This window comes from Limanda limanda, chromosome 12 (assembly GCF_963576545.1).
Source record: "Limanda limanda chromosome 12, fLimLim1.1, whole genome shotgun sequence".
NCBI classification, from domain to species: Eukaryota; Metazoa; Chordata; class Actinopteri; order Pleuronectiformes; family Pleuronectidae; genus Limanda; species Limanda limanda.
Genome location: NC_083647.1, coordinates 11,552,221 through 11,677,195, shown reverse-complemented (window position 1 = coordinate 11,677,195; position 124,975 = coordinate 11,552,221). Strand labels below are relative to the sequence as shown.

Sequence of the window (124,975 nt, the reverse complement as noted above, 5' to 3'; positions counted from 1 at the left end):
GAACAGCTGATGGTAATGCCAGAAGGACCCTGTGTCTGATCTGGCTGTCTGAGTGGCCTGTCGGTGCTGCGTCCTGATTGGCCCGGCTGTCTCCTTGTAGGGTTATGCTGAGCAGCAGAGTCATAACTGCGCAGCCACTGAGCTCCATGAGTCGCGGGTTTGCAAAGAGGAACTCCATATTTGTCCCCCCCCAACTTAAGTGTGTATACTGCTTGATGTTCGCTGTACCTTATGAGGGAACACTCTCATCTTTGCAGGAATGATACAAGTGTTTGACGTATTCCTTCTTATGCAGCATGAGTCCTAATGAACACATCATATATGGTGAGATCTCAGGGAATGCCTGTCATGTTTTGAAATGAAAAAAAATCCATGTATTTATTCAGGCCTTCAGGTTAAGGTGGAATGACTCAGCTGCAGAAGAGCAGTTTATAATATGTGAGGTTATATCCTAGCTGGAGGTATGTGAGAGCATTATTCTGCTTCACGCTGCCCCACCAGTTGCAGCACCTCCTATGTATAGTTATTTAACACCAGAGTTCTGCAGATAGAGGCTGGATGCAGCTTAAGTTATTATCATAGTTTTTGCAGAGAAGCCTTTAATAGACTGGATTAGTGTTGTTTAGATCCATGAAAAAATAAGGGGTCTGAGTCACAATGAAGCTTTTCTACTAAGCAACAGTGAAAGACAAGGTTTTCTCTGAAGCTTCGAAGATAAAGATGATATTGAAAAGTGTTTTTTGCCTCTGTGGAGGAGTTCCATAATCAATAATCATCAGGATTATGTGAATTATACGGAGACTGGGAATCCATAACAGAAAGTGAGTTTGAAAAGATTTCACATTTACTTCATGGGGAGAAAAGGTGCTATTCGTTGCATTGTGGGAAATGTAGGAGTTTGTCAGAGCCAAAGCTACAATAGAGATTAAATACTAAACTCTGTGTTTGCCTCTTCTGGATTTTCACTAGAATGTTTTCTATTCTGAGTCCCCAAACTTGCCAGTTCAAAATCCATTTTTGCTCGAATTGTTCATAAGTCATGAATAACGAAGTAAAATTAGCAATATATGTGTTTGGACATTCGACGTACTGTATAATTAAAATTCCGGGAATATTCAAAGTTGGAAACTTTCCATGGGAATTAACGGGAATTAACGTGAATAAACGTGAATATACGGGAATTAACGGGAATTAACGGGAATAAACTGGAAATGTTGTGGGTAATTTATACTTACTGTATTTACCTTGTCATATACAGACATAAATATAAACATTTTGTTTTGTTATAGGCTGATTTAAGCCCTGAGGAAACTTTGGGCACTTGACTATATGCTTCTGCATCGTTGTGTCATTCTTTACATAGGTCTTTGCACAGTATTTGCAAATGTACACAACTTTTCCTTCTACATTTGATGGGGTGAAATGCCTCCACACATGAGATGTACGTGGCATTGTTCTGTAGAATAAGATGAGAAAAAAGTTTGTAAAAAAACGCTAATGCAATGCCAGATATATAAATAGTTAGCCAAACAATTGGAATCGTCTGTAAACATATTTTACAATTGATGGATAAATGAATGGAAATAGGCTAGATGAACAGATGAACAATCCTCAATCAGCATGCTCATATATTTTCCCCAGTAATATCATCGAAACTTACCTGACTAGTCCTGCACACTACAGCAGGCCTCAGTAGCTCTGCTGTAGTGTGAAGGATGCTGGGAATTATCTGTGCATGTGATGGAAGAATGCACATGGGAGGGTTGAAATTCAACATGCAGCGTGTGCTGCATTCCATACATCTTTGAAATAGAGTTTTGAATGATGTTTTTATTGCTCAGCGTTTAATTTGCGTATTATTTTTTTTTTCAAAATTCCCCAAATTCTCGAGCTAAACTTCCCATGGAAAGTTTCCGGAAAGATTCGGGAAATTTACCGGAAAGTTTCCGCCCCTTTGCAACCCTATGTTGTATAGAGGCCAAGTTTGTGTCCTGATGAGATGCAAAGGCTCAGTGAGGTCGTTCTTCTTGAGGCTCAGCTCAACGGAGCCTTTGTGGCATGTTGCAAATTGATGCCCTGCATGTTGCAAGGTTTGCTATCCACTGTAATACCAAGAGAACAACACGTGTAGTACTGCAGAAGAACTATACTACAAGATTTTTGAGAACATGGTCAAAATGGCCCTTTGGTGTGTGTGTGTGTATGTTCAATCTACAATTGTAGACCCAATATTAATCAATCTTGACCTTTGACCTCTCACTGATGCAAAAAATAACCAAATGCATCACTAAAAAAATACAGTTTCTTTACTTTCAATTTTTACACCATTATATTACAATACATTACATTTCATTTAGCTGACGCTTTTATCCAAAGCAACTTACAATAAGTGCACTGTAGATATTTAACTATAATTATAACCAGCATCATAGATCCATTTATAACAAGCCTATTAAATGACACATCAATCTACAGTACATTAAAATCACTAGTCTATAAAACACAAAATAGTTAAATGACAGTTAACAATATATAAAATAGCCTATAAAATAGTATACATAAACTACCCTGTAAATAAAACAGATACTTGGACAGCACTAAAGTTCTTTATATTATTAAAAGTATCAGTAATAATGATCTCATGTGATAAAATATGGGTTTTAAGTTCAAGTTTCCAGCCATATCTGTAAATCATACAGCTGAACAAAATTGAGTATCTGTGGACCCGTGTGTGGACATGAGCAATAATCATAAGCAGCAATCAAGTGCAAGAGCTAAAATGATTCAATATAATAATGAAAAACATAATGGTCGTGATAATAAACCCAAGTTTTATTGTGCAGAATCACAGAGAGATGATAAGATACACAAGTTGGCTATGTTTTACCTTTACAGTAAGTAGTTAAGTATTCTTTTACCTTATCAATTCAGCGTGTACAAAGAGCATATAAGAAAAACAAATTAACAAAACCAATTGTCAGCTGTCAAATCAAATCCTTGAATGTAAATAAGTCAATTTAAGTGTGTGAGAATGATGATCAACCAAAACCTCACGCAACAAGCCCAGCTTCTTCCCGGCTGCAGTTGGCCTTATCAACAAGGCCCGGGACCCCCTATCTGGCTTGAACTTTTATCCCACACCTCAAGGATGTGTTACATTAACACATATTATATTAAATTGCATTACATCGCATATTGCAAATTGACATTGCTCTCCTGTTTTGCATTTTGCATTTCACTTTTTACTTTACTTTTTATATCTTTTATCTTTTATATTGTTTTGTTTTTTCTTATGTGTGTTGTATTTATTGTGTTTTCATGTTTTTATGTTCATTGTTTGCACCAACAACCAGAGCAAATTCCAGGCAGGTGTAAACCTACTTGGCAATAAATACATTCTGATTCTGATTCTGACATGACAGTCAGTCAGTCAGTTTAGGTCGTTTGGCACTTTTCTGCCCTCTAGAGGCCATTTTGGAGAAAGAAGCGTGATGACGTTTCACCTGCGCCACGCACGTACGCAGGCCGTTGGCAGCAGCCACGCGTCCCGAGCAGCAGTGTTGTGTTTTGAGAAGTTTGATGTTTAGAGAGTTTCCTGCTGAACTGTGACTCTGTGAAGACCCGGGTCAGCAGCGGAGCAGCAGCCGCTTCCTGCTGCAGAGAGACGGCTGTGAGACGGTGACAGCCCCCGGAGGAGCAGCAGGAGGAGCAGCAGGAGGAGCAGGAGGACCGACCTACTGACTGTCATGTAGCCGAGGCAGGAGAATGAGCTCTCGGAAGCAACCCGCTCCAGCCGAGGATGGGACCGAGGAGCACACGGTCCAGCAGGAGAACGAGCTGGAGGCCCTCGCCTCTATCTTCGGGGAGGACTTCCAGGATCTGCGGAACAAGGACCCGTGGAAGGTAAAGCTTGAGGTGTTAGCATCCTGTGGTTAGCTGTGAAAGTTGACGTGTGTACACAGCAGCGTTTAACTGTGGCTGACGTCACTCCCAGGTTAAAAGAGCTCCAGAGGTCCACCTCTGTCTGCGGCCCAACGGGCTCAACACGGGGCAGGAGAGCCACGTGACCGTGGAGCTGCAGGTCAAGTGCCCCCCCACTTATCCAGACGTGTGAGTAGCGAGCCCCTGACCTCCCACTGCTACCACTGGCTTCCCACTGCTACCCCAGGACACACTTCAGCTGAACAAGTCTGCTTCACTATAATTCAATATCAATTATCAAATTCTCCAGATTCCTAAACATTTAGAATGAGGCAGAGCACATGTTCAAGTCCACATTCTGACAGATGGAAAACTACTTGTGTTTATAAACTTTGTTTCTACATTTATTTACATATAATCCTCAATACTGATTCTTATCTCTCTTTACCTTTCCCAAAGCAAAAAGCAAAAAAAAGCGTAGGGCTGGACGATATGGCCAACGACTATATCAAGATATCAGTTTCATTTCAAGCGTTATTAATAATAAGCACAAATAATAGCACATAATTGTTTCTTAAAAGTGAAACATACTGAGTGTGGCTCCTTAGTGAAGTTTGTAGTTTTAAACTCTTTATCAACAGAGAATAGCAACATGTTTTACAAACCTGACATCCATCAGTTATGTATCTCCTCACCGTGCTTACGCAAACAATATACATTAGAATGTTATGTCGATATTGATAAGAATTAAATTCCAATAGTTATTGTGTTATTGCCCTGCCTTAATAATATGCATGAGAAATGTATCTGATTTTGGAATTTTGTAGAGTGAAAAAATAGTAGGATTGTCGAAAAATACTTCTCGCTATAAATAGTTAAATGCTGCTTCTATACAATGCAGGAAGTGATACTACTACTGACTGTCCCACGGTATGTTCAAAATAGAAGATAAAAAAATCAGCCTCTCTGAAGCATCTAAGTGGCTTTTGATGAGGTTAGCAGCATATCCCAGTTCAAACCATTTAGCTCTAGAATCTAGAACCTTATTTTCTTTCTGGTATGTAAAACATAATTTGTCTCCTGTGACAGACAGATAAGAGAATAAATACATACTAATCTGTAAATCCAACCCCAAAAGGTGGATAAATGAAAGAAAAAATTGACATAATTAAGAGTGATGGTTTTTGTGGCTGCAGCAAAGACGACCAACGCTTGTTAAATACTAAAGGTTGAACAAATGAGCACAATTCAGTTATATTTTAATGTACTTTATTTATTGGTTTTATCTATAATAGCTCACATGATACGAAATAAATGAGAAAGATCCTTTATATTTCCTGCTGGTTTTAATGTTTCAGGATAAGTGTCCCATGTGCCTGTTGGTAATAAAACACAATCAGTGTGGAGCTCTTATTGTAATGTCAGTGTTAACTAGTTGTCATTGAGTTGTGGTGTTAAGGTATAACATAGAATCCTGGGGAAACACCAACAGGCCTCCAGAGCTCGAGCTGCAGAATGCTAAAGGACTCTCAAACGAAAACCTTGAGACCCTGAATCGTGAACTCAACAAGCTGGCAGCAGTGCGATGTGGGGAGGTGAGGATGCACACACACAAACAAACAAACAAACACACACACATATACACACGCGCAAACAGACAACTGCTACCTCCTGTGCCTGCTAATCGTCTAGGTGATGATTTACGAGCTAGCGGACCATATCCAGGGCTTCCTGAGTGAGCACAACAAGCCTCCGTCAAGCTCCTTCCACGAGGAGATGCTGAAGAACCAGCGGAGGCAGCAGGAGAAAGAAGCCCAGGAGGTGCAGCGGAAGATAGACAAGCAACGGAGGCAGGAGCAGGAGATGGTACAGAAGCAACACAGAGTTATTCATGCTGGATAAGTTTTATCAGGGGTTGTGCGTTAATTTGATTTCTCAGTGATTTGTCAAGATCTTTAAGTTACTCTTACAGGATCAGTAAATATCTCTTCTTCTCTTAATTAGGATATTAATGGACAATGGAATTAACATAAAGCTGAGCAACCAAGAATCTAATATTTAGTTTTATTAATTTAACCACACACAAAAACTGCAGAATATAAAACTTGTACTACATGAAAAAAATGGTCATTCGATTAATGTTGTTGTTATTTTTAACTGGGTTGCCTTTCTTAGACTTTCAGTATTGGTAATGGTAGAATATCTAGTTTGTATAATTTCTAATTTTTCTGACTTATAAATATTGATTACATGATGTATCACAAACCATGTTTGTATTTTCTGAAATAACTGAATCCTTGACAACTGACAGGTTGACTCAGGTATTTTTTATCCTTGCAGGAAAAAGAGATTATGGCTGAAATCCAAAGACGAGAGGAGGAGAAGCGAGAGGAAAAGAGAAGAAAGGAAATTGCCAAACAGGTGCATGAGCCACACAATTTCTACTTTTGTCCAGTAGCAAGTAAAGTGCACAAGCTTTTGGTTGTAATGTTCCTTTTCTGTGACGTAAACATTCACAGGAGCGACTTGAGACCATTGAGCAGCCAGTCCCTGCCAACTCCCCCCTGTTGGGGAGGAGCCCCCCGAGCCCAGGAGGAGCTGCACCTGAACTCTATGAAGCAAAGAAAGGAGGCAGCAACCGCCGCCGCACCACCTCCAACACACGCCACAGGTAAACAGCGCTAACTGACCCAGTCCAACTACAGTAAGATGCTTTATATATGGTGAACACATATTATTATGATAATTTAATATAATAAAGGGTAAATGTTTATTTGTTTCAACAGACGTGACACGAACAACGAAGACAACCACCGTTCACAGGAGCTTCTTCACTTCTACAGCAGCACATTCGGGGAGCTTGTCGTCCACAGAGGGAAAAGTTTAGGTGTGAGCTCACTGAGAACATTCAGCTTTGATGGGTCAAAGTGACTTCCTGTCGCCGCACTGAGCTGTTTGTAACGTCTGTGTGTGTTCATGTGTCTGACAGGTGGAAGCGAGAGGCTCGGCCGTCACGTTTATTATGGATTTGAGGCCAACTCAGGAGACTTTGCTGTGATGTACGAGTGGTCACTGTGCTGGAACAAGAACATGGGCAAGTTCTTCACCACCCAGGAGAAAGGAAAGATTGACAACTGTAAAAAGCAGGCGAGTAGAGAGGAAGCAGTCAAATCATAATCAGTATATTCGCTTAAAATACTGACAAATCCACTTGAACTCCTGTGTAGATCCATGGGGCAGAAAATGAGTTCAACTCCCTCCTGAGGCTGGAGCACCCGAACCTGGTGCACTACATGGCGCTGAGCTCTATGGAGAAGGAGGACTGCCTCGTGGTTAACCTGCTGGTGGAGCATGTCTCCGGGGTCAACCTGAACCAAAGTCTGATCAACCACTCTCCGGTCCCGCTGGATAAACTCTGCCATTACACGTCCCAGCTGCTGGCTGCACTCGACTACCTTCACTCCAACTCTGTCGTCCACAAGCAGCTGGGGGCCTCCAGCGTGCTGCTGGACTCCGAGGGCAACGTCCGACTGACCGATTACAGCTTGTCAAAGAGATTCGCCGATATCTGCAAAGAGGACATCTTCGAGCAGGCCCGCGTGCGTTTCTCGGAGGATACAGCGATGCCGACGAAAACGGGGAAGAAAGGGGACGTGTGGAACCTGGGGCTGATGCTGCTCGGTCTGAGTCAGGGGAACGAAGTGAAGGAGTATCCAGTGGTGGTACCAACGACCCTGCATGATGACTTCCAGGACTTCCTCAACAAGTACGTATGGATGGCCGGCTCATCACCTTCTTCATCAACTATACCGGAGTTTAAGCACATTTACTGTAAATCATAGCTCACTGTTGTTGTTTGTCTCCCACACAGATAGTCAAGTTATGTGGAAATGGAAATGTATTTTTCACTAGTAGTCATTTTCATATTCATCAGTCAGTTATTTATCAATTGATTGGGTGAGACAACATCTTAAATCGTTAAAAAAAATGTGTGACATGATATCCCAGAGTGAAGGGTTTTGTCGGACCAACAAAATGTGTCAATGTTAAACAATGTGAGAGCATAAATAACCAAATTTAACAATCTGGTACCATCACGTTTGTGATATTATCTTGAAAAATTACTTTGAGCAATTATAACTTTCAAAATAGACATAGTCATGTTCACACTACAAGCGAATACCTGAAAGATTCCGGCCCCAAAATCCTGTCCTTTACCTACAGATTCTATATATTCAAACATCTGTTCGTAGAGATTGCACAGTAAATCAGTTAGTGCCTTGAAAAAGGTCAAATACATAAAAAAGTTTAAAACCCTCTGCTGATGATTATGATCTGGAAAGCGAGCAGCGGTAATATGAAGCATATGTGATTTGTTGTAAAAAGGCAAAAATGCTTGTTTGTTCCTTTAGGTCGTAGTGTTTATAGGCTGCCTGTCTGCTAATATCTCTGGGGCTGTTTAAAATAGTTTTTAGATTAAGTAATTTCATCCATAAGTTTAATAGCAAGAGAGGTTTCATGTAACTTGTTGGGTTCATTTTAGATCATCAGACCTTTTCCTTTGTGTGGTGAACAGCTCTGTGTGGATCAGCACAGCTGACTGGATTTGTTTCCAGCTCAGCACATACCATGTATTTTACAGTACAGCAGAACCATTATATTGCGTTTGTCTCTGTGTTCTAGGTGCGTGTGCCTGAATGATGCTGACCGCTGGACGCCCCAGCAGCTGCTGGACCACTCCTTCCTCAAGCCTCCGTCACCCAAAACCCTGCCTCAGTGCCAGGACGCCAGTTCAGAAGGTGATACACACGTCACATCATGTCCAATATGTACATGGACAGAATATTAGAGAAACACTTTGACTGAACGAGACTTGAGTCAACAAACAAGTAGAGTACAGGTTTATATAAAACCAAATTAATTGAGATGGTATTTATTAGAGCTGCAGGTAATTGTTTTCATAACCTTTTGATTCATCTGTTTTTCTGATTTTTGATTTCCAATGTAGCCTCTAAAGCACACAGTGAAAGATAGTGATGTGTTCTGTTAGCTTATATTTAAAACATGATTGGGACAACATTGTTGTTGGATTCAGGATTACCTCACAGTAAAATTTCTGCTGGCCAATTAACAAATAAATTCATTAATCTTTAGTATTTCAGTATTTAATGCAGGTTTGATGTATATTTTTACAACAATCAGAGTTCTCAGTCGGTGTAGATTCCCAAAACAAATGATATTACATAGTTGTACAAATCATAATGAGCACATGACACAATAGACAAATGGTTAAGATCTGAAAGGATAGTTTTGGTACAAAAATCAATCCGACAGAGAAAATCGAATAGTTCACATGCAATGTTTTTTGGTTTGTCGTCTCAGATCTTGCTTTGGACTTTGCGTCGTCGGTCATCCCGCAGAGTCACATCCTCGACCACCTGTTCATCTCCGGTGTGCAGCGGCAGTTTTCGCGCTACTTTGATGAGTTTGAGGAGCTGCAACTTCTGGGAAAAGGAGCTTTTGGTGCTGTGATCAAGGTTCACACCTTTATTTCATACAATTATCTTTACTGATTAGAAAAGCTGGCCATGGTTTGTTAGTGTCCACTTTCCATTGCTCCTCCAGGTTCAGAACAAATTGGACGGCTGTAACTACGCTGTGAAGCGCATCCAGGTCAACCCAGCCAGCAAGCAGTTCAGACGAATCAAAGGAGAGGTGACGCTGCTCTCGCGGCTAAACCATGAGAATATTGTGCGCTACTACAACGCGTGGATCGAGCGGCATGAGAAGCCCACCTTAGGGGTGCTGAGCAACACTGACAGCTCAGAGCCTCAGAGCACAGCCGACAAGCTTCCTCAAGGCAAAGATCCTCCGCGGCTCCTCAATGAACTCGGCTTCCCAGACAACGCAGAGGATATAGCTCCACCTCCAGCCCTGTCCAGCTCTGTGGAGTGGTCCACCTCCATCGAGAAGTCCACCAGCGCCATGTGTGGTGGACACCAGTCTAGCGATGATGAGGATGATGATGATGAAGAAAATGTGTTTGGTTCTTTTTATTTGTAAGTATTTTTAATTCATTGGCGAGAGTTTCTCCAACTCAATACATCACTTATTATTATGATTTTCTATCTGCGTTCAGGCCGAAAGATAGTGACTCGGGGAGTGACATCATCTTTGACAATGGGGGCGAAAGCACAGACGAGACGTCACAGGTTTGAATATTGACAGCTAGTTATTTATTTGTTTGTCTTTGGTTGAGTTTTTATTTGTGTAAAAAAATATATTTGTGTGTTTCCTCAGCTTCAGTCAAGGCCAGTGACCGACACAACAGAGAGCACAGATTCAGATCAACCTCCCCAAATAGCACATTACCTGTACATACAAGTAAGCTTCACCTCCATCCTCAACTTGAACCACTAGAGGTCTCTGAACTACCAAAAACTTACTTTTTCACTTCCTGGCAGATGGAATACTGTGAAAAAAGCACTTTAAGAACCACAATAGATCGCGGCCTGCATGAGGACCAGACTCGGTTATGGAGGCTGTTCAGGGAAATACTAGACGGCCTGGCTTACATCCACGAGCAGGTACAGACCATCAGCAACAGTAACATCAGGATTTTCATGACCAGGCTGATCTCTTTCCATTTCTTTCCCATCAGGGGATGATTCACAGGGATTTGAAGCCTGTCAACATCTTCCTTGACTCGCAGGACCATGTGAAGATCGGAGACTTTGGCCTGGCTACAGACCATCCTGCTAACGTGGTATGTAGGTGCCGCAACTTCCTCCGTGGCTGTGGTGGAATTTGCTGTAACACTGTCCGTCCTCTTCTGTTTCCATCGGTGCATATTTACTACAGCGGCATGACCAATTGTCCACTGTAGGGGGCGTCTCTACACTGCTATCCCTCACAGCCTGGTGCCACCTCACTATCCTTAAGATGTAGTTCCCCGTCAGTGTATTCAGGCTCATATAAGTTAATGTGTTAATGTGAAGGATTGGTTTGCAAAGTATTGAAACTGTGCAGGTCCTCTATCTAAACTGTAGCCCTTAGCTGCTGTGCAAAGATGCATACAACCAGTGTTGAACATGTTATAAACCTGTGTTCTAAAAACTGTAACTGTGTCTCAGGCGGCAGGTAAATGTGAAGTGGAGGAGATCGGCTCTGCAGCGATGGCCAAACCGGACCCAACAGGTGCAGAGCTTGAACATTTTCACAAAACACTAACCTTTGATTACTGTGTTGTCTGACATGTGTGTTTCAGCACTTTGTGTTACTTTTGCATCTGTCTCCAGGTAACATGACCGGCATGGTTGGCACTGCCCTCTACGTCAGTCCAGAGGTTCAAGGAAATACTAAAGCCACCTACAACCAAGTAATTTGAAATTAAGATTTTCTTCACTGCTTCAGTTGATAACCACACACTAACCTGGGTGTATACAATATAATTAAACCTTGTGTGGTTGCCTCTGTGTGAATTTTGCTTGTTATTGTTAGTTAACACCACTAAACGTTTTTATCCCTTCTGTTCTCAGAAAGTTGACCTCTTCAGTTTGGGAATCATCCTCTTCGAGATGTCATACAGGCCGATGACCACCGGGGCGGAGCGCATCTCTGTCCTGAGTCTGCTGCGTGTTGTACGTCTATTTTCACAACTGGATGTGATTTAAGAAGCTCTGGGCTTTTAAACTGACCTCTCACTCACCTCATGTATTTTCATGATGCAGGAGCCCATCTTCTTTCCTGAGGACTATACTGCATATGAGCAGGGAACACAGGTTGGGATGTTGGTAGCACGCAACTGGTAAACATCTTTTACCCATCCCTTGAATTCCAGTCTAACATTAGAATACGTCCCTATGTTTCCTTTTGTCTTGTCTGACAGAGAAAGGTGATAGAGTGGCTGCTGAACCACGACCCAGCCCTGCGGCCCACCACCCAGGAGCTGCTCAAGAGTGAACTGCTGCCTCCGCCTCAGATGGAGGAGTCGGAGCTGCATGAGGTGCTGCAGCACACCATGGCCAATATCAACGGCAAGGGGTACCGCACCATGGTGGGTCAGCTGTTCTCTCAGAACACCTCACCGGTCATGGACTTCACCTACGACATTGATCTACATAAGGTACGGCTGGTACTTGAGTTGACCGTGCTATTGATAGTAGATTTTGTTTGATTGTTTTTACATTTGACCATACTGTTGTGGTAGAGATAGGACGGTTATGGGTTCTTAAATTTAGTTTAACCAACCACATGTGCTTTCTATGCCTCCCTGCCGGCGATAGCCAGGTTGTCCGTCCATCCTTTTCTTGTGAATGTGATATCAAGAATGGAGGGAATTTCACTTGGACTCAAAGATACAGTGATTACATATCAGTGGTTAAAGGTGATAGTGATCTGATATGAATCTGGAAAAAAAGTACCAGAAACTGTAGTGGTTGTCGGAGGCATACAACCACAGCGTGGTAATTCTATTTTGGTATCAAAAACTGGATTATTAAAAATGTAAACTTTGAATCTCATTCAAGAGCAGAATCTAAATCAGGGTATCCGCGGGGTCTTGAAAAGTATTAAAAGGTGATATATAAATTTAGGGAAAATCAAGACCCTTGAAAAGTATTAAAAAGTCTTGAATCATTTTCGAATTCAAGACTCTGTGTAGCCGATGGTTTTTTCCTCTTATACTGTCAGGCCTCAGCCGAAAAGTGACACGAGAGATGGTTATTTAATCGGGAGATCGCACCCGTATATTTTCCTTCGCACTTCTCTCTGGACAACACCCCCTTCCGTTAGAACCCCCCTTCAAAATAAGAGTCCCACCAGCACCTTGCTTATAACAGGAACTACACATCAACCTTCCACAATAAAGCCACTAAATAAAATAGCTTACAAATGTGTTGTTTTCTCGATGTCAATAGCACATTTGTCAAAAGTTGTTAAAAGTTTATGTGAATTCACTTATTCTAGTCCTCACGACAACGCAACAAAAAAATACCTTGCGTTCAAACGGGGCTCGAGCGCGAGACCACAGCGCGAATAGCACGAGTCGTTGAATCTTCCATGTAGAGGACGGCTAGCTGCGAACAGTAAGCCACACATTATTTATATTGCTGCAATGGGTACGTGTAAATTCACGGGGTTGTGGCTGGAACACGAGCAGTTCAAGCCCTGGCTGAAGCCCGTCGCTGGGAGTGACCGGGAGGCTACTGTTTGGTCTGTAGGAAGAAAGCGAGTGTAGCTTCAATGGGGATCAATGCTCTCCGGTCAGTCACAGATGCAAGGCGCTAGCCACGAATCCGCTGCGGCACGCAGACAGCGGTTGTCCATCGAGCATTGGGCAACAACTCCCTCGGTTAACGTTGTTACACGACCCAGTACGAGTACGAAAGCTGAAGCTAGTAACTAACTGCTAGCGTTGCTAACGTTAACTCAGTTCAGTTGTCACCACTTCAACTTGTACAGACGTCAGTGACGTCGCCACGCCACGGCCGCGTGCACAAGGGTTGTGGTGTCTCGACACAACAGTAAAACACCTCTCTCACGTCCAATGAATCATATTTGTAAGGAGTGAGCACTACCACAGCTCAGTTAGTTTCGTCCATGTTCAAAGTTTACACACGTACAATTTTGAGTTCTGTTATTATATCATAATACTGGGAGAATAGCGCAGATTGTAATTTCCTTCAGGTGAGATACCAGACTAGTTGTCAGTTAAACACTTTGTTGCACTAAAGACATGCCACATGGTGGCTCTTTTTGAGAAAGTTGTAGCATTATATCAGTGAATATGTTGATCTGATTTGTGTTATTTATGCTGCAAAATAGTTTTATTCTTTAAAGTATTATAAAAGTGCCTATTGCAGAGTTGACTGAACCAGTTACTGCTCAGTGTGTCTTTGCAGTGTTTCTCACACCACAAGTAGATTCTGACTGCCATATTAAATTCAATCCAGCCTTTTAATTTGTCTCTCAAAGTGGACCAGATTGATGCATCTTTACTTTAAAATGTACTATATCCTCTTCCAAGAGGGTCCAGGGTCCATCCAACATGATCTCTACAAATCCTGTGGGAAACACTGTTGTTTGCATGTGTGAGTGAGTGAGTGAGCATGTTATTGTTTTAAATAAATTATGCCTTTTGGCTTAGAAACTCAATGTATTATTTTGAGATTTATTCCCTCCCGGCCTATCTGAATTCTGTTGTGTTGATGCAGTGCTACATAGAAGTTCTGGCAAACTTCATTTAATTTTGCAATCTCAATTGTGTCGCTGATGTAAATCAATCAATCAATCAAATTTTATTTGTATAGCCCATATTCACAAATCACAGTTTGTCTCACAGGGCTTAAACATGGTGAGAAATCCTCTGTCCTTAACCCTCAGCAAGAGTAAAGAAAAACTACTAAAAACCCTTTTAACGGGTAAAAATACGTAGAAACCTCAGAGCCACATGTGAGGGATCCGTCTCCCAGGAAGGACACAAGTGCAACAGATGTCAAGTGTAGGAAAACATCATCGGAATTAAAGTTTTTAGCAGCATTGATGAGGGTTAACATTTTGAAGGATAACTTAAAAACTATATGTCAAGCAGTTCTGCTACAATCATAGTCTCTGGTCAGCAGCCAGCAAGATCATGATCCAGCATCCAGATGGGATATATGTAGATGTAACCGGTTACAGCTCCTAGTGGCGCTGGGGTCTTGAAAAATATTAGAAGGGTCTTGAAAAAGGTCTTGAAAAGTATTGAATTTAATCTCAGGATTGCTGCATATACCCTGTAAATTGATATGGCACAATAGAGGGACAGGTAAGGGTGCACCACAGCAATGTCTTCTTTGCTAAAATATGATACTAAAGAAATTTAGTTTTAAAAGTTATTAGAAGTCAAACTTCTGCTCAATAATCTCAGTTTTAACATGATCTGGGTTATGCCCAACGGTTACCAAGCTCTACCTCTAGATGTCACTGCAGACATATGAATGGGTGCACCAACCCCTCCATGCTTCTTCTCTCATCTCCTCTGTACACAACGGAGCTGCAGAAGGCCTGTTAGTGCTTAATCGATGTCTCCTGATCCCTAACAGAGACTGCTTGTTTGGTCTCCCTTCAGGGCAGCTTCAGCTTGAACGCCGCCAAATTGCAGCAGCATGTGTTTGAAACAATCACCAGGATCTTCAAGAAGCATGGTGAGTACACTATGCTTGTTTAGTGTGTGTGTGTGTGTGTGTGTGTGTGTGTGTGTGTGTGGGTGTGTGAGAGAGAATATGAGCCTTTGTTGACTCTCCACTGTGAAGCACTTGGACTCCTGACCTGCTGGAAGCCAGTTTTTCAGGACCCCAACATCTGCCCCAGTGAGAGGCAGCAAACAATAAGTGCACTGTTGGGCAGCGCAAATTCTGTGCAGGTGCGAGGGTTATTTTCGTGCACGCTGCTGATGATGTCCAGCTGTACTTATTTATTTATCCCGGCTTTGTATCTGCTCACATGCACCGGTTCTTCTCGGGTGAGGGTCATGTTATCTTATGCAAATGTTGCAGTGATACACAGTGTTTGTCTTCAGGTGCGGTGCGTCTCCAGACACCGCTGCTCCTCCCCAGGAACAGGAAGCTGTATGATGGCAGCGAGCTCGCCTGCTTCATGGACCACAGTGGAATGCTGGTTACGCTGCCCTACGACCTTCACGTGAGCCCAACACACACTCGCATACAAATAACACACACACACACAGGTGTGCGTGTCCATGCTTGCACACACACACTAATTATCAGACTATTTGCATCGGCAAATGCAAACGCACACCTAGTGGGAGGCTGCAATCAGCAGCTGCCTTAAGATCCTGCTAGTTCAGGAAACCCTGAGGACTAAATGGCTGTTTCCACAATGTGATTGATTACAGGCTTGTATGCACCACCTACTTCACTGTCATTATTCGAGTGTCCCCTTTGTCTCAAACTCTCTTTTCACCTTAGATGCCGTTTGCCAGATTTGTCGCCCGCAACAATGTGACGCACCTGAAACGGTAAAGTTCTGTGATTCAACACATATTTATGCAAACAAGGCCTTGCTGATCCATCAGGGATAATAAAGTCAAAACAAAGTCCTCTGCAAATTACCAAGCAAACAAGTTATTTTAAATTACTTATTAGTAACTTATAAATTCCACTGTCTGTTAAATGGTTTAAACCCAAGACTGCATGTAAAGATTGAGGACATGACAGCTCCCCAAACGTGGAGCCACAAACATCTCAGCCAGCTGTCGACCCCTGATGGCTGGCTGAACAAAAATCCCTGACAAGTAAATTTACTCCAGTTGTGTGAGCTTGCTTTGAATTAAGTGAATACCAAGATCATGACCTAAAACGTCTATCAAAAGTGATCCGTGTATCTTTTGGAAAACCTGACGCGCCTATTGGAATAAACTGCACGTTTGTTTCTCCACATTTTGCTCCAGGTACAGCATTGAACGCGTGTTCCGCTCCAGGAAGCTGGATCGTGCTCACCCCAGGGAGCTGCTGGAGTGTGCCTTTGATATCATCACGCCCGTCACCAACAGCTTGCTCCCTGATGCTGAGACCATCTACGCCATCTCTGAAATAGTCCAGGAATTCCCTGCACTTCAGGTTACACATGTGAACTGTTTGTACTTGAAATGGTCCAGTGAGCTGACTTGAGTTTATGCTACGCTGACTTGTCTTCATTTCACACTCGCAGTGTGGATGCGTCATTGTTCAGTTATTTCCTACAGATTCCTTCATTGCAACCTGGGCTGTTGTTTTTTCCCCATTTCACTTCCCACTCACATTCCTAACATACCAAAGTATGCATAAGCATGACAGATTTACACTGTATTTATTATTGACACAGTAAATCTGGTATGGGCAGCGCTGTCCACTTCCTTCCCTGACTCCCCAGTACAAACCATTTCCTGTGCACATGTCCCGATGCTGCGTCAGTCTCCAGACGCAGAATTCCTCTGCATGTCGCATGAACCCACTCAACCTTGGGTCGGATCTGTAGTTTATCCCTCGTAGATCCTCTCCACATCCCGGCTACCTTTTGTGAAAGCTTTTAATAATATGTGAGCGGGACAGAATGAGAGGGCAGCGGGACACAGCAGTCATTATTCACTGAGGTGCTCATCATACAGTAGGGCTCTTGGTTTTGACAGTAATTGCAGCTGAAAGGGTTAAAGGTGTGTTTCTGTGTGTTTTCGACCGTAGGAAAGGAACTATAATATTTACCTGAACCACACCAGCATGTTGAAGGCCATCCTTCTGCACAGCGGAGTCCCCGAGGACAAACTGACCCAGGCCTCCAACATACTGTGTGACGCCATGGTCAGTGCAGGTCACACATGCATCACAGATGTTATACACATAGCGTTTCTGTTACTGATATCCTGCTTTGAACATTTACAGTTGTGTTTTTTCCCCAAATATGGCAATATAACCTTTCTATCATATTTTCTTTCCCTCAGGGTGAAAAGCTGACTAGACGGGAGGTGGAGGCAAAGTTCTGCAACTTCTCATTACCGATAAACAGCGTAGGTGTCCACGGAACTTTCTATTAAATCAATCACTCGTAGTTGCTTATAAGCATCAACGACCCTCCTTCTCTGTCGCCTCCAGTTGCAGACTCTCTACAAGTACATCGAGCTGAAGGGAAACCTGCAGGACCTGCTGCCACAGCTGATGCCACTCACCAAACAGAAGACTGCCGTCACCCTGCTGGCCAAACAGGCCCTCAAGGACCTGGAGGAGCTCACGGTGCTGCTGCATAGACTGGGAGTTAAACTGCAGGTGATTTTAACTCAGATGTTTATAAGAAGAGCCAGTGTTTTCATTTTCTCTCCATTTTAACGTGGATGTATTCCCTCTATAGGTGGTGGTCAACTTGGGCTTGGTGTACAAGATGCAGCACCACTCTGGGGTCGTCTTCCAGTTTGTGGCTTTCATCAGGAAACGCAAGAAAACTGTACCAGATATCGTTGCTGCTGGAGGACGCTATGACCACTTGGTGGGTTTTACAGTCATTTGCCACATTCCACACAGATATGAGCCGATATGGGAATATCAGTATCTGTGTCTCTGTCTATCGATATGCACCAATATGACATTTTTTGTTTGGTTTTGTGGTTCTTGATAATAATGATGCCTCAATATCTTATTCTTGAGGGTTTGCTGTCTTCAAACATTCCTAATTAAAAATAAAATATACACGTTTTTTTACTCCCTATTGGCATTGGTGGAGCTCTACATTCTTCATGTTAAGACTAATACATTTAGTCTGTTTTACATTAATTCCACATGATGCAAGTGTTGGTGATTCATTCTATGTGGCAAATTTATATGTGTTGTTCTCTCTGCCGTTAGATCCTGGAGTTCCGAGGACCAGCCTCCACAGTACCAGTCCCTTCTGCAGTAGGGGCCAGTTTGGCTCTGGACAAAGTCTGCGCTGCTATAGCCAACATGGAAGAGCCAGTGAGGGAGACACACACACACCAGAGCTCTGACATCCCTGATTATTGTAATGCAGGAGCAGCAGACAAGAGTTTCATATTTAATGATGCCTTATTACAGCAGTCGGCCGCCACACAGCCACTTTTAGAAACATGCTAATAACTATGATCACTGTATCTCTTGACGCCGTGGAGTTATTCCTGGAGGTTCAGATTCAGAATATGAAATGATGGGCCCTGAGTACTGCACATTGTCTTAAAACAGAGAAAAGCACTGAAACACCATATTTATTACAGATCTTATCTGATCTTCATTTTCAATAACCTTTCAGTGTTTAATACTGTTCTTTATACATTTTCTGTTTTACATCAGCCTTCTGTGAGCTCCTGCGACGCCCTTGTGGTCCCAGTGGGACATTCTTCAATGCTCAAAGCCATCAGCGTCGTGCAGAGGCTGTGGAGCACCGGTATCTCTGCGGACATTGCCTACGATGTGTCACAGGTTAGTGGCCCGGCAACCTGGTGGTCCTGCATTCACCGTCTGACAGGTTTCAGTCTGGAAACCCTAATCGAGTCAGTTTTGATTTGAAGGTGCTCTCCTGAGTTACATAGGTTTATTTTAATTTTGTGTTTCATTCACCATAATGTGCTCTCTTGCAGAAATCTTCACTTGCCAGCATTTGGTGCAATTGTGTTAAACCATTGGCACTATCGAGCGGTACTACTCTTTATTTTATAAATATTTATTTGTCCTGTTAGTAATTGGCCCAAAGATGGCGCTACATTTGTGTTAGAGATGGTTTGGATACCTGACCCAAGCCTGTTGGGACCTGTCCTGGTTCTGACATATTATTTTGAAATGGTGTTTGCAATGGCTTTGTGTTGGGTTCGATCTAGTTAGCCGGACTCTCCACAGAACATCAGGCTGGGGTCGGGTTTGGACACAGAAAATTGAAACTCAATTTAAAGGTCAACATGTATATAAGCAATAACACAGAAAAAATGCATAAAAACAACCTCAACCTAGTTAAGTAAGAGTCATTAAGGCTAAATATATCTCAGCTAAAGGAAGCAAAGCTCTCTTCTTAGAACATTACTTCCCTTCTGTTTTTCAAAGAACTTTGAGAAGAGAAGAATCACCACAGGACGCAGGTAGAGGAGAAACTGTATGTCGCAGTTCAAGCAGAAGGGTTTCATTGAGTATGTTTTCATAAACTAATTATTATATAGCACAGCCCTTGTGTTTGTTGCATATTTAAACTCAGTTTTTGTAGATAGACTATTGGAGTCAACCATTGGGGTGTAAAATTGGTCCCCCCCCCCCCTCCCATACTGTAGTAACCCCATCCCACCTACAGAGGACACGCCACACCTGGCATCAGTCCTGAGGAAAAAGGCCCTTGTCTTTCATCAACAGATTAATCCTGAAAGTATTAGAAATAGTGAAAATCTCAGAAAAAGAGCTGCACTTATGTTTGATAGAGGCTTGATGTGACAACACAACATCATCTGTTTCAAACAAAGTAATTTAATTTAGTCATGTTTGCTCAACAACCAGGCTGTGATCAGTCCCATCAGAGTGAAGTCATTTATCCTCTGGTGTAGAGCTCCAGATGCCAGGCCTCTGTCACATTCACTGTGTTTATGTGACAAACTCGTGTCGGGCCTGTTTGTGCGTGTCTGTGTGAAACACCCGCCCTGTCATATGGCCCTCTGCCCACATTTTTATGCCTCTTGTTTTTTCCTCCTTTAGTCTTTATGACCTCTTGTTGTTTTAACTTTCCACTCCTGCAGTGGGTAAGAATTTGCTTTAATGGGCTTCATTGTCTTTTGCTCTGGCCCAGGACCAACGTGATTGCCTGCCTTCCGTTCCCCTGGATCCTTAGAAGTAATTAGGAAGGGTTGGGTTTGGCTGAAAACAAGCAGCGCTAAGTTTAAAACATTTCCAAGAGCGCGTGCGTGCGTGCGTGTGTGTGCGTGTGTTTGTTGATTATTTAGCAGGTCAGTGTCTCGTCCAGTGGCAAGATGGTCAGAACGCCTTGTTCGGACCTCCTCCTTTGACTTTTTGTTAATGCCGTTCACATGTTGGCCTCTTTAAAGAACAAATCCGCAGCTTTATTTCATCCTTAGGAGACGGTTCCACTCTTTTGCGCTTTTATTAGCCAAATATGGCAAAACCTCGACCACATGTGGTCAGCGAAGGCGCGCGGCCCAGAGCTGCCCGTTGCCCTGGAGGCAGTGACTTCCCTTTGACATAATTTGATCTGTCACTGAGAAAGTTGTAAGAAATAGGAAATCTTGAGGCTTAAATGAGGGGGTTTGTTCTGTGCCACTGTTTGCTCGTCTAGCAGAGGAGCCAAAGTGAAGGTAATGAGGATAAATTGAGCTGACACTAACGTATATACATGCACACTGTCATAATGTAATGCATCCCACGAGTCTTGGCATAGTGCACTCTCTTCAATTCCAATCGAAACTGTTTTAAAACGGCATAACTGCTGCTGTAGAGGAATTTCTCTCTAAAACTAGTTTTCCTACCTTCACACTTTAAGGGATTTTTTTTTTCTCAACCAGGCCTTTTCTGCCAAACTCTTTAAGTGATCAGAAGAGTCACAAACAACTGTGATGCTTAAATTATAAAATCCCTGTGGCTTGTTATATTTTAACCTCTGTCCATATGTTTGTTGGTTGGTTTTAAGCAAAAACAACTGAAAGATTTCCACAAAACTTGGTTGAAGGATGTGGAATGGGTCAGGTAAGAACCAATAACTTTTTGGTTCTGATCCAGGATTTATTTTTTAGCACTTTTCACATTGTGATTTTCAAAACTTTCACTGTTTTCCCTTGGAATAATTCATTTATCTTGATGAAAAAAGTGTGTGGAATTAGATGCAGCTTGTTTGCATGTAAGGGACACTAAGGGCCTTGACTGAGGTACGCATTCTACTAAGGGCGATCATAGTTTTAGCTGAAGGAATGCTTTTAAGAACTAGTTTCAAATTCTCATGAATCCAGTTCTTTGATAAGCCAGATAATCGAATTCCATCGTGGTTCCTGTGTTTAAATGTGTTATTACTGTAAAGATGCTATTCAAAGTGTGTGTTAGTAATTCATCGTTTTGTTGTTGTGTGTTTTCAGTCTCAGGAGACGTTGTTCGACCACTGCAAGCTGGCTGGCATCACCTGCATGGTCCTGGTGTCTGACAAGGAAGGAAGCTATGTGAAGGTAAAGCAGTCATTCGACACAGCCAATTATCGCTCAATCTTATCTAGAAATTCTAAGGTTTGAAATTTGTCTTTTAACAGCGAGAGTTCAGAAGCTCAAACTCTGAACCTTTCTGATAGCGTTTCAAATCCTTCTGCTTTCCAAACCTTTTAATAAGAGGGAATTATGGGAAAGTTGAGCAGGAACTTGTGTAAAAGTCGTTTTCTGTCTTCAGGTAAAATCCTTTGAGAGGGACAGGCAGTCGGAGAAGCGTATCCCTGAGTCGGACTTGGTGGACCACATCATTCAGAAATGTCGGAACAAATTCTCTGAGGAGAGAAACCTCAGGTAAAGAAGTTTTTGACTTAAATCTCAGATTTCTGTGAGCGGTGTGAAAGAGGTCGTTCTTGTAAGTGTCGTCCTTGTGCTCCTGCAGAGAAACCCCTGAAAGCATGTCTCTCCAGAACCCCAAAGGATCCCTGCTCAACACCACAGGTACTGTATTCAGCTCCGCCCGATCAGCAGCTTTACGTCCTTACAGTCGGCTCCTATGTGCGGTATTTGTTTAACCTAAAAGCCGTACTGTAGCACGAAAACAGTCACACCTCTGTTCGTACAGTCGTGCCGTGACTCCACCATAGTGCTGCACGTAGTTTGAGTGTTAGATTATGAGTCAGGGTTCTGTAATGAATGTGCTATCTGTACAGTAGGACTGCCCCTCTGGCATCGAAGCAGTTTGTTGCGCAGTGTGACGAAGAAATCAAAGAAGTGTTAAATGTCACACCACTTCTGGCACAAACACACAGGTAGCCACAACAGGAGCAACAGCCAATAAAAGCAGTTTTCATAGTCATAGGGACTTTGAGGTGTGATTGTCTGTTAATTATTGTTTTAATTATCATGTAAGAAGCTGTATAGTTGGATTAAATGTGGCATTTTTGTCTCCAGGCTCTTCAGAGCAACATGGGAGCAGCTGCACCATGAACATGAATGTGAACGTCATCAGCCCGGACAAGGTTTCCTCCAATGCTAGACGACGCTATGAGACTCAGGTCAGTGACGCACACAACGGTTTGGGCTGCAATTTTCTGTCTAGACCCGATCAACCTGAGATAAAACTAACCAAGTATGACCTTATAGGCACATGTAGTGTAAAAAGATCAAGTAAATAGCTCAGCCAACGTGACCGCACCTGGCCCGGGATCTAACACTCAGCTGTGCAAAAACTCACACTAGTTGGTCTTGGCCTTCTTGGTCTTGGATGTGGTTTTAACATTCATCCTGCGAGATCCAATCACGAGTGGACAGTAAATGTGTGAACGCACCCAACTGCATCCCTGATGCGTCTTAACATCCGATCGCTCAGACCACAATAGAAGGTGTCCTGACCACATTCAGTTGCCTGTGTGAATGCAACTGGGTCCTGGGACACATTGAAGCAGCTTCTGTGGTTGTAAGGACACTCACTGACCCTCACCTTTTATCATCATAACTAACTGCCTCATCACAACACTTATCTTAAAACGTTAACAATAATGCGCCTGAAAGTTGAGACAAGCTGTTTGCTTTTTAAATGACTTCATGTGAATATTCATTTCTTTTCCCTGCTGTTTTATTTTGATAAAGAAACAATTCATATTTTCCTCCACCCTTTTCCCTTGTTTCTCTCTACATCCCTCTCTCTCTCTCAGATCCAAACCAGATTACAGAACCTTGGTAGCAATTTGCAGAACAAGAGCAATGACATTGAGGTTCTGGCGGTAAGTCATTTGTTTGTTTACCCCGTTATCCCTCCCAATCCCTCCCAAGCTTTAGAGTTTTCTTTTTTTTTTCTTTGCTCTCCCACCTTATCTCCTGAATTCATGTGTGAAATCACAGAGCGAGGAATGAGCTTTGCATGGCTAAAACAGTAAACATCACTTGGAGCAGCCCTTATATAGTTATTTGCCTTGTTGGTAAAATGCCCTGCCGGGGGTAAGATGGCTGTGAATTCACTCCAGTCGCTACAGAACAATGAACACTAAACAGAAGGCAGCCAGTGTGTCAGTTTTTTGGGATGTAAATGGCTACCATGTCACGTTTATTTGTGGTGGCGTTGTAGATTTATGGCCAGATACTCTCAAAGTAAATAATCCCTGCTTGTCCCCTTTTTTTGCCATATTGCCGCATTTTCCAAATACATTTGTCATCCCTGCTGGGAGTCTGGATTGCATCAGGAAAAGCAACAATAAATCTGAGTTATAAATACAGGCATAATCACCTTGATAGCGGTCGGCAGGTACACGGGCCTGTAATTCTTTTTGCGTATGACAGCAGCGTGATAATTAAGCAGCCTCACTGGAACACAGCAGCCTTCAGTTTCCAGTGATAAAGCCCATTAGTCCCTTCCTGGAAAGGGGACATGGAGTGCTTTCAGGCCTGCTGAGAGCCTTGTGAAAGTGGAATTAAAGGTAATTTTCTGACGCAGGAGTGGTTTGTGTGTGCCGAAAGAATTACGCGGCCTGTTTGGCAACGGTGGATGTTTTGTGGTGAAAGGAGTATTCCTCTGTGACGTTTGTGGAATTGTTGCACAGAAAGTAAGGCTCCATTGTCTTTTTTCTGTTTTATCCCACAGGTGGATCTGCAGAAGGAAACGCTGATCAACTTCCTGTCTCTGGAGGTCAGTCCCCCACTGGCTTTATCAAGAACACCGCAGAGTTAATAAACGGCTGCATAACAATGAAGGGTTGGAGGCAGGGGGGGTTGGCGGCGGAGCAGTGGAAAGAACAGCCAATAGAAGTCAGGACTTGAGACAGGAAGAGGGGATCCCGTCTGCTTCCCCACAGTCCTGACTGATGAGGAGTGCAGCGAGGGAACACCCCAGGCCTGTTACAGAGCTTTCACTCCTTTTAAAAAAGACTCACACATGCGTCAGCCACGCAATACGGTTAACAAAACGCACACTTAAGAGGTGTTAATATTCACATTCCAAACTTCTGACTGCACTCGTAAAAACGCGGGTCCCTCTCAACGTCGGGTAAAAATAAGACTTTAATTATATTGTGCTAAGAAACACGAAGGAAGCTGGAAAAATGCTCCTAACACTGCTGTTATATAAGCAAAAGCCTCCACTCTGTAAAATGAAAGGGCCGCCTATACAGAGGTGGTCAGCGCCTCGCAGCACATGTCAAGGAAAACGCATTTAGTGTATAAAACACATGACAATACCCAGTGTGTGTATATGCAGGCGTGCAGGAAAGGCCTGTTTCGAATACGTCAAATTACCCCAAGTCACACAAGGAACCAAAGAAATCTATAAACCCACTGTAGCTTTGTTGCTTCACTGCTCGGCTGCTCTTGACATGCGAAAATATACTGCGAGGCTCTAGATGAAAAACGATTCACTCTTACAGAATGCAGTCTGTTTTCTTGTGTTGGTCTGAACAAACATGTTCACAGCTTGTGAGGCCGTTTCGTAGAGTCCAGTCTGCATTGGGTTTTGTTAATTCTCAGTGAGTTTGACGTGTGTTTTAACATCGTTTTGTCACGTGACCTTTACTCGTACTATTCTTTCGAACCTCTGCCGTCTCTCCAGTTTGACAGTGAGGAGCAGTTCAACAGCAGCGTGAAGACTCTGCTGTCCCGTCTCCCGAAGCAGCGCTACCTGAAGTCCATCTGTGATGAGATCCACCATCACAAAATGACAAAAAGGTAATTTAACATGTGGGATTCCGGCTCAGTTTCAAGTTAGCTATCGTTTTATTAGAGAATGGTAGTGAATTAAGAGTCTACTACCATGTTAGGTCTGATGCTGAGTAATACCTAACATCTGCATATTAAAATAATGCTGTTTAGCATCTATGTATACTATAGACTATAAGTAAAGATGGATGACACACGGTAATTTCCTCCAATTGTAAAAGGAAAAAGAAAATAATAGAGCCAAAATATCCCAGTTACGGGTGCCACCATCTTGAGCTGGTAATGTCATTTGGAGCCAGAGTCTGTGGAGCGGAGCCGCGGTATTATGCTCGACCAATCGCAAGTCAGTCTCAGCTGTCAATCGTGACTTATCACTATATTTTCATAGCATCAAAAACACAAATTAAAATCGATGTCCCATCTCTTATCATGGGCGAAGTCAGGTTTAATGACATACACTGCAGACAGCCATCAGGAGGGTGATGAAGATGTTTTGGCTTCACTCATGGGGAGCTATTGTGTTGTCCATCCCTAACCTATATTGCCTCTCTGCACCACGCTGCTAATGTGGCTAAAATCTGCAGTCAAATTAGCTTCATGTTTATAGGTGTCATTAATAACATTGTGTATCTACAGTGCATTAGAAAAGAAGTCTGTTAATACTAAGTGTTTGCTTTATTTATACATGCAGCATTTTCAACAATGTGAGTATCCTTCAGACCCAGTGTATCACTTAGTTATATCACATCCTGACCTGCAGAGGTATAATTAATGAAAAAGATTATTTCAATGTGTAAGAATACGTGAATAAATCAAGTCAGACAATTAAAAATGTGGAACTTTAGGAATGACGACAGGTTTTACATGCAGGAAAGGACAAGAATCCAACAGTAAAAATTACTAACAATATGATTAGAATAGTTTTAAATCTCCCCTTTCGCATGCTCAACTTTGTCTCTAGGGTAAAATGTTTTACATGAAATCCCCCCCAAGCAGGAAAACAACTCGATACTATACAGATATTTTCTTAACAGCTGCAGACGTCTCATCTCAGTGGGAGCCCTCGTAGAAACTAATCCAGAGACACATCCACTATTTCCATTCACTACTGAATATTTTTTATCAAATGAAGCCTGAGGCTAACAGTGGAACACATTATAGAGCAGTTTGACAAAAAGGTAAAAGAGGCAGACTTCCTTTCATGGGCAGCTGCTCAACTTCAATCTTCCGACCAATCCCACACACTCCAGGTGTAACAGTGACAGTCAGCCTGTTTCAAAGAGAGAGCTGTTAGACAGATAACTACTGCCTTGCAGAACATTAAATCCTCAGCTGATCCTCTTTCCTGAGGAGAAATCTAGAGAAGGATTTTCCTTCTTTGGTCTCCTCTTGTCTCCGTCGTAACTCATCAGTTGAGTGACACTGAGTTTGTATTGCAGGTGGGGGGGGTAGGTTAACGTTGTCCACTACTGTGGTTGTGGATGGAGCGGTTACTAATTTGCAAGCCCCCCATGGAATGTTTTTTTTTTTTTATCTCAGGCTAAATCCTCAGTGTTTGTGCTTCTAGTGTTGTGATGTCAGTGAATGCCCATAGAGAGCAAAGCTGTGAGGGATTCAACGGATTTTCTCTTTCATGAATGAGATGGTATCCAGGAAAAAAGAAAGAAAGAAAGAAATCAAAGCCTCTCCTTCTGCGTTCCCACCCCCCTCCAGAGCAGTTGGTTTTAATTTCCTGTCTCTGCTGTGTGTTTGATTTGCCGTTTAGGGGGAAAAGTCTCTGCTGATAAATGAGCGTCATAGAGGCAACAATGGATATATTCAGCATGAGTTTTTATATGTTTGTTTGGTTGTTTTCATCAAATGTGGGGCACAGGCAATTGAGGCCAGATGAGTGAGCGAATAGGGCCCATGCAGTCACCTGGCTGCAGCGAGGCCGTAAACTAAACGTATCCCCTGGGCTTCCTCGTCAGCGAGCTCTGCTTTCAGCCAAAGCTTCGGTGGGCAAGTCCTCAAATCCAACACGACAACACCACTACAAGCTGCTGCCTGCTTGCTGTCTCCAGCAGAGTTTGAACAAGGCTTAATCGTCCACAGCCATCCTAGCATTTAGTTTCACCACATTCAAACCGCACAGGATTAAAGGGGACATATGTTTTTTTCATCTCACCAGTAGTCCGAACGAAACTTCTAAAGGAATTGTGATGTCATGTGACCACATTTAGCCAGAGGTTAGAACGAGGTGATGATGATGTGAGGTGACCGTATGCGTTTGGTTTGCCAAGTTAGAAGAATCCCAGCTTCCATGTTTGATTGTGGCATCAATGCTGTTTACATGTCAGAAACTTAATGGTGTGCTAATTCCCAAATATCATAAACATGGCATTTGCATTCTGATGTTTTGAAGGTATATTGTTTAACATCTTCATACCAGGGGGTTAGCATGCTAACACTAAAACTAAAGTACAACTCGATACATGTAATTAACCAAAGTAGTGGACACATTGAAAGTTTGACCTGATGATGCGACCAGATTCAAAATGACATCAACCAATAATTTAATGAGAATGCATATAGTTTGTCAAGATGTTTCAGTTTAGACTAAAGTAGCAGACTGATCAAACCAGCAGGACTATAGCTGTTCTACTGGCTCAAAACTGGAGAGAACAAATATTTCATGTGATAATGTAAATAAATGTTTTTAATTTGAATGTAGTGACTTTACATTTCGGTTATGTAGGGAGTGTTCTGGGACTCTCTGGACATGGGCTCTTGGCAGGGATGAATCTTGAGTTATTTCAGCAGGACTGACCTGTTATCCTGGAGAAATCTAAGATCTTGGAAACCCGGCCGGCTGAATTTTTATTATCCTGTTTTTGAGATGTTGCATTAGGGAGTTTCTAATGTTTTTTTCTGTTTGATTTTTATTATTGTTTTAAATGTTTGAAATGACATATGTTGTCCTCTTGCAGGATGGCCGTGGTCGTGTTATACAGCTACAAGGACGACTTCTACAAGATCCTCCTATGAAAGCCTGAGGTTTTCCACTCGTCTGGGACGCGTCTCACTTTGCTCAAGGCTCAGTTGACTCCAATTTTCAATGTGGGACCTGCAGAATCTGCTCGAAGACTGGATTCATATCTTTTCCATTTGGAAAGACAGTTTTTCTTTTTAAACCATATTCAGGAGTAACCAAACTATTCATCCCAAACACCACAACAACCCAAAACTTTCCAGGGTTTCGTGGTCTCAAAATGAGACGTTAATTGGACTTTGCCTTAATAGAGTTATGGAATTTGAGAAAGGTCTTTTTACTGTGGAGTATGTGTCATGTGTATGAAAGGGTTTTACATGTTGAATTAGCTACAAAGTGGATAGCAGGAATAAATCACTTCTTTTCCACATGCTGTGATTCGATGGCTTTTGTGTATTACACAGGTGATAACATTCTGAGAACCCTGAGGATTAATGGTCTGAACAACCGAGGATAATCTATATATAGTGTGTTACATATGAATCAAGTCATAGCTCAGTTTTTACCGATGGTGTCAAAGGTTTGTAATGCAGTATTTAACATTTTCTAGGTCTGGGAAACTGACCCTTCTGTTTGTTCAGTCGATCCTTCCGGAGAAGCGTCTTCACCTTGAAGTTTATGAGCAGGCTTCGACGGACAAGTCAAAACAACAGTGCCGTCTGCGCTGAGGATTATCCAGGTTTCCAGCTCTGACCTGCAGGTCTCTGTGTTTTCCGGTGTTTTATTAGGCCACTGGTTAGATGAGAGGTCGACTTGCTCAGAGGACCCCCCCTCCCCCCTCCCCCCACCTCAGACACAACCCATCAACGCTAAACACATCTGCTGGCCCTACTGAGATAAGAACAGTCACGATGAGAAAGAAGAAAACGATCAGATTCCAAGGACCTAAGAGGGTAAGAGAGGACAAATTCCCATTTGGAATTGACCAGATGTGAGTGAAGATCTGCAGGTGAGATAGAAAACCACCAACAGATAACACGTTCGATGACATCACTGCACCTCAGAGTATCACCATCCAGAGCCACTTTGGTTCACACATTTATTTTTCAAAATAAGTGTAAATGTTACAGTTCATCATCTAGGAAACATATTTACAAGGTCTGCAACAGTGAAATAAATAAGGTTGAATAGAATATAGCAGATACAAATGGTAAATGGTCTACAATGTACAGCAGCTTTAGCTACCAAAAGATCATTTTTTCAAAAAGACAAAAAAAAATTCTCAAACTATAGTTTAGTATTAATAAATAAAGCTATGTGAAAAAATAAATAAGGTATCTTCTGTCCTACTAATTTAAACTACTTTTTTTTTCCTTTTTTTGTTTTACACATAGAAGAACAAAGAATTGCGTAAGCTTTTACAGTCACCTCTTCATTTTAAAGCACATGGTCATGATTCAAACAGATACATCTACTGTTACTAAGAAAACACTTCAGTATTAATTGGTCTCAAACCAATTTTGGCATCAGAATGTTCTTTGTGTTGAGAAATTGGCAATGGGTTGAGAACTCTTGATCCAAACTTTTCTACGAAACCTCGGTTGGTTTCACAACGCTTCTCGGAGTCCAGCCTTCACCGTGCTGATCAGATTGGTGCGGAGCCTCTAGCTGCAGCAGCGTGTTCACTCGAGTGGTTTACGTGGTGTGCTTAATATGCCTATCAAATCCCTGATTAGGGCCTTTATCCCTCCAAGAATCCTGCAGTGGGCTTTCTTAAAAAACACTGGCTCCAAAGAAAAAGTGCTACGTCTCTTGAACATGCTCCTAACATTGTAATGTGTACCATTTTGTACAGTTACAAACAGTAAAACTCTCATGTCCCCACATCCTATAATTCACTAGTATAATGAAGAGCTGATGGGAACCATCAGTGACGCTGTCCAAGCTAATCTGTTCATCTTAATAATGGGTGAATAAATTACTTCTTTTTCAATATGGGCTAACACAGTTATTAAATGAGAGATATCAAAGGAAATGTATTAAGGCTATAGAATTAAGGCGTATTATTAACCATCACTAACATTCCGTGTGAACGGGAGCTCCACACACAGACACGCAGACACAAAGAGCCGTGAATGAGGCGATGAAGTGAGGCACGCTATCAAAGCCATTCCTCCCAGGTCTCCTCTGCAGTCAATAAAACTGACATTCCTCCTGGACCAGCATCACTCGTCTTCATCTTCAACCCTGCTGCGATTCCTGACTTGATGAAATACGACTGACGGAGGAGCCAAGCTCATGCGAGCCCGAGTGGAGATACCGTGTGAAGACTGTTGGCTTATCGCGTTACCGACCAGATAAGAGGGCAAATTCACGTGTTTATCTTTTCTCGCACAGCTGCGGTACGTGGTTGGGGGTTTTCTGAATGGAATGACTCGGGTCATTTAAAGGTAGAAACAAGAAGCTGTTGCATGGGATGAGGTGAAGGAATGTTTAAATGGGCATTTTTAAAAAATGATTCTATCTGGCCCCATGGAGACATCCATGATACAAACGAAAGGCGGCCGGCCAAGAACAACATTTCAACTAGTACAAATACTGTAGAAATATACAAAAACTAAAGATGGAAACCACACATTCTAAAGCAGGGGTTTGGATCTGCGGGTCTATATTTTCTGTATAAAGCCTGTTGACTCGATTTGGCTGCTGGACTCATTTTGATCCAGGTGGATATCAGTTCCTTTGGCCTCCCTGCTGATGCTACTGATTACATCCATGAACCACTGCAGCTCTCAGGTGGGCAGTCTCCTCTCTCCTGTCCCCTTCACTCTACAGCTCAAACCCCTGTTTGTCCTAAAGCTTTTTTAACGCCCCGCTCACTGCCTCCACGTTCCAGTTTCCAAGGAGGCAACATTAAGCAAAAAAAATATTACAATTCACAGTCAAAGTCTGATTCTGACAGAGAAGTCACGCTGGCTGCCTCTTTCTCTCTTTTAAAGCGGAGTGCAGAGTGGCCGTGTCCTTTTCACATGTCCACCCCGTCCGTCCACCTGCCAGCGTCTCACTCCGCCAAACACAGAAGAATACGTACATGCGATAAAAAGAAACCGAGGTGACTGGCTTTGTCTCTCGTGGAGCGACCCTCGGTTTTGATGTCACACAGAGAAAAGGGTGGGAACATGGTGGCGGCCCGAGGATACAGCAGTAAGAGAGAGGAGGAGGAGGTGTTGGACAGCTCTGGTCTGCAGAGTCTTGAGTGGTGTATGTGTGGGTCCGTGCTTTTAACGCGACGTCCAGTCTTTGCCCATGCTCAGCTTGGCCCTGGGGATGGTCATCTTGTCCGCGCAGGGGGAGCCCATGTCCGGAGAGAAGTGGATGATGCCGCAGTCGTTCTTCACGTTCTGGAATTTGTTCTCCTTGGAGGGCTCCATGTAGACCACGGAGTTCTTGTTGACGTGCTTCTTTAGGATCACCGTCTGAGGAGAGGAAAATCAAATTAGTTTTCGTTTTAGCAGCAGAACTTGGGGGATAGAAGCTTGATAATTTATATTAAAAACAGCTTTTGTGAAAAGACACAAATCTAAATATTAAAGAAAAAATTCTGACATTGCTAGAATGAAGAAATATTGCAAGAACAAAGCCGTACAATTGTGAGAATAAAGTTAGAATTACACAAGAAAATAGTAATAATATGAGAATAAAATGGAAAAAGGAAATATGCAGCAAGTTGAACATGCGCTTGTCTAAGTTCCACTCCTGGATCCAAAATCTTGATCCAATCTGATGTTTCTTGAGAAACTGAGAGACGCCTTTGAGTATCAGCACATGTATCCAATAATAACCTCAGAGTCGACCGCTACCAAACATTTCCTCCCTCACAAAGGAAGCAGTCTGTGGTTGTTTCTTTGAAATAGACGGACTCTTTCACAATCTCTTCAAAGTGCCGATACTTATGATAGTGTGGTCCTGATGTAACAAAGGATGACGTACTTTGTTATTTGAGAAACTCGCTCTAAAGTATAAATTAACAAGATGCTTTACATTCTTCATGTCAACACAGACGACATATAATATCGTGCGCCAATAAAAAATGACATACAACCAAAAATTATGACTTTACTCTTGCAATATAACGACTTCATATTTGTAATATTACGACTTTATTCTCAAAACTGCCTTCTTTCCCCTTTAACTGGCCCCAATACTCTCTCCACACAATATGACTTCTGAAAACAGTCCCTTACAATTCTTTCTCTGACGCCTCAATCTCATTTCATGGTGGGACATCAGATATTATGACCATGTTCCAGTTGAAAGTGCGGGACAAAGGAAAAGCACCTTAATCCTCACATCATGGCAGGTTTAAAACTCCCCTTGACCCCCCCACATATCAACTGCTGTTTATCTGAAGGGAGCTGCTTAATTTAGCACCTTTTTAATCCACGGCTTCAACATGAAAGACCTGATTTATGTGATAGATGCAGATAGCGAGGGTTACCTTCTTTGGTGCGCTGTAGCACGACATCTGCACCCACTTCTTCTTCTTGTTGATGAGTAACGCCACGATGATGAAGATGATGATGGCTAGGAGGAGCCCCGCCAGGATCCAGGCCGCTGATTGGTAGATGAGGGCCATCTCTGTTTGGCTGGGGTAGTTCTCACCCAACCCTGGCTCATCTGTGGGACACAGATAACGCTGATTAGATTTCCATTCCAGCACGTGGAGCTTGTCTCACTTCGACTTGTACTATCTGCATTTACTACATTCAAAAGGGCTGATTGTCTTTGCTTTGGCATTTGGCAAATATCCCCGCTCGGTGCTCATTGCTGAAAAATGAACGCTGGAGGTCTCTCGAGAGATCATTTTAGGTCAGTGTTCAATTGTCATAATCGTTTTAGCTAGTTTACATTTCACTACACCCTCCACTGGTGTAAACACTCCCAGGGATTGGCAGGAGCTGTAGAGCGATGATGCCAAATAAACACGATGAGGTTCCTAATACGCAGTGTGTTAACTGGAGAAGGGAGTAATAGAGACATGTGATTCAATGAGCAGGTACCTGTTTGGGCGATGATGGGCGGTGACACAGTGACAGTGGTGATCCACACCGCGCTCTCCACTGTCGTGACCGTCTTCTTGCGGACGCTGGTGGAAACCATCACCGGCACTGATGTTGTGATTTCTGCGCAGACAGGATTGAGATCAGTTATCAATATGACGGGTGTGTAAACATCCAGCTGCGAGCGAGTGTGTGAACTCCCTGGTGTCTGCTCGATAAGCCGTGTTTATAGGAACTGTCCTAACTTCCACCGCACCACTCTCTAAGAGGCGTTGCGTTAAAATAAGCTGTGTTTTCCACCGGTCAAATAGGAAAAACAAAAGAGCCGGCGAAACGGCTTCATATCAGGGGGAACAATGGGAGCCTATGCCGAGGTTTTCCTCTATAGGAAAAGCTGACATGGAGCTTTGACTTCCTGCGCCGCCACAGAGCGAGAGCGTCGCGGGCCGCTTCAGCCGGGGACAGGAAACACGTGTGAATGTGCGGATGCCCGAGGAATGTTTTTGCTCCGAGCGCGCCGTGTGTGTGTGTGTGTGTCACGTGGAATGTTATTCCGAATGATTGTGTTTGCCCGTGCAGCGCCAGAGTGGCGAGGACTAACGAACAAACATACACACACATTCAGTCTGGAAACCGTCGTTTTCTCAGTGACGTGCGGGCATTATGAATTATAACCTTCCCAACAACAGGCTGTGCCTTGTTCCAGTGGCACCACTTGTTCTATAAATAATGGGAGTTCTACACAAGTTTGACAGCTGGTTCTCAGCATGTGGAAGCTTTACATAACCTACACCTTAAACTAGAAAACTCTCATTTTCATTTATTTTTAGTGAAACAAAAATACTCTGAAGTCTGGAGACAACTTTGGCACAAGGCGACACCAAAGGACTCACCGAGACAGTGTGGGCAGCACTGGCCCTTGCGTAAGACGGGCACCCTGCAGTTGGCAGCGGGACAGCGCTGCGAGAAACACTGAATGGTGCCGTTGTTGCAGGTGCAGCTGGTGCAGGCGTTTGCCTTCCAGGAGTCTCCAGCCAGCAGCACGTCCCCGTCGCTGGTTATGCAGTACTCCTGCTGGCTGTTGTTCACCGGCAGCAAGGGGCTCAACGTCTCCTCTGTGGTTACACACAGGTATAAATAGAGTCAATCATAAAAGTACACGAGGGTTAAAGTCAAGACATGGAGCTAACAGGGCTTGGTATTGTAAGGTTTGAGCCACAGTTTAACTTATCGTTTGCCTTTTTGGAAGGAAAATTTAATTTAGTCTTGGACCACGAAAAACCAACATGACGCTCCGTGAGAAACTTGTTTGTTTTTGCTCAATATCTCGACTTCCATCAGCACATTAAGATCCTTGTTCAATCCTGCTATTTCCAAAGCAGAAATATTGCTAAAGTCAAACCGATGCACCACCAAAACAACTCATCCACAGTCTCATCTCCTCCATCCTGGGCTGAGGCAATTCTTCTTACAAACACTGGACCAAGAGAACACATCACTCCAGTCCGAGCCGAACTTCACCGGCCCCTCTTCCACTTGGGTGCTTTAAGACTGTATTGATATTTTGTAAGGCTCCGCTTCATACCGCTGATCTTATAATCAAACGCTGTTTAGAGTCCGACGATAAAGGTTTAAAGGGAATCATGTTTTTAGATTAGGGTTAGGGTTTACAAACTAAAACGCTCCCTCTACAACTGATCAGTAGAATCAGTGCATCGTTTAAAAGAGAGAGTTAAAGCTCACCTGAAAAGACTGCCATTTTTATAGTTTCATCATTTTATGTTTTTTTTATATTTATTTTATTGTTTTAATGCTGTTATTTTATCTGTTTAAATTTATCGCACTGCTGAGTGAGATTTGGCTTTTCTATGACTTATATTTAATTGTGTGAGTTACTCTAGTTATGAAAGGAGCTGTAGAAACAAAGTGTATTTATTATAGTCTGTCTTGTATATATCCACATGGAGACGCCTGCTTCCACTTGACTCATGCGGTTCAGCCCGGCCGTTTCACCTCCTACTCCACACTGGTTGTTGGGCCTGTAGGGTTGCGTTCAAGATAAGATGCTTTACTGAACGCTAAAGACAAACATAAGTGACTCCATACGACCGATGTCAAACCAGTCTCAGACCTAATCTGTCTCTCCGCAGGGCCTGAGATCCCCGGCCCTCTCAGACTTACTTCCCATGTAAACACTGCGCTGCCCTACTGTAACCATACATCATAGGGCCTGTCAGTGTGATGTCTCTTATTCCCACATTCCTGGTGACCAGGCCCATACATATATCAAAGGCCCGGCCTCTGACAATCTGCTTTTGTGAGGGGAGATGCAGCGATAAGGAGGGCCGGCATTCTCCAGAAGGAGCAGCGGCTCTCAGGCGCAGTCATGCGTCGCTGATTTGTGGGCCTCTTCCTTGGGAGTGCTTGGGATACGTTCTTTTTAGGAGTGTGAGAAAGAGCCTCGAGTGTTTGGGTGCAGTTGTAAATAAAATATGCTTGTGGGGTTGTTTTTTTTTGTCAGTGTTTGGCTTGACATTTGCGTCAAGAGTGTATTCCCATAACCGATGCAAGTGAACGTTGCAGATCCGGAGAGATTAGTTGCATTCTTGGCCTCCCAGCAGTAAGAGCGTTAGACGGAGCCCCGGCTGGGAACCGCTGGGTGAGAGACGTCCACATGTGCTGCTGCCGCCGGCCCCCGGGGAGCGCTGTGTAAACCCAACCAGTCCGGGCTGGTTTTACTTTATGAGCCTGTGGGCCTGACATAAAACGGCCCGACAAAGTGCCGCATGCGAGTCCTTTCAAAGCCACCGGCTGATAGCACGTCCCAAACAGATTTACACACCTTTTCCAATTCCCTTCCCTTCTTTCATGTCTTTTTTATAGTCTGTTACCTGGACAGACGTGGCAACAGGTGTCCTTGTTCCTGCTCGGAGTCTGGCACAGGGCGGGGGGACACACTTCCGTGTCGCACAGGACGCGTCCCTTCCTGCAGGTGCAGCGTGTGCACTCGTCCAGGTTCCACGTCTCGCCCTCCACGTAGAACTCCCCCCCGGGGGCTCTGCACACCACCATGTCCATCCCCTCTGGCTGACCGCTGCCTGACTCATCTGTCAGGAAATAAGGGAGACAGTCATGTGTGCGTTGCTATCAAATTCACATTCTGTTGGTGTTCTCGTTGCCAAACATTCATTCATTTATCTCGGAACAATGAGAATTGCATGATAACGGGAAACAAAGATTCTCTAGAGAGAGTAACTGACTCTCAAGGGGTTTTGAGATGTGAGGATCCGTGGGAGAGCGTCGTACGTTAGAAAGCAGCCTCAGGCCAGGCAGCGCAGGGCGGTGTCCAAATATGTTTTGACACTCATCTATTTGAAAACATCTCTCTGTCCAGCTGAGTAGCAGACATCTGCGGAGAGTTAGCCCGTTGTCCCCGGACTGCAGAGTGCGCGTAGCTTCTGAAAGTTGTAGACATTCTTTCACTGCTAAATATTTGAACAGCCAGCTGAGTCACTCCTCCATAAATACACCGCATGAGTCGGAGGGTTGTGGATGAAAAAAAAAGAAAAAAGTATGGGTGTGGATCAGCGGGCCTCTTCCATTTTTAGAGAAACAGACAGAGACTGTGTGTCTGCGAGTGTAAGTGGTGGGCAAGTCCAGGGCTTGAAAGCGGACTAATGATCCGGAGGTCTCAACTGAACGAGCTGCGAGGGGACGACGGGCTGCGCTGAGCCAGATGTGTGTGTGTGCGCCTGTGAGCGTGTGACCGTGCTGCGACTGATTCCGAAGAAGTAATTGAGTGAGACCAAAGGCCTGCTCCGAGAAGGAATGATTCAAACGGATCTTTACCCAATGGAAGAATTAGTTTTCAAAGGAGGTTATGTTTTCGTCTGCGTTTGTTAGTCCGTCTGTTGGTTCGCAGGATTACACAAAAAAAAACCTGGTGGAAGGATGTGGTATGTGTCAAGGAAGAACCCATTCAACTTTTGAGCGGATCCAGATCAGGGGGCGAATCCAGGATTTTATTTTTTAAATTTTCTTTAATATTGCGCAATTCATTCGTTTTTCAACACTTTAATTGATTTCTCAAAGAAAAATTTAGGGGACTGAGATTCATGTGCATTTTGTTGCAGATCTATATTTCAGTCAGACAACTCACGTTCGATTATTTATTCAACAGTAGAACAGGTTTAGTGTTTGGCTTCTAGGCTCCAACTTAATCACTCCCCCTATGATTACACGGGAATGATGGGAGTGATGAGCTAATACTGTAACACCCCCCCCTGTTGGAGCCTACAGGTGGATGCTGGGGTGGTGGAGGGGCTGAGGCAGTTGTTCTATAGTAATGCGTAGCAGTTAGGAATCAGAGAGAGTGATGGGAATTCCCTCTGCTTAAATAGACTATACACTCCTATGAGGTGGATGAGGCTATGGCTGGTTGTGGCAGGTGAAGTATGTCACATGGTGTATGTCACATGATTTATGTCACATGATGTATGTCATGGGATGTATGTCACATGATCGAAACGCCCAGCTCGAGTTGCCTGCCAGAACTAGCACGCCGGCGTCGCTCCATAAGTGGTCCCGATCTAGTAAATTTAAATGAAGGACTGTTGGGCCTTGGTGGAAGTATGCGCTCTACTGAGTGCCATTCTGGTTTAAACTTATTTTCTTAATTCTGGAAACCGTTTTTATCGGTTATGACAACACTGCGCCCACAGGATGTTAATGCTGAGATGTGGGCACACAGCAGGATTGCTTTCATGAAGTCATGGAAGTGAGACGTTGACTTAATCACTCATTACAGAAGAAGCTGTGTGTGAGCAGCAGTGACATATGGTCAGTGGGGGAACCATAAAGTCAGTCGGTAAATTGGATGTTTTAATGAGGAGCTTGAGAAATAATTGTGCCATTCTCCTTCGTTTACTCTTTGAAATGAGTTTGACTAACCTGAGGGCTTCTTTGAAACTGATTTGAAAGTCTGTATCTTATGTTCCATCCCTTTGAGTGATGTCACTTGGAGAGTATAGTGTATTATTACCGATTATTATGAACAAAACTATAAAAATATTTCACCTGTTCATAGATATAAGCAGTGTACATATGCCTGATTTTGCCCATGAAGAATCCCCAAAAATTTCCAAAAAGTTGAAAAACCCAATCTCGCAAAAGTAAAGAAAGTGAAAAGGAAATAATAGATCTTCCCTCTTCATCGAATTCGTTCCAAAAGTCGATGTGTTTTTTTTTGGCCCACACCCGAAGCCTCCACCAGGTTTTAAGGAGTTTGGCTAAGTAGTTTTTTGGCGTTATCTTACTAACAGACAGACGGTAATATCCTTTTATATTGGTCATGAAATATATTCAGTAACATAATATAAAGTCATGTTTGAATATATAAAGAGAGACATACCTTCACACGTAGGACAACACTGGTCAAGCCTGACCACTGGGTGAGCACAGCTGGGTACGGGACAGGAAATGAGCACGCACATCTCCCGGCCTGAGTGGCAGTAGCAGTCGCGGCAGCCGTCGTGCCAGCCGTCGCCCTCCTCGTACCGGTGCCCGTTGGAGGTGAGGCAGTAGCTGGGCATCGGGGCCAGGGCGGTGGTGCTCGGGACGTGGCTACTTTCTAGAGACACACATGTGAAAGGGCAGACATCAGTGAGCGGGACAAGGACATGTGGAACAGCTGTGCAAAACAAAATTCAAAAAAGAAACGTAACCAGTTATGACAAGATGACTCGTGAATTCAAATGTCATAAAACGAGATGGAAGGAGACCCATTAAATTTTGATGCAGATTGAGATCATGGAGAAGATCCAGTCATTTGTTTTCACTTTCCTTAATATTTTATCTTTTTTTGTTGATTTCTCGCAGAAAAATTCATGAATCTTGAAATGTTTAGGGGACTGATATTTATGAGTGTGTAATTTGATGCAGATCCAAATAAAAATCTGGATCTTGTCAATTTGAAAGTGGTCTCATAAGGGGACTGTTGGGTCTTGGCTGAGCCAGGCTCTCAACGCCATTCTAGTTTTGGTTTTGTTTTCCGATAATCTAATTTATAAGACACAGTGTATGACATTGCACAGCTCATTCATATTTAGAGAGCTATTATCTTTTATTTAATCTTAAAAAAACACACATATATAATAACGTGCTCTATAAAAAAAAGTCTATCCTTGAGTAGATAAACAGTCGACATAGAGTCTGATCCAAGAGTTTCCACATCAGGTAAACAGGTTTATTTGCAGTAGTCAACACTGGTCTCTGTGTGATGAGGAACCACATGTACTGATCCGAAAACCACAAGTACTTTTGAGCCTGAAATATTTATAATTCAGCCAAACTGGCAAAATAAACACGCCACATAAAACACGGCAGGGGCATAAATATGGCATCTGCATACATATCTAAATAGAGCTACGCACACAGTCCCTCTGTAAGAAGCTAAACACCAACAGGAACCAAAACAAGCAGAACATAAAAGTCTCCATGTCGGAGCATTGGAAGGTCAGCGGAAATCAAAGCTGCAGCTCAGTGGATTCAAACTGCGAACAGAGATCCCCTATCTGCCTCCACCCTCCACCCTCCCCACTGCCAGCATACTGTATATTGTGACAAGGTTTATCCATTAGGGAGCATGTTTGGTAAATGTCACAATAATCTATGAGGGGGTGTTTCGCTCTGCTGGTACATGAAAGGTCAGGAGCCTGCAACAATAAGCAGGGCGCGCTCTCTGGGGACCATGACTACACAAGTTTAATAATAACCAGGGTCCAAAATACAAAAGGTTTACACTGTGTATGTAACACGAATGTGTTCAGTGGATTCCAGAAAGTTATTTTGTCCTCATTAAGGGCTTAAGGCCGTTACGGAGAAAACAAACACAAATGCTGGTTGTTGGGATCAGAACAGAAGCTACTTCACTTACTGTATCTAGAAAGACATTCAGGAGAGACACATTTAAATAAAAGTTAATAGACCTCGAAATATGCAGGAACTGTGCATCGTCATACACTGTGTTATAATTAATTTGATTATTGGGAAATAAATACCCAACTACCATGACATTGAGTCTGGTGCATATCTCAGCCCAGGCCCAACAGTCGCCTTAACATCCTGGATCCAGCCCCAGATCCAGATCAAGATCCAGATTCACACCAAAACCAACCAACAAACGGACAGAGGTGAAAACATAATCTCTTTCGGGGAGATAACATTAAATCTGTACATAATATACTCATATAAAATATGTGTATGAAAACAATACCTCACCACCTCAATTAAGAAAGGTTACTAGGTCTGCAGGGCTGAAGGGGGAACATATAACTCAGGTTCCCTACATCACACCTGATGTGACTACATGAATTTAGAAGGAGTCTCTAATGCATGAAAACGTGTGTCATATAATTAAGAGAACACAAACATACACAGAGCTTTTCCTCCATTGTTTGCTCTGTGCTTGGATGGAAGCTTTGTTTCCATTAGACCAGCAAGTGGTGATCGTCCCAGCGTCCAGTGAAAACTTGCTGAGCAGCAAGTTGAACGGCAATAAAAACCATCCTTGTCGAGCACAGGCCATTTAAAAGAATGGATTCAGAGCGCACTGGTGCCTTTGTTGCATTGGCTCTGAAAAGGCCTTTAGATGACTTTAAAATGATAAGGTACAAACCTATGGAAAACCATAAATGTATATTTCTCCATTTTATGTCAACCTGGCCTATTGTATGAATTAATATCTTCACATCGAAGTGGCTGTCCTGCATTTAAGTGAATCATTTTTGCATTGTGACTCCAAACAGAGCTCAGTTACCTTTGCACATGCAGACAGAGCAGCCCTTCCGGTTCTGTCGATAGCCATCACTGCAGTGCTGGTCGCAGGTGAAGGGGGGGCACTTGACGCAGCGGCACATCTCACAGCCGTGCTTGTTCCTCCTGCGCAGCAACAAACACAGGCACCGATTCAATTCAATTATCTGGAGAGCATGTTAGAAAGTAAACAACATCACTCATGTTCATAATTGCTTCACATCGAGGATATCTCCGAGACGAGAGTTTCTATGGATCAATGGGACCTCGAGATACAGAGATCCAGATGCTCCAGTCGGGCATAATCAACATCTGGACCTGTTTTCCCCCCTCCCTATATTAGCTGCCTTTGAAGAAGGCCAAATAAAAGGCCAACATGTGAGATCCCTGCGGTTTGCACATCATACCAGCCCAAAAGACTCCAAAAACAGCAATCTAAAGCCAATTCAGATGCTTTCAATTCACCCTGCTGCCATCCTTATTGCTCCAAAAGCCCTTGGCGGACTCATAAGAGCAAGGGCCAGATAAGAACTTGTGTAAACATGTTGATTGGGGGAGTAGAGAGACGCACAGAAGAACAGAGGGAGAGAGAGAGATAGGGCCTTTTGTCTGGGCGTGTTGATTTTTAAAAGTTCAGTGATAATCGTACCGAGCGGACAACGGGGTTATCTTCACACACAGAGGGAAGAGGAGGAAGAGGAGGACTAAGCTGCAGAGGCTTGAAATGGTTGGATCCAGTTAAGTGCCCAATAAAACATGGATGAGCTGCAGGTTGATAAACGGTCCTCAGCTCGGATGAAAGAACGACCTGTATCTCACATTTTTCATCCTCCCTCCCTCCATGTTTCCTCCTTTCTCATTCATCTTCTCTCGACCTCTTCGCCTCTATCTCTTTCTCCCACCCTGCAGGTAAGTGATGATACCTATTTAATGAAGCAGTGGCCTCATTTGGCCCCCGAGTAATGACTCAATTAATCTTCATCCTCCAGAGCCACGTAAATAAAAGGAAGCCCTGGAGCCCAGGAGGAGCGGTTCTGTGTCCCATGAAGGGGACGGAGCATTGTCGGCCTCAGCAAACACAGGAGCCTATCTATGCTGAAGCAGCAATAACAGCTTTTGAAACAGCACTGCGAGGGCTTGGCCAGAGCCTCACTGTACAAATACAGAGACAGAGAGTACTGCGACCTTAGAGCAAGTGCTTTGTTTAAAGATGGTGTGTGGAATGCCAAGCAGCGCTTTGGCCTCCAGGGGGATAGAGGGGGCTTGGGGAGGCACCGGTGGGGCCCCCGGGCCCTGGGACTGCTGGCTCTGCACAATTTCCAGTGCGCCGCAGCCGTGATGGCCAGAGGGAATACCGTTCATGACCCGTGTGGTCACAGCAATGATTTTGAGCTATGAACGATGGAAAACACAGGAGTGTCCCACAAAAAGACCCGATAGGAAGAACCACCCTGAGCTGTCCCTTCACCTAGAGACCGTTAGGAAAATCTTTACGAGGTTTACATTCGTCCGGTGCCCACAGCTCGGAATATGTACATTACAGTACTCACAGGATGTCATCAATACAAGCATTGCAAACACAGTGATCCTTTGTGTCTTTGTTTCTTTGTGGTGGCTGCATGCAGGGGACCTGTGTGAGAAGACAGATCTGCACTGTAGGGTTGGCAAGCTCTCAGAGGATTTTGGACATCTGAGGCTCGATTTAAACAGCTGCTTATGAAGGATAAAGCCGGGACTTCCTGCTCCTCTTTTCCCTCTCCTCTCCTCTCCTCTCCTCTCCTCTCCTCTCCTCTCCTCTCCTCTCCTCTCCTCTCCTCTCCTCTCCTCTCCTCTCCTCTCCTCTCCTCTCCTCTCCTCTCCTCTCCTCTCCTCTCCTCTCCTCTCCTCTCCTCTCCTCTCCTCTCCTCTCCTCTCCTCTCCTCTGGCACACCACGCCCAACATATCGGTCCCATCTTGCGCCGCAGAAGAATCCCGTCTGTATACGTTTTATAAATGCTGCTTTTGTCGCGATGTGTTTTTGATCGTTGTTTTGAGACAGGACGATGATTTATGAAATGAGAGTTGTGCCTGGGGACCAAATGTCTCAGAAGAGAGCACTTCCAGATGTTTGATTGGGTTAAATGGGATTAGGGGGAGAGGAATTGTAGGGGGGGACTGAGAGGCCAGTGTGGACCTCACAGTGAATAACTTGCACACTCTCTCACACACAGATTTAGACCTGGGATTGGCCACCAAGGTAGGGCCTTTGATGTTGGATGCCAAACAACTGTTGCAGTGGCCTGTTGTGCTTCCTCCTGAACATGACTAAACAGGCTCTGACCCCCGAGCAACACCTGATAATATAATATTCCTTTAATTAACTAAAGCTGTTTAGATTCAGGTGGGGACCGGAAGACAAAGCAATTTAGGAAATATAATGGCGCTGACTTTTGGATGTTTCCATTTAGTCTGAACCAAAATTTCAGGTGTGAGAGGTTCCTTTGAGCACAGTTCGGACCGATGGACCAAAATTGAGTCCAGTCCAAAGTGGTGGTCTGGGTACGGATCAAATGAAACCATAGATTGGTTTGTTGCAGTTTGCAAACACTTGTTTGGATAGTCAGGACTTTTGGATTGCAGGAAGTTGAGATGCTATTTAACAATAGAAGAAATAAGAGAAATGGAATAGCTCGTAGGATTGCTTGAATTCTTCGCCTCTGATGATATAATGTTTAAATTGCACAGCGTTCATTTGGTGCATTTGAACAAGTGTTCTACACCTGTGTCAGCTAAATTACCAACATTAAAGAAATCAACCTTTTCATTTTTCTTTCTTTCCCTTGTTTTTTTTAATGCACTTTATTCATAAAAGACAAAGGTTGAATTGACAACACCCTCCCTGAACTACAGTGTCAAACCAACACTAACCGGATTAATTTGAAACACCATGACAACGACATGAACCTTGACTCCTACTTTCAGGAATAAAACCCCTTAACACTGGGATGTTGTGACGCTACCTCCGTTGGATGCCACAGATGCCTTTAAAAACAGGCTGAAACCACAGATGACAAATGAGTGTGGCCGCTGGGTCTACTTACACATATCCATAAGGGCAGGTCTTAGTGCAGGTCAGGGGTCGGCACTTGGGCAAGGGGATGCTGCACTCACACACCTCACAGCCAAAATCGTCCCTCTCGTATCCCATCGGGCATTGCAGGGAGCAGTATCTTCCCAGTTCGGGGCAGGAGTCATCTGAAAGAGTTGAGGTAGAGGTCATCTGATCACGGGCACAACAATCCATCAAAAGGCAAAGGCAATCAGTCACTGTGGGGCTGTTAACGGGAACATTCCTTTGACAAAGACTGCGGCCGTGGATGCAAATAAGGGGCAACGATCAGATACTTTGTCTTTGCTGTTGTCAAAACTGAGTGGTCGGCAAATTAGTTTGACATCAGTGTGAGCAAACATTGTGTATGTTGTATGTCTAGCACAAGAAGCAGCATGTCAAAAGGATTTTTTGTTCATACTTCTGCAAGTCAGCCCCTGAAACTTTAACCCTTGAGGTGCAAACACAGGCTACAGCCATACTACTCTGTTTTCGTTTAAAACCGTCATTTTAAAACCAGAACGATCCCTGTCTACATGAATGTTTTTGCTCCGTGTCAGTTTTAATCCCCGTCCGTATTAACACGCCTGAAAAAAAATATCACGTGACCAAACACACTGGACATACATGTGCCGATTTTAACAGGAAGCATTGTAAGTTGGTTGTAAGTTGCAGAAAATAGCTAGTCTACTGCTCATGTGCGCAGTTGTATCATTGTAAAATACAGAATTGAACTGCCTGACAGCTGTTAGCAACGCTTGTAATTCTGAAGTCGTGTGCACACCAGGTGTATCTAGCAGTCTTGTATGGATGTAGCCACAGTCTGAGGAAAGTGAACTTACTGCTGAGACACTGGCAGAGGAGACATCCATTTGTGTCTTGCTGGAAGCCGTAGGGGCAGTCGTTCCCTGACAGCGAGCAGTTTTCCAGGGGAGGACACAGCAGGGGGCTGACGGTTTCATAAGAAGGCTCTGGTGAACAAAAGAGACGAAGGAGGGTGAGAAGTTTGCACGAGAGCAACAGCAACAAAACATCTTTTTTTTAATACATCCCTCCTGGTTTGAAATATATGCGCTCGGATCCCCTCTAAGCTTTTTGTGCCAACTGTAATAGGCACCTATTTACACTATTATTTTGGAGTAAACAACAATTACAGATAAATATAGAGCAATTACACCAGGGTGGGTCGCACTGTAAGAGGGGATTATACCTCTGTCTCTTATATAGCGTTGAACTGTCTCCTATCAATAAGTTGAAAATGTCTAATGGTTTAGCCCTATCAGGAAAAAAGTCTGACTCTGACAGTGCCCAGACTTGAATCAGAGCCAGCTTTGTGGAGAGGCCAAAACAAATGGGAGCAGTTTAGAACAACACAAACACACACACACACACACACACACACAGCATATGCACCAAAGCTTTTCCCGTCAAACGACCCTTGCCACGTTCAGTAGGAGGAGCGGGCCAATGAGCTGTGACTAATTATGCTCACAAAAAAAGGATCCACTTCAATTATGGACCCTCCTGCGTTAAAAGCACGCCACAGCTTCACACACACACACACACACACACACACACACACACACACACACACACACACACTCACACACACAGGTGGGTCTCATTTCGGCGGGCAAGGGCAATAAAGGAACACAAAGAACCCTGCAGCTTGAAGAATGCTCGGTGGCCTCAGCTTTAATGAGCCCATGGCGACACGGCCTCTGTAGAAAAGCTGCGGAGCCACAGGAGCCTCCTACATGTGGTATGCGGCTTCTGCGTATTTCAGATAGATATGGGCCATATGTCAGATATGATAAACATAAAAGATATGGTTTGAAGTAGGGGTGTCACTATACCTAAAATTCAGTAGTCGGTGGCAATACCAGCAAAATAAAAAATGGGCATCGTCGGTGTTTTGTTAACTTAGTTTCGAAAGGTATCGTAAGTATCAGTTCTCATGACATCCCTAGTTTGAAGTCCCAACCCGACTCTCCGTACCTTCACAGAACGGGCAGCACTCTCCGGGGATCTTGACCGGGTTTTGGCAGCTCTGTTTGCAGGCCATGGCCGTGCAGTGCGGGTCTCCATCCACACACTGGCAGAAGGTGCAGTCGTCCTCTTTCCACTGCTCCTCGTGCGCTCGCAGCTTATTATTCGACCAGCAGCTGGCCTTAGTGCTGTCCAACGACAGCAGCTCCACATCTGAGAGACACACAAGTAGGTTAGGGAACGAAGTAGAAGAGAAGAGGAGAATCTTTGATCTGATTCTTAGCTAAGACACATGAATAGTGGGATTTGGCAGGTATGAATGGAATTTAAACCAAGACCAGAGTCCAATCCTACTGTACAGTACAATCCTATACTGTAACCCAATAGGAGGGTGAGTGCAGAGGTGATAGAAGTGGGATACTCCACGAGGGAGCTAACAAGATATGGAGACTGGTATTTCACCAAGAGCTATGGCGAGAACATGACTAATTTAGATTTATAATATAATTTATAGTTCTGCCACAACATAACTATTCACGTAGAAATTGACATATTGAGTGAGGGGTGATGACATCCATAACTTCTGGTCTCCACAGCCGCCGCTCATCTCTCGGCTAAAAGCTCCAACTCATCCATGTGAGTTTTAGCCGTAACTCCTGAGTTAAAAGGCCAGGTCAGCGTTTATTCCATAAATCTCACTACAAAGGAGAGAGTATTTTAGATCTGTAGCCATAAGTAGGAACCGTAAAGTTTGACAGTTTAAAACCCGATAGTGCAGCCATCCGGCTCACGATGAAGGGGTGTATCGTGCCTGAGCTCAGTTGTGGAAGCCCACTTTCCCCCCCACTTCCTATAAACAGTTTTTGTTGTTTTTCCTGGTCTTATTAGCAACAGAGGTTAGAAGGTGGTCTCTGCATTTTGTTTCCGTGTGTGTTGGAGTAAAACAAAGGCAGTTGTGTACAGGATTCTGCATGTTTACGTGTACGCTGCAGCTTTTTGAAAGTGTGTCAGAGGGAGTAAGGGGGCTGTATACTTCACACAGGACTCCTAATTGTCCTATCTGATCCCAGCGGAGGTTTGGCTGCTGCAGTTCAATCCATCTGGCTGTGATTAACATGAACAGGATCTCTTTCTGTCTCACTGTATACACCTCCTGCATGCTGTACCGTGAACCCTTATAATGAAAATGTTCAAGGGTCAATCCAGGATTTTGGTATTTCGGATACAAATGCTGTCATCTTGCGCATTTGGAGTGAGAGCCTATACGCAGAAGTGTCAGGGGATAGAGCCATGGTATCATAGATAAACGTTTGTCCAGTCATGAGTCAGACTCCGCTGTTTTTGTTTCACCCTGTTTTTATTTATTAATTAATTAACAAATTAAAAGGTTACTTCCAGGAAGAATGACGGAAAGCATCTTTGAGGTGCAACGTGTGCTTTGACTTTTTAGTTTGCCCAATTCACCTGCCGAGAATCTAAATGTTCACTTTTCTGGCAGCTCTGTTTTTGGTCTCCATCAACTCACAAGAGAAAATCTATGTTACCCCCTGGTTTCCATCTCTGCCTCAGGTCATGTAGTAAACAAACGCGTGTTTTGCTGCCTGCCTCTGCTGTAAACAACCTGAGTGGTAGAAATGACCCAATGTAGTAAAGATGTGGGCTGTGATACCAAAACCATAAGCGGTAAGATGCTAAAGCGCTACACAGAGGAGCGCACAACTGCAGCTAGATGATAATTCAATATGGTTTAATCATTACAAACAACCCTGTCCCCCTGATCTTTTATGAAGCTGAAATATTGATTAGTACAGCTCTAAGTGTAATCGTCACCAGGTCACCTTTAATACATCTCTTAATCCAGATTTAAAGCATAACCGCCTTTGTTCTCTGCAGTGAGCCGTGCACTAAGCATGAGCAGCTTTTCCATACGAAAAAGATGAAAGCATTCCATACCATCTAAATGCCTGCACATTCCAGGTGTACCTCCATTACTGACCTAACATGATCTCCTCTGCTGTTTTGCTGTTTGTCTTCTTCTCTATCTCATGAGCCTGATCGACTGAAGCCACGCAGGCAGAGGCCAAAGCTGGCAACCGTCTCCATCCACAGGCTCCCGGCAGACTGTAATATGGCTGCCATATGCGCTGCAAGCCTTATTTTTTAACAATCCCAAGTGCACATATCACAGCTCCCTACCTGGCTTTGAGCACATATGTTTTTGTGGAGTGGGTCCCCTCTATTAAGCCAGGGCCCGATATTACAAAGCTAAGCCGTCCACTCTAAAAAAGGGTTTTTATGTTCCGCAGTCTCCCCAGTGGAAATGAATCACTGGGCTGGCTCTTTAGTGTGCCTCTTTAGTATGCCAGGTATGTTAACAACTGTGGAAGCTGGTTATATGAGGAAGCCATTAAGGTAGGGTCACTGGAGGTAAGTATCAGGCAAGGTGGATTTTGATTTTTGACTCTACCCGTTGGGCATCAACTTCCCGCTCTGCCACACAGGCCTCCTGTATGCCACATCTCCAGTGGCATATGTCAAAAAAACATGAGAATAAATCGGAATCTACCCATTTCAACAGCATCATGTTCTGCAAGATTAAGAATTATGTTGCCCTTTCTCAGCAAAATACTAAAGACATGTACCTAAGCAGACAGGGCAACACTCGCCCTCAGGAATGTAGAAGTTCTCACAGTCCAGCTCAGCGCACTCTGCCTTGGAGCAGAAGGAGATTCCTCCTCGGCACTGACACAGCCAGCAGGGGTCCATGCGGTACACCTCTCCCTCTGAGAAATCCTTCCCGTTGTGGATGCAATTTGGGGAGACTAAGGGGAAGAAGAATGAGTAAAAAACAAGAATCAGATGCAGTCACTGAAGACAGATGCCGTCAACCTGATGCCGAAGACCACGTTGGGAAGATAATGCTTAACACACTCGACAAAGGAACGCACTGGCAGGTGTCCTTCACATTTGGCAGGGATCAACCCCAGAACTTTCTCCTCATGACTTTAGGACAGAAAAATGCAGTTTTTCTACACAAACGTCAAGTTCAATGAGCGAGAGCCTGTCACAGCTGTATAAAGTCAATTACAAATTCATAAACAGCCATTCTTTTTTATGCTGTTTATGTGAATCTGAACCAAATGGTGCAGAGGTGGACACTGATGGTTGAGCCTGTGATGTTGGACATGTGGCATCTAATAGACAGTAAAGCCAAGTCCATTAGCAAATATTCCACAGATACAGCGGGCCTCAAGAAGTTGTTTGACTCTTCCAGTGCTGCGTTAAATAAAACAGGAGTTGTTAGTAGGGTTTTGGCAAAGTTTGGGCTCAGTGTGCTGGTGGCAGGTGGAGTGAGTCAACGACTTGGCCCAAATTCCCCAAAAGCATCAAAGCACATCGAACTTCTTTTGACTGAATCCCCCCTACTAGGAAATAGAATGAGCTTACTGATCTTATGTGTAGACAGGTGGGCTAGCAAAGAAATAACACCTACGGGGAAACCTTGACCTAATCATTGCACCCATAATGTAATTTGATTATTAAATTAATGTGTGGGTTATGGATTACGGCCCGGAATGCCGTTTTCTGTTTGATCAAGTCTGAGCCAGAGAGAGAACTAACAGAGCCCGACAAGGACGAAGCAAGCCCGATGTTTTACCCAATTACAGAGCATGTGTAAAAAAAATCAAGTACCTAGCCCAGCCAATGTCGAACCCACCCTTTGGCCAAATATCATTTCAAAAGGCTCTGGTTGGGTATCCAAACTCCAGTATGTGTGTGGATGAGAAAATGATGCTAGTTCTGTGGCCGAGGAAAAGAAGATTACAGCATGACATCTCTATGGTAACACCACACTGCTCATTCAAATGCACCACAGTGGCTTGATCTTCAAGAACCACACGGCAACTTCTCATCGAACACACTCGACATGAGGGAAGTGAGGCAATGTGGTTATGTAAGAAATCTCCAGACTCGTTGAGGAGTAGCTGCACTAGTTAAGTGTGTAAATGTATTGCGCAGATGTGAGCAGATGTGGAGCCAGTGGTTTCTATAAATGAGAGCGGAGCTTACGGCGGCATCTGAATGCCAAAGTCTTTGAGCGCAGACTGTCTGCACCGATGACCCCGTGCCTCCCGACAACCAGCGCTGCACTCTTAATACAAAGCAGGTGGGCCAACCGAGTTGAAAGTGGAGTGGGGGATTTGTTTTTTTATTCTCTTCCTCGCTCCCACTCTGTTCCATCCTCTCTGCCCTCTTCCTCTCTCGTGGTCGGTATTCCTGCCACCCCTTCCTCGCGTGCAGGGAAAACCAGGCAGAGAAAATGCAATAAGCACTGGCTCAAATCGAAAAGGCCCAGCAACGTTTCTCAACACTCACAGAAGCAACAGGAAGTCACATGAGGCGATTCCCACGTGTGATTTCTGCAGTGTTTGTCAATGGTAATCCCTATAACAACTTCTAGTCTAAAATTCCAGTCATGCTTTGTGATGTTCAGTCTTCTCTAAATTGAGGTGAGGATTGGATGCGGCGATGGATGGGCCATAAAACACTGGCTCCACTCTAAATCATTCATAATGGGCTGTCGTACTGGTGCTTCTTGCGGTTTACAGGCAAAAAAACCCGCAATGGGAAGCAAGACATGACTACACATAAATAATGATGTGATTTATAAACATTACAATGATATGTTCAGAATATTCGTTGACAATTTGGAAATATGAGTTTAACCAATGTTACAAACACCACCGCTCAAGAAAATGGCTGTTTATAACAAACTCAGGCTGATCTGCAGGAGAGCAATGAGTGTGGAGATCTCATCCTTATTTGCTTAACGCCGGCGTAAATCTCAAAGGAACATGTGCAGTCATGAACCTACCCTCTACCCAGGGCTGCCTACAGGGGACAATTGCCAATTTTGTGCCAGCTAATGTTTTAAACAACAGCGGACCACAGCTAAACAAGATCCAACTGGATCATCTGTGGCATCAGATGACGTCCAGTGAGGATGGTGGTGCTGGGTTCACTCTGCCAACCAGATACAGCCACTCTCCAGCCAACAGTGGAAAGAGTCTATTGTCAACGCCTGCTAAAACACACAGGTGGGGCTTATTGTCAGAGCTCACACTGACTGACCCTGGCTGAATATGAGCCCATTGCCAAGTGGGCAGTGGAAACAAGTTAATCAGTCCGAGCCAGACAGTGGTATGTTCCATCACAGAACAGGTATGGCATTTGAAGCAAGTTAGCGCTAATGTGTTGGTTACAGTACCTCCCGAGTTCTAAGAGGCCTCTATAGGACTGGGGGAGGTGACTAGGGAGCCCAGTGTGTGTCCTTGTCCGTGTGCCTGCCTGTGGAGCTCTCTGACACGCAGTGCAGTCATGCAGGCCTAATGTACGGTGGGGGCAGCACAAAAGGCATCAAGCCCCGGGCCCAAAGAGCAGCAGACACTTGTTATCAAAACACTGATCCCATGGCCCCCACGGCTGCCGTTCAGACCCCGCTGGCCTGCCGGACTCGATTACCCTCCCCACTGACAGACTGGAGCACATAAAAAGCATTCCCATCGATGAACTGTTGAACCTTTTCCCTTTGGATGTGTGACCAGACAGGAACCCTTTGACACTGCACTTCTGTTGAGCAAATTTGTAGCCTAAGCACTTCTCTGGTCACTGGGCTCGTTAAGTCCATTAATTCCGGGACACGGCACTCATTTATATATGTGGAGGGGCCAGAATGGGAATTTGTTCTGTTGGTAAAACAGCGAATATTTGTTGGGATCGCAAAGCAAACAGACCAATACCGCAGATCCCCTCCCTGCCTTCCTGAATCTCCTGGTTTACTCTGGACCACGACAGAGAGAACTGAAGTCTCCCTGTGTGTGATCCACCTCTGCTCTCTCGCTCCATCACTTCTCTTTTTCTCTATAATTTCTTCTGCCTCTTTCTGACCTGCTGAGAAAGTGGTGCACACACACATTCCCAACCATCAATCTGCTTTGAAAGACTCATTGCATTTAAAATACCTTAGAGCTATAAAAATGCTTGCAGCTACACCCAAAAAAGATTATCTTGGAACCATGGGAGGCACTGGCTGAGCCTGATAAACAGCCCAACAGTAATTATCCAAACAGCTACTTTCTTTTTCATCTGCGGACATTTGGTCAGCGGGGAGGAAAGCCTCACTCTGAGGGAAGTAATTGCCTCCTCGAAGGCGATGAATCTCACACCAACTGTGCCATTGCTACCCTCGGCGGGAGACCAATCGAAACAGATTGCGTAGCGTGCGGTTCAGCTTAATCACCTTTCTGGCACTCAAACACGTCACAGCAGTTTCCAGGCAGACCGCTGGCCTGGCTGAGCGGCACGGCTCGCTGTCCGCCCTGGCACTGCGGCTTGTGGCAGGCACTGAGGTCGCAGGTGCACTGGGGGGGAATGGAGGGACAGCAGCCAGCAGGGGGCGTGTAGCTCTTGGTCAGGACTGATCCATGGGGGCAGGAGGGCACCTGCAGAGCGGGACACGTCACCCCAGCACACCTCAGCTCCTCTGAAACACACAGATATGGATGCATGTTCACTTTGAGACACAGTATGCAGCAAACACAATATGCAAGAAAGAAAAAACAGGGATACAGATTTGGCATCTTTTTCCTTTTCATGCTTCCTATGCAAGAGATTTTGCAACACCATGTTCTGGGCTCTGCTCTAGGTGCGGAGACAGTGCTGGCTGTGTTCTCCTGAAGGAGGAAGGGTTGTGTGCTTGTGTGTGTGTGTGTGTGTGTGTGTGAGGGTGGCCTCCTCCTCGCTATGTCAGTTGAGCCACTTCAGAACAGCGCTGCTCGTGTTACGGCCTTAGAGCTGAGTTCACACAGCCACCCAACACAAACTCTTGTGCGCAGTCATCAGATCCCCACTTCAGCCTGCGACAGCTTTAAAGCATCCTGTCAGAGAAGTGAGAGCGGCGCTCCAGACACGACAAGGCTCGCTCTACATATCCTGTCTACACTCCTCTGATCCCACCCGGCCCGGGCCCGACCGGCTCGCAATCCAAACAGCCCCTCACGCTCGAAAACCATTCATTAATAACAGCCAACTTTCAACAGAGTCTTTCTTCTTGGCAGTTGAGAATCACCCCTTCACTTAGCATACCAGGACGTGTTTGTCTATTCATTTGCCAGAGCCAACATAATAGCTGTGATACCCCTTGTTAAGGGGGGGGGGGTGCAGGGGTACTGGAAATGGGCAAGGGGCTCAGGGGTGTATTTTGGAGCCTGTTCAGGAAAAGTAAATGAAGCGCCCCTCTGTACAGACATTGTATGAGAACAGTAGCCACCTCACAAAGATTAGATTACCCAAACGTGTTTATTTTGGTTCTCAGTGTCACTGTAATGTATACAGTGCAGGTAGAAGAGAGGGATTGGCGAGAGCCAACCTGCGCTCTGTCCTATAATTGTCAGTCACTAAGTCATTTCCCAGCTGTAAGCCCAGTACAAGCAGCTTTTGTGGAACTATGACCGCTGAAAAGAAAGAGAGGAAAGACGGCGTTGACAAGCACAGAGATTATGGATGGATATGAGGAAAATTTATTAATTGTGTTTAAATCACCAGTGACATTTAAAGGAGGAAACGTGTCAATGAACAGCTGCCTCATAAAATGGAATCATTAAATGAGGTGGATTATGATTTACTTGTGAGGAATACTTGAGAATCTTTGCATACATATGGTTTTTGAGGAGAGGGAATGATACAGGCTGAGGTTGTGCAACAGCACTCAGAGTTTTGGCCGTGTTTTCCAGAAGCTTTGAGTCTTGTTGATGGTCTTCCCAGACCGGTGGCTCCACTGTGCAACACAAGTCTCTCAGAGGATGTGCCTCATCCCTGACATTTGAAGACCTGTAAGTGGATCCCTCTTAGTTTTGCCACCAGATGAGGAAACTGAACCGGTGAGCAGTTGGGGTCCAGACTTCTGATCCCATGATAATAGTATTGCTTCGCCAGACTTCAGCTCCAGATAAGCTCCTCTGAATCGCACTGTTTATTCCAGGTTTATTAGATAAACTGTCTGGTTATTTGATGTCTACCTGACCCAGAATAAACAGTGAGGAGGGGGGGGACTGTGAGAGTGTGACCGCTGTGCTTTGGCGTGCGGCGATAATATTTCTAACAGATGAAATCTAGGATAAGGGAAACATTGAATTTAGCTGGTTCCAGATAAATAGAGGGAGTGTATCAGTAATGTACTGTTTACCCAAGCAACCTGGGAACAGTGAGGCTACCACAAAGCTCTCATTGATGAACTTTGAGCTGAATGGTGTCATAGAAAATGAGGGCGAACCCCCTGAATTGAGATTTTAACGGTTTTTTGGCCCGATTCCGATTCTGGAGTAAAATACACTTCAGTTGGAAGCGCTGATTGGCGAATGTTTTACTTCCAATAAAGTGTGACGCACCCTGCTGCTGCTCAGTGGAGGACTGGTTTTGCATATGAAAACCTCACACTTTTTTAAGCCGTGTATTAATGCCATGGGACGATCTTGCTCAACGTTCTGCACTGAAAAACACATTATGTGTCTTGTATGTCTCCCAGAGAAAGCTGATTACTCTTTCACTTGTGATAATGGGTGGGGTTAGAGTGGGCTGGGAAAAGCAGCTGGCAGACTTACCATTCATTTAAATTAATAGAATTGTATCCATCTGTGGAAACGCTCCAGCCCTTGCAGGTCCAATTAATATAATTTTCTAGCAGGCACATTTGTAAGCCCAGTAGGCAGACAGAGGAAAGAGCGGAAAGAGTCAGCAGCAAATGGATTTCATCCCGTGCTGTTTGGGTTGTATCTTTGAGCATAAATGGCTGTAATTAGTGAGTCAGCAGCCACAGAACCAATCTTCATATCACAATGGTGGCCATACTCCAGCTTGCACAAACACAAAAGGCCTGATCTGGTTTGGTTGATAAACTCTCATTCCAGATTAAGCAACATGTGCTCACAACTGTAAGATAGCAAAGAATGGGAAACCTTTGACCTCAATGCACAACCAGCAGACAATAAACAGGCCCCCACCTCCCTGCCCCACACACCTGCCACTGGTCTGGAGGAGGTGGGATGAGGAAATTGCTTCATTACCACAGAATAGCCTCTTTTGTAAACAATGCATATTTCTGGCATCGCAGCGGCTCATTGAAGAAAGAAAAACACCTCCTTTCTAAATGGGTTTTTTCTTCCCTTTAAGCTCGGGTACAAGGAACGCAGTCTTTCTCCGAACCGGAGTGGCTCAGCCAGGCAGAGGACGCTGTGTTGACAGCCTGAGTTTACTCATGGAAAAAGCGCACAATGTGAGTTCTGTTCACCGACTGACTTTGGAAGCAAGTCAGCGGAGAACAAAGCTGTCTCAGTCCAGCTGCCCTCCGTGGGTTTCTGGTCTGTCCTCAGGTTTTATAAAGTTGCTCCGCAAAGGGACACATCGGGGCCGTCTCTCACGTAAAAGCTGTGGGGGTCTGGCCCAGTGCCCACCAGCAGTTCCAGCTGAGAAAGTAAGCAATGTTCCCTGTTTGTGTCAGCGTGTGTGAGCGTATTTGTGAGGGCCGTGGAGTAGGTCTGGGAGGTGGTCCAGGTTGAAAGGCACAGACTGGGGTCACCTGGAAGAACTTCACACCGTGGTCAGAAGCCCGCGGCGGCCGGGCGTCGGCACGCAGCAGCCAGCAGGCCGGCATCTGCTGCCTGCACGTCTGGCTCTCTCACACTGAGGCTAAATATTTGCAGATGAAAAAACGTGATCTCAGGGTCTTAAGAAACGCCGCTACAGCTGTGAAAGAGCATGTTTGGGTGAGGTCATGAGATTATCCACGTGTAGATGCACATTTTGACATAGATGTAATCATGTGTGTCTGTGTGTTTGTGTGTGGATCGCGAGTGTACATAGCATTTGCGCATTCCATTGAAACACACCCTTTCCTTCACGTCAGATGGCCAATAAGATTAGACGAGAGCGCATGGGAATTCTATCAGCATAAAGGGTCCGTCCAGAGAGAAACAACACACATGCTCTATCACCATATCTGGCACAATCGCATATGAAAAGAGTGAACATTCTCCGCTCCAGGGTACTTTACATAAAGCAATGGAAAGCAAATCGAAACCGTCACGTGTACTGTCCCTCAGAGGACACAATAGCTCTGCCCTGATCTGTAGCAAATGTAGAAAACACTCCATGGGAGACCTAGGGTGAGGACAGCTGTTGAATAAATTGTGGTAAGGCCAGTTGGGCTATGTATGGATTTTGGCCATATGTCTGTTACCTTTAAGGGAAAAAATGGGTAAGAATGCCTAGGATATAAGAAATAGGTCTGGGAACAACAGGAGTTGGCTTTAGCTGCAGTCTGGGTATCTTTGATTTATTAAGGGTTATGGTTGGGTCAATAAACTGAGGTTTTGGGGCTAGATTTAGTGAATGGAGAGATGGTCGGACATGCAGGAATGTTGACGCTGGCTGGTTCGGTCCGCGGCTGACCGTGAGTAGTGAGTGGGTTGAGAGCAATCCCAACATGCCATAAAGGGAAGTTCTTTGTGTTGATTGTCACACAAGAGTTTTGTTTTCTCTTTGAAATCCCTACCCACACACTCTACAGACACAAATACACACACACGCTGGGAAACGAGCAGCTTGCAGGGCACAACAGCTTACGCAGACGGTGCACAAACACACGCCACCGAGACGTCTAGCGGCCCTTTCAGCCAGTGGCGGTCTGGCTCGGCCAGTAATCGCCCTGCCACAAAGAGGCTGCAGAGAAGCAGAACTAACAGTCCTTTCACTGGGGTAGAGGAAAGGCAGGATGGAGGTGGCATAGGTGGGCACGGAGAATTGTGGGAACAAGTCAGTTCATGTCATGACATTGTAGCGGCCAGCACCTCCCTGTCTGCTGAAGGCTGCTGCTGCTTCTTCCTGTCAGTGAGCAACAACAGGGGAATTCCTCTGAAATAGCAGCAGGGGCCTTATCGTAAATGAAATATGTAAACTATCCTAGAGTGTAAAATTACCAAACACCACCCAACCAAGACTCTGGGGACTGCGCTTGACACAAATACCTCAACAAAACAGCCAGGCCTCAGTTTCGATTTCCTGTCTTCCTGCAACTGCCTCCCCCCTCCTCCTCCTTCTCCTTCACTTATCACATCCTCTTTAGCTCCCTGACATGTGGCTGATACGTCTGGAGTTCTGATTGAACGTTTTGCAGCCAAAGTACATCAGCACCATGGAGAGAACATTCTCCCACGGACAGGGCAAGAGGCAAAGTTAGGTGATGGAGCAGTGATGGGTCGGAGAGGATGTTGAGTTTTAACAGCTCACAGTGAGTCACAGCTTTCAGGGATGAACTGACCAGTGAGAGCTGAGTGAGTCAGAGGGAAAGTGAAAGGCCAAACTACCTCCATGTGTGAGATTGGGGCTACATCCATACAACTAGGTTTTAGTTTGAAAACTGCATTTAAAACTAAACGATCTGTGTCCACACAAGCGTTATTTTGGCTCCATATCACGTTTAATCCCTGCATATATATAATTATAAGCATATATCACATGACCACTTGAGTTCACTGCGCAAGTGCATGCAGGTCTCAACAGGAAGGTAAGTGCAAAGTGCTAGACATGGGATTTGTAGCAGATTGCTCAACTAAAACGTAGAATTTAACTGCAAGGCAGCTGTTAGCAACCGCTTATAACTTGTCTATCCGTGTTGTGTTACACTGGTAGCTGAGGCTAATGTCGGTTGCTTCCTCTGAGAGGGGGTCATGTGATAGGAACCTGACGAATCAGCAAAGGCTCCGTCTTCACCGACAAGACCCAATCAGCAAGCGATTGTTTACATTTCAGTGTCTGCCCGACTAAATTGCAGCCCTGGGGTTTTCACTCTAAGACGTGACCCAGCAGCGTTTCCAAATGTCTCTGTTTTAGCAGCTTTAAAACTCCTTAGTAGTGTGGATGCAGGCGTATCCGTAGGATACCACTGCGGGTATGGATGTAGCCTGAGGGTTTCATCAAGTGTAAGGACACAAGGTCTGCTTCTATGCACATGAAGACAATTGCAGTAAGCGTGGCTCTAGAGCCTTGAAAGCAAGTTTACAGGACACGTTTGCTTCCGGACTCTAAACTGCTCGCATCCAAAGACAACGAGGGATTGATGGACACTGTCACCAGCGAATAACATCCTGACCACAGAGTCCCGGCCCGTCACAGAGGAAGCTCCTGCTGATGACAGACAAAAGGAAAATCTCTGCCCAGACATGGAGACAAACAAGATCATTATCGCACACAGACATACACACGCGCAGACGCAGACATGCAGGCCCGGATGCTCTTCTCACATATACATGCTCATCATTACAACCACGTGATGATATACAAAACACCTCTAAGCACGCGCATGTGTGCATCATTCCACATTCTTACAGACAGCGGCAGACACACATATCCTGGTCTCTTACTTAATGAGGGGCCATCAGAAGGGGTGGGTGTGTGCTGCGGTGAGAACTCATAAGCTGCTGAAAAATGTTGTTTACAGTTTTCACTGGTGCAAGTTGAAACTGTCACCCGTTTGGGCTCTGACTTTGAGATGAGGCGGTTACAAAACACAGAAGACTAACAGTGCGTCTTTCATCGCAACGCTAGACTTCAGCGATGATATGTCTAAACAATATCATGTCTGACGAGCCTACTTCCTGTGGGATTTACTGAGTAAATTGCTCGAGGCGAACATCCACACGGCTGTACTGTAAATGCTCTGCTACAATTTCAATGTGTAATTTGCAGACTGCGACATGCACTGAACGAAGTATATCCTCCTGGAATTAAAAAAGTCCAAATGACACCATGTGAGAATACAGCAGGAAAGTATCTGGAAATCTGCAGAGAGCGAGCGAGTGGGTGTGTAGACGAAAAAAAACATACAAATATCTCCAAATGAAAAAGAGGTGACACTTAGAAGACTCTGAAGGAGAAGTCAAGCTGGAAAGAGCTTTGGCAAAACAGACTGATGCCGGTGTCACATAAACATGTAGAGTTTATATGTATTGTCCCGTCTGCAGCCTGCAGCATTGTCTATCCAGATGCCACCATTCACCTGAGTGCTCCGTAGATTTTCCTGTTGTTGTGAACAGGTTTAACCTAGATAATCTCCTGCTGATAAGTGAAAGGCATTTTTCCAGAGTTAATGTCTGAAAACACAAATGTCTCCGAGGCACATTGCAAGAAAAAAGTAGCTAAAGAGCTGTTCCTCAATTGAAAAAGGCAGAACCTTGAGTATTACAGGGAGAGAAACATGTGGATAAAAACATAAGCAGTCACATGTTTTGGACTAAAATCTTTTCGCTACAGCACCAAACTCCTTTTGTTCTTCTAAAAGCATGTTCAGTGAGAACAGGTTCACCACACATGTACACAGAGGTTCAGAGGGTTCACTCCGTGCTGTCCTATTTTTCAAATGTCAGTCAGGAGGCAGCCGACACTTAACGCCTGCCTATATCTATACCTCACCATCCAAATGAGGAAACTTAACTCACTGCGCCGGCGGTAACATCTTTCACTCACAAGTGTCAGTCAGGGAGCGAGCTAAGAGGTGGAGGTAATCACACATTCATCTACTCTTTTCTCCTTTTTCTCCCTCCTGCACAAAAGAAACATTCATCCCACACTCACACATTTACACGTCAGAATTGTCCCCCTGTGCCTGACAATTTCCAACACTTCATATATCCATCAGCCTCATCAACAACTCCTTTTTTTTATATGAAGACATTCTCCGTAATTCAGGTTCACACCTTCTCTCCTTTCCCTCTCACCATCTCTCGCTCTTGTTTTCTTTCATGACATCAATCTTTGGCTCTTGTTTTTCCTCTCACTTCACCTCCTCTTCCATTCAATTTCTTACGCTCTGCATGTCATCCACGCGGATACGTGTTTGTTTTAAAATGGTGTTTTAAAACAAAGATGCTTACATCAGTAATAATCACCATCCATGCAAACATGAAACGTGAAAAGTAAGACGAGGGATTACTTTTCTTGGACTGACAATGAAGTGGACCTGTTATTGAAAGTTTACATAATTTTGCTTTCAGCGCTGGTAGTTGAGTCATGGCTGACAGGAACCTATCAGGAGGCTGCATCATCGGGTCCAAACGCCTTCGCTTTTTTGCCCGTCTATACAACAACAAAGTCTCTGATTTATCAAACTAAAATGGGGCCAGCAGCGTTTTTTAAACTTCTCCGTAGATGCTTGAAAACTCCAGATTAATATGGAATGGCAGCTGTTTTTTTCCCAGGCATTTTGCCTTTATTGACAGGACAGGAATCATGAAGCGGAGAAAGATGCAGCAAAGGGGCCGTGTCGGAACCGAGCCTGTGGTCTCTAAATGAGGACTCAAGTCTCCGCATGCTGAGAGTCTGCACTGCCAGGTGAGCAAGCAGGCACCAAACAGTGACGCATTTTCAAAACATAGCAGTGTGTTTGTAGCCTTGATGGGAAATACTGAGCATGTTTAGCTTTTACAGGTGGAAAATAGCTACGTGCAACCATTCAGGTAGAATGAGTACACACAGATTTTAGCACTTGAAATTCTATGAGTCAAAATTAGACTCATAGGGTTTCCATTGGTCAGTGACAATATGCTTCTCCTCAGATATAATGAGTTGGGACGTGAGAAACGTTGAAGCTGCATGTTCCACTCAGAGGTGATTCGTATGTGAGAAGAGAAAAAACTCAGAAGACACATCTGTAGTGCATTTTATACCAATGCTCTTACTAAACATAGAAGTAACTTTGTAGATGCAGAGCTTGTTTCTGACTCGCGTTTAACTCTGTATATCTAAATAACTTGAGCTGGGCAGGAACTGGTCGGGTGCTGTGTGGTTGTCACTTCCAGTCGTGGGTCATTAGAGGGTTACCTGCGGCTTCCTGGCACTGGCTGCGGTTGATGTAGGCGAAGTGGTGGTGGCAGCTCTGAGACTCGCACACACAGCCCTCAGCGGTCAGGTTACACCCGGAGAACATGCAGGCCGGGTTGGATGGTCCCACATACTTCTCTCTGTGTCTCTCCCGGTGCTCGTGCCTCCGACCCTCTGAAATCCAACCGTGAACACACAAATCCGTGAGTCACACACAATGGCACCACTCAAGGGTGAGTAGGGGAACCACTAGACAAAGCCTCAGCATGTGTGTCATCACTATGATATGTAAGTTGTATTAGTCACCTCAGAGCTACATCTGTTATGGATTAGCTCCTCTCAATGGACAGCATTATTCCCGCTATAGCTCTGAGATTCTGTGCTTGTGTGGTTGCGATGGGAGGAGAGGGCTCACCTGACTTGCTGATCTTCATGCAGGTTTCTTGGTCTGGATATGTAAAAGAGCCCAGGCAGGAGTGACGGGCATCACACACACACTGTCCTCCGGCCCTGTCGCAGCCCGTCATCAGGGGACAGCGCTCGTCCTCCAGGCCGGCCTCTGGATGGTCTGGGAGCACTGTGGGGGACAGAAACGGAGAACGGAGGATAAGGAGAGGACATGAACTTCTCACTTGGACTCTCTTATGCTCTATAGTCATTTTGACGGTGATTCAATCGGACAGGATAACAGGTTAAGTGTAATCACAAGGCGAAATGTGCCAGAAGTTGTGATTTCCCAAAAGTGCTGAGGGGTTGGCCAGCTCACAGCTTTCATTGCGACACATTGCCCCTGGCACAACAGTGGCTGAGCTGACCAGTGTGTTGCTGGGCTGCCATCTCTCCTCCCTCCTCGTCGTGCCACGCTACTGGAGCCATTGAGCCCATTTGTTTGCTTTTGTTCCACAGCATGGGGCCCTCCCAGGGCTTCCATCTGCTGTTCCCCGAAACGCCTCTTCTGTACCAAAGCCACTTGCACCATGCCCACATATTGTTCATCCGCCCCTGTGAGCCTTATCCCCGGTGCCCCCACCCCACCCGAGATGGCACATCAAGACTTGGATGAAAAAATCGTACAATAGGAAGGAATGTGCGAGGGTATAATGTGTCACGTTATAGCCTTGTGAGCTGAATAACCATCAAAACCCTGGGATTAAAGGGCCCCAACATACACTTCATTCATAGACTTTCACATCCATGCATAAACACACACACGTATACCCTCAAATTACCCTCCATGGTCGTCATTCAAGAAGCAGTACGAGTGGCAGCAGAGTAAACAGGATGAGACCAACTGTAACAACGAGTAACCCCTTCCCGAGCATTTAGCTCCCAGGCCTCAAATCAACAGTGTGGAAGCGTGATTGGAGCTTATCATAATACTCTGGCTTTCTTCTCCAAACAGCGACGCACCAGAACAATGCACAGGAGGAAAAGGTTTAACCATCCAAGACAAACACGGAACAACCGCATGGTATATTTACCTGACTACCGTTGTGATCCCACCTGAAATAAGGCCTTGTAAAACGAGAATCCTTCTCATTCGCAGTTAGGGGTCAGAAAAACAAAAGCAGGATGACGCCAAGTGATTGGAAAGGAGTGGAATTCCATTGCTTTGCTTTTGAATGATGTAAATCATAATAAAACACATGTGTGGATCCATATTAATCTAAAACAGATATTCTGCTATGGGAAAAGGGCCAATCTCTTTATTGTAATGATTTTCACATGATGAAGTGAGTCAATGCGACTCCAGAAACATGTATCCTCGGGCGGATGATGTGGACGCCTCCTGGGTGATGCAGGACACTAACCGGCCCTGTGACAGCAGCCAATGAAAGAAATGATGGTAACGATACCTTCAACCTGAGCCAGCCAGCGCTGTTAATAGCTCTCACAGACGGCCAGCGAGACTGGCAAAGCACAAGCAGCCTTTTCAATAAACCGCACCGAAACTTTCCCTGTGATTTCCTTTCACCTTAAAATGATCCTCACCTCCACATATTTTCCATCCAGAGGCTTTCCTGTGCCTGGGAGGGTATTTTCATTTGAGTCAGTGGTAGAATGTGTCGGGCTCTAAATGCGGCACGAAGAAAATGAGGTACAGGAGACCAAACAATGAATGAAAGCCTGGACACTGAAAACATTGTCTCGTGAGCCGAGTTTCTTAAAAACTGTGTGTCCCCGTTAGCCTGACCCAGCTCTGATCTGGTCTAGCCTGATTATCTATTATCTGGCCCGGCATGACTCTAGCCAAGGTCCATGGATTCATCCCAGGAGGATTCCTCTCTCAGCCACTGAGTCTGCTTGTCTTGGCATCCAGAGCCAGGATGGGAAAGCTGACCTTTGCAGGCCCTCTGGCTGATAGCGAGCTAAAAAGGAAGTCTTTGAAACATTAGATAATACCAGAGAAGTGGAAGGCATACGAAGGAGGGCAGTGGACATAACGTTCCTGTAAGACAGATACTCGTGTTACGTGGTATGGTAAGTGCCTCTGGAGCTTGGGGGGAAGTGTGTGTGTTGGGGGGACAGAAAGACAAAATACAATGAGGACATCAAAACAAATCAGAGACTTGATGATTTCACCTGACGAAGCGGCCGATCGCTGAAGCAGGAATGACGCAGTGAAACAGCTTAGATCTCTCTCTGAGAACAGGTGCTTGAAGGCTCATGAGACGGACACAAGCTGCGATGTTTCATTCGCTTTTTTGTCAGCTTCCACATTTAAATACAGAACTCCTCCATGAAAATTTGATTTGAATGTCCTAAGTATCGTTTTTTGGCCAGCTACAACCTTTTTGTTTTGGCGTCTGATAAAATCATTATTTCACCCTTAGAATTAGCTGGACACAACACATTGAATTAAATACTTCCTTAGTTTAAAGAGACAATAGATAACAATTCATGTCTTGTTCCTTTTTGACAGCGGTGTCTTACATAACATTTTCCAAATCTGGAAAACTCATTATCCAATGACTATTGCAGCTTCCCCCGACGCATCAGAAGCCCAGAATTATTTTAATTGTCGTTTCCAATAAGCTTTTCGTTCTTGACAAGATGAGAATAAAGCTGACTCCAGCCATTACCAAGATATTCCCTTCATGTAATATGTCACCTGTGCTTTAGAGTTGCTGCATCCCCAAACGTACCGATTCTGACCACCCAGAAAATCAAAACTGTGAGCATGGAGGCAGGGGATCAGAAAGCGGAAACATTTACCCCCTACTCCTGATTGCAAGTCTAATCACTTTAAGACCCTTGCAGCTTGAGGAGGGAAATCTGGGATCAGCCTCCAGCAGCCTGCCTACCGTGGCCCCTGAAAACACACTCGGAGGTGTTGATTTACCCCCACCTAGTACCGCCTGGGAGAGTGGGGTTGCGTGTGTATGTGCCTGATTTAGGGGTCAGCGGCATGCTCCAAGGTCCCTGGGGCCACAGGACCAGAGGCACAACTCAATCAGAGGAGCCATTAGGCCTCCCACTCGGCCCAAAGCTGTTAATTTGCAGAGATGTCCTCCAGACGCCAGCCTATGCCCTGTACGCGGGGTACAATCAGCAGCAGCGTCTCCTGGAATGGCGTGGGGGCGGAGACCCCTGGAAAAACCTAGTGGAGCCCTGACTAGGACCACCCCATGGATAGATGATGGGAGGGCAGGGTCAGGGGATCCAGACACACACTGAGAGCTGCTTACTCTCTACAGTCCTGTCAGTCCTCTTCAATCATCCCCAAACAGACCGGACAGAATGCAGGTGGAGGGGCTGCCGGGGGGTCCTCCTACTGGGTATTTCATCCTCAGGGGAACGCCATTGCAACTTACTCCATAAACCGTGCCGAACCTGACACCCCACACATCTCTTTGAAGTTTGGAAAGTTGCTCAAATTGGGCGTAAAGTGAGCAAATCCACAGTGTAACAGCCCGGCTCCGCTGGGCAGGAACAGAACCATGTACAAGTCTGCTGCGTCACAGGGTTGCAAATGAAAATCTGCTGTGGGACTTTCGTAATCGTGCTGTCAAACCATTACACCTCTGAGTCACACACAGACATTACCGACAAGAAAGGGGCCAATTTATTCCTTCAATTACAGTGTGTTGCCAAGGGTGCACACACAATTATTGTCGGCCACGCCACAGAGAACCACAATTTCACATTCAACCAGTCGTTTTTTTTGTCTCATCTCAATTCCCTACCTACATGTGAATGTCTCCTTGAGCTGAGAATCACAGGACCTACTATAGAGCTGAAGTGCAGGGCCAACACCACTGCTGCCAAACTTATTGTCCGCCTTCTGAGCTGAAAGTGAATGAAGCATTGAGGAGGGAGAAAGAGCAGCTGAACATGACTCCTCTCCTGGCAGTCAAGAGCTCCCTCAGACCTGGGCAGCAGCTCCAGGCAGCCGGAGACAAGGTAAACAGTGACACACAGTCCCAGCAGCCAGGCCCGGACTGACACTTGAATGGTCGTGCGCTCAAAACACTTAAAAAGAAGGGGATGGCCGCCTGCTGCTCTTTTGTGGCACACTCAACAACATCAACAGCTTTCTTTTTTTGATTGAATCTCCGCTTATGGTTTCTATAAAATTATAACACACAAAATAACCCAGTCATTTTTTAATCTTTCACTTCACTTCTACCCACCTTTGCACACTCCGATCTCAGGGATGGTGGCGGCTCCGGACGCGTTGACAGAGGCGCACGTCAGCCCCAGGGCGCAGTAGCCGTGCGTCCAGTCCGCTCCGCCGCAGGACTCCCAGTCCAGGCGGGCGCACCGGTCGCAGCAGCCGCAGGGGTCCCGGGCCAGGGCACGACCACCCTCGCAGCCGTGCGCGGCTTTCAGCGGACAGGTCCGGAGGTCGCACGGCGCGCACTCCTGAGCCCAGAGCACCCGCGCCAGGACGAGGACGCTCCATAGCACCACGGAGCACTTGCTGAACATGTTTCCCCCCCCCAAGGAAAAAAAGAGTCTCCTGTTTTTAAAGTTTCCACAGAGAATTGATCCTCAAGTCAAGTGATGACCCGCGCGCTGAATGCCAAATAAAGTTGCAAAGTCTCCTTTAAAGTTTGGTGATGGCTCTTCCCTCGGGCGCCTTTCTCATTACGCAGCAGCTCGCTTTTCAAAGAGGAAAGAAGTCTGAAGTGTGCGGATGAGCGAGGTGGCACCGCTGTATCCAGTTACGCGTCCAGTACGCACAGAAATCCCTTGGAGCGAGGCTGGTGCACGTCCACTGGGTCTCGCTGCTGCTGCTGCTGCTGCTGCTGACAGGCGCACACGGGAGCGCAATATGAGCCCTGGTTTGACACACAGGCATATAGAAATTAGCGGTGCACCCCCCTCCCCCTGACTGACACGGGAGCCGACCAGTCACAAGGAGCGAAAGGAGGGGAGGATTGGAACTGATTTATCTCCGTCTCTGGGATTGCGCAATGATGCAACTTTGGATGTCTTTAATGCATGTTTCCCCCTTTTCGTGTGCGTGCTTCGCAAATAAGACAAATAGTGAGAGTTTACAGCATTTTAATAGGTTCAAGAAGTGGAACACGAATAAGCCAAATCCAGGTTATAAATCCGAATCACGGCTACACCAGTATGTGTATGTACATTGTGCCTATTATACAAATACTGCGTCTCATTTCAAATGTTTTGTTTAGTTCCAAATCTCAACATACATTATCTCAAGGCATATTTGGTCGAGACCTATAAAATGTTGTGGAAGTGAAAAAAAAGCACTGGTGACTGTGGAAGGAACCTCGAGCAGAACCCGACTCAGTGGGGGGGATCATGTGCCTCGACCGGTTGGGGTGAGAAAGAAAAATGGGCAAGAAAAATGGGCGAGATCAGAGGTAGGGGGAAAAGAATAAAGAGAGAGGTGGGCGTGGGAGGGAAGAGACAGATCAGGAACTGTCGTTTATATTTCACATGTACTTTACAATAAGGCTCTTGTCACCACTACTCTAATTGTGCTCTATTTCTATTCAACAATACGCTGATAAAGTCTGTCAAAGCCTCATAATCAAACATATCAGGCCTTATCGAGGCCATATCTCACTCCTCAGCTTTACCTTTCGTGTTAATGTGTTGCGTGTGCATGTGTGTGGGCCTACCCGTGTTTGTAGGTGTCAGATTGTGTGTGGCTTCTGGGAGGTAAAAGGTCATCTGATGTTTGCTGAAGTGGTGTTTGTGTGCTCAGATGGGTGGTGTACGTGGGGGACAGTGGGCACAGCTGGAGGCCGTGTTGTGACAGTAGGCATAAAAAAAAAAGAAACATCTAGAGAAAACAATACCGCTTGAAGAAAGAGATAAGAAGTCGCTGTTTGTTCCTGCTTTCTGCTGGGAAACAAGAATACAGAAATCCTTTTTTTCCCAAACATGGAGCTGACATCCAACTCTATGCAACTGCTAAGTGATTAAAACAGAGATTATCAGATATCAAAAGAGAGGACGGTCCAGTACAGGTTTTTTTTCCCACTCTCATTGGATTCGCCTTCAAACAGCAATCAGAAGTCATCTGGGGCGCCTTTCCCCACAATGTCAACACACAACAGCACCTCCTTCATTTGCAACATCTGCCTGGAGCCACCCGCTCCAACACAAACACAACATCCAGGAAACCATCCCCACAGCACGCATAATCAGCGCTTGCAACACAACTCGGCTCTTGTCCTCCCGCTCTCTCCCTCCAAACCTCCCTCGCTCCGTCCCCTCTCCTTAAAGCTCTTGTCGAATGGGCCGAGCCGCTGACCGCTGACTGCCGGTTGACGACAGATCACACCAGGACCTTGGAAAGCCCTCGGTTTCCATTCACTTGCAGAGATTGTGGCCCGGGCGGCTCTGACCTATTTGCCTGGGTGATGGGCTTTCAAATAGGGGCGAGCTGGCTGCTCCCAGAGGCCCCACTTCCCCTCGTCCTGCTATCATGGACCGGGTTAGGGTTAGTGACCAGCTGAAAGGTCATAGCAGCACCTTCTGGTTTTCTTTCTGCACCAGTAATTGGATATGTAAATGCTAAGGCAGAGCATGGAATGAGTCAAGGGGCAACAATAAGCAATACAATGATGGGGACCAAATTAGAATACTCCCTCATTAGACTCACTCTTGGCACAGCCCATGTGTCAATTGTTGCATGAATGTGGTAGTGGGAAACGCTCCCTGTTGTTATGTCACATTATCCATCATTTTGGCTTTGTTAGGTGCCAAATTAGGTCCAAACAAATCTAATCGGATTTGAATTGTGCCATGGATTTAAAAACCAGAGCACAATGTGCTACTCAATGTGCCGGGGTGTAGGGAACTGTACATGAGAGAAGCAAACAGGGGAAAAGGTGGGGCAGGGAAAAGTCCTTAATAACTGCATTGTGTGTACTAATGATGTTCTGAGTCATGGATCTTTAGGAAAATACAGCAGAAGAGGCGCCAGCTTCACTCTCTCCTACAACGAAAGTCCCTGGTGTGGTGACTGGGATCCTCGGGCAAGGATTCAAAAGCATGCACATCCAAACTTGATGAACTCCTGGTGCTGGACAGAAATGACGAAAACCAGAAGATTAGAAATGTCCGGACACTAGCTGATGCTTGTGAGACGTCACCATCCTGGGAGGAAGTTTGCGGGAGCATCGACCCCAGCCCTATCAGGAGGGGTGGGTGGTGATGTCACACTGTTGGGATGTGTCTCCTACATCAGCTGACCTCTCTTCTGTCACCCACTTGTACTGCTTCTCGTGTCCGGGGTGGATTTTCCCCCTGCTGCTGTGGTGGTTGCTAAGGAGGTGTTGTCTGGGATGTAGACGGGTGTGCGTGATGGTTTGGAGGTGAACTAACTGGTGGCAGCAATAACGAGGGAGAGGGTGACACAGGGGCTGAAAGTGGAGTGGCACACAAGGAGCATGTTGAGTGGGCAGCGTGCGGCCCACCAGGATGTGCTCATGGCTTTTTCTCCAAGTGTACAGTGGTGGTTATCATGCTTGCTTGGCTTATCTGTGAGCGCGGGGTGTTGGACTGAGCCCTACTGCTCAGATCCAGGCCAATGAGTGGGGGGTGTGGTGAAGAGTTGGAGAAGTGTGGGTGGGTGAGCGGACATGATGGCAACGCACACTGACAGTGGAAAGAGTTTAAAAGCAATTCAGGACTAAATGGTAGAAATATGGAGCATTTAGTTCGGAGTCTCAGCAACACTAATGAATGGATTGTTGGAAACTCAGAACAGATGAGGTCATCTGTTTTCTTTTACATGAGCGTCCAAAATAAGACAAAAAGAAATCAGATATATGATAAAGAGGTGAGAACAAACCAAACCTTTCAGAAGAATTAGCCACAATGATTCACAGATGCAACACAGCAATTATCTTTTGACACAGACAGCTGTACAGCACATTGAAGGTATAATCGACAGCGATGATAACTCTTTTCCGTTGCTGCCATCCAGAGTGATTTTTGTTTCTTACTTTGTACCCCTCATCTGTTTGGACCAATGCAGAAAGTAAAAAGTGGTGATCGGAAAAAGTCGGGGGAGTCCAACAGAGAGAGTAACCCATCTCAAGGGAGATCACGCAATATTATTTCTGCTGTTTTCCTCTGTCTTTTTAGGTCCCATGTTTTCTTCCATCCTTCTCCCTCAGTCTGTTTTCTCTTTCTCTGTGTGAGGTCTGGTCCATTTGCTGTTGTCCTTGCGGGGGTCTATAATAACGGGCTTTGACACCGTCAGGTCTCCTGCCGTCTTCTTTTTTTTCTTTCTCACCAAACCCTCAGAGTCATTGCAGCAGCAGCAGAATACACGACTCCCTCTCTTTCTTCTCTTGACTATAAGCAGTGCAGCTTAAACCTTAAAGGGTTCAGTGGGTTCAAACAGTCCAGAGGGTCAGGTACGCCACTTCGGCTTTGTAGTTTGTGAATTGGCTGGTTTTTTTTGTGCGGTAATGGGGAAAACCTAAGCAGATGGTTGGTCCTCTAGTGAGAGCTGAGAGTTACATTGATCCTGACACGTAAATAACTACAATCTGAGGTAATATAAACTCACTTGTTTTCATGAGGTGGGATAGACTGATGCGATTTGATTGGATATGTGGGAGGAAGAGCCCCTCTCCCCCTCTCCTGCCACACATACATTTGATGGATTCCTTTTTTTTTTCAAACCATGGCACAGCTCAAAGGGAAGGAAATGTCACTGTCACCCATCAGATTTTAGAACACTCATGGTCCCCAGAGGTTCTTAATGACTTTAGCCATGATCTCACGTTTCATCCAGCATACATCAATTTATTGTAAATGAATAATTAGTATATAGTTTAATCAATACTTTGGTTTAAGGTCATGAGATGCTCGCTAACCTCTCCTGTGCCTCATTTTACTACCTTGTTAACAAGCTAATTTAAGATGGCAAACATGATCAGCATCTGCAGTTAGCATTGATAGCCTGGATCAAGTAAGTGCTAATAAAATAACTCTACACCTCACCCTGTGTCAACTTACCAACAACTTCTTAAACTGCAGTGAGGACACATGAGGTTCCTGGGTTCAACTGGCACTTTGAGTCACTATGAGTCACATCCCCAGACCCTCACTGATGTGGCTCAACTCCTCTGGCTGCGGATTGTGCTGGGCCCCTCTCTCTCTCCCTCCATCCCCTCCACATGGTGAGATCCTGTGACCTTGCGGCCAACAGCTTGTATGACAATCATAAGTGGCGTACTTGCTCACCCCTGTCGTGCTCCGGCGGAACGCTAAGTGGACCTCTCAGAAGTTTTAATCTGCAAATCTATGTGATGATGGTGGATTCCTCGGTGGATTGGAACCATGGACTGTATATAAAACGAGTGGAACCCTAAAGACTCCTCTTGCCTCGTTCCCACAGCATCTCCCCAGTGTAATCTTCCCTTTCATACATGGGATAATTGAGACAAGCTACAGTTACAAAAAATGAGTAGAGGGCGAGGCTGAAACACAGATTTTCTGTTCGGTCATAAACCTCTTTGAGTGGGCGTAGCTGGAGACATTTGTCATATAGATGAACTGAGACTGTCTTGTGCTTGAGTGTGAATATGTAGGTCTCAACATGTTTTCTTTGGATCGGCCGTTCTCCAAGGTTGAAATGTACAGATTACTCAGTCTGATATGGATCATGTTGTCAGACATGAACTACACCTCATCCTCTCACTGGAAATGTTACCCTGATGATTTATATCATATGGAACAGAAACACTGTATTACAGTTTTACGTGTGGGCAGCGCAGCAGGCTCTATACATAACATTGACATGATGTCACCATGTTAGCAAACAGTTACATCATCCTGACAAGGCGCAACATAAGCATTTGTGTTTCTGGCCACAAAAGTCAGATATTTTCACAAATTGTAGTTCTTTTTTGTTCTCCTCCAGCTCCTGAGGGAAATATCTGCTTATAAATTTGTGATATTCACCAGCTAGGTGCCAACTTTGTCTGCCATGTAGTATGCTAGCAACAGCTGCAAGGTCACAAGACATCCTGACATGAGCAGTGAGAAACGTTTTTGTTCTTCTCACTGCTCTTGTCAGATCTTGTGGCCCACAGTCAAGTCCTGGGCCACAACAGCAAAACAATGAGCTGCAAGAGAATAAAAAGCTGTGTCGTGCTGAGCTCATTGTAATCTCCATTTCTGCTAACCTGTTATCAGCTCCCACAGGGTTTATATGTCAAACCTGGGATATTTTTTACCCTGTAGGTGAAAAGAACAAAGGAGCTCTCCACCGACAAAAGTAAATTGAGTAATCCGCTCAAAAGTAATCAAATATTAATGCCTGATCTACACAATCTGCATTGGCCATTAAGTGACAATAAATCAAGCAAAGGAGGCTTGTTGATAAAGTATAATTAACCCAGGCTCCTTGTACCCTCTTGATTAAAACACACTAAATCCTGCTCCTCCTCAGGGCGTACAAACTTACACCTGTGGCTGAAAGTACACGGTTCTGTCTCTTTCCGTGGGCTTTGGGGGCGGATCCGCAGGTAAAGGTGCCACATTTACAGGCAGACCTCCAGCTGGCAGAGGAATGTCACAACCTGTGTTTCAGATGTAAATTCTGACATAATTACAGTGCCACTAACTCAAACATTGAGATGAAACAACCACCTTGCGAGGGGAAAATGATCACTGCTTAATGTTATGTCTGGGACACAGATTTACTCCTGTCTTTGCGGAGGGGAAGGACGGCCGGTAGGAGCAAGAATGCGAGAAATGTTGGAGCTCTCTGACCTTTCTGAAGGTGAAGCAACAGGTTGACATCATTACCAAAGCCAACGTGTGGGTGCTTGCAGTCACACGGGCCTAAGGAAAGTAGATACAGGTCAAATTAGGGGGAGAGTGTGAGTTACCTGATGTGTAAATACTTATGTGAATCCATAAACTTCATGTTTACTTGACATGTAAAACACACGTCAGGGATTCTGATTGTTTGAACTGTGTCTTCCTGGCATGGATGATAATGAAAAGGGTGCAGTAAATGTTATAACAATGTGCACACCTTATTTATAGCTTCTCTTTGACATTTTCCAAGTAAGGGTAAACTGTGATTACCCAATGTTTTAAAGAAAAAGTTCCAACATAAATGATGTCCATGAAATGTGTTTCTTTACTGTGTTGTATAGACCTAGATGAGAAGATGGATACAGCTCTCATATAGCTTCACTCAGTGTAAAGCTACAGCCAGCAGCCGGTTAGCTTAGCTTAGCATGAGGCAGGAAATGGGGAAACACTCAGCCTGGCTCTGTCCAAAGGCAACATGGACGTCTACCTGCATCCTCAGCACTACTGTCAATACCTTGAGGTTGCCAGGCAACAGCGCAGCCTCCAAGAACAAGTAATTGCAGCCTGCCTGAAATTATTCTTAGACTTTGTTTGTCTCTCTATGTTAACCTGAGCTAACTGATCGCTTGCTTCACCTTAAATTTTGTAAGTCTTTTTTAAAGATATGGCCTTTATTATTATTATTAATAAAAAGGGACAGGTCAGAACTTAACTACAGAGGCCTCGGCTTCATATTTACGATTCAGCTATGACAACCTAATTCTCTGAAAAAGAGAATTAGGTTGTCATATTCAAAAAGTAAATGCTTATAAATCCTATTAAATGTCAAGCTACTTTTTTAATGACATTGTGATTGTGATTCCAGGCTTGAACCCTGTCAAATGAGATGTTATCCCTCCTCTTTCCCTGATAACTCAAAAAAAACACTGCCATGAAATTCTGTATTGTTCAGAAAGCTTCCTGATGTCACAATATTGTACTTAATCAAACCTATATGGCCAACTTGAGAAAGAGGCTAAGATAAAGCATAAACATGTAGAACAGAGAGATGGTTGAAACCACTATCACTTTTTGTTTCTTAATGTGGTGCTGCCACCATGTGATATAACTCAGGCAGTGCAGTGTAGCCAGACACTCACCTCATCTTGGCATTCAAGCTCCTTTTAGCATCAAGCAGACAATACCTCCTGCCTGCATGGCCGACAGCTCATGTGAGAAGGGACATCTAAAGGCAGGAAGTCTTTATTCCTCCTGGACCCGGGTCTTTTTACTGGCTTGGTCACACACTCTTCCTGTTTTTCTCCCACCACTAACCCCCAACAAACAATACTAGGAAGGGGTCTGCTCTTTGTCTAGACGGTGTTCTGTCAGCTGTGTCAGATCTGATTCAGTGTTCAACCCAACAACAGCCAAGACAGGTGACCTGTCTGGCTGAGGTCAGCCAGGCTTCTGAGGCAAGGATCAGCCGAGGTGAAGCCTGATGCATCCTGCTCTTTGTGAGTTGCCTTTCTCCATCTTCCCACCCATTAAGGAGCATGTGAAGTTTAGTGCCTTTTTACATCCACCAAGGAAGTTGTGTTTTCACTGGCAATTTTCTGTCTGTTAGTTAGTATACAAAGATTATTGGACAGATTCCCACAAAACTTGGTGTAAAAAGATGCAATATGAGCCAAGAAACAACCCATTCAATTATATTTTGAATATTAATCTGGGGGTAGATGCAGGAACTTTTTTTCCCACTATCTAGTGAATTTAAATGTGATATCACTGCTGGGAAGGGAGGTGAAGATGATGAGTTAACAAACAATTTGTAAACAATTTTATAAACAGGCTAGGTAAAAATATTTTCAATATGTTGTACTTTCAAGAAATTGTCCCTCTCATACTAACTTCATCTTGCAATGACATCTTTGTATCAATAGAGGGCACACTTATACAGCTATCCAGTCGGGTGGGTTTCTTTGAGGACACTGTCAGCTGCAGAGAAGTGAGTAGGAATCTAATTTCACGGCACAGTGAAAAGATTATTGAACAGTTGGAAAAAAGTGGAAAAAACAGAATAACTCCACAAAGAAAGTGTTTCAACTCTCACCATTACTGCATTTCCCGGAGGGAGCCCAGAGGCCCCCCCACTGGTGTGAAGTCTCAGGGGTGTGCATGAAATCAGCTGTGATGTGCCTTGTTATGCACCAGATCCCTGTTAAAACAAATATTATATTCAATTCTCAACACGTTTCTCTCTTTCGCTCTCTTTCCTCTAGCAAGAAATGTGCCTTTTTAACAAGCTCCCCTATATCTCAGAGCAGATTCAGCTGGTGTTTCTCAAATAAAAAAGATTTTGTGATATTTGTTCCAAAGGCGATTCCTCGAAGAACTAGGTCTCGCCTCATAACGCTCTGACATGTCATCGCTGTAGCCTGGAGGTGTGTTGATCAGTCAGAGACACCAAGTCCATGTAGTGGCTCGACAGATACTAGCAGCCCCTCGGTCTCTTTGAAGACTCTGGCTAATTTGCTAGCTGACATTTGACTTGACTGGTCCTCCATGCAGGCTGCAAAAAAAAAAAAACATGTGAGGGGAGAAAGAAAGGAGAAGCAGAGCCAGTGTCAAAGTAGGTATAGGGGCAGACTTTCTGGAGCCGGCTCCCACATGCCCCCTGACTACCTGTCACTGGTCAACTCTGTCTCCCTGAGCTGATGATGTGATAAGAGTGGCAAAGAGGGAGAGAGAGAGGGAGAGAGAGAGAGAGAGAGGGCATGGAGTGCATAGTAAGAGACAGGGGGATGAGAAGGAAAGGTGAACAGCAATGGTGGGCGATGCAGAGCAAAGGGAGAAGGTGAGACAGGGATAAGTTGATGCATGGGGAGGGGAGAGTGGGAAAGTAAGTTGAGAGACAAAGGAGAGAGAGATCAGCAAAAAGAGAGGGAGAAGGAGAAAGAGAGAGGGAGAGAGAGAGCAGAAAGCCTTGCCCTGAGGCGTCGTTTCTCTGTCTGTGCACGGAGGCCAGCAGCGGTGTCATACCGAGCTGAAGACATTCTGTGGCGGCCAAGAAGCACATCTGGATTTTTCGTAATGAAATGCAGAAGCTGCAAAGTTTCACCGTGCAGAAATACAGGAGAGAGCAGTCGCTGCGAACTGCACACATCTTTTTTCACGTTTGTTTAAAATAAAAAAAAAAGTGGCTCCATTGACCTTTAACTTAATGTGCACGGTTATTGTAAATGCATGCGAGCAGGAAGCACAGTGTTTTTATATTGTCAGTGTTAGTAGACCCTGATAGATGGAAGAATCACCTGTTGACTGTCAGCAAGTGAAAGCAGCGTGCCTACTGCTGCTGCCGTAAGGTTACAGGAATCCATCACTTCCCTGTCCTCGTATTTACTGCTTCCCAAATACACCCACCCACACACACACACATGCAGAGAGAGACACACACACACACACACGCACAGAGACACACACACACACACACGCTGCTAAGCCGTCCAATCCCCTGCATGTGCAACATATCCTCCACTTTTTCCTCCTCCTCCTCTTTTCAACATCCTTGCACAATACGGAGAAGAAGAGTTGCGCTCAGGTTACGTGTTCAGGTTTAGGACCTCTCGATTGCTCCCCCGGGGGCAGCTGGGACGAGAGGAGGTGGAGAAAGAAAAAGGAAAAAAAAAAAAGGAGAGAGAGAGAGAGAAGGAGATGATGATGGAAGGAAGGCCCACAATAACAGTCTGTTTCCTTGCATGTCGGGGCCTGCAGCCTAACCTACTGCACCTGTTGTGGAGGCTCACACTGGAGGGAGAGGGATATGTGAGGGGGCCCTGCAGGAGCGGGGGGGGGAGGGGGGAGGGGGGGGGGGGTGATGTAGTGTGGCACCTGTATAGTGGCCCAGAGCATGCTGGGACGAGGCCAGAACTCAGAACTCAGTGCACTCTGTCAGTATATCCACTGGCACCGTCTGTGCACTTGACGACCCCGGTAGCCTCCTGCTAACCCTGCGTATGAGTGTGTGTGTATGTGTCGACCCCCCCCCCCCCCCAAACACACACACACCAGTCTTACTAGGTAATTGGGTAAGTGTGTAATAATGTTGGTCATGGGTATCTGTGCGACCCGGCCAGGGTAAATGTGACCCAGGCAGATCTACCAGCCGTTTCGTAGAATGCCCAAAGGATCTGTTTTGGATTTTGGGCTGTGTGTGTGTGTGTGTGGGGGGGGGGGGGGGAGTGAGGACGTGAGTGAGTGGAGCTGCGGTAGCCATCACATTCAAGTTTTGGTTGGGCTGCAGGATTGTAACATGAATCACTCACACCCCCAAATTGTATTAGTTTCTGTGTAATCGCACTTTGTTGGAGTATTTTGTATTTATTGGCCATGGCAGAAGTGTCCGGTTGTATTGCTGTATTTGCCCTGAAACAACTACAAATGAAATGAGTGTGAGTTGATGGGACACACACACACACACACACACACACAGTTGAGTGAGTGACAGCACATCCTGCCATTCATCTCTCCTCATAACCCATCAGTATTGTCTGACAGCACTGTGGAGACCCCTCGGCCAGAAATGTGATCTTTTCAAGTTTCTGTCGACAACTGTCCATGCTGCCAACATTCCTGGAGGGGACTGTGGCTTCTTACTGTATATCTGTCTGTCTGTCTGTCTGTCTGTCTGTCTGTCTGTCTGTCTGTCTGTCTGTCTGTCTGTCTGTCTGTCTGTCTGTCTGTCTGTCTGTCTGTCTGTCTGTCTGTCTGTCTGTCTGTCTGTCTGTCTGTCTGTCTGTCTGTCTGTCTGTCTGTCTGTCTGTCTGTCTGTCTGTCTGTCTGTCTGTCTGTCTGTCTGTCTGTCTGTCTGTCTGTCTGTCTGTCTGTCTGTCTGTCTGTCTGTCTGTCTGTCTGTCTGTCTGTCTGTCTGTCTGTCTGTCTGTCTGTCTGTCTGTCTGTCTGTCTGTCTGTCTGTCTGTCTGTCTGTCTGTCTGTCTGTCTGTCTGTCTGTCTGTCTGTCTGTCTGTCTGTCTGTCTGTCTGTCTGTCTGTCTGTCTGTCTGTCTGTCTGTCTGTCTGTCTGTCTGTCTGTCTGTCTGTCTGTCTGTCTGTCTGTCTGTCTGTCTGTCTGTCTGTCTGTCTGTCTGTCTGTCTGTCTGTCTGTCTGTCTGTCTGTCTGTCTGTCTGTCTGTCTGTCTGTCTGTCTGTCTGTCTGTCTGTCTGTCTGTCTGTCTGTCTGTCTGTCTGTCTGTCTGTCTGTCTGTCTGTCTGTCTGTCTGTCTGTCTGTCTGTCTGTCTGTCTGTCTGTCTGTCTGTCTGTCTGTCTGTCTGTCTGTCTGTCTGTCTGTCTGTCTGTCTGTCTGTCTGTCTGTCTGTCTGTCTGTCTGTCTGTCTGTCTGTCTGTCTGTCTGTCTGTCTGTCTGTCTGTCTGTCTGTCTGTCTGTCTGTCTGTCTGTCTGTCTGTCTGTCTGTCTGTCTGTCTGTCTGTCTGTCTGTCTGTCTGTCTGTCTGTCTGTCTGTCTGTCTGTCTGTCTGTCTGTCTGTCTGTCTGTCTGTCTGTCTGTCTGTCTGTCTGTCTGTCTGTCTGTCTGTCTGTCTGTCTGTCTGTCTGTCTGTCTGTCTGTCTGTCTGTCTGTCTGTCTGTCTGTCTGTCTGTCTGTCTGTCTGTCTGTCTGTCTGTCTGTCTGTCTGTCTGTCTGTCTGTCTGTCTGTCTGTCTGTCTGTCTGTCTGTCTGTCTGTCTGTCTGTCTGAGACAAGAAGATGGGCGATCTCCTTTAGGTTAAACTGCATTTCGTGGTTTTTGTGACATGTTTTCAACCTGGATCTCTCTCCGGGGGGGAACTCTCTGTATCCTGCACGTCCATGACAGAGGATACAGGGGTCGTTTGGTGAGGCAGCTCTCCGTCTTGCCCCTTTTCTTCCTAACTCTCCTCTGATTGCTGCATTAGCAGAGCTGTGTGACCGCATGAACAAGAGCAGTGAGCGTATAGCGTGGAGCTTATTATCCCTCATTGCCTCCGCCAGGAACAGGAAATGAACTAAGCAGGGCTAGGGGCTGTTCCAGGGCATTAATTCTCCAAGGGGTTTGCACCAGAGTGATTATGTGACTTTTTTATATCAGCTAACCAAAACACAATTACCCAATTCCCTAAACTACACATTAGATTTGTATAATAGTTTGCAGTTGTTTTTGATATGCGGAGGTAAGTTTGTGGGGCCACTTTGGAAGGAGTGTCCACTTGGAGTTTATGGTTCTGGTCTTCAGTTTCCATTCTATCATTATTTGAGATATTTCAGCATAGGCTGCAAAAGTAGACACATCCTGTACTCAAGTAGAAGTACAGATACTTGAGACAGACAGTGAAAGTTAGTAAAGTGATTCAACCTCTTACTCAGTTCAAGTTATGAAAGTAGAAAATACCCTTCTGAGAGCCATTTCTACTGTACTCTTTCTGTGCAAAGCAAACTCATGTCACATTAATCTTGTTCATTGACCAATACAATTAAACCAGTCTTCGTTATAATCTAATAAAAAAACAACTAGGGGTTGGAATAAAGCTAGAAAAGTATTTTGAGCATGAAAAATTGTCCAGGAGGAAATAAGTAGCCCACAATGTGATAGGGTATCAGTGTTATCAGCGTGCTGCGATCTTGATACGTCCTTTACACTGTGTTGCATATATGTTTTGCATGATCTGCATCAATGGATAAACAGCAAGGAATTGTCCTTTCTGTCTTATTGTCGATTAAGATTCAAATCTGTGTTGATATTGGGAAGGCAGTGCTCAATGATGCAAAGTAGAAATAATGAATAATTCCATGTATTGAAGAAGTAGAAAAGCTACCATACAGTGACAAATGATTTGTATCCCTTCCCACCTCTGTGTTTCAGGGGGTACTTGCCCCTGTCACCTGGTCCCACAGGTGCCTGAGATGACTGACAGCCACTGACGGTAAGTAAGTGCCGTGTTTGGGGCCAAAACGCAGCACAAGCAGTCTGCCACAACTCCACATATAAACACCTCTTCATGCTTTTCCCTCAGCCTGACAGCGCTGTCACGGGGCATTACCGCTAACTACAACCTCCCCTTGCTTCTCTTCTCCCTCTTCTTTTTCTCTTCAGCCTCCTTTGGCTTTCAAAACGCGTCACGTTCTGTTAAATGCCTTCTCCCTTTGGTCTGTCCATTTACTTTAAAACATACATCTCTACCTCTCCGTGTCCCTTTCAAGTCTTTTCTACTTCGTCTCCCTCCTCCTTCTTTCTGTTTGACCAAGTCTGTAGCTGTTGTCAGACAAGGCAGCCTCTGTCTGAGCTCTGTGCTTGTGTGAATGCACGCATCTGTGTGCATGTCTATGTGTGCTTGAAACTGTTGATATCTGGGTGTAAGATCATGCCGTGTGTGTGTGTGTGTGTGTGTGTGTGTGTGTGTGTGTGTGTGTGTGTGTGTGTGTGTGTGTGTGTGTGTGTGTGTGTGTGTGTGTGTGTGTGTGCGTGCGTGCGTGCATGTGTGTGTTTAAGCACGCCTGGGCTGAGCCTTGAGGGCAGTCCTCTTTTGTCCTTCCCACCATCTCCCAGAGATGGATGTGTCTCCAGGGAATTGGCCCCTAGAAGAAAAGCACCTCCAGCTCGCTCATATTAAATTCTGCTGAGCAAATACAATCTAGCAGCATGTTTTTTCTTCCCTCCTCTTTCTTTCTGCCTCTTTCTTTTTTTTTTGAGAGAAACTAATTTAATGTGCGGGACAGAAAAGGAAAAAAAAACTAGTGCTGGAATAAAAAAATAATCTTTGCACAAATCGAAAAACATTTGAAGACACTTTCTTTTTTTATGTTGAGAATTATCCCTGCTTCTCTCTCACACACGTTTTGGAAAAGCATTTATCATGCACCGGGCAGATCGAATCGGATATCTTCAGAAAACGCTCCAGTTCCCTTTGTTGACACATTGGGATGTCACGCTAGCCTCCTCTGACACGGGCCTTGGCGTGCTCTCGGCTTCCTTGTCCTGTTTGAAGCCACTTGTGGACTCCAAAAAAAAATGTGCTGGACCTCACCATTGAATAACAGACCGGAGGATACAGAGGAGAGCTGCTGTCTCCCTCCCTCCCTCCCTCTCTCTTTCCCCTCTCCCCTCCTCAAATACATCCACTTGCCTCCCCCTGACTTCTCCTCTCTCCTCTCTCCTCCCCCAGGCTCAAGGCTCAGCACCTGTGTGCACCCCCCCACCCCCAACCCCCTCCCTAAACTTTTTCCCTCCCCCTCCGTTTGGCAGGACGCCCGACTCACCGACACAATCACGGCTCTTTGCGTGAGAGGGAGGGCCTGTTTTTCTCTGCCTCGCTGATTTGTGTGTGTGTGTGTGTGTATGTGTGTGTGTGTGTGTGTGTGGAGGGATGCACATGCGTTTGTGTGTGAAATTGAAGGAGTAACTACAAACATCAAGTCACAGACGCGGAGTCGAACCTCTCCGGCGAACAGCAGATAAGTCTGTGGACTCGGGGATTCAACTCCTGCAGCCCTGACCTCTGACCCTCAGCGACGACTCCTCCACTCCTCCGTGCTTCTCCCTGTCCTCCTCATCTTCCCTTGCTACTGCCCTGCTGCAAGTCCTGCTCCTCCAGTCTGTCATCGTGCAGACTGGCTGTGAAACTCATTCCGATGTGAGTTTTAGCAGTAAAGGGAGATTTTTAATAGACTTGCACCTGCTCTCTAGTAAATGGCACTATAAAACAGCTGTGAATGTAAAACTTAATGCCTACACATCCCCATGAGCAGAGTTTGCCAGGTTGTCCCTCCTCCCCCTCATGGGCATCTCTGCTCCTCCAGCCTTAATCCTTTGTCACTTCTCTCCCTAATTGAAAGCAAGAGAAACGCACAGTTCTGCAAAAAAATTAAAAAAATAAGAAAATTACTCCCTTCTCTCCTTCCTGGCACCCACGGCTGCGTGGCACCACCCCAAACACATGGTTTTAATATCCCCTCTCTGTACTCACTCTTTTTTTTTCTTCTTGAATCACTTGTTTTGTATTTCTGTTTCAGAGCACATGTGCACATTCACACTCAATAACCCCGTATCAAGACGTTTCTTAACAGAAACATTACTTTAACACGGACTTGTCACTGAGATGTGATGGATTCCCACTCTGCATGCGTCCGCTCCTTTCAGCATGTGGCATTGATTCTGATCCCTCTGTCAGACGAGCAGTCCCTCAAGGTTAGGCAATAATGTATCACTCACGGCCTCGGGCTCATCTACTGTTTCCACTGCACATCTTCCCCCTCTGGCTGGAGGAACTGTGCATGGTTTTCATTAGCAGGAGTACTGCCAAGGAGCAATCATTCTCCCGGGTTTCACTGGCGTTTACCAGCGTGCTGCAGTGTATGGACCAACTGCATCTGTTTCCCTGCAGGATCTGATGTTGCGTGGAGAAGAGCAGAATCACAGCAGAAGCACACGTGGAACCAGAGAGGACGCAGTCAGTAAAGTCGTTTTCAGGCATGAACTCCGGAGGATGTGTGCAAAATTGGGTCAGGACTTTCTCTGGATGTGTTCGCAACAACACCGAAATCTCTGAAGGATTCAGGTGAGGGGTGTTGCAGGAGGCAGGAGGCAGGAGGCAGGAGGCAGGAGGCAGGAGGCAGGAGGCAGGAGGCAGGAGGCAGGAGGCAAGAGGCAAGAGGCAGGATGCAAAAGAGGCAGGAGGCAGGAGGCAGGAGGCAGGAGGCAAGAGGCAAGAGGCAAGAGGCAAGAGGCAAGAGGCAGGAGGCAGGAGGCAAGAGGCAGGAGGAAAGAGGCAGAAAGCATGAGGCAAGAGGCAAGAGGCAAGAGGCAGGAAGCAGGAGGCAAGAAGCAGGATGCAGGATGCAGGAGGCAAGAGGCACCATGCAGGAAGCAGGAAGCAGGAGGCAGGAGGCAGGAGGCAGGAGGCAGGAGGCAGGAGGCAAGAGGCAGGAGGCAAGAGGCAAGAGGAAGGAGGCAAGAGACAGGAGGCAGGAGGCAGGAGGCAAGAGGCAAGAGGCAGGAGGCAAGAGGCAAGAGGCAAGAAGCAGGAGGCAGGAGGCAAGAGGCAAGAGGCAGGAGGCAGGAGGCAAGAGGCAAGAGGCAGGATGCAAGAGGCAGTAGGCAAGAGGCAGGAGGCAAGAGGCAGTAGGCAAGATGCAGGAGGCAGGAGGCAAGAGGCAGGAGGCAGGAGGCAAGAGGCAGGAGGCAGGAGGCAAGAGGCAGTAGGCAGGAGGCAGGAGGCAGGAGGCAGGAGGCAAGAGGCAGGAGGCAGGAGGCAAGAGGCAGGAGGCAGGAGGCAGGAGGCAGGAGGCACATCACCACTGGCGTCGGCCCTCATCACCAAAAACTCTCTTGACATATTTGTTGGTGTCTCCCATGTGTATAGCACCACTTTTTCATCCTGAGATATTTGTATTCTTATTAGTTTTTTCTTTTATGTGTCTGTCTCTTGTTAGAAATGTCACCGACACACTCACTCACTCGTGGTGAATCCTAATTTTACAAGGGGATGAATGTCTGAAAGCCGCTTAGCTAAATAAGTCCACATCTTTCTTATTTCTGTTCTCTCCACACTCTTTATACCCAACCGGGATTCTAAATATGCACATAAGTTGCACGGAAATGTGATTAAAATAAAATAATTTATTTTGCGTTGCATCAGGCCGTACGATGCGTGGATGAGCTGACGAGGGAGAGAGTGTTTTGTTGGTTGCCGTTTTTGTGTGATCAGCGCTTCAGAAGCTGTGTGATCTTCAAACAACCGACCATGACCACAAGTAGTGGCTAATCCCCATCATGTGACCATCCAGCAATTTGAGAGAAACACCAGCGATTGAAGACCAGTAATTAAAGTAGCGGATCTCCTCCATCAAAAGGAGCTGGGATGAGATGGCGGCTCTTGAGTCATGCAGGCTGCTTTAATCTGACTCTAATGAGGCGCCAGCGAAGCAAACGAACACACACATTGAAAAACAAAAAGAAAACAGCCCAAGATGCTTTTGTTTTCCGAAGTGACTCAAACATGGAGATCCATCTTCGTCTGCCTGCAATAACTATACGTTGTGCAGCAGACTGTGTCTTACAGGAACAACAATTACACAGTGGGTTTGGTTCCCTGGCTGAGGAAACTTTTCACACAAAGACTCAACAGGCTCCACCAAATGCTGTCAGCTGGCTACTTTCCAATGAGGAAACTCTGCGGGTAGGACACACACACACACACACACACTAACACAGAAAACCCTCCCATTATGTATCACCTGGACGCTGAGCAGTGGCCAACAAAAGACTCCTACTGGGACAAAGGATTAAGGTTTTTAAAACAAGCCCTTATGGCCAAAACCCTTCTAATAGGACAGTGACTACTAACTGGTCCAATAGGCTATTGACTGCCTGTATGTCTGCCTGTGTTGAGTTGCACATGTGAATATGAATGAGTGTGTGAACTAACACATAACTTAAACCTTATTTGACTGTTCCTTCCTTCTGTTGCTTCCATGACTGGTCAAAATGCCAAATCAATAGCACCATGGCATCAAGGTAAATGAAAGATACAACTAATGGAAGTAAAATAAAAGCAAGTGTTGTCAGCTTTATAATATTGTATTTTACATTTTAATGTAGATAGCCTGTTATATATTTGAAGACCAATGTCGTCTGTATGAATATGAAAGAACAAGGAAATGTTTTGGATAGTCTGAAGTGGTACGTAGCTGTTAATATTGAGGTGAGATAATATATAGTAATTGTTGATTTTCAATCATAAATACTGACGTCTGTAAATACACACTTAAATATATTTCCCATATTATAACACTCATTCTTGCCAGAAGTGCCTTTTGAGTACTAAATGCTTTATGTTCTAATTTCTAGATTTAGAACACATTTAGCAGCTAAAGAGACAATTATTTCCCTTAGAGGATGTATTTTAGTCTTTCTTTGAACATTTTGGACACTTGTTTAAGGATATTATACGTAGTAATTCAAAATTGAAATGTCTACAAATGATTAGACATACGATTTGTCAACTTGTGCACTTATCCACAATCTTTCTAAAGACTTTCAAACTCTGAGAAATCCCAGATTCCAGTTCGAGGCAGGACAAAAAGACCATCGGTGAAATGTCCCGGTGTTCTCGATGTGCAGTGCGCCACTGTTAATGTTGAAGCAGTAAACTGGACAATAAGCCCCCCCCTCTGTCACATGATGGTTGAATGTAGGACGAGGCCCGGTGGATATCTTGTCACCGCTCCCTGCGAGACTTTCTAATCTCAGGCCGTGTGTGAGCGGAGGTCTGACCACTGGTGCCAGCTGGAAACAGTAGTCCCTCATTAGCACTATTTTCATGTGACCAGGCTGCATGCCCCGCAAGCGACACACACACACACACACACACACACACACACACACACACACCACATGACCAGATGAAGAGGAACCATTGTTCGACATCATAGGACCTCTTACCACAGACACACACAATTCCTCCTCTGCATTGCCATTTGTGAGGAACCACCAGAGTTGCCCGAGCACTAATATTCTGTGGGTTACACTCTTCCACATGCTTTCACCGACTGTACACACACAGTCCTCCTATGTTCATGCCTGTAACTAGGGCTTCTGTGTTCGTGTGTGGTTCCGGCCTAACAGAAATCTGTGTTGTGTCACACAAATGCATATAGAGCTCTGATGCACACAGACGGACCCCCCACCCGCCCCCCTTGGCCCGGGCTCTCCAGTTTGACCAGTGTGAGGCCTCATAGAGCTGTCAGACTGTGGCAGGCAGTGACAGTGGCAGGCCATTAGCCCGCTGCACTAAAGTGAGCGAGGTCAAACCCCTGACCCCCATGTTTGAGGTCTGAACGGGACCCAGAGGTCAGGGGTCACGGGGGGTGGAGACATTTGACCAGCTCCAACCTCTGTTCCTCTCTCTGTGGAGACCAGTAACAAGACAAACATGTTCCACTGTGATTTATGAGCCATGAGCACTTTTTTTTACACATGATGCCAAACTGGATCATTTAAGACATTTATGCTTTAAACATTTTTATTTGAACATGTTAATTTTTCTCCACAAAGAGTGGTTTGACATATTGGTGAAGATACTGCGTCTTGTTGTAGCTAGCATCTGTGGACTATGTATTTAACTACTACAAAGTCATCTGGACCCATGGGAGGAAAGTATCTAAGTACATTTACTCAAGTACTCTGCTTTTAAGTAGTAAAATCTGTTGGGATACTTGTACCTTACTTGTTTTTATTCAAATTTCTACAACGTCTCCTCAACTCTGCACTTCAAAATGGAATGCTGCATTTTGTATTCTATTTCTACTACATTTATGTGATATTTATTTTATTTTTATTAATGTTTATTTTTCAAATTATAATTTTACAAATATAATTGAGTAATGCAACACACAATATTGTAAACAAGCACATTAGTCTAGCTGGTGCCTCTCGTCATACTTTAAATATAGTTGTTAACAGTTCTGCAAAGGAGACGATTCGCTCTAAATTTCATACATAGTTTAATTTATTTATGTTTAAGTCTAAAAAGGTAAAATGATTCAAGTTCAAAGTAAACATTTTGTACTTGAGTGCAGGACACACAATAAAGACTCCTGCTTCTTCCACTAATTACTCGGACAAAGGCAATTTCTCTATAGCGGGTGAGGAGCTTGTCCAGGTTTTGTATATCGGCTGTTTTCAGAACGACGCCACATTCCATCATGCAGATAAGTTACAGCAAGTAACACTGCATCAATCAAAAAAACATTCCATCGGGCCGTGCACCGGTTAATTGCAACACCTCCATGTGCACGAGTCCATTGAGCATCCCCCTGAAGCTCGACACATGACTTTGGTCACTGAAATTGCACTTTTCTTACAGAAACTCCCGCAGCTGCTGTGTCTTTGTTACACAGTGAAAACACACAGCTGTGTGGGTCATGTGTAAAACCACAGACACTCGAGGGAAATGCACCTGTGACAGAGTGAGATTATACCCCCCCGTCTGAGCCTGACCCAAGAACCACATCCCCTCACCAGGCACACACACTCAAACCCAGTACATGACACTGGAGGTGCTCATGCTGTCAGACTTAAAGGGATAGTTCACCTGAAAATAAAAATGCACTCATTACCTATCATCACTATGCCGATGGAGGTGAATTGTTTTAGTCCTCAAAACAGATAATGAGTGAATTTAAAGAAAGGTGATGGCAGAGACAGACTATAGTGAGCGACCCTAAGAAAACAAATGCGGCAGAAAATAGTATCACCTAGAGCAGTTGATAATCTTCTGGGACGCCACCGTGGTTCCTGTTTTCGCAGAGGTGCAGGGCCTCGTGTCACAATATCGCCTCATTCCTTATGAAAACAAGCAAGTGCCACATTGTCACTTCCCCTCTTGCACCATGAACCCCTGCTGGCATCCTGTGTCAGAGTGATAAGCAATCCCCTGATACCTTTGCAGCCCCTCGCAGAACAAAAGAAGCACAGGAAGAGGTCAGGCACTCGGCACGTTGGCCTGCCAAGAAATCATAGCGCTCCATATGTTTCAGGTTTGGGGGCTAACTCAAAACAAATCCCCTGACTGCGCCGTGCGATCGTATACAATTAGAAGAAGTACAACTCACTTATAGGTGCGCTGGTGTTGTTTGGCTTAGGTAATGATGATATACCTGCACACTGTCAAATACTGTCAGTGTGATCATCATTCATCGGTCCTCTCGCTGACCTACTAATTACATTGTTTGTTGTGACTGTGCACACGAGGAGGTTGCCCCACGCTTTGCACTTTCGAGAGCGTTAGACGTCGCAGGCGGCTGTCTCATATCAGAGAGCACAATTGTCCATCATTGTTATTAGTCTGATAGAGTCTGCCTTTATGGGTTGTAGAGCTCCAAAGACGCGATTTAACTGGAGTCAGAGGTTTACTGCTTGCCAGGGTCAACCAGACCCAGGCTGTTATTCACTGAACTCTTGGGAGTCTGGGCTGAGGTCCAGCGGTGGAAGAAAAAAAAACCCGGGTCTCGGAATAAAACATTGTAAACAGTGGTGGTGACACTGTGGCCGTGTCATGAAAGGTCTCATCCAAACAAATCACATCATCTGCTCTGGTCCCGTTTATTTATTTCGCCCTCACGTCACAGAAGGATTATGCTCAGTCACATTAAATGGAATAAACCAAATCAGGGAAGACTTGTAAATGGTGAATGTTGTTGTTTTATCACCTGGCTCTCCCACACAACCTCATGAATGTAGTAGTTACAGAGAAGTGGGAAGAGGGTCGAAGTTGAGGTGGGGGGGGCACATTTGAAAAGCAATATGCCCCCCAGCCAAACAACAGCCTGTTGAACATTAATCCGACTCAGTGCAAAGGCAAACACCCCCAGCTGGGTCTGCAGTCTATATGTAATCCCTCCTTGTTCGGTCCAATGCAAGACTGTTTCTATATCATAAATCACCAGGGTGAACCAAGAGCTGATTAATAAAACTCAGGAGGGCAACAGAAAACAGCTGTTTTTTCCGTCCATGAAACCCATCAGCGACGGCTTATGAATCCTGAGAAGCCAGTTTATTTCTCTTTTTTGGGGGGGTTTGGGTATAAAATTTGAAACTGAACCCTGTCCAAAGCAAACGAGTGCCAAACTCTTTCGACAACAGAAATAAGACAGATGTTGGATCTGCACACTGGCAGATCGGCTGAGTTCTGCTCCAATCTCTTTGGCTCGGAGGTAAAGCTAAGGAGCTGCAAAACGTGAGAAGGTTGCAAGGGAGAAGGTGTGTTGTATTTCTAACTTATCTGCTACCTCAAGGTCACCAAGGTCAGTTCATAATATTAAAATCAGCCTGATGCAGAAGAATTAAAGCACTAAAATACATTTATTTTATTTATTCCAGCAACAAGTGTAACTTTATTTCACATGTCCACGGCTTTTTAAAGGCTGTTCATCATATCACATGGTCTTACTCCCTAAGTGGCCAAAAACAACAACCAATCAAGAACAAATTAAAGGTTTCAAGTACAGACTGTATTTGAAAAATGGATGATGCGTTTGCACTTTCCAGAGGTGAAGCCAAAATATCCAGAATGAAAATGCTGCCATCTTGAATATTTGGAACCATTGTCTGCGCATTAACAAACTGGGATGGAGCTGCGGCCCTGAGATCCTGAATCAGTCTCAGCCGTCAATTATGAGTTTCACCCTGTTTTTATAGCATCAAATAACTAATTTCGAGCTAAATTTACTGGAAAAATTGAGACTTGTACATACATCAGTGTGATAAGAACTACCTACCATGAAAAAAAAACATCTATGAGAAAAATATGTTTTGCCATGTGCATAATTTTCAGTTTGGTCCATGTCCCATCTGCTAACATGGAGGAGGTGGGTGATTTATACTTCAGCCAGCCACTAGGTGGTGAATTAACTACTTTGGCTTCACTTTTGGTCATGCCGTCCATCTTTATAAACAAGTAGTGATCTGATCGAAGATTTTTTTTAATTTTCAACAACAGTTCCCTCATTTGTTATTTATTTAGCAATGACACCAATGACCATCTTTGATGTCTGCTTATACATTCTCCCTATCCCTCTGTTCACTGTTGCATTCCCCTCGATGTCTCGCAAATAATTGATTTTACAAAGCAGCGTAATATTACTTCTGACTTGTGAAAATGTTGGTAACTTTGCCAGAGTCGGGATGAATCACAGACAAAAGAGAAGGGAAGAGATGAAAGGCTAAATTGCATTGGAGATCCCTCTTTAGAACATCAAACACTGGAGTGTTTCTCGCAGCAGCCAGCGGGGCTCCGGGGGGACGGACTTGTAATTTCCTGGCAGAGAGGGGCTGGACATGTGGGCACAGCCGACATCAAAGACTCCAGACCTCGAGAACACCGAGCGTACACACTCGTTCTGTCTCTGCCCGTGACATCTCTCTCCTCTTATCTGCCTCTTTCTGTGCAGATTTCTCTTGTCCCCACTCCCCCTCTATCTCTTACTCACATATTCATACAGTTCAAGCACAGGATCATAATTTTGAAAGAAAAAAATCGACGAGTATAAAAGACTAAAGTCTGTTTGCAACCGAAAAGAGTTTCAAATACTACAGATGTTTTCAATAAGAAACAGTTTTCAGTTTCGGTTTATTCTCTCAAATGTAGTCTTCTTGACACATCTCTTTTTATCATTTAAATCTTCTCTAAAGCTTCAAACTTGTCAGTTCCATTGTATTAGACATAGAACAGATTTTAAAGTGTAAACCTCTTCTCAAGGCTCGGTAGTTTTTGCTTAATCTTGCTAACAGACAAACAAACTCCAATGAACCTCTTTGGTGGAGATAAAAAATTAAGTGGTGGATCTGGGTTTTAAGTCAGTGGCTTGATACCTTGATGTTGATTGAGCTGTTAATTTAGATACACCATATCATTACTGTGGCGACTGAAACTATGACGCATATAATCATCTTTAAAGACTTTGTGGGGGTAGATTCAGAGTTTATATGTTTGTCTGTTAATCCTGTTCAGGTGTCTAAGTTTGTGTTTGCAACACATGCTATTGTTGTAGCTACAGCTAGCATTATCTGAGATGAAACAAAGTGACTTTTGTTGGAAACAATTTCCTCTTTGAACTGACGGTACTTTATATAATTAATTCAACTGTATAGATGTTCAGATTTTACTGAGCTGTAGCTTTGGGAAGCATCTTTAACCAGGTGCCAAAATAAACTGCAGTCACACCACGTGGATTTTCAGGCTTCAATGCTTTCCAAGACATTTCAGCAAGAGTAAGAATGAATCATTCTGACTAATAATAGATGATAACTACACTACAAGTCATAAGAAGTATTGACACAGGTTTGTTTTTGACGCTCCCCCCTTTCATGACCTCCGATCAGATATCTGCAGAATCAGTCACACCCTTTTAAGATGGATAGAAGAAAAAAGCATTGCAGAGGAGAGGAGTTTAACAATGGAGACATATCAGTCTACTGGTATCCATGCATAAAACCACATCATGGCTTTTATTAAAAGCCAGTAATCAGTGCACAGCTTTGAAGGCATCATAATGTGCTGTATAGGCAGAGCAAAGAGTTGCTAAACATGATGTATGCAAGTGGTGAATGTATTATGTGCAGAGGTGTGCTGGTCTGTGATCTCCGTAATTCACAACAGCCATGACTGAATGTCAGTGTCGATGTGGATTTGTTTCTCTGTCGAAACGAGAGGAAGCTTGTTTTTTCACTTGTGCTCATTAGAAACACTGTAGTTAACCGGACTCAAAGGATTATAAATAAGCCCTGAGGAAAGATGAGAAATGATGAAAACATTCCTCAGAGGAGTCATTTTGGGTCATGTGGAGTCTGAGTGGATTTTTTACTTTTCAAATTAAAACAAAATGTTGCCTGCAATGACTTTATCCAAAATTAAAGACAGAAGTGCTTTACTCAGATAATTGTTACAAGGTGCAGGTGGATGCAGGAGCAAGGCACAGGACAAACAGATGTCATTAATCTAGGCAGGCAAACTATCAAAACTGGAGGAAAACACACAAAGGTGGGAGGTAAACTGAACAGGAACAAATGAGGGAGATCAGAACTACAAAATAAAACAGGAAACAGCTAACTTAAACAGATAACCATGACAGACAGCTCCCCGATGTCCCTAAAATGTCCCAAAACAAATGTCCAAATAAGACCAGGAGAGCGGAGGGGGTCTGGAGGAGGGTCAAAACCTTAGAGTTAAGTTAATGATCATATAATGCAAGTTAATAATATTTATTATTTTTAATAATGATGGTCTTACGATACGATTCAAGTCTCTTCTGATAATGAAGAGGAAGAGATGATAGAAGATGAGGAGTTAAGTACCCAGCACATTGTATTTATGAACTTTCCTCCTGATCTTACATGACATCCTCTGGTCTACAATAAATTGTTGTTGAGTTATCTAACAGTTGTTTTGGAGTACCTGTGTAATGTGCTCTGAGTCTGTTTATGACTGGCAGCAGAGACATCTGGTGGTTTCTTGGCTTCCACCAAGTACTAAATCAAATGGCAGAGCATAAATGACAAGCAGCAAAACCACATGCAAATTAGTTTCAGTCCAGTTAAATTCACTTTATGAAGATATTCAGTAACATCTGAACAAAATTACAAGACTCTATAACATTATTTACTTGAATTTTTTTGTCTGATTCATTTGTTTTTCTTTTAGATCGCAGAATTACGCAAAAACTACTGGACGGATTTCCATGAAACTTGGTGGAGGGATGTGGTATGGGTCAGGAAATTACATTTTGGTTCGGATCTGAATCAGGGATTTTTTTTCACTTTCTTTAACATTGTGAGATAGTTGATCGTAGATTTTTCAGAGAATCATTCATGAATCTTTCCCCAAAAATCGGACATGTTTAGGGATTGGTCTTTACGATTGTGTGCACTTTGGTGCGGATCCAAAAAACAATCCCAATCCAGTGTGGTTTCACAAAGGGGCTAAATGAAACTAAAAGGTGCCATTCTGCTTTTGGATAATTCAGTCAGCGACAAAGTGAAGTAGGCCAACTCATGAAAGTTAACACACATAAGCACTGGAATTTTGTGTTTTTTTAAAATCTCTGTGCTTTTGTCTGGCTTTTGTGATCTGTATAAAGTTTACATCAGTCATCTGAAATGCGGAGCCGGATGTTCAGTTGTTGTCCTGTTTGTGTGGAGCCTAATTACTAAATAGGCTATAAACAGCATAATGTCTGTTGTGTAACTGTGAGAGAGATGTGAGTGTGCAGGTTGTGGAAAGGCCTGAGGCTTCTTCTTCAAGGACAGTTGAGCATTTGCAGCCTGCAGCCATATACAGGATGAGTACAGCATATGTTCTTTTGTTTGGAGGCCCCTGAAGCTGATGATCTGGAACATAAGTGGACCAAAAGAGGGAGCCGTATTTCTCATTCTGGGTTTTTTCTGTGTCTGTTGCTGCTTGTACTATTGTTTATGTGTAAAGCGATGAGTTAGCCACCGCGCTTGTACACACACTTGGCCTCAGGCGCTATGAGGCGAGCAAGGCTATAATTTAGGAGAGCAGGCTGGGAGGGAGGTGGCCTCTTGGCCCGACTCGCCTCAGGTAACAGCTAAGCCCATAGATCTGAGTCAGGCAGCTCTGACTGGAGACGACGGCCAATTTGCTCCGAGCTCCGGCTCTGTGAGAAGAGCCGGAGCTGTGGGAGCAGCCGGGCTTGTCAACAGATTCATGCATCAACCTGAATGACGGGGCCAGGACCCACCCGCCCTGTCGGCTCACCCCACCGCTCACAGCTCTCTCTTTTCATGCATCTTTCTCCCTTCTTCACGAGCAAACTCATCGCTCCTCTGGGAGAGCTCTTCCACTGCAGCTCCCAACGACAAGCCGGGCCAGGTGGCACGTATTGTTGTGGCCTGGCTCCGGGACTTGCTGTTTTTGGTCGAGGGTAGAAGTTTCCACAGGCACACGCAGCATGTCTCCACGCTGCTGCTCGCCGATCAGGGCCATGCGTGTCAGCAGCCTGTGTTAATGCTGCCCAGATGAGGCGAGGAGAGACTGATGGAAATAGAAGGGGAGTTGAGAGGATGGTTACATGTGAAGAGGAGTAAATCATTTTTACAATATGTTGTTTTGATTTTACTGTATGAACCTTTTATTTCCATCTCTTCCAAGGAAATCGTTCTTTTTACGCTAGTCTGTTGGTTGGTTTGTTTGTTTTATTGTGAACAAAGTTAAACAAAAACAACTGGAGAGATTACCACAGAACCTGGTGGAAGGATGCAGTCTGACTCAGGGAAGAACATATATAATTTTGGCGCAGATTGGGGTCCAGGGTAGGATCCAGGATTTTTTATCCATTTTCTTTAACATTGAGAGATATGACAGTTTTCAACATTTGTATTATTTTCTCAGAGAATCATTCATGAATATTGATGAAAAGAATTAGCTACATTTAGGGAAGTGATATTCATGAGTTTGTGTAATTTGTTGCAGCTTGATTTGAACATAAAGGGACTTTTAGTCCTGGACAGAGGTATCAATCTCCTTATGCATCCTGACCTCCATTATTGAATTATATATTTTTTATGTTTACCACTTTGCTCCACAACACCAAAGTAAATGAATCGTGTTTGAAAATCATCAAAGCAATAAATCTGTATCTGAGGAGACAGGAGAACAGGAACCCGAGCAGTGAGAAGGAAGTCGCACCGAGCAGGTGCGCAAGAAGAAGAGTAACATGTGGTCCGCCCCTCCAGCCCCCACTCCTCCTCACCCCCCCCACCCCTACGCTGTGGTGAGACAGGTGACCTGCGGACTCATCGCTGGCAGTGGAGCTTGTTTTAGGAAACTCGGCTCCAGTCATCGTGGTCAGACCGGGTCACTCTTGCCAACCGACGGCTTTGATGTGTCCATCTTCAAGGGGGTTTGAAAACCAAAGGGCGTGTTGGCTAGGAGTATAGTGTATATATGTGTGTGTGTGTTTGTGTGTGGGAGGATGTGTTGGGTGCATGAACGTGGGTCAAACGCTTCCTTTGAAGACGTGTTTGCGTCCAGGCCAAGGACAACATAAAAGAAAGGGACAAATTCGGTCGAGCGAGCAGGAATCGCAGTTCGTCAGGTGTGCTCACAGTCGTCTTAGTCATTCGTACTTTCAAGCTTTGCCACAGTTATTATTGCTTCTCCAGCTGTTTGGGCTTTCACTGTGTGATTTACAGTCAGTGTAAACAATGTACAGACAGTGTGTGTGTGATGTGGGGGGGTGGGGAGGCAACAAAAGACATTTCTTTATTTGTGTATGTTCAGCAAACATTACATAGTGCATGTGTGTGTTGGTGTGTGTTAGGAGGGGGTCATTGGTGTTATGGGGCAAGTAATCAATTACATGCTCTTTGTGGTTCCATAAATCTAGCATGCCTCCTATTCTTATGCTATAATCCGGATTTAATCTCTATTAGGCAGCGTATGTTTAGATAAGGTCGACTAAATCCGATTGTTTGTTACTGTCACTGTGCAGGATGTTTTTTTATTGTAAGTAATAATGACATGAATGATTGCAGTGCCACAAGCATTGAGTCTGTGCCAAATGAATAAATGTCATGTTGAATCTCATGAACGGCCACGACAAAGACACAGTTTGCACCTCCAATCCACTTCAGTCATCTTAGAAACCAAACAAGGATAAACAGCAACCTAATGAGACACATCTCCAGGCATTCAGGCAGCATCCCCTCCGCACTGTCTTCCACAGACACACAAAACACACTCTGCAGCCTAATGTTTCCAGCGCCTGCCGTGTGGATGGTTTGCTTTGTTCTGAGCGCTCTCTGACAGTGAGTGGAGGTCTCGGGAGGCGCAAGTCGGAGTTGAAAGCTCAACAAGCTCTCTGAAGTGGCTTTCATGGTGCACATTGTGCTGGAGCTGGAGGAGAAGGCAACACAAGTCCAAGAGACAGATTTCACTCGAAAGCAACGTGTACGTCAGTCGCACGCAACTCCGAATGAGTCACGTCAGTTTGTGACTTCAGCGAAGGTGGATACCTTTGACAAAAACAATAAGGGATTTTGTTTTGTTATTTTTATTAAGTCAAACTCAAACAATTGGAGACAGCAGCAGGTTGTAGCTAATGCAGCATGTCAGAGTTACAAGTTATTAAAGTGTGGATTCATGCCTCAGGCTGCTTCCCTCCCTGCTGAGGTCAGGATTCATGTCAGGACATGAATCTAGCTGCAGGACTGCTCACTCTATTGGGCTGGGAAATTTAATTACTCCTGTGTGTGTGTGTGCACGGGTCTGTGTGTGCATGCATGTGTGTGTGTGCGCATGCGTGTGTGTGTGTGCGCATGCGTGTGTGTGTGTGCATGTGTGCGTGCATGTGTGAGTGCATGTGTGTGTGTATGTGTGAGTGCATGTGTGTGTGTGTACTAAATCTATGTATGCTGAGTCACAGTGTGGTAAGCACCTCTGCAATTTAACAGCCTTCTCGTAATGACCCTCAGTATTAGATGCTTATTATGTTAATTGTGCTCAGACGGTGACAGGCTGGTTAAGCTCAGCTTGTTTAAGACAAAACATAAAAGTAACAAGACAAGAACTACTAAAATCATTGGAGAGTACAACTTAATACTGTAACAATATATATATATATATATATATATATATATATATATATATATATATATATATACTGCATGTCGTATATATTTTTTAAATATATTCATATGTGTATTTGGGTTTCTTATTTACATTCCCCCATGTTTTTAGTTCCTACCGTGTTAACAGGGGGACAATTAAAAGGTGACACGGGGTGCTGTTAAGAGAACCAAAATTATGTGGTTAAATAAATATATTTGACTCTTGTGAGAGAAACTTTGACCTGCATGTTACCCACACACGTTACCCACAGCCCAGAGAACGTGACCCGGCCAGAACTAAGCTCTTCAATAAGAGGAATAAATGTGAAGAAAGGGTTAAGTCAAAGTTCACATCGACACTTAAATTGGCCCGTACTGCCAAAAGGACACAATGGATCTCTGTTATTGTCATGGCCATATAAGAAACCATGAATCAGATTGCTCTAGTGCCAGCAGCAGTGACCCTCCCCCACCACACGGCCCACACCTTGTTTAACTACTTCAACCTCCTTTCTCTTCTCTCATGATTGATCTTAATAGAAAAACATTATTCATGTTGAGGGAAAGCATTAACTTTCTAGTGTTTTCTTAATATTGTGTGGTGGAACTGATTTTTGCCTCTGCACAGATGTAACAATGTGGGAAGCAGCAACAGGAAGCGGTGCTTTTTATAAGCAGCTCATTAGGATCTTAAACAGCCTCCTCTGAGATTCGTCTGCATGACAGAGTCATCTCCTGTGACTGCTCAGATGGCTTTAGGCACTGGAGAGATGCCAGGAGGAAGACAGGCAGACCAGACAGAAAAAAAAGAGTTATGTATTGTATATGAGGCAGCAGTGGCCTAGAGGCTATAAAAACAAGTCGGAGACCACAAGGTTGAGTGTCACTCCCCTCACTCCAGAGCTGGGAGAGGCACGTCACTTCTCCAGTGGAGGAGCTCAGTGGTCAGCACAGCAGAGGCAGCGCTGAGCAACACCAAAATATAACTCTACATAGCATTGGAGTTTCCCTTTCTTTAAAGAAGCAATAACAGATTTTCTTCCACTAGGGGCAGCAGAGACAACCGTTAAACACAACACTGACATAGTCCAATAATTACTCTCCTGTTAGCTCCTTCTTCTTTATATTCACACACTCAAATCTGGCACTTCCATTCTTCAATGGTTCACTGTCTTGTTCACTAGCTAGGTGGTAGAAACTGCTGCTTGATTCAGAGTTATGATTAGATAGATTAATGTCTGTTTTTGTCTTATCTCTCTTACGTTGAAATTAGTTTACGACTAAAAATGGCACCGTGGCAGCATCGATAATAAATCAAACCAGTAAAGTCAACTGAGCAACACACAGTTGTAAATCTTCATATCATATGAGTTTCTCTTCCTTGGAAATACAATAAAATAAATTTGTGCCACCAGGGGCAGTAGAAAAAGCCTAACCCCAACCCACACAACATCACATTTATTATCGACTTTTATACTGTTGGCAAACAGGTGTCCGGCAAAATTAGCATTCATTTACCGTCACATCTTTGGCTGTTAGTCAAATATTTACTCTCCTGTTTGCTCGGTACTGTCCTCCTCCCTGGTGAGGTTGTAAAACGTGCTATTTGATCCATGGCAAGTAAAGTCCTGTTTGTTTTTTTTTCACTTTAACACTGAGATCATTTAACTGCTCTGACCAAAAATTATACTACGAGAGCGGTGAATCAAAACCATAAAGTTGTTGGCTGTAAAACCAGAACAGTCCTTCATTCTTTTGTGGGTAAAGTTGCTACAAGCGAATGAAATATTGATTGCAGCCAAGTATTAAACATTTGGATTTCAATCTTGGTTTGTTTTGTGACACCTGTGAATATTGGAGGTTATTGCAAGAGTGTTTGAAATAATACAGAATCCTTGGAAAATGAGACACGCATCAAGGGGAAGCGCAACTCTTGCATTTTTTAACAGCACAACTCAAAGAGCCAAAAGCTTAGAAGATTAATGTGTGATGCAAATGTGAAGTCTTGCCTGTGCAGGCATCACTTTCTGAGAAAGGTTTTTGTGCGTGGATGATCTATTTGCAGAAAGTTGGCCTCCACAGATCCCCTTGATAAGTATAGAGATAACAGAACTGACAGAATTCAGAATGCAAATGTCCATTAATGGTATAAAAACTGGGTTTGATACCATGAATCTTAAGTGTTGTAACATTGATTTATCACTTTAAATCTCTACCTTGCTTGCTGACTTTCCTCCCTTTTACGATTCATGTGCACTAACCCAGTGTTCTAATCACAAACTAATGTGAATCCCATGACGAGATGGTCAGCAGTGTTGCGTGGCCGGACAGACAGTGGTGCCAGAGTTAGATAATGACTTCTTGTGTGATTCACCGAGATCTGTGTATTCGTAACATTAAAGTTAAGTGGTGACTCCTTAAATTATCCTGTGTGATTGTCTGGATTGAAAGAGTAAGTGGAGGTTAGATTGACTTGTGTGCTTCATTCTGCATTTTGAGGAGCCTGAAATATTTCGGGCTCGATCGCGTCAGAGTTAACTCCATATTTTGTAGCCAGTGTAATTATAAAGGATAGTGGTGAAGTAACTGTCTATGAAACAATAAATTCTTCGTGTGAAATTTCATTTGGAGGAACGACAGTTAGCCTGGACCAAACAAATAACACATGGATTGCGACGAAATCCTCCATGATTCCCTCTTTTGATCTGGAAGTGTTATCTGAGATATGGCTGGGATTTAGAATACAGTCAAAGAGTCTCTGTGGTGTTTTATTTGCAGCACAATGTAAAGAGGCCCAGTGCAGATAAGAGTTTTTTTATGGTGTTTCCTCAGGACGGGAGACCTCAGGGCCAGCCAGGAGATATTAGATGACCGGGCTCTGGAGCCTGGAGTCTCTGCTCCAGCTGTTCACACAAAACCTCTACACACAGCACATTCAGCCTATAAGGGCACGCAGGGGCAATGAAGTTGGGTCAGGTGCAGGCGACATGCCAGTACTATGACTTCAGTGTGTGTGTGTGTGTGTGTGTGTGTGTGTGTGTGTGTGTGTGTGTGTGTGTGTGCAGTGGATGAATGCATAGCGTGCTTTGTATGGGATGTTTACATTGGTCTAACCAAGCTGATCTCTTTGTGTAGCCGCTCATCTGTGTTATGTTCCTATGTCTCATATACCTCTTTTGGTTTGTTGCAAAAGCTGATGTACTAATATCTGTCATGAATCATCATGACAGTGCTTGTGTGTCTGCTTTATTTGTTCCAACTGTGAGCTGACCACAGGCATAACGTGCAGCCTTTTAAAGCCACAAGCAACACAGACTTAAAAACAGCCTCAAACTTGCACATTTGTGTTGCATTCACTATTGAGACATATCAAATTTCTGCAATTCAGTCAAGACATGGTCACTAACCTGTTCCTCTGCAGGTTCCTGTCTATTTCACAATTTACCCTCAGATTAACCAGGAGAACCTTATAAAAATGAATATGTAAGATTGTCCTGCAGAGTGCACGCAGGCAGGATGAAGAAAATGCAAAGAAATGCTCTTAAATCAGCTGACTTTGATGAGTGTGGGTTAGTGTGTCTGAGGAGACAGACTGCGGCGATAAGAAGATGAGTTATGAGAAGTTCTCATAATTCTCTGCTTGTGCTCCACAGAGAGCTCATTCAGACAGCAGGAGGGCAGGATATCCTGACCAGGCCGAGCATCCAACCATACACTCTCATTGTTTTCACTTGTTGCCTCCAAGAGCTCGAGGATCCACCATGTGAAAGAGAAAGGAACGAGAGAGGAGCAGCGTAAACCGTGTGGACAACAAAAAACAGCTGTGGGATCCCAAAACAGCCACTAGTTGAATTGCTGCGCGGCCCCTTTAAGGAACAGAGTGGATGAGCCCCCCCCTCCAGGGGCCGAGACTGGGGCTTTGTTTAAAAACCGCATGCTCCAATCTGCTGCAAGATGCTGACATCAGCAGAAGCTGGGATGGGAGGGGGGAGGGGGTCAGGTGGGGTCGAGGCTGCCACTCATCCGCAGCAAAAACCAAAACAGCCGGGGCAGAGCCTGCAGGAGGAAGGAGGAGGAAGGAGAAGAAGGAGAAGAAGAAAAAACAACCTGTAACAGATGCACACTTGCTCTGTTTTAAGTGGCGCAATAAGCAGAAGTGTAAATTAAAATCACGTTCGTGTCGAATTCATCAAATTTATTAGCTAAGTGCAACCTAGTGGCACCCACCTTTATTCCTAAATGATTGTGATATTATGAGTTATTAGAGAGAGGCAGTCAAATTAAATCTACTCTTCTCTTTCCACCTGAGTCCTCAGTCAACAGGATGTGTCCCTGCTGTGGAGACAAATCCTCTCAGCGATCTGGGGAACACCGTGACCTGACATTCGCCAAAACAACCAGAGACGGACCACAGGGTTTGTACAGGAACGGGTCTGATTTGCAGATCTGCAGCCAGATCCACAAAGGGCGTCACGGCCTCCTGGTTTCCAGCTGCACACCGAACACCAGACTCATTTGAAAGTGAACAAATTTTGAAATGATCTGCTAAGTGAAGCGAAGTGATAGTCATCATCCAGACAGTATCTTACATGTCAGCGTCAGGTCAGTGGATCTGCGGTGTTAAAGACGGTGCCGCTGTGAACGGCGGAAACAACCGCAGACTCTTCCCCCCCCCCCCCCTTACCTTCAAGCCCTGCACAGATGCTCACAGAGGAGTCTTTCAAAGTGTCTGCTGCAGGTGGATGCTTGTTAACTGGGTCGCACTTGCCTCTGCAAAGGACGTGCACGTGCTGACACGCACGTCTAATATTCTGGAACACTCACGGGCTCGTCGGGCCAAATGTTGTTTCGCTTTTTCACACATGCACCACCCTCTCTTATCTCTCATATCTGTCTGACTGCTGAACTTTTCAACCCTGACAGTGTCCACACAAACGTGCCAGCTTTGTCTCAAGCAGAGTAGTTCTCTCTTCTCTCAACAGGATGAGCGTCAGGATTTCTTTACTCAGCGACACTTCAGTAAAAACCTGTCAGAAGTTGTATTTTGTCTGAGGGCGACAGAGATGTGCTAGTTCACACTATAGACTGTGTAAGAAGATGGACGACTTAGCAACTCCCCAAAAGTGAAGCCAAATCTTGTTTGATGCCCTGTGGTGACTGACTGTAGCATAGCTTATAAACCACGCCTCCTCCATGTTAATGGTTGAGACATTGTCCAAACCAAAAAGTTTAAATAAATTATTTCTCCAACATGGTCTCTGTCTTTTTAGGTAGTTATTATAACACTGATGTATACTTTGTTCACGTTTCTGATAAGTGATTCGATTTTATTGCTTATTTCATGCTATAAAAACTGGGTTTGGGCTTTCGGACTTTCCACACCAAAATAACAGGTATGCAGGAGCCTCGGACAAAGGGACAAGGTAGGTGATGATTGTTATGGACGTTTTCTGGAAGCTTGTGAAAGGAGAACTCAGGCAGCAGCAGAAGGTTTTAATGTAGATCTGATGCACCAAGGAGACCAGAAGGCGAAACAATATACAAACGCTAACAGAGCATCATGAACAATTGTCATCCCCAAGACTGAAGATGGCTTCCACAGCATCCCCATATCTTCCTCTACTTGTGTCACCCAATCCAACAGCACATCCATGAATGGCTAGAATTACTGCCACTCTCTATGTTACATGTAGGTGTTCGGACCCTATTGGAAAGTTAAGCCTAAATATGCATTCCTACAATCATGTTGTGTCCTTACGTGTTGCCACTGATACAATAGGCAAAAGAGTTACAGTTGGTAAGGGTTGAAGTCGGTGCCTCTCTGTCTGGAGCATCTGAGTTAGATATTAAAGTCGCTAAACGTAGATGCTACAATTTTGGTTGGCCCTTTATCTATAACCTGACCTTGGGTAGTGCTTAGAGAGAGAGAGAGAGAGAAGGGAGTATCTGTGGAATCAGACAGGGACTATTCTCCTGTACAGATATAAAGTGTAATATATATATAATATATAGGGGCCTTTACAGTAATCAGTGAGGATGGTCAAAAAATCCTCAATAATGATGACAGGATGTGTGTAAGACACAAACCGTCGTTCATACTTTCAGGTGTGAAAACGCCCTCGGTTTCAGTCATATCCATTTTCGGCAGTTTCCAAATCATTTGAATGATCGTTTGAAGAAAAACAGCCTCAAGAATAAAAAAAATAAAAAATTTCAATATTTACTATGTAAGATATTTATTGGAAATGTCACTCCTCTCTCGGCCTACATTAAATCTACTGCCACTTGTTGTGGGAAGAGTGTGACTTTAATGCGTTTACTATTCTGGCAACAGTGGGTCTAAAGGCCAATTTATGCTTTTGCGTATTTTGTAAAACGGATAGATAAGACCGCCCTATCCGTCGTGGAACGCCCTCTCCGAGCGTGTCGGAGAGCTTTACGTATACGTCTGATTTTTCTGACTCTCCGTCTTCATGTTGGAGACCCGACGGACAGCTCTTGGCTGTGATTGGTCCGCGAACAACATCATTTCCGTATGACGTCATTTCCGTACGACGTCATTTTTGTTCGACGTCATTTCCGGCCTCAAATGTCCTGCTTGACAGCTAACCCAAACACAACTATAATTCTACGATTAATGTGACGTTTGTGTTAATCCAGCGGAGTTGTCCGGCTGACGGTGGCTCGTTCGAGCACTGACGGCATGTGTGCACGGTCACAGACGGTTATAACGAGCTTTCAAAACGGCGCTAGCGGGCTAGGCTAGCCACCATGCTAACTGCGGTGGTAACAGTGCAAGAACCCGCCGTCACGACTTTAATTCCACTTCTATCATGACACTGTTTCTATAAAACCGTCAGGTTAGAAGCAAACACTGGGTAGCAGTTAGTGCCGGGAGTCCCTGCTGACTGTGTGTGGAAGCTGGGGGGGGAGCTAGCTGGGAGGGGAGCTAGCTAGCTACATGTAGCCTCAAGCAGATTCAAGCTGTGGAATCACCAACACAGTTCGGAAACAAGACCGGAGAACCGCCGCGCTAAGAAACGATAACATCAGCATCTTGACCTGCTGGGTGTCACTTTATTTAGTTCTGTTAGTTGCCATGGTTCAGTGTGTGGGGACGAGCCGATAGATATAAACAGACTCACGTGGACTTCTTCTTCCCAAATTGGGTAGGCTTCTCTGAGCTCGTCTTCCGTTGCGCCACCTATGGGTTTGGCGGTGAATTTTTTTCGACGTACAGTGGTCGGATTAGTAAAAATCAAAAAGACCATTGCCCCCCGTGGAGCCCTCTCCGAGAAACGGAGAACGTAGAAGTATATAAGAGCCTTAATACACAAAGTGACAGAACATCAGAACATCGAGCTGGAACCTGTCCAGAGAACACTGGACTTAACAACATGTGAACAAGCTGTTGAAAGATTCTGCCTTCCCCACTCCCAGCTCCACGAGCTGCTAACAGAGGAGGCGTCTGGGAACCAGCAGTGTTGACTTTACTGATTTCTGGGTGATCACGTCCTTTCTTGTGAAACTTCTCAGGCAGCAGCAACACGAACCACCAAGTGCTTCAAACATTATTCTTGAACAGTAGCTGAACACTGGCTGCTAAATGACACATAAGCACTGCCGTGGGTGGCTGTTATGTGGTCACAGGTGTGCATTTATGGGGTGTTTTACAGCGGCTTGGAATGTGACTCATCCAATCAGAAGTGTGGACCAGAAATAGCCTTTTTATAATATGTGTACGTGACCCTGACCGGGAACCTATGGTGGTGTTATGGGTATGGACAGAAGATAAGAGAGAGTGGGAATATCAGGGCAGCAGGGAGGAGATGAGCAGAAAAATAAACCATGCAGGCAGAAACAAAGTCCAATACATATAATAAACACGCTAGATCTCTCTCTCACACACACACACACACACACACACACACACACACACACACACACACAAACACAAGCACACATACATAAACACACTCACGCTGTGAATCATGCAGACACAGTCGGTCTCCAGCAGGGATCTGTCCTCACCAGAAGGACTCAGGGGAAACCAGACAGAATATTTAAGACAGGTCTCCCTAATCCCTTTAGTTAGACTGAAATCAAACACACACACACACACACACACACGCACACACACACACACACACACACACACACACACACACACACACACACACACACACACACACACACACACATACACACACAATCAAACATACAAAAGGAAACAGGATACGGCTAAATTTGTTCTCTTGCTTACATCTGTGTTTGTTTGTGTTTTCTTGTTTGTCCTTTCATTATATTTCTACTTAAGAATTTACAAAACAGTCGTACAGTGGAGAAAAACACGAGGGGGGGGGGCAGGTCTCATTACATTTAGAAAATAGACGTGTATTTATAGCTGTTTATGGTTTTTCATGATGTTCGCAAGTATTATCAGTTTTATGATTCCTTGAACAGGCAGATAGACGAGTGGCAATGACCTTGATAGAAGATTATTTTTATGTTGATGCAGACCTGTGTGCGTGTGTGTGTGTGTGTGTGTGTGTGTGTGTAAGTGTGTGTGTGTGTGTGTGTGTGTGTGTGTTTGTGTGTGTTTTTGTGTGTGTGTGTGGGTCTGACAGAACAAAAGGTCATGAGGCTGCCTCTGTGGTTGCACATGAGTCCCTCCGACATTTCGTTCTCCCAAGTGCGACATCATCGAGAACGCTCGTAGCCACCTACACAACTCACAAGAGCTGAACACTTTACTCCCCCCCCCCCCACCCGCTCTCTCTCTCTCTCTCCCGGTCGATGAGAGAGTTGTTATTATTGGCGGCGAGCCCACTCCAAACTCCCAATAGAAGCCAGATGATTGTTTTTGCTGCCCGGGGTCCAGACCCTGCCTCTCCAGATCCTGTTACTGGGTCTGTGGACCTTTCCACCGGGTTCCCGCCAACAGTTGGACATGGAGGGAGGATGTGAGATGAAACTCCATCTCAAACCCCAGGACTTAAATGGTTTACAGCCATTTCAGATGGATTGTCTTTTTATTTGTGTTGAGCTGCAGCAGTGCGGGTGTGGATGAAAATAGCACTTGGTGGAAAGTATTTAAATTCTTGTACGTTTACTGTTTTCCTTTTTATGCTATTAATACTTCCACCCCGTTCCAGAGGGGTAGATTCTATTTTTCTTCCATCACATTATATGTGACATTAAGGTGCCCTGTGCAGGTTTCTTTTAGCAAGCAAACTTTATTCATGAACTATAGTCAACAAATGCATAGTTTTGACTTCCCTTAAAGGCTTGACTTGTTTGCACTTAGCTGTGCATAGCTGTGTTTCTTGGTGCATTACCAGCAGCAAAAGATCAATAAAATGATATGATAAGCATGTGTACATGTGTGTCCTTGTTGTGTCACAGTACTGTTGGTAGTCAACCACGCCAATGGATACCTTAAAGTTATAAATAAAAAAACGGAGAATCTGATCATTGTTAAATTCATTGTTCTACATGAAACTTCTCAACAGAATGTAAACGATAAGCAAATTAGGTCTTCTTACTCTTTTTTTAGCACATCTGACACAGTTTCCATCAGAAGTTTAACTTTGTTAACATGAAACTTTCGATGTGAAAACTTTTTCATTTTTCTACACTTTATCATCAGGTTTGAGTAAGTGAGTAAGTGGCCTTTAAGCCTTCATCGTTTTGGGAGAAGGTGAAAAAATGAAGTATAAAATTGATTGAAAGTCCAAACATAAGGTGTCACATATTTCATCAGGGGATCTGATCACAAAGGTACAGCTCTAGGTCAAGCACGGGTTTGAACACATCCACCACACAAAACTTGGTCTCCATGAACAGAAATTACGTACACATGTATTTGCATATGTGTTTTTGCACACATGGTCATGCATTCAAGTGCCAGGTGTGAACTGACAAACTGAGAGCTGTCCACTTAGGATCAGATCCCTTGTGAGAAAAAGCTTGAGAACATCCTAGGAAGCACTTTTACTTTTACTACTAGCAGTGCAATGGAGAGTTCTGATGGTTTCAGCTATTCAACTGAATAACAATCGAACACAACAAAGGCCGTCGAGACAGGAAATGGTAGCAAGGTGAACATGGAAACACTGGAGGATTATATAACTAAACAATTGGGCTCTGCAAAAGTTTAGGAGGAAGGAAGTGCAACAACAATAACAACTTGCCTGTCCGACCTAAATGAAGCAATGCACTTTAGTTACTAACACTGAATTTCAGCCTAACTGCTTGTTTACATGAAAACCCCACAGGAGGCTAAAGATTTACATTCACTTGTAATGGGCTATTTCAACAATATTGAGTGATTACTTCTACCACCACTGGGAAATAACAGCAATCTCTCATGATTACTCTCTGGTGCTAATTCTGCACATTTTCCCATCTATTTAATGCAGCATATCTTCTCATCTATGAAATGAAGCGTGCACTGCAGTTTATACAGGCACATGCACACCTGTCACACATGTGTGTGTGTGTATTTTTAGCGGACCGCCCCGAGCAGCTGTTTGCCATTAGTCATTTCGGTGTGTGTGCTCCCTCTCTCCCTCTGTGACCCGGTGTGTTTTTCTTTCTAAGCCACTGGAGCTACAGTCACTGTGCGGCTGTGTTGGCCTAACCCTGGCAGCCCGTTATTCCTGCCGTCGCAGTTGAAGCAACAAATTTGAAATGCTTGTCCAGTTTAATCATTTCCCATTGTGCCCAGAATAATTCATCGTGAAAACTGTGCAGAGGGAATATTTGCAGAGGAGCTGTCGATGAGTTATTCATTGTCCTCAACTTTGTTGTTGCCAGAGTCAAACAAGTTTGTCAAGAGAAGAAATATGTATGTGTGTATGTCAGTGTGTATGTGTGTGTGTGTGCTTGATTGCATGGGTGTTGTTGTGTGTGAGTAGGTGCGTGGAGTTAAAGTTTAAACATAACCACCATAACAAAACACACACAATGATGCCACAATGCCAGAGCAGGCACATGTGCTTACTCACAGTCATACACACATGGAGCGGATCACACCCATCATCTTATTTCCTCTGTAGCAAGGATCGAGACACAGAGGTGAGGGTGAAACCTGACGCCGTGTGTAGCTGTGAAAACACATTTGGCAAAAACGATAAAGTCTCTTAATTGATCCGTACGGCGCGCAGAGGATCAAGTCAAGGTCGTTCCATCCCAAAAGGCAGAAAAGCAACTTTATTACCCTTAATTAAAATGGCATTAATGACTTCCCCCTGGGCCCTGGGTATAAACTTCCAGTTAGTGTTTTACAGAGTGCAATTATCCTGGTGGCGTGATTACCTCAGACCGGAGCCTCCGCTGGCTTCCTCCAGCAGTAATAGCTGGCCAGGAAGACATCAGCTTGTTTAGCTTAACTCCGCAGATCGTGAAGAGGAGGATAACAACCAAAGACAGAGAGCGGCAGACAAGACTGAGAGACTTAATGCATTTTGCTGTAATTCTACTAAGCAGATGCTCTGATTTAATATAGAGGCAATGAAGGCGAGGCTTTAGGCGAAAGGTCAGCGCACACATATAAGTTGGTAATCGCTATGAAAACCCTGTCGACTTGCGTAAGGAGCCGCTATCAGAAGTGAGTCCAATCTGCTGATCTCTTCGCTGCGCAAACAGACGAGGAGCAGGCACGGCTCCAGTATGAACAATCAGTATCCAGTGGCTCTCTATAGTCCAAACCAACAACATCACATATTGCTAATCCATCTCTGGATCACTTTTGCCAGTAATCACCTCAAAGGGAAAACAACCCCTAAAGCAGATTTCCCCTTCCCCCCCCCCCCCCCCCCCCCCCATTGATAACAATTGATTTTGGGAACTTGTCGTGTTCCACTTGCTCATATAGACTTTGCATTGTTTTCAAATAAAGCTTCAGTAAGGCTGCTGTATATCATTCTTCCAGTGCCATCGCATCCTCAGTATCTTGCACTGTATTCAGACATAAACTCTAGAAAATGTCTTTCAAAATTGGGTCTGGACATTTTCCAGAGTTTGAGTTTCACATATGAACATCACTCAAGCAGATTGTCTGAGTCAGATGCGTTCAAAACAATAGAAAATATGTCTGTAACAAACAAATGAATGGCTGTGCCTGGGTAGAACATGCAGGAGGCAGGACATGGCGAAGAAAGTCCCCTACGGAAATAATTGTTTATCGTTGAAAGCTCTAGAAAATCATCTTTCAAAGTTCTCGTCCTCGTAACTCAACAAATTTGGAGTTATGGGTCCAACGGATGTAAGAAACGTCATCCACAGGCCCACTCACTCGCTGTCTTACAAAAAGTGGGTGGCAGGAGAATTCCAGATTGAAGGAAAATGTCCAGTATTCAGCATATCTCTGAAAACAGCTTTTAAGACTGTTCGCGACGTTAGCACGAGTTTCAGTTTGAGTTCTTGGGGCCATGTTGCTCAATTTGTGACCTGACCACTGAGATGTGATGCATTTACACTTAATCTCCTTGTGCACCCATAAATTCTGCCGGACTTTCAAATCTGCCAAATGAATTAGCAAAGAAGAATCATTCGTGAAATGGGCCCTCGGTGGTTTTTGCTTGAAGAAAGATAACATAACACATGGTAGATGTTTAATAGTGGCCTCTTGCTATGATATGTAAACCATCGGAGCTTAAGCATGAGATTGAACTCTGCCTGACACATCCTCACAGGCCTTTGGGCATTGAGGGATTGAGGTCACCTTATGGACCAGCATATAGGTGTTTGTAGCGCTGCAGCTGATAAAGACGCTGGCTGAAAGTTAATGGGGGAAGGGGGGACGAGTGTAAGCTGTGCAGATGAAGTGGCACTCTTTGCGGGGGGGATTTCCAAGCACGATTTACCCAGCGAGTCGCCAGAGTTCAACTCATTAACCCTTTATTGATAATTTGTAGAAGTACAGCCCTTCGGCATCAACACTTTGCCAAACAGTCATGCACTCCCAATAAACAGGCTTACTATGTTGGATCAGGGCAGCCATGTGTCACATGTAAACAAATCAGGGTGTTTGTGAACCACACATCAGAAAATTTAAGCGCATCAAATCAAATAGACTCTTTAATGACCATATATGTGTGTGTGGTCGTGTGTGTGGTTGTGTGTGGTTGTGTGTGTGTGCACGTGAGGCCTTGTTTACAAACACTGCCATGGTCACAGGGTGCATGCCATATGAAAATTACAGCAACGTGCTTTCTCTGTGCTGATTATTGCATTAATTCAAACACAAACCTCCTTGTCCCACGCAGCAACATGAGCATGACTTGGCTCTGTAGTCTCCAGGGAATTGGTGCGAGCCATTGTATCGTACTCAAACCTCATGGGCATGATTGAAAGCGTGAGGTTTCAGGGTGTGAGAACCACGTGAGAGAAGTTGTCGAGAGGACAAAAACAGAAAGGGAGAGTCGGAGAAAGAGGGAGACAAGGTCTCTTGTTTCTTGCTCTCAGAAGCCCAGCTGCTGCTGCAGCTTTCATTATTCAAATGCTGCAGCATGACACTGAATTAATACAGCCACTGGTAAACAGTGCTACACCAGAGGGCCTGCGCCGTAAACATTAACTTGGCCTGCGCTGCCAAGGCAAACAGGCGAGGTTAAATGATCGGCTGTGAGAAATAGGGAAGACAGATTGGAGGAGGAGATAATGTGATAACATTTGATAATTCTTTCCAGCACATTAAGTACACTCTCAGCAATAATGAGACACTTGCTTGTTTATACAGACGAATCAAATCGAGTAAAGACTGCCTATTGAAATGCACGTCAAATGGAGCTTCTGTTCGACGCCAACCTGTGTCTAATGAGGGTGTTAATATGAAAATCAAAGTCTAACTATCACATCTATTTATTGTACAGTGTAGTATTTTTAAAGTAAATCCTTTTTTAGAAGACAAATCACGCTTCACAGTGCTCGCAGTCTTCCTTGTTAACTTCATTTTCGTTCTGATTAAGAGACACATTTTCCTCGCTCATATTTTGTCTGCAAACTCAGCATCATCGCATCCAAACGCAAAACAAACGCTGGGGACGTGAGACGCCGAGATCCCTGCGAGCCGAGCTGCTGGCTGAGCAGAGGTCACTATCAAGCAGATGACCCCCGGGGTCACGGGGGGGGGGGGGGGGGGTGTAGGAGGGGCTTGTGGCTTGTATTTCTGTCTCGTTGCGTACTTGTGATTTCTAATGTTCTAATCTAGGGGGTTCGTGAGAGCAGCGGATTGCAACCCTCCCCCACCCCACATCCACCGTTCCGAGCTCCCCCCTCCCCGGGGGAAAAACTTGCAGCCACGCTAGGCTGGAGACGATGTCCAGACCCGAGCCCACTCAAAGTCATAAAAACAACCATCAGGAGAGGCAGTCGTTTGCCACGAAACATCATTGTAACAACATAGACATACAGGTTCCTGATTTTTTTTTCTCTTTTCATTCGCTGCCTGTTCCAGGAAATTCTCTGCCAAGTTTAATTGCCGTGATCCTGAAAGACAAGAAGAGCGATAGAGAGAAAGAGAGACAGAGAGACAGATATAAAGAGACGGAGTGAAACTGATTGCCCCGCGCCGCCGCCGCTGTATATGTGTAATAAGTTCAAGAGTTCAAGATCGTATCTGGATAGTTTGTCTTGTGTTGCTAACCGCTCGACGCCACTCCGCCAACCAGCGCTGGTTCGGGTTGACTGACCGTGATACGTAGATCATAAAACCTCAGCAGTAAGGGACGGTTCAGCCGGAGTTCATGGAGGAAGTCTGAGAGCGAAGAAGGAAGAAGAGAGAAACGAACGCCTGCTCAACTCCACCTCCGCTGCTCACAGATCTGTTTTTAGAACTTGAAACAACACGTGAAAAAAGGTGCATGGAAATGACATCTACATCATAAGTTGATGCCGCTCTTTCTTCGTGGCGCACTGATGAATCAGCAGACTCACAGATCTACAGTGTATTTGTTGTCTCCGCCTCCCCATCTTAACATCCCAGAGCAAAGAAAACAAAGCCTCCCATTGGACCAATAATGAATAAATAGCTCCCATGTGACCACGGGTCAAGTCCCATTTCGTTCCATCCTCTGTTTGTTTTCCCCACCATTGTAATTACCCCTCCCCCCTAAAAGGCCCAAACTAGGCAGTGGTAAACATACCCAACAAACCCCAGGACCCTGACTCAGAGCCATAAAAACACAAGAGAATAGAGGAAGGGGTGTTGAAGGGGTTGTGGGATAGTAGCTTATAGGGGCAAACATGGCAGGGCAGCAGGAGGAGAAGGCATTGGGCATTCAGTGCGTGTGTGTGCATGCATGTGTGAGTGCATACGTGTGTGTGTGTGTGTGTGTAAGGGAATGGTGCCTTTAACCCCTTCCTCTGGTTCTGACCCTGGCCCCCTGCCAGCAACAGTCACAGTCTAATTACTGAAATCTGTGTGCCATCTAAAGGCATTGTAGGAGTCAGTATTGTCTGGGGGCCATGAGAGCAGTCACCATTCATCCCCCGGTGCCCTCTATTTACTGAGGTGGAACGGCCTTTACAAGAAATCTGTTTTCGAGGGAGCAACATGTTTGAATGAGTCGTCTGAAACCGGCCCCGCTAAATGATACAGTGTGACAGTGGCGGTGCATTGAATTGGGCAGCCGGCCGAAATGAGACGGACTGCAGCTCCATGCAAAGTTGCTGAGGCCACAGACTTTCCAAGAAGAGTCAGAAGTAAAAGTCAGAGATGGATTTGCACACACACCATCACTCGGGTTTAATCTCTAGAAACAGATTCTGCATGTGACTGTGTGGAATCTGTTGGAGCTGGAAGTCCTCTGGGTTCAGTTTCGAGTTTGACCAATCATGTTGGAGCAGAATATGGTGGCTCGCAGGTAAACAGCCCAGATGGAGAGCAAAAGAGGCAGAACACTCTGACCAGAATGCATCAGCTATCGGCTTTTGAATTTATTTGCATTCATAATGCAGATAGCTGTCAACCCATTAAGGCCAGATACAAGATATGCCTGAATCACCATTAAAGAATGTGCAATGTCTGGGTACATTTCCCTAGATTCAGACAAGAGGTATATTGTGTTATCATTGATCTATCAAAATGCATTGTGAACTGCAAATAGAAAAGTATGTTTAGCCAAAAGTTCCTACTTCCAGTCCCATCCAGCTTCCAAGAGAAAAGCAATGATCTTAAAATTAAAGCCTAAAGTTTACGCTTTAAATAGTTTTCATTCCATCTTTCTATCTGCTGAAAAATAGTTTTAGAACACTTTTTCAGAGGTTTTCAGCTTTTCAAACTTTTGCAATGATGTAGGTTTTCCTTGGGGCACCTTGGAACTAAAAGGTTCACCAGAGATCAACCAAAATGTCATTCGTGTGGATAATTGCTCGACATGCTGCCCAAATATCCGCTGTCTATTTCCGAAACCCCCAAAATATTGACCATTGCCCCCAGAGGCTACTTCAATGTCAGACGATTGCGATGGGATTGTATTTAGTATGTTCTTGACTTCAGAATTTCCATTTCACCAGCATTGCATTTTATTACAAACTCTCTCCGTGCAAGACTCTGCTCTGAATGATATAAATACTCACTATGTCCATTATTGCGTCTGTTTTCCACCTTTACTTTAGAGTGTAAGAGCTGATGTCATTTTTTCCCGGCGTGAAATCCCAACGCTGGTAACCAGATTAGAGCAGTGCTCCCGTGTTAGAGCTCAGCAGGGAGGGACCGGCCTCAGCTTAGGTTCCCTCAGCCTCGTCCTTATCACGCCTATGACTGGATTTATTAAGTCTAATACTGTTAATCTGCTCAATTTTCAGTTTAATCCCATTAGGGGACATGCTGGAGGTAAGATAGCGACAGGGGAGAGGAGAGGGAACTCTCCCTGTTTTCCCGGTAGCGTGCGCTGCTTATCACGCAGACTGTGATCTTGTCAAGTGCGGACAACTGTCATAGGTTAGGGTGTGCCACAAACAATGGTGTTAGGCCTCATGTTATCACTGAGGCTGGACATGAGGAGTTATTTACATCCATGTTATCTGCTTTGAGCAAGATCACCGCTCGCTGTTTTCCCCAGAAAACCTTGACAAACAGAATCAGGAGGTTTATATAAACCTGGGTTTACATAAACATTTGCCAGTGAGATAGGAGGGATCTCATGGTTCGCAGACAGCTCTACGCTGCAATTGTGCCAAGCTGGCAGGTCCGTGCATGTCAAACCGATGTCAAAAGGATCAGCCGTGTTCAATAAGATGTAATAACACAGTCCGCTGGTGGCTTTCAGAGCGGTCAGCTTTGTTTCAGAAGTAAAAATCCAGTACATATTCTGAATATAGATTTAAATTCAGTCGTAATACTGTAACAATCCAATGTAGACTCACCACAAACTTCGAGATTATGAAATGAAAACACAAGTTCCTATATCAACTACATTTTGGGAAAAACTTTTATTTGCAATGTCGAGGAGAAGTACGATACTACCCAGGTGTAACAGCGTCAGCTCTGATTGGAGGTGCTCGCTGTTTCCATGGAAATGTAGCCTAAGATCGGATGGTTCAGCGTTACTTTACGTTTACCGCAGAGCAATCATGATTTCCCTTTCTAACATGCTGCGTTAGAGATGAAGAAAAGAAAAGACAATGACTACAACAGAGTTAAATTAAGTAAAAAAAAAACACTGGAAGTTGTCTTTCGTAATGGATCGTGGAAAGTGTAGTTCCTTTATTCTATTTTATTTTATTTATATATATATATATATATATATGCTCTAAATCAAATGTTTTATCGTGACAATTCATCTTGTTGCTGGTCAACCTGGTTCCAGACTTTAAACTCTTTCTGAAACGTCAGTGGAGAAAACAAAAGGGAAATATGTTTCCGGAAGCAGTTCAAAAAGTGGTCAGTCACTGTTAGGCCATGCAATAAACTTGCTGTGAACTACACGTACGCGTACAGGCTGCTTAGCGTATCCTGTCTACGTTTAGTGCAACACGTGCGCTAGATGCAATACCCACATAAAGGTCGGGCAGTGTAAGGTGTAATAGCGTCAGCTCTGATTGGAGGTGCTCGCTGTTTCCATGGAAATGTAGCCTAAGATCGGATGGTTCAGCGTTACATTACGTTTATCACAGAGCAACCATGATTTCCCTTTCTAACAATAGCTGACATCTGGAGAAACTCATAAGAAGGTCAAAACAGAGGGAAGGGGGGAGAGGGTAAGAGATGAAGAAAAGAAAAGACAATGACTACAACAGAGTTAAATTAAGTTAAAAAAAACGTTGTCTTTCGCAATGGATCGTGGGAAGTGTAGTTCCTTTATTCTATTTTATTTTATTTATATATATCAGGAGGTTTATATGAACCTGGGTTTACATAAACATTTGCCAGTGAGATAGGAGGGATCTCATGGTTTGCAGACAGCTCTACGCTGCAATTGTGCCAAGCTGGCAGGTCCGTGCATGTCAAACCGATGTCAAAAGGATCAGCCGTGTTCAATAAGATGTAATAACACAGTACACTGGTGGCTTTCAGAGCGGTCAGGCAGCAGTCGGAGGGCTCCTGCCTGCTTCTGCCCGCCGTTGTGTATTTCGGCGGGCCGCGCTCCGTCTGCTGCGACCACAGGTCTCACCACCGTCTCTCTCCGGCGTCGCAGCCGCTCGGTAGGCAGGGCCCATCCTCACCACACCTCACCGCACCACAACACAGCTTGCAGCCACAGTCACATGAAACCCCTCACACCCCTCCGAGTCTGCAGAGCACGCTCACTCTGCCTGCTCTGTTGTCAGCACACTGTGCACGCTGCAGAGGACACCGCCGTGATGCTGAGGTGCTGTGTGGTGTCAGGCTCGGGGCTCTGACTGAGACCAAAATGCTACCTTCTCTGAACAGGAGGGTGCTGGGAAAGCACAACAAGAGAAGACACAAACATCACAGGTTCAACGCAGCCACATCACATGTAGTTAGCATGCAGCGGCTCACAGCTCCACATGAAGCACAAAGTAAAATACCAAGGAAATTAAGGTCAACCCTTTGGGCCATAAAAGTATTTGCAGGGGAATGATCGTACGACAACAAACAGCTTTAGAAAAGAAGCACTGGCTAACATTTAAAATCCGCTCAAGTCAAATCAAGTCAATTTGAATTATGTGGCATCAAATCCGAACAGAGGTTATCTCAGGGCGCTTTTGATAAAGAGCAGGTCTATGCCATAGTATGTAAAGTTTAACAGTTGTGCTGGACAAATGCTGCACACGAGTACACATTATGCTGTTGATTTATTTTCCAGCCCACCCTCGTCTCTCTCTGCATTTGAAATTCATTCAGCTGTCTTGGAAGGGAATTATTTATGAGCAAATCTGTTCACTGGAATGGCTTGTCTTGTTTTTGCTTCACCGTGTTCCCCTGATGCGGGCGCCCTGGGACCGCCTGTCAGAATTTTGTTTGTTAATGGAGCCATTGCGCCAAAACACCAGAAACAAAAAACAGTGAGCTGTTTTTGAAAAACCAAAAAAGTATAATTAGAGCTTCATTACAGATTTGACAAAATCCCTGCACAAAATATCCACCGTCCCATTTCCCCAAAGTTATTAGGGAGATTCTGTGTAGCTGTTGTTTTATTTATCTGGAACAGGGTTTTCATGTCCTCGCCTTGTGGGAACGGAGGTGACCACAGGTTAATGATGAGCAGCCAGAATCCAGACAATTGGAGTGTGTTTTGTTCTCTGAGCCTCGGTCCCAGGTGGCTCCCTATTCCAGATGTCTCAGGCTCTCTCTTTGAGAAGCACAGGGTCAGGAGTTTACACACATTCCTCTGGGTGAATCGGTTTGCAGGGATAGCGACAGTCGGGCTGGAGGTGACCACTGCTGAGACTGAGAGGTGAGGTGAGCTGGTCTGTCATTGTTGGGATTATCAAGTCTCAGAGACATTTCAAGACCGGTTTGGAAGAGATAGTAATAGAGACGATTATATAATGGCGATAGAGCTCAACAGCTTTGTTTCAGAAGTAAAAATCGAATACATTTTCTGAATAGAGATTTAAATTCAGTCATAATACTGTAACAATCCAATGTAGACTTACCACACACTTCGAGATTATGAAATGAAAAAACAAGTTCATATATCAACTGGGTTTTGGGAAAAACTTTTATTTGCAATGTCAAGGAGAAGTACTATACTACCCAGGTTCAATGGCATTAGCTCTGATTGGTGGTGCTCGCTGTTTCCATGGAAATGTAGCGTACAATCGGATGGTTCAGCGTGTGGTAAAATTTACGTTGACCACAGAGCAACCATGATTTCCCTTTCTAACATGCTGCATTAGAGATGAAGAAAAGAAGACAAGGACTACAACAGAGTTAAATTCAAGAAAAAACACTGGAAATTGTCTTCATTCAAATCAAATGTTTTATCGTGACAATTCATCTAGTTGCTTGTCAACCTGGTTCCAGGCTTTAAACTCTTTCTGAAACGTCAGTGGAGAAAACAAATGATGCAATTTTTTGATGCAATAACCACGTAAAGGTCGGGCAGTGGAGAGTCCTGGAAAGGGTTAGTGGGCGTGTCATTAGGGGCATGTCATCGTCAGCCACAGAAATGTTTTCATGACGTGTCTGATTAAGGGTCTGACATACCACCTAACAACGGGTGATCACAACTTATTTTGTATTGATCTTAACATACAGTCAAATGTTGATCTCCTCAAGTGTCGCCATCTTTGTCTGTGCTGACTGCACGCGAATGTGCCGGTGGCAGAGGGAACAGTCTGAGTCAGAGATCATAGATCAGAGCAGAATCCGAGTTCTGTGGTGTGATAGTACCTTAGCAAGTACAAGAACAATAATGTGCATGACGCAGCTGCTTGCCTATGAGTACGAGTGGTTAAACAGCGAGTTGATCGCAGGTCTTACGCTTCAGAGGTGAAGTCTGAAAACCCTTTGGAAATGATTAAGTCGGACAATAAAGATTGTTGTCGGCCTGGGAGAGGAGAGGAGGAGGAGTAGAGGAGCCAATCTGGGACTTTGTTTATTGCCATCCAAACTTGGCTCCACCAGTCGGCCCTGCAGCTCATGCAATTGTTTGCGATGAGCTGGCAGCCGGCCAAACCTGGAGTAAATCAGCACTGTCAGTCAGCAACAACAGGCAGCGAGAGCAGCAGGAAAGGGTAGGGGGGGTGGAGTGTGTGTGTGTGTGTGTGTGTGTGTGTGTGTGTGTGTGTGTGTGTGTGTGTGTGTGTGTGTGTGTGTGTGTGTGTGTGTGTGATAGACATACTGATAGCAAAGGAGTGCAGAAAAACAGGTCCAATAAGTGCAAAAAAAAGGAGAGAAAGAGTACCAGGAAAGTGGGGGGATGGGAAGCGAGAGAACAAAGTTAGAGAGAGAGGACAAGGGGAGCGAGAGGGAGAGAGAGAGAGAGAGAGAGAGAGAGAGAGAGAGAGAGAGAGAGAGAGAGAGAGAGAGAGAGCGAGAGAGAGAGAGAGAGGGAGGGAGGACTGTGGTGCTGTGTTGTGAAACATGAGCTCGGAAAAACTGCTCCGAGTTTAACACTCTGCCCAGTGTTTTTGCAGTTGTTACTGTTTGGAGGAGGTCCATTGCGTGAGCTGACACACGCATTGAGACCTAAACACACACACACACACACACACACACTCACACACAAACCCAATTGTCCCACAGCCCCACCCCTGGTGCGCTGCTTGTTTTTCTTCCTCGGCCTCATCCCTCTCTCCACACTCCTCTTATCAAGGTGAGGCGCGCTAACAAGACAGGCCGCCTGCCTGACGTCTCTGGCGCCCTGCCAACCTGCTGGGTAAAACAACAACCAAACAAAAAAAGGGAGAGAGAAGCGCAACCCACTGAACTGTGGCTCGGTTCTGTAGCTCCGAGGCCTTTCTGTGCACGCTGCATGTTTTGCGAAGAAGACACAGCGTCTGGAAACTGGGCACGGAGCGAGCGCCTCCTCTCATTACTGCACACCTCAGGCCCTTCACAGAGCGTCCTCAGGAAACCACAGTGACTTCTTATTTTTATCTCGCCGTACAGGAACCTTTTTTTCCTGCCAATTAGTTCCCAACAATGACCTCGCTTGTTTATGCACTGTCCATCTATTGAGTGACATCCCCCCCCGTCATAATTAGGCCCAGCCTGTGCCTCTCTCAGCTGCACGCCGAATGCATGGAGCCGATTTTTCACACATGGGGAGAGAGGGCTGCCCCTGCTGCGTGCAGGCTTACGGGGGTGTATCTTTTAATTGGCGCCAAATGGTGGTGCGTAAGTATGAAGATTTGGAAGAAGTGATAAAGTTTGGGGGAGTGGAGGAAGGGAGGGGTGGAGGGGTGGGGAGGGGGGGGCAAACAATGGCCAGCAGGAGATGGGGAAGACAAGTTCAGCAGGTTCATGCGCCGTGCTCGGAGGATTTAAATCCCTCCCCGTGACCACAGGATACTGCTAGTGTTTGTGAGTCAGATTTCTGTTCTGTGTGTGTGTGTGTGTGTGTGTGTGTGTGTGTGTGTGTGTGTGCGTGTGTGTGTGTGTCACAGCTGTGAGGCCGGGAGTGACTGCTGCTCAACAAAGCACTGCGCTCTGCTGGGTTGCTCTTGGTAAACAAAGGGAACTCACAGTGCTGTATAGTGATTGCCCAACCTCTCCTTTAATGGAGAAAGTAAAGAAAAGACCCGCTGGAGCAAAGCAGATTAAAAAGACGAGTTAGCAGGGGGAAAAAAAGCACATGAGCAGGGAGATTTCAAACCGAGAAAATGAGCCAGCTGCAATAGCAAAAAAAAAAACAGGATTATTTATATGATTATCACCTATCAGGTGTTGACAGATACGTTTCTGCACGCTCTGCCAGCTGTGAAAGGGTGGCTGAGCTGAGCTGAGCAGGCTGGGGGAGGTGGGTGAGACTTTGGGGGGCTGGGGTCTTTTCCAGAGGAGGTCAGCTGTGTTCAGTCACAGCAGAGGGGTGGGGGGGGTTGGTTGCTGCGCCCGCGGCATGCCCAGCTGAACCCTGATCGGCCCTGCTCTCCCTGCACATGGCGACATGCAACACTGTTGGCTTGACAACCGGCCGCCTGAGCGCCAGATGTGCGGGAAGACGGGAAAGACGAGAACGGAAAGTGTTCAAATATACGCCGGCGTTCCTTTGCCATGACTGAGGCCGTGCAGCAGGAGTCAGTGACACTACAGATGTCTGACAAATGCACAATTACAGTTGTCAAACAAAGAGCCAGCAGCAAAGTGCAATGTATTTTCTATCAGGACCGTTGGTATCTGCATAGCAAGAAAGATAAAATAAAATTTAGCATTTTATCTTTTATATATGTTTTTATATAGATATGTTTATGTCTAAATAAATGTTAATTTGTATAAATATTAGAAAAAGTGAGTAAATAAGAAGTAAATAGTGAGTAAATATATATTGTTTTTCATTGTTTTCCTTATGTGTGTTGTATTTATTGTGTTTTTATGTTTCGATGTTCATTGTATGCACCAATAACCAGAGCAAATTCCAGGTAGGTGTAAACCTACTTGGCAATAAATACATTCTGATTCTGATACTGATTCTGATTTGTGCTCAATCCCTTTTCACTGTTTCATGAAGGACCGTTCAGCGTGGACTTGTCTGCCTGCAGTGTTTTGGTGATGTCAGTTTTAATGAAGAGGGGTAGGTGTGAGTTTTGGGTGGGGGAGGTTTAAGTGCTGGGAGAGCGTGTGGCTCCCAGACGGCAATTACTTTCTTGAACTATTCAGTTTCCCTTCTGTTGCGTGTGAGAAGTGCCATCAACATCACCATGTTCCGACATCTTTTCTTCTGTGTTCTCACATGGGGTAACAACAGAAAACCCTCTGTTGAGGAGAGAGGTGGTTTCTGCGACGAACACGCATGAGATGGGATTTCTGTTTTCCGGAAAGCACCGCATTTTATTTTACAGCACATCAACGCCGGCTTAGACCCTTATTAGCTAGTTGGAATCTTCGTCGCCGTCTGCCTCTTTTTCATCCTGAGATATTTCTATTCTTTCAGTTTCACGTCGGTTGCTATTAGTGACTCACCCAATTGCTCGCTGTAAATTTTCCGGGCATTTCCTGGCTGTGTTCTCACTCTGACATTTGGACTTTTTACTTGGGGGCAGGCAGGAAAAGTTCTGGGGAATATCCGGAGCAACCGACTCATCACATACAGCTCCACAAAAATAACAGGAGATGGCAACAATGATGATTAGCAGGGAATGGTTACTATGTAAACCATGTTAGTTTAGAGTGTTATCATGCTAACAGTGGCTAATTACTTGTAGCACTTACTTAAAACTTGACCTCATGGCACAAGATGAAAAGTCCGGTGACCATCAAGGTTAGAGACCTATTACAATTCATCCAATAACTTTGATAATACTCAAAATAAAATGAAGTTTCTCTATTATTTTACAGGAATCACTGACAATCACATCCTTTCAAGTTGGACACGTACTGAAGATGTGACACTATAATGTTTATAAAGATGGACGACATGACTGCTCCCCAAATGTGAAGCCAAGCCGTCCTGATTCCCCCCTAGTGAGTGGCTGCTGTGTAGGTCATAGATCCTGCCTCCTCCATGTTAGTGGATGGGACATGGACCAAACAAAACAGTCAAAGTATATGTCAAATACATTTTTCTCAAAGATAGTTTCTGTCATTTTCTGTTAGTTCTCCAGATGTTTGGGCTTCCTTTCTGGAAAGTGGGGAGGAAGTGGAGACGTGACTCTGGATGTGACTCATGACCAAACGTCCTCACTGATGACAGAACAATTCACTCAGTTATAGCATTTTCTGTACGGACCTTTTATATTTAACTTCTGTTCCTTTCCTCAAATCGGGCCCACATGAAATTACAGCTCACAGGTGATACTTTGGTAATTGCCGTGAGGAGCCACGTGAAGCAGAGTCAGAGCTCGGGGGTGAATCTGCGGCTGGTGGCCCGGAGCAGGTGCTGAGTTGCCTGTCAACGCTAATATGCTGAGATTCTCTCTCACGCCTCTACTTGATTCACTCTGTGACACCACGCTTCACTTTAGCTCAGACTTTGAGGGACAAACGGAAGCTGTGGTTGAATCTGCTGCGCTCTGCGGCTCGAGTCTAAGAAGCAGCTCCTCACTGCCAGTGAGCCATGCAGATGAGTAGGAGTTAACGACGTAGGCTGCAGTGTTTTGATTGGCTTGGCAGACGTAAACAAGAGCCTTACTTGTGCGTGACCCGTGGGCCTGACCCCAGAGATAGACGCTTCTCTAATGGGTGTCTCTTTCAGCAGGCGGCCAGGCCAGGGGAACAGAGGAGCCATTGTTTTGGGCCCGGGTAGAAGCCAATGCTCACCCCATTAAAGTGCTGAGCCCAGAGGAGAGGACCACGGTGGCCAAGAGGCTGAGGTAGACAGGCAAGGAGACGGGCATCCTTGGCACACGGCTGCCTGCGGGTTAACATTTATGATAATCTACCTTCCAGTTCCACAAACGTCTGTCTGTTTGTGGAAAGCAAACCTCGCCAACCGTTCATCTTGTACATCGTAAATTGCCTGACTAGGCACGGTGTCAAATTAAATATAAAATAAACATTAATAAATAATAAAAATGCAATTAACAGGCGACCAGCGTTCTTTAGCTGTCAGTCTGTGGACCAAGTTTAATCTTCTTCTGCATCCGTGGCCCAAAATATATGTCCCGCCAGATCATTTTGATCGTTTTTATTTCACCATGTCGGTCAGCCGCAGACATTCACAGGTGTCACATGTGCTGATTCATAGTGATTCACAGAGCCACTTCCTCTTTAGCGATTTAGAGAAAAGGAACAACTTTTGTTTTGATGCAGAAAGGCTTCATATCGAGAGCTATCAAGATCCTTACATCATCATTTTGCAAAAGTTTGGAACTTGGGTCAAGATCAAGTTCGTGGCGATTGCCCCTGAACTCTGAAATAGTTGTCAAGCAACGTACGAAAAAAACTGTTTAAGTCAATCATTCAAACTCATAGACAACCCACACATGAACGATAATAAAGACAACGCAGATTCATTTTTTGATGACCACCGACTTGAAAATCATCATTGCAGAAAAACCAAATTCCCTCTGCACCACACACTGTTTCTCAAAAAGCTCTGCACACAAAGTCCAGCACACACACATTAAAAAGGGACAGTATGTTGAAGAAGGAGGTTTAGAACGGGTCCTTATATCACTTATTACACCTCAGACTTTGGTGGGGGTGGAAGGGGGGGGCACTTAACAGTTACGTAAAGCTAAACCAGCTGTGACAGGGGTCGGAGATTGTTGTTCTGTTTCAACCACCACATCCTCTGAGACACACTCGCTGCCTGCATGTGTTTGTGTCTGGAAGGGAGGGGTGGGGGGGGGAAAGTGCACAGACAAGGGAGTTTTTGCTGTAGGTGGCCAAACAGGTGAGTCAGGTGTCCCGTGGAGCGTGAAACTTTATCTGCCATGTAGGAAAATAGGAACGCCACGCGTCAGCCCCGGGGCGGCGGGGGGGGGGGGGGGGGGGGGACTCTGTGCCAGGTCTGCTCAGATCCAACAACAACATCTTAGGTGTGACTGTAAAGTACACTGTTAAAAAAAAAAAAAAAAAAAAGATTTATCTAGGGGGCTGTTTTGAATACAAACTTTTTTGAACACTTGGATGAGAAGTTGTACCATATTCAGGCAGAAGATTACCTTCGTGTTGATCTGGTGTCAAGAGGAATCTATCGCTCTGGTGTCCTGAGGGCAGCCACACGGCAGTGAAACTAATCTGCACTGCTCAGCAGCATTGGCCTTAACCTTTTAGGAAGTGACAGTAATGGAGTGTGAGGTAACTCTTCTCTTTTGCTCTGTACATGGGCTCATTCAGTTGTCAAGCAACACTTGCTAGTGTGTGTGTGTGTGTGGGTGTGTGTGTGTGTGTGTGGGTGTGTGGGTGTGTGTGTGGTGTGTAAGTAGCGGTTATTAGAAAGTATTTGAAAGCCCCACTGGTCCCACTAAACTAATGACCCAGCAGCAGGAGGGATGTGACGGGCACCGGCTCTGCCAAACGCCTGGCCGCCCTCAGATGCCTGGCTAGCCCCAGACACTTGGCTAATCCGCCAGTGGCTTCACAATGGAGAACTGGCTAGAATAAAAAGCTCCGGCTCAAAAGAGAGGGGCAAATTAATTCTTCTACTGTGGTTCTTCTTTGGGGTCTGAAAACAAGCACACTACAAAACCCCAGTTGGTTGTTTGGAGATAAAAAGAGAAACAAAGGTTTTCAGGTGTGAAAGGAATTGATTTATTATTTATGTTTATTGTGATTATCTGATAACTTGACCACATCTTTACTGTCTGTAGAAGATGGACGTTTTCTCTGTTTCTCTTGCACGGTTTCTTAAGTATTAAAGCAATAACTCTGCATGTCAATGAATCCTAAACAGACACAAATTAGATCACAGACCCTTGTTTGACAAGATTTTAGCTTTTAGATGTTTTATCACAGGAAGTCTGTAAATCTTCTCCTGTGGAATCATCTCCTGGTTCCAGGTCGGGAGGCAGACACCCTCTCTACGTTTGAGAGTCGGCTTCACCTTTTTGTTTTTGACACAGCTTATAATTAGAGCTGGTTCAGGTTTGCCTTGAAACAGCTCTTAGTTATGCTGCTAAAGGCTCACATGACACAATTTCTCTTTCCTTCTTCATCACATTGATGTCTCATCAATGCATGTCACTGACTTGACTTCTTTCCCTGAGTCCTTGTGCTTTTTTGTTGCAGATCCAGGATCTCAAATGCCACATGACATAAAATAGGCCTCCTCACATTATACTGCCATTAAAGGTGATACCTCTATCATTGCTGCTCACTTCATCTCTAAGACTTTTTCTTTTGTATAAAAACTTTAATACACCTCTCTATTTATGTTTCTTATGAATGTTTAAAATGTTGTTATTTTGATGATTAAAGGAGGTTTTTGTAGTTTTATCTCACACGTGGCAAGAGCAGAGAATGTTGCACCTTGTTAAGTCCTGCAAGACAAATTGTGATTTGTGACAATGGGATGTAAAAATACAATTTGAATGATTAATTGATTGACGTGTATGGAGTTCAGGATGAAATAGTTATACATCTGTCAGCATGTTACTAATAGATGAAATTATAGTAAAAAATAAATGATTCCCCTTTTTGGCAGTCTCTGAACCTCCACTGTGAGAACCCCTGTACTAAATGAAACTGTGTTTTCTTTGACGTCCATATAATTTACAGTGCGTGGTTGTGTGAAGCCAACTGTGGTGTTGCATGTAGTATTGTTGTCCAAATAAAAACATGATTCAGCTTGAAACCTTCAATAAAATTTTATTGAAAAAAGTACCAATAAACAACAAGAAATCCAGGAGAAAAAAAAGATTTGTAGAGCAAAGCTCCGTATGTACAGCATATTGCACTACATAACAAATTGTCTTTACTTCCATATTATATCAACAACCAAAAGTATATATAAACACAAAAAAATGAGTGCACAGTACAGTCTCGACAACACACAGTCAATGTTTACAAAAATGCTACATTTTCGCTGGGTCTCATTTCTTGGTGTACAGAGAGTGTGTGATAATCAAGACTTTTCTGAAACTGAGCAGTTAAAGGCATATTCCAGGGTTTTTAGAAATATATGTACACATTATCTGTTCTGTAAGAAGGGCAGATATTTCATAGCTATAAGCTCCTGCGCCAAATCAACCACAACCATGAAATATTTTGGTTTGCTTGGCTTCGTTTATACACGGCAATGAGATGTGCAAGGAATGTTGCAAGTTCATTTTTCATTAAAAAATGCCCTTGATCTCGTGAACTTCAAAAGGATTCTACTCATATTAAAAATCATCTTACACGCATGAACTGTTCTTATAAAAGCAGACCCTTTTTTTTTCTTAAGAAAATACATTTTAAAAAAGTTAAGAAAGACAATGAAGAAGAAATGTTACCATTTAAAAAAAATGTCAAAATCAAAACCTTCCTCAAAAACTTCAAATTTATATAAAGTGGACTACAAAAATTCAAGACACTGCGGTTTCCATAAAATACGTATCCCACTCTAGGGATTCCCCACACTCACATGTCATGTGGTGAGTGCAGTTTGGGAACCTCAACCTAACATTATACAGGGCACCACGGTGGCTTGTATCCCTTTCCAATAAGATCAACAGGCCATCGATCCTGAGCCCATTGGTCGGCTGACACACGGCAAGATTAGCCCAAGAAAACAATCCAGAGTGTATACTATACATTAACACACGACAGATAAAGGTCCCATGGGATCTCTAGATACAAAGTACTTTCCAGTGCATGTTGATTACAACACAATGATCAAGATTTAAAGAATCGAACATAAACATTAACGCCCTGTGACTTGAGAGGAATATGAAGGCAACCTTTTTTTACATGTGTGTTTTTAAGCACGTTCCAATGACGTCTGTGTCACT

General features: G+C 44.6%; 2 protein-coding genes across 3 annotated transcripts; one reads left to right on the top strand and one right to left on the bottom strand.

Moving 5' to 3' along the window:
- The first annotated feature begins 3,540 nt into the window (after nucleotides 1–3,540).
- eif2ak4 (eukaryotic translation initiation factor 2 alpha kinase 4) lies at nucleotides 3,541–28,665 on the top strand. The gene is made up of 39 exons (XM_061082662.1): nucleotides 3,541–3,903; nucleotides 3,995–4,110; nucleotides 5,414–5,516; nucleotides 5,614–5,787; nucleotides 6,262–6,342; nucleotides 6,441–6,592; nucleotides 6,708–6,808; nucleotides 6,911–7,068; nucleotides 7,149–7,687; nucleotides 8,605–8,720; nucleotides 9,304–9,458; nucleotides 9,547–9,980; nucleotides 10,061–10,133; nucleotides 10,222–10,305; nucleotides 10,386–10,508; nucleotides 10,583–10,687; nucleotides 11,055–11,118; nucleotides 11,220–11,299; nucleotides 11,460–11,561; nucleotides 11,652–11,702; nucleotides 11,810–12,046; nucleotides 15,032–15,107; nucleotides 15,482–15,603; nucleotides 15,891–15,940; nucleotides 16,373–16,541; nucleotides 17,142–17,258; nucleotides 17,399–17,464; nucleotides 17,550–17,720; nucleotides 17,803–17,937; nucleotides 18,294–18,401; nucleotides 18,753–18,881; nucleotides 21,518–21,604; nucleotides 21,819–21,931; nucleotides 22,020–22,078; nucleotides 22,532–22,635; nucleotides 23,275–23,343; nucleotides 24,198–24,242; nucleotides 25,158–25,273; nucleotides 28,234–28,665. Exons 1-39 carry the CDS (start codon nucleotides 3,766–3,768, stop codon nucleotides 28,289–28,291), a joined length of 4,980 nt encoding a protein of 1,659 aa, XP_060938645.1. The 5' UTR covers nucleotides 3,541–3,765; the 3' UTR covers nucleotides 28,292–28,665.
- A 668-nt stretch (nucleotides 28,666–29,333) lies between these two features.
- crim1 (cysteine rich transmembrane BMP regulator 1 (chordin-like)) lies at nucleotides 29,334–66,367 on the bottom strand. 2 transcript variants are annotated; one of them, XM_061082687.1, is made up of 15 exons: nucleotides 65,751–66,367; nucleotides 61,532–61,693; nucleotides 61,117–61,290; nucleotides 52,487–52,729; nucleotides 48,828–49,007; nucleotides 46,195–46,398; nucleotides 45,039–45,167; nucleotides 44,189–44,342; nucleotides 41,112–41,233; nucleotides 38,706–38,924; nucleotides 36,187–36,402; nucleotides 34,189–34,410; nucleotides 33,296–33,418; nucleotides 32,734–32,912; nucleotides 29,334–31,711 (listed from the first exon to the last, which is right to left on the bottom strand). In XM_061082687.1, exons 1-15 carry the CDS (start codon nucleotides 66,046–66,048, stop codon nucleotides 31,517–31,519), a joined length of 2,820 nt encoding a protein of 939 aa, XP_060938670.1. In that variant the 5' UTR covers nucleotides 66,049–66,367; the 3' UTR covers nucleotides 29,334–31,516. The 2 variants fall into 2 exon arrangements, with proteins under 2 accessions (XP_060938670.1, XP_060938672.1); XM_061082689.1 differs by lacking the exon at nucleotides 33,296–33,418.
- Nucleotides 66,368–124,975: the final 58,608 nt, after the last annotated feature.

Excerpts from the sequence above, each read along its gene's own strand:
- eif2ak4 (XM_061082662.1), top strand. The coding sequence starts at position 3,766 with ATGAGCTCTCGGAAGCAACCCGCTCCAGCCGAGGATGGGACCGAGGAG. Across the intron at positions 15,941-16,372 it reads AATGTGACGCACCTGAAACG|GTACAGCATTGAACGCGTGT; the intron begins GTAAAGTTCTGT and ends ATTTTGCTCCAG. Across the intron at positions 17,259-17,398 it reads ACATACTGTGTGACGCCATG|GGTGAAAAGCTGACTAGACG; the intron begins GTCAGTGCAGGT and ends TCTTTCCCTCAG.
- crim1 (XM_061082687.1), bottom strand. The coding sequence starts at position 66,048 with ATGTTCAGCAAGTGCTCCGTGGTGCTATGGAGCGTCCTCGTCCTGGCG. Across the intron at positions 46,399-48,827 it reads GTGTTGCCCTGTCTGCTTAG|ATGTGGAGCTGCTGTCGTTG; the intron begins GTACATGTCTTT and ends TGTGTCTCTCAG. Across the intron at positions 44,343-45,038 it reads CCTCTGCCAGTGTCTCAGCA|ATGACTCCTGCCCCGAACTG; the intron begins GTAAGTTCACTT and ends CAACTCTTTCAG.